The following is a 133,362-nucleotide window of genomic DNA, read 5'->3' on the forward strand; positions in this document are numbered from 1 at the left end:
GAGGACTTTCTAAGGAAAACTGACTCATATACAACTTACACGTAAGGAAAACCACGAAAACGTCGATATAGCCAGCCCTTTCGTCAGGTTCCGAAGCTATGTAGGAACTACCAATGTTCAGCGATTTCACCGCTCAGCTGCTGGTGGGTGATGATAGCAAAGCAAATAATAAATACGTAGCAACCCTCCTATAGTGAGTCCCTTGGCATTTCGCAAATTCATTGCAGCGCAATAGCAGTTAGAGAGAGATAGCAGTATCTTTAAGAATATTAATCTCTATACCTACTATATGGATAATGAGGTACTTGCCTTGAAAGCTTCGATATTCTTTCGGATGAATAACGAAAAAACTTGAAATCCCTAATCTAGTGTAGTGAAATTTTCAATGGCCATTATTCATCTGCCCTCGTATAGATTATATCAGTTGGAAAGTTTCAAATTTCCGAGTCTTCGACAGTTCTTCGATAAAGCACCAATTATATCAGAACCAATAATTATGTATGATTCATACTTCTTTGACCTTGAACATCATGCGCCTTTGAGTTTTAGATGTTATGCGGAATAAAACTAGTAAAGAGTAATTTGTAATTTTTTCTTGGGGAAGGGCATAATTTGTGTGTGTATTTGATGAGGATTCATTCTTATACAAAATTTAATTTGTGACAATATAGTACGTTTTACCTCTTCTTGCTTCTTATATACTTCAGTTACATTTAATACAAATGTATGTATATATTGATAAAAGAGTCTGAATGCTTTGAAATTAACTTATTAACAGAAAGAATACTAAGTTGCAAACAGAATTTTATGCGACTGCTTCGAGTTCATTGTCCTTTTGTATATGGTTCCCTACAACTATGTTTTCAGATGAAATAAGAAATAAAATAGACATGATATTGTGTAAGCCAATTTATTTTTGCATTGTATAGTATAATATAACAATAAAAGAAATACTCTACTTTGTAATATAACAGTATGCATGAATGAGTTCAAGAGCATAACATAACAAGCATAATTTTGTTCAGAAGTTTTTAAAATTGCATGAAAGGAATGGCACTAAAATATTTAAAGGCTTAACTTGATCTCTGAATGATATTTTATCACAGAATTTGTACATTCTTGGTGAGTTCAGACTGGTCCACTTTTTTCCCCATTGAATATTTTCGCATTGTTCGGCATTAATTATATGTACAAGACAAATATACAACCCCAAATTTCTCATTTATACACTTTCAACAGTTATAATGTCGAATATAACCTTATAATTAATTTTTAGTTTCAGATCGAAGTCTCTTAGATTCGTTTTGCAGGTTTACTGCATAGTCTTTCGAACGAAAGCATTAGATTTGAAAACTATGTAAAAAATAAAGTGAAGGAAGTAACAGTAAAATAATTGTAATGAATAAAAAAGAATTATTTCCTGACCATTTATCTGTATTATGGAGTTGATAACTCAAAATTTCCTTTTTTTTTTTTTTTTTTTTAAGAGAAAAGAAAATTATTAGAATGCAAATTTCAACTTAATGTGAAATTACGATGAAAAATGTATTTTAATTTTCAAACACATTAATTTTTACTTTTATATTTAAAAATGAACTCACAACTGGTATTTTGAGTACTTTTGGTATTTTGCAGTGTTAAACTACTCATCACTTTTTATTTCAAAGCTGATGAATACCATATCAATATCTGCTTTGTTGTAATTATTATTTGAATGCTTTTTATTTTTATTTTTCTACTTGGTTAGCCTTCAGTATGCTGTGGTTTAGTTATGATAGCATAATGAAATTTGCAGAACATATCTATTAAAATATTCTCTACATTACAGGCAAAATTTCGAATTCTGAATTTTTATGAACTTTTTGAAAATTGAGTGGGACACGAAAGTTCCTGAAGAAAAGTCTACTACTATAAGCTTGAAGATTTAGTTATTGTTTTACGCACATTCATTTCGGAAGTATATATATTTTACTAAAAGTAATTTCAGTTTATACTTAAGTTTCAAGTTAATTTTGAAAATTTAAAAGAAGATGCATTTAATAGTAACATGTTATAGTATAGAAACAAGTTGTCTCATAAGAAAAAAAAAACTTGCTTTTCAAAGTTTTCACTTCTCATACTGACGAAAGCTATATATACTGGGTGATTCAAATGTGTAAGAGAAAAAGTAAAAACGTAATAATTAAAAAAATATAGACAGTATTACAATGCGGTTTTCGCGGAGATTCATGTGGTTTTTTAAAAATTAAGGACTATATTGCCAGACTAGTTGCATTTGTCCCCGACAGGGTTGACATTATACAGTTCGCTACGCAGTTAAGATTATAGGCTTTCAGTGTCAGATTTTGTCATTCACGAGAATAGCCGTCTGACGTGGCATGACGCTCTGAATAGCTTCCGTGACGCTCTAAAAAGTGCTAAACTATAATTCCTATCACAAGATGGCGAATAATTTCTTTCAGTTTGGTCAATAATGTTGGTCGGCCAATGTAAGATGCTGCTCAGATTTCGAGTAAGGGTAATAAAGTCCGTCGGCCATTTACTTGAAGTCATGGGTGTACACCAGTAATTTCAATTAAAAATGTGACTAGTTTAAGCAATAAAATTATCCGTTATTGAAAAAATTCCCAATTTTTCTGTGCATCTCTGTATCAAACCGCATCGTGTTACTGCCTATACTTTTCGAATTATTAAATTTTTACTTTTTTGTGTTACTTTTGAATCACATTGTATATACATGAGCATGTTTCCAACGGGCAGATCTTTTTAAAATATCATTTATAACCCCATATAATGTTACATTCTGAATATCTGTTTAAAATAAATATTCACCAAGTTATTTCTAAAGATGTATTGCCTATATTTTCTAATGATATAACGCTAAAAAAACACAATCCTGTACATTTATTTACTGCATTACGAGAGCCGTAACGACATTTAGCACATGTAAAGCCTCAGACCCAAATGGTAGCCAAAAATGCCACATATTTTACAATGACTATACATTGAATTTAAAAAATAGACTTGCACACAATACAATAAATGCTTTTAAAAACTATCTAATCAATTAGGTGCATTGAAACATATTTACTTTTGAAAATATTAAATACTCATGAACGCTGGGTTGAAAAATTTATGAGAGCTAATTTTACACTCAATAAGCTGATTCCTGGAATATTTGTGCGATTAGATGTCATGAACAGAAAAGATCATAGGGACCTTAATCATGCAGATAGTACAAGAAATTCAGGTCAGGGTGACATTTGACGTCAAATACATATTCTCTTTCAAAATTATTAAAATTACTCAAATAATATAAACAAATATTTTGAAATTTGTACCCCATGTTGCTATATTGCTTGCTGCATTAAAATGTCATTAACAAGTACGCTGAAGGTACACGCAATAAGTTTGAAAAAATTTTACGAAATTCTATCGCGGTTAATTGACATCTGACTATTTTGGACAAGAACGGAACTCAATGATGAAGGAATTTTAAATGAAAAATCTTATAAACTAGGATATGTATATAATATAAATTATCTTAGTGTAAAACTATCTTCTGATTTTACATAAAAGTTTTCCGCCACTCTAAAATCACTAATTGTATATGAGAATAAATTAGATGAGAACATTCTGTTTAAGGCTGACTATGAATAAGAAAAAATGTACTTAAAAAAATTTCAAAATAAACATATACTTGATGTTATCATACAGTTGGTTCATTATATTATATATAATGAATTTATCTCTAAATCAAAGCCAAACGTATATGTATAATAATTCCTTGGCATAAGTCCACAGATATTTATTTTACGATGTGTACATGAAAGTAGTTTATCCAAAGTTAAAAGTACGCCCTGTGGGACTCATTTATGTCCAAACTGCATTTCCAAATGCAATGGTATTTTCCAAACGCAAAGAGCAGCATTCATCTCAAATCTGTTTGCTAAAGAAGCAGATCATCTGTTACTTGTGTTCACCTTCATGGCTTCCTAAATCCATCTTAGTTTATAGTAAATCATTTTAAATCTTTAAACATGCATACATTTGTAATGATTAATCTTAGATTTAGGTCCACCTGATATGTTCTATTAAGAAAATAACCATAAATTTCTTAACAGGCTAGCAACCGAATAGTTTTTTATTTAAACTTTGATTCGCAATTAGTTAGATAAAAATCTAAATTAATGATTTGGAGTACTATTTGTACGCATTATTTACAATAGCCTAGAAGTGAAATTCCTCAATTATTTCTGTAGTAATTTTTTTATCTGAAGTAATTCATTTTATTTTCACTATCTTTTTGAGTAACAATAGCAAGCAAAATTAAGGTCCCTAAGCAAGTATCATGTACTTTCTGAATGTCTATTTACAATCCAACAAACAACTCAGTGAGTTTCTTCATATGTTCCCTGATCCTTATAGCCTTGGACATAACCAGCAGCATTCGGCTTGTCCACTCGTCCTTCTTTGCCACGTCCTTTTCCAGAATCATCAAATCGCAGTTTGTGAGTGCCAGTGTATTTCGTATGATCTGTTAATCGACTAACAGCTCCTCCAGCAGCGGTGGGCTGAAACAAAAATAAAGCAACATCATCCACTGCAGTGCATTATAACATTCGTGCATGCATTCACCCATCAAAACAACTTCTCAAAATTTGTATCTAAACATCCAATTTTTTTATTAGCAGATATGAGATAGTTACAGTTAAAGCCTTCAGAGGACTCAGTTAATACGGTCATTAACATACGGAAGCAACTTCTAACTGATTTTATATCGTTAAAATTTAGTATGCACCAAAATTCTGTTTATCTGTACTAATGTAGCACACATAAAAATAACTGCTCAATGAGTTGAAATCTCAGTAGAGTTGAAAGTTTTATATAGTACAGGCGTATGCACGGAAAATCATGAAGCCCGGATGACTAAAATCTACTTTCCTGTAGAAAACAAAGTATCCAAAGGTTTTGAATAATTAAGACGAATATAAATAATTAAATAATTTGGGTAAAATAATGAACATATTTTTTCAGTTTTTTTTGAAGTCTTTTTGTTTTGTTTTGTTTTTTTGTTTGCAAGTGATGTTGAGATTTGTTCGCAAATTTGGAGATATTATACAAAGTTATAATGTCATTAAATTCAGATTCAGTTTGCTGCCCTACATAGTCCAACAGTTATATATTCCAGAACTTCACTATAGCTCATTTATATTTTCAACCTCAGAATTAACAGAAACAATTTTGATGCTCAGACTTTCTTCTCTGATATTAAACATAAATTTTGATTAAAGATAGAATCTTAACTTCATTGCGTGATTTAACAAAGAAGTTTAAAGCATTTAAAATTGTTAATCTCTTCCAAACACTTACAAATTTTTCATGCTTCTTAAGTACTACCTGAAAGACTTTTCTTACAAATTCTTTTCATTGATGATATGACATCTTGAGCCACCAGCTGGATCAATGAAGTCACATTGAATATAGCTTTATAACAATCCTCGCATTACAAGAAAATAGTTCAACAGGATGATATGACGTATAGCAGTTAGAACTTTATATTTTGCCCATAAACTCGTCCACATATGAAACAAATTTCTTGGAATACTATTTTGGAGGAAAAAAAAATGTCACGTTGACAATTGAGATCACAATGAAAGTAATTTTATTTTCAAAATTTTCCAAAATTTAGGATTTTTATATTTGCTATAAAGAAAAATCCTAAATTCTGAAAGCACTGGCATAGCATACTGTTGTCACTCTTTGTTTAAATATCTTATATCTTGAAGTTTCTTTTCCTGCTATGTTACTTATGTTAGTCGAAAAGCATTTCCATACCCGTCTCAGAGACAATGAAAGTTTAGCCAATGGAATATCAGGCGGATAATTTTTCTTTTTCATGTAATCACCAAATTCTTTAATAACAGATTTTAGAGCTGAATAATTTGGATTTAATTTTTCTTCTTTCATATATACTTCCATATTCTAACTCTACAGCGTTTTTCAAAGCTAGAGAACAACGTGGAAGATGAATTAAATGAGTCCTCAGTGCTTAAAGAAGTGTGAAAAACAATAATTTTTCCATGAACAATGGGAAATAGAAAAGTCTTCTGCTAATTTTTAATTCATCCATTAAATAAACAAGCATCATGTCTTTCCTACATAGAATTCTTAATCAACTTAATTGTCACACCTCGAGTGTTACAATCTTAGATAAATTTCACGGTTCTTGAAATCACGTGTAGTTTGAATCACAGTACCTAAATCCATAGTCAGCTTGTGAAAATATCCCCCTTTGTCTAGCTTAGCATTTATATCCAGTTATTGTTCAAGTGTCAAAATAGCCTTTCGTCCTTTAGCTGGTTGCTTAGGCTCACTCATTCTCATAAAAAGCCATGCGTAGCGAGAATATGAGCCAGTTTCACTTAGAGAGATCTCCACAAAGGCATCCCACCAATTAGGTAGATCATGCGTGCTTTGCGTATTCAAATAACCTAACAATTCTAGTGCAAAATTTGAATATATGCGCAAACACATTTAAAATAAAGCACTTCAAAAGGGAGGACATTTTGGTGGAAGCAAAATATCGAACAATAATGAGATATTTTAATAATTTAATAAAAGATTTTAGCTGTCAGAAATACGGAAAATCAACTAACCTGATGACTAATAGGTATCCCTATGTTTGCATATTTATAATAGAAGGGAAAGAAAGAACCAGAAACTACTCAATTGTTCCCACATTATAAACATTCTGCTACTACTGACTGTTTTTACAATTTACATGCGTACTCTTTTTTGGTCTATGAAAAATTAATAAAAATGCAAGCAGAAAATTTTCACAAATAACTTAAAGGCTAAATACTACCTATATTTTGGCATGTTCATTTCTCTCTCTTGCCTATCTCTTTTTTTCTGGTGATTCATTGACAGTTCGCAAAACGGGCTATCACCACGCTGATATTCGGTAGTTGAATGTAATTAACATATACTACTGGCCAACGTAAATGCAACATCCTGAAGGAAGCATGCAAATAAAATGAAATTTACAGCATGCATTAGCAGAGAGGTGAGATATGCAAATGATTAGAGTTTCAGCGCAGACGCACATCACGCGCGCCTGTGACACCACTTCAAAAGCGCTATTTAAGGCTTGGAGTTTTCGACTATTTCAAGCTCGGCAATTGGGTTTTTCTTGTGCTTTAAAAAAAAAAAAAATCAATTATGCCTCGTAGTAAACAGCGATCGTCGTTTGTTATCGTTTGATCAAGTATCCGAGTTCGACAGAGGAAGGATAGTGGCCTACCGAGAGTGTGGATTATCTTTTAGGGAAATCTGTAGTCGTGTTGGACGAAACCAAACAACTGTAATGGGGATATGTGACCGTTGGATGTAGGAGGGTACAACGGACCGACGTGTTCGATCGCATCCACCTCAGTGCACCACTTCACGTGATGACAGGAACATTGTGCGCATGACAGTGACGGATCGCTCAGTCACATCACGAACCATAGCACAGCACATTCAGCCTGTAACGCATCATCCTGTGTCTGCGCGTACTATTCGACGCCGTTTACAGCATAGTGGTCTGTCCGCAAGACGTCCATTGCTTCGTCTACCCTTAACGCAGAACCATAGACGTCTCCACCGCAAATGTTGCGATGAAAGAAGGATATTGACGGCAGAATGGAATGAAATTGTCTTTACTAACTAGTCACGCTTCTGTCTGCAACACCACGATGGTCGGATTCAAGCCTGGAGACACCATGGAGAGAAGATGCTGAATAGCTGCGTTATGCACCGCCACACTGGTCTTGCACCGGGTATTTATGGTATGGGGCGGTATTGGATATCACTCTCGCACTCCTCTAGTATGCATTGGCGGTACTTTAAATAGACAGCGCTACATCTCCGAGGTGTTGGAGCCAGTTGTCCTTCCTTACCTTCAGGGATTGCCCACAGCCATATTTCAACAGGATAATGCGCGACCACACGTGGCACGATTGAATTGCTTCCCTGGCCGGCTCGCTCTCCGAATCTTTCGCCTATAGAAAACATGTGGTACATGGTTGCTTAACGATTGACCCAGATTACATCGCAAGCTGCCACACCAAATCAACTTTGGCAACGTGTGGAAGCTGCTTGGTCTGCTGTACCCCAAGAACACATCCAAAGTCTTTTTGAATCAATGCCGTGGCGTGTGGCAGTGGTGATCTCCAACAATGGCGGCTACTCTGGCTACTGATTCTGGAAGGAACCACACTTCATAGAAGTCTATCAATTTAATCATTTGATACTTGGTCAACATGTTACCTGCTAGATAAATTTTGTTGTGATATCTCTTGTCTTTCTTGTTGTTGCAATTTGGGTGGCCAGCAGTGTAGTATGTGTGTTACATAAAATCTGAAGAAGAGACTTCTGGAACGGAAAATGTAATTCAAATTTCCTCCTTCAAGCGAAAATATGGCATATTAAAAATAACATCCAAGATAGAGAAAAATAAACTTCATTTTACAGTAAACAACATGATTCAAATATACGAACCAACTGATTCGATTATATATCGGAACTATAACAGGACGTGATTCAAATCCATTTATTTGAGGAACGATATCAGAAACATACCACGTTTAGCTAAGGCAAAGATTGTACAGTTAAATATGATTGTCAAGATACCTCCACAGTTACAAAAAAACATGGCCGAGCTAGGATAATGGGCCACTGAATAAATACGGAGAATGAAAGCCTGCGGAGATGTCAGGACCATTAATTTAACATGAGGCAGTTCCTTTGTTTATCCACCAATATAAGAAGCCCTTCATCTTGTATAAAGATAATACAGACTCCAAAGTGTGCTTGGTCACAGGACAGGATTCTCATGAGGGGCAAATATTTGGTTATTGTTGGAAAAATTGCATTTCTTATTTGCGGCAGAGCTGAGCAGAGAAAGGTAAAGTATATAAATACCGCAAGGAATACTCCCGATGGTGGTGAAGACTGTGCGTCCTTTCCATGGTGGTGAAGATTATGTATTCTTTCGATAGGTGAAGTCTGTGTGTCTTTCCGATGTTCCTTATAGACATGCCCAACAGCCGTGAATGAATTCAGCGTGGTATGGCGATCTGATATATAGAATCTTGTCGTGGAAAGGATGTGTCGAAAATTACAATGGAAATAGGAATCTAGCTGAATGTTCCAGACAGCATTTATATGAATCATCGTATAGATCTGTTGTCGCCAAGTACCTACCTGACTAAATGAACTGTTAAGTAGACTCAGTTCATGTTGTACCAATCAAGTACATTCATATGTTATTCATCATATGGTTTTGCTAATGTGTCATAGTCTGACATGATATGTTTATCTGTTTTGTTAAGCTCGAAGAAAGCAGCCATGAAATCTTATGTTTTCAACTTACTCCTTTGGTTGAGAACCAAGTTTTACACTGTTGCGTTCTCAGGAACCTTAAAATATTCAAAACAGCAACTATATGTAATACTTAGGGTACACTTTACTGGACATTGAAATGCCAACATTTTAAATGGAAATTAGAATAAAATGAAACGTAAATTCACTCTTTAATCGAAATGTTGCAGTTAATCCTTTACCAAACTAAGATGCGAAACAACCATATGCGATAGTTCTGTGAATTCTTCCAGCGAAATAAAATTTGTCATCTCTTGTCCACAGAATATTCCAAGGATCAAATAAATTTTGAAAGTAGAAAGAAATGCTGTATCTACATCTCGAAAATAGTGTCCGGTTTTCGACAGAATACTCAGTTCCTTCTAGTCGAAAAACCAAATCACTGCATGAAAATTATTAGATATTACGTAGTTCTGATGATAGTTCGATTCGGATATAAATCTATCAACGGAATGGTTTAAAGTGCCCGATTATTGGTTGCTGCTTGAATGAATCATAACAGAAAGGAAAAAAAAATTCTGAAAGCTTTCACATTTTATATTATTTTATATTAAAAGGGGCTTTTTTTTAACGTTTTGTGTGTTAACTTTATTTATTAAATATCATGTTCCTCGCACGTTAATTCATTTCAACAGCAATATCACAAAATATATAAAAACAACATATCTTCAAAATTTCCGATAGACAGTCTCGCGTGCTCGAGATAAAAATGTTATTTTTCGTACACAGTGTTGCAATTGGTCGCTTTCAAAGCGTTGAATTTGTTAATCAAAAATTCCTTAAAGTTTTACAAAATAGGAAATATGTAATAAAACAAATTCGAGATTCGGGCTTCCAGGTTTGTTTGGGTGGAGGATTACGTTATTCAAAATGTGAAGGCTTCAGGCTAGTCGTTTTTTCACAGTGCGAGAAACATGCGTGCATTCATGCAGATTCTTCATTATTTAATTTCTTTAAATATAATACAGGAAGATAATATTTGATGGCAACAATTTGAAAAGTGAAATGGACATTGATGGTGAAACAACGCAAAATGCCGTTTCGAAACTAATAGATCTTCTGGTCTAATACCCCTTTGGGACAATAAGACTATAAAGTATTTCTCCCACTTTCCTAGCGTGCCTTCGTGGTGCAGTGGGTCAGCAAACTGAGCCGGTATTTCAGAAGTCCGTGGTTCGATTCCCGGGAAGGTGCTTGCTTATTTTTCATATTGCCTGCTTCCAAAAATACATGTATCTACAGTGGCGCTCGAACTAAAAGGGTGGTGGATGACGATTTCTCCCCCATCCAGGATTTGGCGATTGAGTCCCATAAAATACCCCAGTCGCCCTTTAAAAGGGGAAGTATATAAGGTATTTCTCCCGCCTTCCTAGGGTGCCTTCGTGGTGTAGTGGTCAGCACACTGAGTCAGTATTTTAGAGGTCCGTGGTTCGATTCCCGGCGAAGGCGATTGCTAATTTTTCATCTTGTTTGCTTCCAGTTAACCTAATGTCTCTACAAGACATATAAAGTCAAATGTTTTTATTTTAAAAAAACTTTTTTTTTTCGATAAAAAGAAACTTTCTCTAAAATATTTTAAGAAACGGGGGAGTTACCGTTGTTTTTGAAGTTGCTGGTGGACCACATGACGCCATTTTCTGCTTCATTTCTGAAACATCAGTTTTCTTGTTTTTAGCTAAAGTTTCTAAGAACTGTTCGTATTCTTTTATTGATAGAGATCTCTTCGTCCTGGAATAAAATATTCAACATTATTATTATTTTTTTGTTTCAATACATTGCACTTTTCATGAGTTAGGTATTTAAAAAATTACTATAATTTTGTTATCGAGCTTAATTTTTTTGGCTCTTAACTGATTAATTCTTCAATTAATTTATTTCAATTTTATATTTGTAGATTTAAATTTTAACTGAAAAGTGCAACCTTTTTTAATAAGTAAAAGAAAAAATAATTTTTTCTCATAGTCATTCAATAAATTTTTAATTTTATTAAAACAAGCCAATATTAAATTGTTCAAGATGGTAAATACATAATTTTTCAATGATTAAAAAAAACTATCATTATTAGTCAAATTAAAATCATTTCTCCAATGCAAAACAATATTTAGAAACTCAGTTATTATATTTTCTTGTACGGTTGCAGAATGATAAAAAATTTGAAAATCGTGATGCTAAAATATCAACATTTAGGCAAACAAAACTGAAAACCTGCATTAAAAATGTAAAGAAAAAAATCTTTTTAATTTCGGAATTTCGCTTATTGCTCTTAACACTCTGACTTCAGACATATATCATTAAATCTAACATTCTTAGAAATTGAACAACAACAACAACACACATACAAAAAAAGGATGCAATTTTAAAATAACTATTTTAATTAAAAAATAATATTAGTTGTTATAAGTAGGCTACTACAATACAGGAGCAGTCCTAACTGTCTCTGTGATTTTAATGAAGACTGCGAAAAAAAGGGAGGGGGCAGTTCTATATCACTCGTTCTACCAGGCCGATTGACGAAATTCAAATTGCGTTTTTCATGTCTCGAAATCGCGACTTAGGATATATATTAGATTTATATATAGCGTTATTTTAACATAGGTATTTTGACACAAAATCGGACTTTTTCTGAAATAGCAAACGGATTTGTTTCCATATTTCGATTCTACGACTTAAATTACGCCAGACTACCAAGTTTTGTAAAAATTGCACGAGTAGTTTTTAAAAAATAAGCTTTCAAAAGTTTAGCTCCTCAATGTTATTTGAGTTTGGTATATATTTATTATATTTATATTTTTTTGCTTATTAAACTTATTTGATTTTCTTCCTTCCACATTTCGAAATTTATGTTCATTTCAAATAAAATTCACACATTTTATGATTTATTTTTAAAATTTGTATTTTAAAATAATTTTTTTAAATTTTTCCAAAAAAACTTTTGAATTATAATCTATAAAAATTTTACCATCATCTTAAAGTAGACGTATTTCTAAGCATATATGCAAAAAATTACAGTTTTTAATTCAAAATTTCCGAAGATATACATGAATTTATATATTGGTCCATTTTGAAATTTGGAATATTTGTTGAAAGCGATAAAACATCAAATGTGGTTTAGACACTTTGCTAAAATTATTTGGAAGAAGAAACGATGTGACTTTTTCCCGCTTATGCACAATGTAAAAAGATAGGGACGAGGTGCCTTTTTTTCCGCTCCAGCATAATGGAAGGGAAAGGAAAATTAGTTGCCACATGTTAAGAAGTTCGCCAAGTGGATTATTCTTGGCGCAAACTGAAAATATTTCGCCAAGATAAATTTTTTGAATTTCTCCGTAAATTTCGCACCAAATTTTACAAAATTTAATATCTAGGCATAATTTGAGTTGTAGAGTCGAAATACGGAAAAAAATTGGGTACTTACGTATTATCGCAACCAGGTTGGCGCGATTTGTAAGTTTGAGTAAAAAAGTATGAATAGAAAGAAAATGTACATTTATTAATTACAGATAATTTTTAATACAGTTTTTTATATTATTTTGCTTTAAAATATAAAATAGCAATTAAACCCTTCCGGTTTCGAATTTGAATAAGTTGCAGAATTATTTTTTCGGCGGAAATCTTTTGGCTATTGCTTTTAGCACTGATTGAAAACCGTCTTCGCCATTAACAGCTTGAGCTCGGCGCCATATAAATTCGATAAGGTATGAGTGAAGATGATGACGGGCTGTTCCTCTCTGTTTTTTGTTGCGCCATTTGGCTGAGCCCCACATGCGCTCTACATGTTGTGTGTGAACGCCCGTGTTAGGATCCACAAAGTTATATTTGTGATTAACAGTTCCAGCGTTTTCGAACTCACTTGTATTGTATCCTTTCCAGCAATCCGAATAAATGATGCTTCCTTCCTTGATATTTTCGCAAATTTTTTCCATGAGGGTAACGGCGCTTCTGTTAGGTACAGTAACCAAAAAAGTCTCTTTCTTTTCTCGGCAAATTTTGCCGAAAACCCGTTGCTGTGGTAGTACACGCCCAGTGTTATTTTTTCTTTTTACAAATAAATTCTTTTTACAAAACTACGTATAACACGTAGGGTTGCCGTAAGTAGGGTCGCCAAATTTGGCGATTTATGCGAATTTTGGCCTGGTTGCGTTAATACGTAAGTACCAAAAAGTTGTATGTTATTTCAGGAAAAGGTCCGATTTTGTGTCAAAATGTTAAAACAATGCTATATATAAATCTAATACATATCCTAAGTCGCGTTTTCGAGACATGAAAAATGCAGTTTGAATTTTGTCAATCAGCCCCGTAGAGCGGGAGCTATAGAACTGCCCCCCACCCTTTTTTTTTTTTTTTTTGCGCAGAGTACCTCTACATTAAAACGAAAATATGTAAGATAACATTAGTGAAAAAATGGAAGAAAATGCATCAAACCTTTTCCATTAACATTACTAATTTTCGATACTATCGGTCTCAGCGGTCGACTAATGTGATAGCCTCAATAATATGCTATTTTATTCTGTTAAACTTGAGCTTTAGTGTCACAAACATATGAATCCTCGATATTTAGTGGATTGAAACAACAAATTGCTATAGCTATTACTCAAAAGGAGCAGTCACCAATGAAGAAAGAGTGAATCGAACTTAATTACAAGATATATATTTTCGCTGTCACAATGGGTAGAAAGATGGGGGAAAAAAAAAAAAAAAAAAAAAAAAAACTTACTGGTAGAAAACTTAAGAATGATTCTCTTTTTATCATTAAGTTACCATATTGTTTTTCGTTATAATGCAGTGGTACAGTAAAATCCTAGAGACCGTCATGACCCTTCCCTGTATTTCACACAACTTATAGTTAAGTAATTTAAATTACTATATAAAATTAATAACACAATAACCTTGAATTTGACGTAGTTTTTGTAGTAGATTTAAGCTTGAGTAGGAGATTTAAAATTGTACTCATAGATTTAACCTTGAGTTTAACCTACTCTTATATACGCCCCAAGATCACCAAACGTGGCGATATGTGCTCTGCGCTGGTTTTTTTTTCGCGATGGTTTTGGGGACGATGTTGTTTGTATGGAAACCCTTTTGATGTTGAAACTTAACTCTTTTGCTGTAGTGGTTTAATTGTTCGTTGGTTCGTGTCGTACGAGATTTGAAATGGCCTATGTTGCAATGAGAGACATGGTGGCAAGATTTCAGTCGCGTATTTTAGATTGTGTGCAAAGTAAAATCCTAAATCCTAAGATAGTTTTGAAAATTTATTTTTGAACCATAGTGTCAATTTTGTGGATAGCGAGTCTGGCTGTCATATAAATATCATATAGAGTACGCGGCGGCATGTTAAAGCTACGTTCTGCTGAAGAAGCATCCATTATGGTAAGTGCATTTTATTTTATTGTTTTTATTTTGTAGAATGTTACGTTCATTGTTTTTTTACTATGAATTTTTATTGCTATTGTTGTTTTCTGAACTGTTTGTAATTTATTTTAGTTATTTTGTTGATTTGTGTCCAATGCCTAGATTGTGCAATTCGTAGATGTTTTTTTTTTTTTTTTTTAAAGTTTAAACAGAATGCTGTGTACATGGTATTCTTTGAAATTTATTGTTGTTATGTTAATTTATTAAAGCGAGGTGTGCGTAGTTCGTAGATTCCTTCGCTGCCTAGGTTGTGCATTTCGTAGATGTTTTTTAAGTTAAAACGTATTGCTCTGTACATGGGTTTTTGTCAAATATTTTTGGTTAGAAACTTTACGTTTTTACTATCTAGTTTTTTTGTTTTTGTTTCGGATTTTTAGCTTAAATTTTGTGTTCAAAACGTGGTTTTTGCATGTGCGTTTTTGGAGACATTTTAGGCTTAAAGTTCGAAATGTAAACAAAAAATTTAGATAGTAATATGGCACTGTGGAGTTTCTCGCCAAATATTTTTGGCGAGAAATTTGTCGCCGAGCGAGGGCGTATATATGAATAGTTCCAAATCTAATTTAACCTTGAGTTAAATCTACGCCAAACTCAAGGCTGATGAGTTACTAATTTTATGTTTCACTTAGCGTGTTTCTCTTCAGCTTTCACATTTTTTATAGTGTAAGACCAAGAAATTAAGTCATAAACGCAATGTAAAGTAATATGTTTATTCATGTATGTAATAACGCAAGTCATAAAGTTATAAAAGGACTTCGATTACTGAAATAAGAAAATACTTTTGATATAAAATTTAAAGAAACTTTTACGCTTTTGCTTTGTACGTATATTCCGAATTAGCTCAGGCTAAAATTTTCTAATGATCTACACGGCTGGCACAAGGGTCGAATTACGGGCTCGAATTCATCAGAATTTAAGGACAGCAAAATTTTTAGAAATTTGGGAAACGCCGAATGGCAGAATTTAGAAGTCGCAAAAAAAAAAAAAAAAAAAAAAAACACCGGTCTGTAAAAAAGACTATCACCAATACTGTGGTTGATGAATTACTTATAATGATAAAAATGAAAAATTGTTTTTTACATGTACGTATTGTAATTTAGTGGATTGAAACAACAAATTGCTATAGCTATTACTCAAAGCTTTGAAATTTGAGCTTTGAAATTTTTATTCAGCCATTATCAGTTTTGTATTATGTAATTTTAAGATGAATAACATCTCAAGACATATTTGAAATGTATAAAATGTTTACAACTCTATTTTTAAACTGAGATGGATTGCTTTGACATTTTTCTACGTTCTAGTGCTGAAGTCATTTGTAAAGATATTTTGCCTTAACTAAATTGAGAATTGAAGGTCATTAATTTGAGTTCTGGTTCAACACACAATTTCGAATCAATAGCAGATTAGATATAAGATCTGCTAAGTACAAATCTCAATATTCTAATATCATCAGCATTATATTCATGGTAGTATCATCAAGCAAACTACTTATTTATTCATTTAAATAACCTTCAATAGTGACAACACGCCTACAATACTTTATATCATTAATGTCACTTTGTGAAGTAACATTAATTAGTCTCACCCCAAACTCAGATTCTTTCGCCGACTAGTAACTTATCTCTGGGTTACCGAAATCGGGAAAACAGCTCTGGGTAATTTTCATTCGAAGTAATGATTATATCTGGAGGGTTTAGAGCTATCAATGTTAGATTTTATGGATCTATAAAATCTGTTATATTTAACAAAAATAAAGGTAACTCCGGATCAATCGTAAATTTTCTAGAGCCTGTTTGAGGGCTTGTACCATTTTACTTGGAGATCTAAAATACAGTTTCAAGTGGTACTGCACATATCATCTAGAAGACAGAGAAGGATGAACGAAATCCTCGTCGGTCAGTGAGAGAGGTAACGGATTTCTCTTCGACATCCAAGTGAACTTACCGATTGAAGACAGAAGCAAAACTACGTAAATAGAGCTCTTGGAAATGTTCCGTCTAGCTCAGATTGGCGCAAATTTGTTACCGAGTCTGAATAAACTTTTACATGACTGACTGGGTTTTTAATATACAGCTTTTTAAGCGTCAAAGGGTTAAAAAATAACTGATAGCTGGCTCAATTCAATCATTCTTACAAATGACATGCATAAAATATATAGAATGACATGAATGGTTTATAGCTAAATGTAATAAATTAATTTGTGGCATTTATTTTTAAGTTTCAAAACAAAATGTTATTTATTACTTTCTTTTCCGCCTCATTTTTCCCCGAGGTTCGCTCCTTCTAGAATTTTTGTAGATTTTGAGTGGCAAGCAGTTTCATTATAATGTGTAGAATTTTACAAATAGAAATGTGTGAGATCTGAACAACCTGCTTCCGCTGACCTATCGCAAGGTAAAAATCAGATTCTTGGCGATGCTAGCTGATTTTGCTGGGAATACTTTAGATTGAGGTTTAGATTCTGTTTGATAAGTGTGTATTTGAAATTCTGTCTCACGATATAGGAAATCTTGTACTCTCTTTAGGTTAGAATTGTTGAATTTATATACTTTGTGAAAGGAGACTTTGAGTTTTAAAGCCAGGTTCAGGTTAACTAGTCAATTTGTATTCGTGTATTATTTAAGCACTCACAAGATGTGAGGTAGAATAAGTGTTTTAATTCTGTGGCTGGTTTGTTTGATGGTTAACTATTCTGGTGGCGATAATTCATTATATTCATGGTAATAGATATCGCTAAGTTATTTGGAACCCATAAAGAAAGTGTTACATGTAGAAAACCAAGAAACTGATCTTATGTTCAAAATGCTCGAAATAAATTATGTCATTCTCTTGAATTATAAATTCAGAGATAAATACATATATTTAAATCAAACATTTTTCGAATTATTCTAATGCTTGCAAAAGGTGCGTATTACAATGAATGGAATTTTGCATTGGAAGTATTATTCGATTATCGGTTCCATTATTTCAATATTATTCAAATATTTGTACTCATTGAGAGTAAAGCATTTGGTAGTTACAACAATGGCATTCAGATGCTAAAATAGCGCCTGTCTGGTATTTTTTTAGCTATCGTCACGAAGTCTATGATGCATTTATATCACTTATCAAGCTTTTGAGACTAAAAAAATGTACACATTTGAGCTTTACGTAGTTAGCCTATAACCGTCGAGAAGTTTGAAAACGCACGTATGTTTTCTGCGAGTGAATTCATTTATCGTTTACTACAATAAATCCTCGCCTCTATTCTTGGTACGAGTTGACAGCTTTCTTTAAAAAACTAACCCTAAAGTCCTTAAATTATCCACTTACTTTTCACTCTCCTAGTAGTTTTTCCCCTTAAGCTTGAAGTGGGATTAAACTTTCCCAATTTCTTAGTGCATGAATTCGAGAACTTCTTTCTGCAAGCAGATTAATCAAATAAACGCGCATTTTTTATTCTGTTTTATTATACTTTTTATTTGCGGCTCTTTCCTTGCAGCATTTACCAGTCATTCCTAAACATTTTAGAAAATTGGATTTTATTTCAAATGGATCGTGTGGTGTATATTAGAAAACGCAAGTTATGAAATCGCAAAAATAAAAATTCTTTTGTTGAAATTTCAATGATTTAAGATCTTAATGTAATGGAAATAATTTTTTTACGCGTCGGGTAGTTTTGCATTTTTTTATAGACATGTTTAAAGTACTACAATTTGCTGCGAACGCTTAACATTTGAAATAGAAACTCTCCATTTTGCGAATAAATGCATAATGTTCATTCAAAGGGGTAAATGAATTGTAATTAACGTTGAACCAATCAAACATAAACTGAGAATCTAAACTAACTATTAATAGTTTTGCCAATTTAATTGTTAAATTCTTGATAATCATGATTAATGTTGAACCTAAATAAAAACAGTTGCTCAGAATTTGTAGTCTTTAAAAGATGCAATATCACTTTACTAAATACGCAACAGGCTTTCCCAAGAATTTTTAGCAATATAAACTATCTTTCCCGATTTTCTTTGGCAATATTCAGAAGTCAAACAACAAAAATCAGCGTTATATTTACAAAATTTTCGCAGGACTAGTTTCGATGGTTTTACCGAACCACCAACCTCAGCTGAAAAACCGCAAATGAACAAGATAGGAAATAATGATTAGATAAGATAAGAAAGCCTAGACAAGAATAAGCCCTCAGCTAATTTACTCATGGTTTCTTTTGATGTAAAATCATTATTCACCAATGTCCCAGTGGAGGGTTCATTAAGATGTCTAGAAACTAGACTTCGCGAATTTCATTTCTCTTGCATCGAAATTGATGAGCTAATTTCTCTCACTCAACTCTATTTGAAACAAACACATTTTGTTTTCCAAAATAAATATTACAAGCAAACTGAGGGATTAGCTATGGGAAGCCCCCTCAGTCCCATCCTGGCTGATATCTACATTCATTATTATGAATCAAAATTGTTTGAAACTTTAAACTTCCCGGCATGGTTCCGCTACGTAGACGATACTTTTACCCTGTTTGAAGGTAATAAAGATGATTTAAATAAAGTTCTTTCAACAATGAATTCTATTGATCCTGCTATTCAGTTCACTTTTGAACTTGAGACTTGCAATTCTCTTCCGTTTCTCGACATTCTGCTCACACTTAACACATCTAACTTCAGTAGTACGGTTTACCGTAAACCTTCATCGGTTTGCCTTCCACCACACTTTAAATCATGTCATCCGACTAAACAAAAGTTAGCTTCATTTTATTCCTATGTTTTCCGTGCTCTTCAAGTTTGCTCCTCCAAACTAGCCCTTGATGAAAAACTGAATTATTTAAAAGCAATAGCTATTGACAGGGGCTTTTCACCCAACATTATTAATCAAGCAGTTAAAAAATTCTCATCTCAACACACTAAAAGGCACACTCTTGTTTTAGGAGATTATAAAAATTCTGTTGTCATTCCCTTCTTTCCATCAATTAGCTATAAAGTTGCACATATTTTGCAGAAATTTAACTTTCGGGTTGTTTATTCTCCCATCAATAAAATTCCAAGTTCCAGACTCAAGGACCCCATTCCGGATATGAATTCCTGGGGTATTTATAGGATTCCTTGCCAGTGTGGTTTAATTTACATTGGCCAAACTAAGAGAGCCTTAAAATTTCGCGTTAAGGAACATGAGGCATATGTTAGAAAAAAGGAAGCGCAGAAGTCTTCTGTTGCTCAACATTGTTGGTCCGAAAATAACACTTTCAATTTTTCTGCTGACAACATTATTCAAAAAACACCTTCCATTGGAGAACTGAATTTTCTAGAGGCATTTCACATTCATAAAAATCTTTCTGTGTTAGTTAACGATCCTAATTCCAATCCAAATTTACCTTCGGCCTTTAAAGAATTTATGTTTTAGTTCTGGTTTCACCAACATATGGCACCACTTGCTTATTCTTGTCCAGGCTTTCTTATCTTATCTAATCATTATTTCCTATCTTGTTCATTTACGGTTTTGCAGCTGAGGATGGTGGTTCGGTAAAACCATCGAAACTAGTCCTGTGAAAATTTTGTAAATATAACGCTGATTTTTGTTGTTGGACTTCTGAATTAGTATTTATTCGGCGTGCTATTGTGTCTTAATATGAACATATTCATTTAAATTTTTAATGTATATATAATCATTATTTGCACAAAATATTGTCTTAAAAAAAATAAATACTTTGTGAACATCTACAACAGAGGGAGGAAAACCTATTGTAAAGATATGAGAGAATATAGAATAGAAATAGCTTCGTTTCTAGGTTGTTGATTTTAAGTTAGAACTGATGTTATTAAAAAACTTTCACGTTCCATAAAATTCCATTAAGGACTATAAAATAATTTAAATGCATTTAATACACAGTGTAGAAATTAAATAATTGAATATATATATATATATGTGTGTGTATTGTTCATAACTTATGATCTAGCTCTAACAAAATAATAATTTTATCCTCACTTCAAAAGAGACGTAACACTCTCACTTAATTGTGCTATTGTTGATTGCTAGTAGATTGGTTTGTTACCTTTGACATGTAAATTAATATGCGATCAATGACACTGACAACTTTTTCAGTACTTAAACATTTTAAATGGTTTTTACTGCAACAGAGGACTTACACTGTTTTAAAATGCTAAATAGAATACTAATAAATTTTTTTTCTTATAATAATTCATAGCTTTAATTGAATTTCTGTTCCTTGAAGGTAATACATGAAAAACATTTTCTAATAATTAATTATTGGTTTATTACTTAGCAGCTTTAAAGCAAGTTTTAGGCTTATTAATTTACTCATAATTACTTTATTTATAATTATGCATATATATACTAACAAACATTCTCTATTCGTAAAAAGCAAATTAAAGTTAATTAAATTTTAATTAATGAAATTTGATTGCAAACAAATAAATGGTTAATTATTGCTGCGAACTAATCTACAATATCATTTAAATTCTGAGAGCATATATGTAAATCAAGTGCAAGCATAAAAATCCATGAATAAATATATAATTCCAAAAAATTTTTTAATCCTAAAAAATTTATAAAAATGCATAAGTGAATAATTATTGAGCAGGCAGGAGATAGACTTATCAAGGGGAAGTTGCCTCCAAACCTAAATCTTCAATTTTTTAATTCGTGTTTCGTCATACATGTAGGCAAGGATAAAAGTAAAATTCAAAACCAAAAGTAAAATCAAATGTTCTACTAAAAATAAAAAGGGCCAACACTTATCAAAAGTCTCGATTATAGCCGGAATTGAGTGAAGATTAGTATCTTTTCCTAATTTTCCTTACTTTTGCCCAGTATTTAGTAAAGTTTTGATTAAAACTGTTGAAATTCAGTTTTAATAAATTAAGACTATTACAATAGATTTTTTACTTTAATTAAGAACATTTAAAATTAAAAAAAAAAATAAATTTATTTAATTTTACTTCAAAAAATTTTTTTCCTTCTTTATTTCAAAAACATTTTCGATTTTTTACAATCATTAATATTTTACAATCCTTAATAATTTGCAATCTTTTTTCACATAACGTTACAGTTAGCATTTTTACAATTTTTTACACATTTTTACAATACTTCACAGTTACAACATTTTTTGCAACAGAACAAACATTTTACATTACTTAAAAGTTTACAGAATAGGTTTTTAAAATAGATCTAATAGATAGCAGCTTTACTCTCAAACTTAACCTTATATTAGCGCCCTCTATTTATAAAGTTAGCAGAAACACACTACTTAATATCACTTAGTTTGGCAAATGCTGCTCCACTCTCCAAATACAAATATAGTTTCTGAGAAGTTAAATTAAAACTTGCTATTTACTTGCATTTTTAGTATTATTTATGTATTTTTATAGATAGCATCTAGTTTCTTTTTGATTTATATGCGTAATTCGTGTCGGGGAAGTTTTCTGTAGGCAAGAGTTTCTAAATTACTTTGGCTTTCTAAAAAATCTGGTTTTCTACTCTTAATTGACCTTTCATTTTTAATTTTAATTCTAGTCATTTACTTGCTAATTTCGCAAAATTCCACTTGTTTAAATTTATTTTTAGCAATTTCACAACATTTGATTTTACTTTTGGTTTTGAATTTTACTTTTACATTTGCCTAGATGGATGACGAAACACGAATTGAATAATACAAGTCTTAGGTTTGGAAACAACTTCCCCTTGATACGTCTGTCTTCTGCCTGCTCAACAATTATTCACTTATGCATTTTATAATTTTTTTAGGATTAAAAATTTTTTTGGAATTATATATTTATTCATAGATTTTTATACTTGCACTTGATTTACATATGCTCTCAGAATTTAAATGATATTGTAGATTAGTTCGCAGCAATAATTAATCATTTATTTGTTTGCAATTAAATTTCATTATTTAAAATTTAATATAACTTTAATTTGCTTTTTACGAATAGAGAATGTCTGTTTGGCTTTCTAAAATATCTGATGAAAAATCTAAGATAATTCAAATTTCATTCTTTGCAGCAATGGTGCAAGATAATTATTTAAATTTAATTTAAGTTTACTATTTATTTATTTTTTTTTTGAAACTATATATGACAATTATACACGCTGCAATAGGCAACCAATGTTAAATTTCTGCATGTGGTCCCTACTCCTCCGGATGTGATCACGGTGACAGCCGGCAACGCCTCAGACGAGGGAGAAAACCCGTTTGGGTTAGTCTATTTCTTATAAGGTCCATGTCAGAAATATGATGACGTCACTGAAATTCACGGGTGAATTGCCGTAGCTGGTTTCACCGACCCGTATTCAACGGTTCCAAAATGTTGTTTTTCTAGCAAAGTAACGCTCAGTTGCAAACGTTAATCATCATTCTTCAAAGATAGCAAGGTATTTTATTGGAAACCGAAGTCTCTAGATCTTCCAGATCGAGCATTTGTGAAATGTGATTACGAATCACTGATTAGCTGTTGTTAACTTGATCTTCGCCAGTCCCAATCCTCCGACTGAGACTGGCGAAAAAATATGGAGAATGGTTGAAAGCATATGGTCTTCCATTCCTCAAGATACATTCACTGATTTCATCTGTACTACTTGCTCTTGTATCGCCTCAAGGGTGAGTGTATTCTGTATCTGTCTGTTAATTTATATCACATTCTACTCAATTTTTCATGAAGTTATTTTCCCTGTCAGACATTATAAAATTTTATTCTGAATTGTTACATTGAAGTAAGGTGTAGGAAGAAATGTTTTCAAAGAGAAAATAACAAGAAAGAAAGAAAAAAAAAACCCGCATAGTACACGGTGTTTCTAAATGAATATCGGGTTTTAATGCTTTGCAGTATTTATTACGTAAAATTTAAAATTATAATTAATACATCAAATGAAACAGCAACTCAAGCAGTTATACCTACAAGCTTACAAGTGTTCAATGTGAGTACTTTTCGTCACACGACACACATAGCCCAGTTTTCCCCAAGCGTTAATTAGTGTTTGTGGTGTAATTATTGCAACAGCTGCCTCAATCTTGTTTATTTGATCAAGTAAGTCAGCTGGTAGTGGAGACACATACACAGGATCCTTTATGAACTCAACACTCTCTTCACAAACCCTTGGTCGTCTTGTACTCTTCCCTTTGCAAAGGCAGCCGGTAGTATTTTCAAACAAATGATACCATCTACGGATGCTATTATCACTTGGGGTATCACATTTGAACTCCACATCACTTTGAATTCCGGAACGCCCGTTGCACAGTAACTACAGATTTGGTCTTTGCAAACTGCAGAACACAAAACTGCAGAACACTTCTGCAAACTGCAGAAGCTTTCTGTCCGCTAATGGCGACTAGCGAGCGCTTTCTGGCGCATGCGCATACCAACAAAGAGAACTGTTTGAGTTGCTCATTCCTTTCATGTATTAATTATGATTTTAAGTTCGACGGAATAAATACTACAAAGCGTTAAAACCCCGATATTCAATATGTGTAATTTTGTCTGTATAATGTTGCGTTCAATCTGTATAATGTTGCGTTGTAATCATCGATATCAAAAATTGACCGGTTACAGGATAAACCATGTGGCATTATCTACATTAGTAGATTCTCAACAGAATATATTGTTATAAAGTGTAGATGTTATATGTATTAATTAACATTAGAAATAAATGCATAACTTCCATATATTTCGCATACTACACATCTGGTAGAAAAGATGAGATCATTACGTGCCCTATATGCCTCACAGATCAAGGATGGCAACAAGTACCTCATGTATCGTACAGATGTGAAATATATATCACAAAAGGTATCATAAACATTCAAATGAAAGCGTTTTGGTTCCCCCCCATTTATCAACTTAATTATTCTTGGAAAATGACTTCATTTATTTTACATTACGTATAGTTCTCATATTTAATGTTAAATAATTATTCTAATGCGTCCTAATAATTAAGTATAAGCCAAAATATTGCAAGGAGTTAAAATTAGAACAAAATGTATTCTTGTATTTTAACTTGCACATTTTTTAATTATTTTAACTTTAAATTTGCTTTTTTACGTATATACATGTTTGTTAAAATTTAAATTTGTTTAAATTTAGATTTCATTCCTTGCTGCAATGGCGCAAAGAATTAATTAAATTTGTATTTAAATTTATTTAAATTCAATTTATTCTTATGAAACAATATTCTTGACTAATAATATTATACTCTTAATATGCAATTACGGTAAATATTTGGAGAAATTTCATACGCTAGACTCCGTTGAGAAACAGTGAAAAACAATTAGAATGCGTACATGACAACTACGCAGCAAAAAGTAGGTGGACTTTGTCATGTGATAAATATTTCGCGTATTTTGCTGTACGCAATTCTGTAATATTTATGATTCTTTAATTATTTGCTCACATATACTGAAACATAATTATGCAAACAAACGTGATAAAGTTGACTAACAATGAATTACTACTCATCAGCTGTTTCCAGACAAGAAGTTCACACGCAACATGTATTTGTTTGCTAATTTTATAACTTCTCTAAAAAATATTGCACAAGTGCAGAAAAAATTCTTGCGTATGCATCTTTTGTAATATAATGTGTTTGAAGTCAAAAACATATTTAGTAACACAATACCGATATTTCGATATATAATGACCAAAACGTCAGGTTTTTAACTGAACACAGTTTCAATTAAAAAATAAGCTGTTTAAAACTAATGCATACCTCTTATTAACATTCTAGTACATCTTGATGGCAAAAGATTATTAAGAGAAAGTTGGCTGTTTGAAACGTGACTTCCACGCATGAATTTCATGATCACTTATAAACAGACTACTCACTTTTTTTTTTTTTTTTTTTTTTTTTTACATTTTAACACCCCAGGGGAAAATAACAATTATATTCAGAGACCGAATTTCAAAACTAGAGATCCGCAGCAAAACTTCTTGTGAGCCTCCCTCCCGCCCTTAACATATTTTAAACGCAGTAGGTACTACTGACGCGTATTATATAAAGTATTCCACGAAATAACCTAACAGTTCCATGTTTCTTGTTTAAAAATATTTAACCTTTTCGTAGGCTGTTTTCATACTTTTAATTCATTATGTATTACATAAAATATAAGTTTTATTCTTTTTAAAACCGGGTTGTTGTTTTTCTGAATAAACCTGGAGAAAGAGAACAATATAAAAAATTCCATCTGATCACAAACTTTAATTAATCAATTTTCAGATATAAGATCAAATTAATGTAATTCAATTATAGATTTAATAATCAGATTTATCAATAAAATGTATAATTAAAAAATTCACATTCTTAAATGTATAATTAAAAAAGTCACTAGTGAAAAAAACATTTCATTTGATTATTATTTCTAGCATGGAAGAGTAATTTGTTATTTCTGCTTTAAAAATTATAAACATAAGCAGTATCGTACCGATATGGGTTGCCAATAAGCAGGCAAAACAACGGCTCATAGAAAACTAAATTACAAAGTTTTAAATTTTGTTCTTGCTTCTAATTTTAAAATCTATTAACATAATGCGTAAAATTTTATATTTTTTAAATAGTAAAGGAAGATTTAGAGGCTCTTTCTGAAATGAAGGTATGAGGCTCGTGATCCGTTTGTTCTATCATAAATCAAGACTTGGTTATATCATTGATCATCTTCGGCAGTTTCTAAATTTAAAAACTTCTGTACTATAAATAAATATACTATTTTCTAATCTGTACATTTTCTAAATTGTACTAAATTGATACAATTAAGAATATGGATAAATGCCTTTAAATATGTATCTAAAAATGACTCAGAAGTTTCAGAACATTATGCTTAAGAAAATGCTTCAAAAATTACTTATGTAATTGCTTCATAGATTCTTTTTGCCCTTGAAAATAGGTTTTAAGACATGAATTCTAAGCACCCATACAGAAGAATGAATGTCAAAAAACATCTAGTACATTGTTAAGTAATTTGCTTTTGCATATTTTTTTTTCTTACTGTGACGTTAAGGAGCGTAACTTTTACTCAAGTGGTATATAAGCTTTTGAAATATTTGGGAAGAGAACAGAGTTAGAAAATATCTTACTTAGCGACCATCTTGTAGTAGATACCAGTGTCGGTAGTAGTGAGCTTCTTGTCTATGACCTTAGCTTGTTTCATCCATTTGTCGCTGTTTGAGAGTGTGATGGCTTCACCAGTGCTCTTGCTGTCGCCAAACTTCGCGAACAGCTTGAACTGATCTTCGAAAGAGGGACCTTCTAAGCTAGGCGAATTGCTGTTCTCGTTCTTCTCGTTCGTCACAGGGGCATCTCCCTCCACATTAGCCGCCATCGATGTCCTGACTGCTAAAAAGAACATATCGATTGAGATAAAAGTTAGGAAGACAAAATAAATCTTTGTGCACTTGTGTTTTCTATAACTATGCAATTTAAATCAATAACAGTAAATATTCCCATGATAATCTCTTTCCGCAGATGACCACTTTTGAAAACGACCAGTATTTCAGTGAATATAAATAAATATCACTGATGATTCTTATAAGATGACCACTTCTTAATCTGACTGAGACCATTAAATATGACCAAAAACTGACAACCACAAATTGCCTGATTTTGTTATTAAACTAATTTCATTTTTACTCGCATATTTTTCCTTGTTTTCACTCTAATTTTACCTCATAAAAACAAGGAAGGGAAAACTACATTATATGTATTATTTCGGAAGTGAAGGGCTAAAGAAAGTATTTCGAAGATCAAAAGGTAAATAGGAATAGAAAAACTAACTGACCTATCTTTTCGCCTATCTTCGACCCCATATACGTATCATTTGATATAGTGACCTTTTTCTTCGGTCTGTAAAAATAGTTATAATGCGAATCGCAAGTTATAACGCGTTATTAGGTTCCATATTTTTTTCACCTCTATTCCATTTCGCTTCAACATACTCTCCAATCTATTCTTACCTCATATGTCTCTTCCATAAGTCAAAAGATTCTAAATCATATGCTGAAAATTTATGAGTGGAATATGCCGATAATTACAGAAAAATATGAAGGTAAATACAGCATATTTTAAGGGCTAAACGATTCAAGAGTTATATTTTCAATTATTACTGTAACAATAAGATTCTTTTCGTGAAAAACTTGCAAGGTTATTATTTAAATTAATTTTATCATTTACTATAACTTATTTATAATTTCAACCTTTACTGTAACTTCTCCTTTCCATTTCCTCACCAGAATGTAAACGAGTTAGTTGTATTTCATTTCTGAATTACTACAATAAGACAGGTTATTTATTGTTCACTTACGGCTATAAATGCAACAAAATACCACAAATTATTCAGCGTGAGATCCAAAAACTATGTAGAATTGGAAAGCCTCTCTCAGCGTGATGTTACTTTATCTACATCTACCTAATAATATATAACTTTACAGGATTATGGGATCAGTACGAAAACACTTCCAACAAAAATAACTAGATACTAATATTCGATGCGCGATATTAAAATAAAAAAGAAGATTTTAGCTATAGTAAAGGTGAATTAGAAATACGGCTACGCACATTTGATTACATTATATTGTAAAAATATTTTGACAAGGAGAAGTGAAATAGTGTATTTGGAAAGTCAAGTCTTCAGAACTGAAAAACAATACACGGCAATACCATTCAGACTCGGTTTATCGTTTCAAATTTATTCGCTATTTCGAATACTTCAGAAATTTTTACCGATGTTTTTCTGCATTTGTGCAATTAATTGTGAGTCCTTTATAATGGTTTCTTTCGTAGATATTTCGTTGTTAGCGGTTTTGATCTCCACTTTTCTTTCAGTCGACGACAACAACACTGCATTAAAATGGAATCTGTTATTCCATGGCTTTAAAATCATCCTGACTAACTACCCATGCAACAGCAACTTGACATGCTGCGTATTGAGTGGAATCTTCGCTATATAAACCCGGGCACATGAGTTTTATTTGAAATAAAAAAAATTAAGGTCTGACCTTAATATGCCTTTCAAATTTCTCCCAATAATATACGGAAACACCTTAATTTTGCACTTACCCCATAGAAATTCAGTTTTACGAATCGTTGTTTGTTAAAATAAAACTTAATTTAAATTTATTTAAGCGGAATAAACATTACTCTTTATTTAAATGTTTTAAAAAGAAAATATGTAGCGTGGATACTTTTTTAGAAGCTTTCTAGCTTCTTCAATTTAATCAGGTAATTTGGATTGCATCAACAGCAATTTCTTATTTTTAACCCATATTTTAATGTTATAATTATTTCCAAAACTTTACTAGGAAGCATAGCTAATAATTTGTTCTTCTTATTGTCAAATTAAAAGAGACAGCCTTTATAACTGACCACATGTGGACCTCCAGAGTTGGCGCACTTAGGTTAATTTATTTTATTCTTAGTAAAATCTCTAGATTCATAGCCTTTTCTAGATTCATAGCCTTCACTGCCGCGACCACGAAAGAAAGCAGCTTGCCCAACTGCTATGCATGGAAAGACGTCAAAGAATGCCTTTCTTGCTCGATATGCTTCCACTTTAATGCATAATTGCATTTTATATAGGAAATTCAAAATTATTTAAGTTTTATTATTTAGAAAACAAACTGCTTCCGCTTTAATGCGTAATTGCATTTTATATTGGAAATTAAAAATCATTCAAGTTTTATTAGTTAGAAAACAAACTGCTTCCGCTTTAATGCGTAATTGCATTTTATATTGGAAATTAAATATCATTCAAGTTTTATTACTTAGAAATCAAACTGCTTCGGCTTTAATGCGTAATTGCATTTTATATTTGAAATTAAAAATCATTTCAGTTTCATTAGTTAAAAAACAAACTATACATTGCCATTTATATAATGAGTTGTAAAAGTATTAATAATTGTAAAAATGTTAATGCTAAAAGTATTGACAGCTGTAAAAGCATTAGAATTTCTGAAATATTACTAGTTGCAGAAGTATTATTGAAATGTACAGTATTATAGCTGTAAAAGCATTACGAAGTTGTAAATGTGTTGCTATTTATATCTTGAAATATAGAAATATGAGATCATTTTACCACTCTGATGTGTTTAGAGGCATTTAATTTTGAGAATACGGGTATAATGGTACAAAACAGGTTTTTTTCAACACATACGTTTCGTCATCAAGATGACATCCGAATTAAGACGGAGGTGCCTAACGTATTAATGCCATCCCGACAAGAAAAAAAAAAAAAAAAAAAGAGATCAGAAGACACGTATTTACTAAAACAACTTCAAGCATAACAGGTTATGCACAGTTGTGTTACGTAAAATATAACATGGTGCACAATTTCGTGTTTCGTTAGGCTCTTATATTACTCACAGTGATATAACTTGCATTGCAGATTACACGCAGTTACATTACATAAAATATTACATGGTACAAAAGTTCGTGCTTCGTTAGCCTCTTAGAATTCCTAGTTATTTAGCATAAAATGTTTGAAAAGTTGTTGCGGCGCTGGTAGGTAAGGCGGTTAAAAGAATTGGTTGCTGGATCGTAGAGCTTGAGTTTGAATCTGAAGGTACAGATTCTTAACGTATCATGTCTTTGAGGCGTAAGTACGAGAATATGGAATTAATCTCGCAAAGTATTTTCAATCAAAACTGAGATAAAGCTTGGCAAAAATTGTTTTGTCACCTGCAAAGCGTCCAAAATTCTGGCCAACGACAGGCACTCCAATTTTTCACACAGCAATGAATTCAGAACTTGGTATAGTCCCACATTTCGTAATAAAGAAATCATTATCCTCCTGGTCTGAATCAGATCAAGTAGGTAAGCAATAACAGAAAATTTTAGCAGAGCACGTAATAATGCAAGAGATAAATTTCAAAGTAAAACTGAAAAAGCAGGATGTTAAAATATGTTATACTTTAAAGAAGTTTCATGCAATTTTCAAAAATTTGAAAATAGATTAAAACTTCCTTTAGCGGGGACTCAGGGCCTTTATCAAGGAAATTAAATGGAAGTAAATTCATATCCTACTTTAAAGACTTGGTATTCAGAAACTGTAGGTTAATAAGGAATATCCGTTAAAGAAAGTCTAATTGTAGCAATCATTGTAAATTTAAAAAAAAAAAAAAAATTACAAGTGATGCAAGAAACGCGTCCTGATCATTAATGAAAGCAAATTTTAGACTCTTCTCTCAACAAATACCCATATTATAGTATGATATTCATAATTATTTTAAACGATACTAAAATTATTATAACATTGTGACCAATATTAAAATTATCTTATTATCCAGCAATTTGTTAAAAAAATTTCTAATGGCAAGGTACTTGACATGAAAAAGATAACATCATTTGAAGTTTAATCATCTGAAGAAGTTTCCTATCATCAGTGATAGCCGTATTCAGTAACTCGACTACCTTTTGTAAGGATTATGTTAATTTTATTAACAGTTAAATTTTAAGTTAAACTCCTGTCCTGTCAAATACTTAACTTCAACTTACTACTTCCGGCCAGAACGTAGTTTTAGAATCACGTTTGAATACATAATGAGGAAGAGTGGTATTTAACCGCGAAGTTCTACTTGCTGAGTTAGAGAGAATCAGAGTTTCTGATTAGCGCGCGTTCGCCTTGTTGGCTACTCTCTCTCAAAACTGTTATTACGCTCGACCGTACTCAGGCCCTTGATAGCTTCGCAGTCAATTAGCGTTAAGGGGCCAACTCGGTTAGAATCTTGATAGCTATATCTCTTTAGTTTAGATTAGTTTTAGTTTATTTCTTAGCCTCTTAAGTACAATCTCAAGTGTCGGCTTTTATTGTACACTCCAAGACGGAGTTCTGTTAAATCTTATTTGAATAATAAAGGGTTATTTACCCTTCCAGCTTGTTGTTTCTTGTCAGACGAACTTAAGCGATTATTCGCTTAACAGTTCTTAAGATTCTTCACGTTCAACTGTAAATGAGCATTTATAAAGTAAGGAACTCTACACTTTAGAGAAGACAAAAATTGTTTGAAACCGTATTTAACCGCGAAGTTCTACTTGCTGAGTTAGAGAGAATCAGAGTTTCTGATTAGCGCGCGTTCGCCTTGTTGGATACTCTCTCTCAAAACTGTTATTACGCTCGACCGTACTCAGGCCCTTGATAGCTTCGCAGTCAATTAGCGTTAAGGGGCCAACTCGGTTAGAATCTTGATAGCTATATCTCTTTAGTTTAGATTAGTTTTAGTTTATTTCTTAGCCTCTTAAGTACAATCTCAAGTGTCGGCTTTTATTGTACACTCCAAGACGGAGTTCTGTTAAATCTTATTTGAATAATAAAGGGTTATTTACCCTTCCAGCTTGTTGTTTCTTGTCAGACGAACTTAAGCGATTATTCGCTTAACAGTTCTTAAGATTCTTCACGTTCAACTGTAAATGAGCATTTATAAAGTAAGGAACTCTACACTTTAGAGAAGACAAAAATTGTTTGAAACCGTGAAGCCTGTCCGGTTATTTCACTAAAACATGAAAGCATTTAAAAAAAAAAAGAACCAAATTAAAGTATTAATTATTTAAAAGTAGGATTACGTTTAAAGCAAGATTTTCCATCCACTTCTCAAGTTGCCAAAATTCTCTTATTCCACACTAACTTCACAAATCATATGTTCGGAAAGTGTTTTCATGTAATTCTTTTCCTATGGTCGTAAAATCGTGCTACATGGTAAAATGATTTTAATATTATTTAAGCTATTTTTGTGATGGACATTCTAAAGGAAACTTTTTCTTATTATTTATTACCCCAGAGAAACCATAAAAATCAGAAGCGGAAATGCCACTGATGGGTAACAGGTCGGACGATAGTTTTATTTGCTGTTTCCAATTGTTAATAATTTAGTACAAGTTATTTATTATAATCAAAATTTGTAAACTGAGAAGTGTTTCATATTGAGATTAAATGTTGTACATTATATTCAATAATGTAAAGTTGTGCATTGAAATTTCATAGCAAAAATTATTTTAATGACAATGCCTAAGACAGTCATTTTGCAAGAACATTTTAGAATTTCATTTAAAAAGAGAAGCTATAATGCAGTATGTATATTTATTTTACATCAGAATCCAAGATTTAGGGCATTTTTTTACTAATTTTTCAAGGAGACAGTTGGATATATCGTTTTCGAAGAGCATTTCATGATGCTTCTGCCACTCCTATCCGAAAATCCCAACTTTTAAATAATAAATTCCGAATATTTTCAGCTGTGCAGCGAATAATATAAACCAAATGCATCCTCTGACGTAAACTGAAATCGATTTTGACTTGCGAAATTCACATTCGAATTTCCATGACCCAGGATTCGGACAACCCCACGTGACATCCGGAATGATGAAGGAACGATGGCAGGTGCAAATCCAAGGTTGCTCCAACGCCCACCGTCTGCATGCTTACGTCGAAGAAGTTTTGGAACACTTTACTGTCTCAGTTAAAAGATTTTAATTCTTGTTCTCAAGAAAGGTGTAAATTATAGTAATAAATTAGAAAAAAAAAATTAAATGATTCCCTCTGAAATATTTAAGAATTTACCAAATAATATTAAAGAAACCAAACAATTCTACGCCAAGTGTGTAATAAACAACATTAGAAATATCTATCATTAATTAATAACGTCGAAAATGCTCTTAAAAATTACGAATTTTATGTTTTAAAATAAGATTTTTTTAAATTTATATAAATTAGATATATTATTATAAATTAAATGAAAATTTAAATTATTAGGACAAGTTTTTATAACCTTGAAATCGTCCTTTTTATTAAACAGTTATTGACTGATTAAATTTTAAAGATAAATTAAAGACCTTATGTTTTGCTGAATGCCAATACTCTGAGAACTGGCTGCAACCGCTGATCAATGTAATATAAATTAGAGACTATGTTTCCCACAGTCGCAACATTTCCAGAGTGAAGCATGGTAGCGTAACGTAACGTCAGTAAACCCAAAGATTCTGAATGATTCCGATAAAGATATATTTAATGATAAATTCGAACGATTCTATACTGAGGTATATAATGTATTGCGGCAGAAACATCTTTGTTGTTACAGTAACGCTGTATATGTTCACAACATTATTACCTAAATATAATACTATAAAATGCATATGTGTTTAGTTATATATATCATTTGAATATATTATTAAAAGCGAAAAATACCTTAAGTTTATATTGCTTTGGAGTTGCTGATTTTGCTCAGTAATTCAATTATAATTTGATAAATAAATCAAAGATCTAAATATTACTTCCTTAGCAACGTGCTAAAAACTATTAAAGCACGAAAGATAAAGTTGTCACGTAAAATTATTATTTTTATAAAGCAGTCTTAGATTGGCGTAGATTTTTCATGAGCAGTTTCTTGGAATTTTAAGATCTTACATTTTGCTGGAGGCAACACTTATCAGTTCACATGATGATAAATGGCATGGCAGCGTAACGTAATGTAACAAAGCAAAAATTTTGTAAAAGATCTACCTATCACATTTCTCATGTCCATAAAACGAATAGAACAGCTAACAGAATTTCAAACCCTCAAACGACTACTCCCGTTAATAATTTATTATTTGTTTTAAATCTTGTATAAAAAATAGTAATGTGGCAAGGGTTCAAAATTTGGATTCTATAAATGAATTGGTGAAAACATAAAATTACGCATTTTTTTTAACTTTCAAAATGCTCTTCTGAGAACCATGTCTGTCTTACATGAGCAATCAATCATTTAAAAAATGTATTAACATAATTTATCAATTTTTCATAAATTCTATTTTAAAAGATAACATTTTCTCCTTTATTTTCATTTCAGACAATGATATTTAAATTTATTTTAGTAGACAGTTCAGTTGCCTTTCTTACAGAATATATTCAGTGCATTAAGCTTATGGACGTAAAACCATCTCATATGCTAGTATATTTTGTCTCGTAAAACATCTTCAAGATTCTTAATTATTTTATATGTGAGAATGTATAATATTTGGGCCAATATGATATATTTTCGTGCAATTCAATTTCTTCTGCCACAGGAAATGAGGTGCATGAAAAACTCCAATTCTTACATATCTAGAAGTTTTCTATTCCAACGGTATATAATCATTAATATTGAGCAGTAAATTCAAAAAACTTAAACGATACTTATTCGATAACAAATTTAAAGTTTTTCAAGCTATATGGTTTGGTTCGATTTATGAGATCACGGCAAAACAGCTGCCTAAGGTGGCTGCCTAAGATGCTGGAATCTAAAGGAAACTGTCTCGTATACATGTTACACATGGTGAAAACAATGAAACGCCGATGCAGCCAGCCGCCCGTTTACGGGATTCGAGCCTCGGGTCGAACTACCAGTGTTCAACGACTTTACCGCTCGGAAGCGGGCGGGTGGACCCTTCAAAATTTGAGAATTGTTTAAAATTTTGCTATATTTACAACATATATAACAAACATTCTCTATCGGTAAAAAGCAAATTTAAAGTTAGTTAAATTTTAAATGAAATTGATAATTAAATAAATATTAATAAATGATTAATTGATAATTTATTCTTTTGAAACAATATATATATATAACATGATGTAATACATAATTAAGAGATATAATACCCATATATACACAATTAAGAGAAAGGTAAAATAAGTAGAATTAATATCGATTAAAAGAAGTGAATCTTCTAACAGAAAGGCCCAAATTAAAAAATTGAATAAAAAATTCATTAGAAAACAAAACCGAATATAATAATAAGTAAACTAATACAAAAGTAAAACAGATATCTAATTAAATGATATTTGATAATTCTTTGATCTTTTCCTAAGAAGCAAATGAAAGAATTGTAACAGACCATATTTTAAAATTATATATGTTTGATTTATGAAACATTTGAACAATTAATGAATTAAAAAATATAGATGAAAATTTAATAATACAAAAATTTTAAAAATTTACAAATTTGTTAAAACACATAAGACTTTTTTAAAATAATGAACGAATTTGCTTATATTTGTAAACAATCATCAAGATATAATCTGCTTCGACATGACTCGAAAATAGGCACATAATATACAAAATACACTAAAAGTCAAGTTTATTTGAAAAAAAGGAAATAAATTTATTAATATTAATCTTTAGAACTAGTTATCTGGAAAAAAACAAACTGGCAGTATGCAACATACACCAAGGAAAAGGCAAATGAAGAAACCAAAACAACAGAAAAAGCAAAATTCTCGAAGCTCTGCATATATGAAATTGGTAAATTACAAAACTTCAAATAAATTTTAATTTTGCTTTAAAAAACGTCTACAAGGAAAACAGGAGAACAAACTATATGCCGAGCTTTTAAAGCGCAAAATGTATTCATACAATGTAATGTAATTTAAAAAATAGTATTATTTCCAAATGAAATATAAAATTCCAAATTAAATTTTAATTTAGATCATACTGGGAGCTGGTTATATCTTGATGATTGTTTACGGATATTAGGAACTTTATATATATATATATATATATATATATATATATATATATATATATATATATATATATATATATATTAATCTACGGTCAACGATAACAGCTACTTTTCAGTACTTTAAATTTTATTTTTTAGAATTTTTAGGGTTCAAAATATTATTTCTTCTATACAGATTTAAATCAATGTTACTACAATAGAAATCTAAATAACTTATACTTTAAATACTGACTAAAATATATTTCAATTATTCATTCTTTAATTAAATTTCTGTCACACGGAGATGATATATATATATATATAAACCTTTTCTAATAATATATGTATATAAACTTAAAGCAACTAAAGTTAATAAGAATTCATTAGTAGAATATATTCGATAAATAAAAATGCGAAAAGGAGAAATATATAAAACTATACAAATTAATATCCCCTTACTGAAACTCTGATTCAGAACTCATCAGGGTAAAATGAATTAAAGTTCATAAAAGTCGATGAATATGTTTCGCTCGTCTGGCTCATTTGAGATAAAAAACCGAAATGTATATACATACATACATATATATACGTATATATATATATATATATATATATATATATATATATATATATAATTGAAAAAGAAATTGTAAAGCTAACAAGTAATTAGACGTAAGACCTATTTGGTCTTAAAAAGTTTTTGCGTATAATGCTGCAAAAAGATATGAAATAATAGTAGTAGGTAGAAACATTGCAGCGATCTTGCTAAAAAGTTACCAGGAGCTGTAGCTCCACGAAATATTTCAACGCTGTATTACTAAAATATAAACTAAGAAGAAATTTTTTGTCTGGAAAAACTGGAAAAAACTGAAAACACGCGAAAAAAACTGCCAAAATTAATGTTGGAAGACATGCTAATGCACGAAAAAATTAATCTGACCGTTGTGATATGTGAAAAGTTAACACACATAAAAATAGATTGACAGAAAAATATATATATATATATAAGAAAGGTTAATATATATAATAAAATATATGGACTGAAAAAATGCCAATACATAAAATGCAAAAATTAAAATGAAAACATAAATTGCAACAATACAAAATACAATAATTACATAGCGGAAAATGGTAAGTTAACCCACTCGTACCCTCAATTGGCTTTTCAATGGAAAAAAACTAAGTGTCGAACTAATTTAAATACCATTACGCGTTTCGCCGAAACAGGCCATTGAAGCTCTTGTTTAATGCGAAACAAGTAGCACAGGGTACAATCGATATTATGCCACGAATAACGGAAAAGGAAGGTAACACAGCAGCCTTACGCGATATACAAGCCCAACGTTTGGATTCGAACTAGCAGTCAGTCTTCTTATATCTATCCTTCAGATATAAGCACAACTGTCAATCGTGTTCGTATGCATCGACTTAAAATATTCAAATTAGTAGATTCGAAAACATTCGAACTATGAAGATAAAGTATGAAAAGGAAACTAAACTACTAAGTATAAGAAATAAAACTGTTCCTCTTATTCCACCTTATCTCTTATAATTCTAATAAGGCATTGGAAATTTTTCAATATTTGGATCCTACACTCAGTGATAAAAAAAGGTTTATGACTGCTTGTCTGCCCGATAAAGATAGATTCTTGGCCCGCATCCTACCAAAACCACCACTCCAAATGACTCGCACGCCCACGACCATTCACCTAAATCCCATCTAAACCCCTCGATTTCTGCTTTCCTGTTTCGAAACAAACGCAATCGGCAAACCAGTCCCCAGGAAATAGAACGTATATCATAAAAAAAGTGAAACCTGATTTTAAATTTGCTGTAAATTCGAAAAAGTCATTGTGAAGAGATCGTTTATAAAACTTAATTTTGTTTACATAATTAAATTTCCCATTTTTTTGCATGATTTAAATTTCATTTTTATGCTGTAAAGGGAGTGTTGGAAATTTTTACGCCAAATATTATTGAGGAAAAGAGAGGTACTATGAAATATTTCTCGAATTACTTATAAATTAACTTTTATATACTCATTACTCAACAAATTACCAATCTGCAATCTGCGATAAAAACTGAAGAGAATTCTCTTTTCAATTACTCACTTGCGCTCAGTTTATAGTAGTCACAAAGTCTCAGCATCTTCAGTAGATACACGATTTTCTGTCTTTAAAAAGAGCCGCACAGTATAGTGCTTTGTATAGGAGACTTCATATATAACATCCCTAGTCTCACACTCACACCCTCTCGCTTTTGTCCTGGCGTAGTATCCTTTTTTTAATCGAATTATACTGTTCCAGCATTTGGCGCGGTATTTGTTCTTCATTTAATAGAGTACCAGCAATCATCCTCTTTATAGTTTTTCGGAGAGTTCGCTCTTTCTAAATGTACAGTAGAGTCTCAGCACTGTTTTTTCTCCCAAAAGGGGTTCAAACGTTTCGTTCCAAGCGGTATAGCAGACAAAATGTCTTAGTGCTTTCCGCAGAACATTTTTTTCCATGACTGAACTACAATCACAGATTTCTAGGTCTCCGAGAGGATTCAACCATTGTATGGGATTGGACAGCTAAGGGCTCTGAGAACAATGATTTTCGTTATTTTTTGTATTTTTTGTGTTGAGTCCTTTTATTTATCTTACCGTATAAATCTTTCTTTCATATATGTATTGTGTGTGCAACTTTTTTTTTTTTTTTTTTTGTTTGCACAGTACATACATTTGTATGTACTGTGCTCTCCTCTCCATGCGGTTAGAATCTTATAAGCATTTTAACTTTAGAAAAACAATTGTCTTAAAAACGTGTGTCGACATTGTTGTGAAAAAAAAAAATCTTGTACTTTACAATGGGAAATCTAAGTCCTCTTTTCGTTAGACATAAAAATTAATCTCTATGTTTCAAAGTGATATCGATGGTCTTGGAATTTACACTTTTTATAATAATTTAGTTTATAGTCTACAATTTCTTTTTCCTGAGGTACAACAGCGATTCGCGATCTTGTTTAAATAATAATAATATTTCCGAATTTAATACTAAAAGCGTTTTGAATTTCGCAGTTTATCAGAATATAAATGACCCACCAGGAGCATAGTGGTTCATAGATTTTCCCTATGTATAACATGAATACAGGCCAGTTTAACCTGAGAAGTCTTCCATGAGGGCTTCCCTTAAGCAGATAGTTTTCATATGTTCTGCCATATTTAAATAATGTATGCTAATCAAAATATAAATAGGTGCGCATGGATGTTTTGTTCGTTTATAGGTTGTTTTAAAAAAGATAACGAATCATCACTTGAGCTTTGCTTCCAGTTAAAGGAATGAATCCAAAAAGAATTTTCATGCTATAATGTTTGTAATATGAATTAATTTTGATAAAAATATTAAATTTTTATGCAAATCTCGCAGAGAAAAAAAACATCGCCGATGAGAGAAATAGTTTTTTATTACTGAAGTAGCAGTAGCGGTGATAATAATTTCTCGAAATATTCGTAATTAAAATTTTTGAGAACTGTAACATATATATTGCTAAAAACAAAAATATATACTAAATGTTTGAATGTATATTATTAAAAAGGTACTTTTTACACCAGATAAGCATGTGTTCTAAATTCGAGGTATAAAAATGCTAAAATTAAAATGTTTTTCTTTAAGATATTAAACATTACACGATCTTGAAAACCAATTTTTAATATGTTCTTGAAGCCGAAGCCTAAAGGATACCGCCTCGGAAGACATTACGTAATAGAACAATAGATGCCGAAAGAAGAGAACAATGGTGTCGCGCTTTTGATGTACTGTCGCCGCCATCTTGGATCACGTGTCACTCAGAAGTGACGTCGTCACCTTGGAATTTCCCGGAAGTGACGTAGACGTGTTTGAATGACATAATGCTTTTTCTTTCAACTTCCGATTTTGTGTCAACTACAACGACAATATTGTTTCAAAGTTTTGCCTTACAGCAACGAAAAATTTTTGTCCCTTTTTTGTGGTAACAGCCTCTTGAAGCACGTGTTTGGAATGACACCAATTTTAGTTAATTTTCCTTTATTATTTTTAATAATTTAATTTGCGATTGTTTTTAATTATTTAATCTGTCACCCTTTTTCAATTGATTTCATTATTTATTTTAATAACAATATCTTTTTTATGAATTTTATAAAAAGCCGAGAATCCAACCCGCTATGTCTCCCTTCGAAAACGCTCAGGTTAATGCGAAGCCACAGAAGCCTGTCTTTTAACCTTGTCCAGCAAAGAAAACAAACACGACGTCACTAGGTTGAAGAATTGCGCATGCGCAAGCCTGTTCCAACGCGCTCAAACATTTTACTTTTTCGACGGCTATGGAAGACATTAAGTTTATTTTGAAATACATACCAAAAATATTTTACTTCTTATATTTTATGCTATAAACATTTACGCGAATATTCTCAGCACACTCTTCGATATTCAGCAGAAGGACTGATTTACATTATTAAAACATAATCTGTTAACTTTGAAACACTTTACAAACATATTTTGAATTATCTTGTACGTATCCTAACTTAGACCACTAAAGATACGCTAAAAGTTGATTTTCTGCGAACGGGCTAGCTGCATGGGCGTTTTCGTGGTTTTCCCCATGTGTAACGTGTATACGAGCCAGTTTCCCTTAGGAAGTCCTGCACGAAGACATCCCTCCCCTTAGGCGAGATAGCCCTCGTGCGCTTTGCCGTAATTGAATAATCCAATTTAATCTGATCCCTTTATCTCACAGCCTTGACTTTCGAATTATTTTAAACTACAGAGAATACAACACTATAATATTATTTTAAATTCGAACTACAGTCAAAAGGATTTGTGGAAGAGAACTCAGAAAAGAAATTGATGATGCACATAATGCCTAATAAATTAAGACTGTTCACATATATTTTATTTTGAAACCGAAAAAATACTTTACTACCTATATAAATAGCAATAAAAAAACTATCCAAATATTTTTAGACCAAAAGGTCGGTAGCCCAGAAGGGCTATTAGTTCATAACGGCATTTTGTGGCGTTTCACTATAAAAGGCGAATCACTGTTTAAATTGTTGTGATCAAATATTATTGTACTGTATTATGTTTAAAGAAATTAAATAACGAAGAAACAGCATGAATGTATGAATCTAAAAACGACGGTACTTCAAATTTTGAATAGCGTAATTCTCCACCCGAACATGAGCACTGGACGCCCAGATTTTGAATTTCAAATCTGTTTTATAATCTATTTCATATTTTGTAAAACTTTAGCGAATTTTTGAGTTACAACTTTAACGATTTCAAAGCGAGCAATGGCAACACTGTACGGATTTAAAAAAAATATATATATCTCCAGCACGCGAAACTGTTCATCGGGACATTCTGAAAATATGCTGTTTTAAATAGTTTATGCTATTGCTATTGAACTAAATTTAAAGTTTTAAATGCAAAGAAAAGGATATTTGATAAATAAAGGTAACACACAAAAGTATGGCGTAATATAAAATCTGAAAGCTTTGATATTTTCTTGATTTCTCTTGTTTTTCAAGTGGATGTTTAATCTCTGAGTTATATTTAAAAATTTTTCATCGATTTTAACAACTGAGATAAAAGTGAATAGTTTCAAATATTTTTGCTAATTTTCAACTCCTAATATTGACTTTTTTTTGTTTGTTTATTTCTGTTATTTTATTTTTGTTTTAATTATTAAAATCCAGATTTTTTATTTTTAAAATTTTCTTTCCTATTAGTTGTAAACAGTGAATTGTGATAGTTTTCTGGCTATTCACAGGTAATATATTCGCTATAAAAGGTGTTAATCTTAAGGGGTGATTGTTCGATATACGATGGACTATTATCACTTATTCACGCATTCTGTTCTGAAACAATGAAAAGCATTTGCGTCCTTGAGAACAATAGTGTGCTTAGATTAACTTATGAAGCATTCTACCAAAATGTATTTCTTAATTATAAATCATATGCATCAGGAAACCTCTACATTCTGTGTCAGAGCTGTATAATTTTCTTGTGAGCTGAGCTGCTGTTCTACGGGTGACGTCGCGATCTGCTGCTGCTACATGGAAGTAGGACAGATTACGATCGACTCCAAAGCAGTTCGTAATCTACCGGTAGTTCTTGAATAAACACCTCATTCTACGTTAAAATTGATGAATAATATGCTTGAATCCTTTTCATATCGGTTTAGAAAATTAAATCATAGACTTAGGAGGAAATACTGCATTGCAAGTGCTGTCATGGTTAAATGATTAGCATGTCCACCTAGCGAGTATAAAATCTGTGGTTCGAATCTTGGCAAGAACACAGCTAATTTTTTACGTTTTTCGCTTCGAAAAACTTAATGGTTTCTTCAGAGGCGTAGGAACTAAGGTGGGGTGAACGATAACTTGTCACCTTCAGGTTCTGTTTAACCGAATTGTATGTCTAATCCCGATCAAATATTTGAAAATACTAGCAATTTATCTCATTTCCTTGTGCTTTCTGTCATGGTGTAAGCAGTTAGCACTTTCAACTGGAAATTGGAAGATTCATGGCTCGACTCTCGGCAAGGACGCTGTTGAATTTTCATGTTCTCTACTGACTACACCATCATGCATTTCGCGTAGTTTTAAAATAATTTACTAATTTGTTTTTCATTTGCATTCCATTATGCACTTAATATAAGAACGGTACGCTCAAACCCTTTTTCCTCCATTTTTGCTTTTATATTTCATAATAAACTCAAAATTTCATTATGAGGCTAAAATGTGTTATTCTTTTTAAATTTAACTATGTTGTGAATAATACACTGAAGTTGCACTAAATTAGGGATAGCAAGGGCTTCCAGGTATTATTGGAATAAAGGCAAAAACCTACATAAATGGATTTTTTCCGACACTGCTGTTATTGGCTACCTTTAAAATAAAAATATTTTGTTTCTATCTGTAACAAAAGTATTCTTGTTTTTAAAGTAAGTATTGTCAATAAAAAGATTTAGTGTGTCACTGATTTTAGTTTTTTTTTTCTTTTTGTATTAAAATAATCAACATGAGATATTCTAGCCGAAGAGATCACTTCAGATGTTTAGAGAAATTTAATACTATATATTCACTTTACTCTTCTATAAAGAGCAAAACATGTTCTGGCTATCATTAGTGGTTACAATTAGTATCTGACTATATGTATTGTTTTCCAAGAATTTCATTTTATTCGGGCTCCCTCATAAAGATATTAATTTCGACTGGAATTTGACCTAAGACCCCATTATCCACAAATACAGGGTGAGAAAAAAGTTCGCTAAAACTTTGAAAATTCATAAAAAAGGGAGAAATTGTGATAAAGAAGTGCGGTTTGCAAGAAAGGACTCGTTGTAAGTTGGCTTCGTTTAGCAGAAAAAAAAATAGTTAAAAAGTCACAGGTAGAGGGCGCGGACATGCGACAGATTCAGCAAAATTATGAAAATTAATCTTGCAATAAAAAAACCGTGATACACGAAGATTTCTGATTCGCTTTCAGAATGTTATTACCCGATCGCGCGTAGTTGGTGAAGTTCTATTTGAATGGAGAGTCAGCAACTGTTGCGTTGCGAAAATTTCGCATGGCGAAAGGACTGAAGATAAAGAATGGCCCCATACCGTGTTCTGGAATACTGAAGCTTGTCAAACGGTTCGAAGAAACTGGCTCTTTGGAGGATCGGTCACGAAGTGGAAGACCCTCGTTGGCGAAGGGCCGAATTACTGCGGTGGAATCCACTATGAATGATATAGCGGAGGAATTATCTACGTAGAATAGCAGTGCTCGCATAGCTGGAAGGATATTGGATGTATACCTCACTCATCGATTTGAGGTATCCTCCACGGGATATTGCATCTCTATCCCTATTAATTACAATTACTGCATGAGTAACAATCGGGAGACACAGCTATGATCCATTTGCCGAGTAGCTATGGCAAGAGTTGAAAGCGACCCTCAATGGTTGTTCAACGTTTTCTGGACGGATGAGGATACACGGATGTCAAAAACCCAGAACACTCGTATATGGGCGACATCGAATCCTCGTGAATACCCGACAAAGTTACTGCATCTCGACCTCACTCCGGTCGACGTCTGGTTGTGGGGCTGTTTGAAATCGCTTGTATACCATTCATCCCCTTCAATATCGGCCGAACTTAAAGATTCTATCTGTCGTAAGGTTTTCGCAGTTCATTCCCACATGTTGCATCCAGCTGTAACAGGCGTTGTGAATCGCCTTAGTTATGTCGTACAATGTTCTGGAGGTCATGTTGAACAATTGTTACTGAAAGAATAAATAAATGGTGAGAACTGTTGTCCTGTTCATTGGGTTTCGAGTTGTCAGCGCTCTCTACCGCATTTGAAATTAAATTTGTTTTTGCTGCTAAAAACATCCGACTTCCTTGTGAGTCCTTTCTTGCAAATCGCACTTCTTTATTTTAATTTGTTTCATTTAAAAAAAAAAAAAATTAACGAACTGTAGGCTCAGCCGGTATATACGCTACTGCTGTGCCGCAGAAGCAAACCAGAAAGGTCTAATACCTATTTGAGTGTTTAAGTAGCGGATATGCCTTCATTAGTGTTAAATGTCAAATGTCTAGTTAGTGTTTCTGAATTCTTAATGAGTTTACATAGTCTGACCTTCTTTGGTAGCATAAACTAGTATCAAACTCCTAACAGACTTGGAGCGAATCATCGTTGCGCTTGTAAAACAACCTTTTCATTAAAAAAGAACTTGAACTCACTTGTTGTACTTGACAATATCAACAACCACATGTGACTTCTTAACTTAAAGTAATATTCAATTCAAATTTAAAACTAAGCCTAGTAGTCAAAAACTACACAACTGATTTTAAATTCTAAGTTGGTTCTGAACTTCTCACCGGTGGAACAATTAAATGTCGACAGCAATAAGACAAAGCCGAAGAGTTACAATCTTATCAGAGCTGGTGAAAGCTAGTAACATGGCTCGAAAGGGAAAAACATGCTTTTTTTATAATCCAAAACCCTCGACTTAAAGACTATCTAACTCAGTTACATTTCTGGTGAGGAAACGGAAAAAGAGAAGTGATATTAAAAGGTGAAATTATTAATAACTGGTTACCTAAAATAATAATAAGCCTAAAATTTCAGCAATATCCAAATAGAAATTAAACTAAGAATTATTTTAAAACAAGGGTTCTCAAATTAGGGAAGATTGAGAGGTATTTTGGGGTTTCAGAAGCGTCTTAAAATTTAATTTTTTATGAATAACTTTATGGTTAGAGTTTTTACTCACATTAGTAATATTATTTACTCTTCAAGGTGCTTGTTTATTGTAAAATATAGCAAATATTACTATGACTGTATTTTCGATTTTCGGCAAATTTCATTTTAATTCTACAAAAGTATAAATAGTTAACACATCGCTTCCCGCGATGCTTTTGTGGTTTAAATAATAACACTACCACTTAACAGTTAGAACATCCATGGTTGGAATTCAAGCAAGGCCGTAACTAATTTTTTAGGTTTCTCGCTCCAAAAATATCTAATGTCCGTATAAAGATAACAAAACACTTCGTGTAATGAAAAAGGACTCGAGTGAAAATTCGTTTACAATGGACAATTTATTGTCCATGTACTGATAAGTGCAGTTCACATTTCACAGCTGTATTTAATGCGTCCTATCTATAAACATGCTGATATATATTGTCTTCAGGTATTTTCTGAAACTCAACCAAAGTATTTTCTAGATATAGCGCATTTTTATCGCGCTACAGCTAGATGTTATGTTGATAATTTCCACACATGTCAAATGCTGTCATGACAGCTAGAATGTCAGGATGTAGGAGTGGTGGAGTGACATGTTAATCTATAGGCGAAATTTCGGGTTTTTTCAGTGAGCGAATGTGAGATAGCGTAACAAGAAATAGTATTATAATACCCAGAATTAATCTGTACGTGGGTACTGAAATAAAATAGATTATAAAGTTTTCCTTCTTCCAAATAAGCACAGAAGTTTTTCTTTATTTAGAATAATTTTTTAGTTTAATAGAAAAACTATTCTGTAGCTTTTTGGAATATAAGACAGAATAACTGTAATGAGGAAAGTAAATAGTTTTTTCTAAGCGTACGGAAGTTTTCATGTAGAAATCTGGAATTGACAACCGTTGGTACTTGGAAAATTTATGGTTCCAACAGTTTATGCTTCATAAACTCGGCTTTTAAAAGAATTATTGTGCAGAATTTGAAATTTCTCAAATTTTGTTGCTATTATTATATTATATCAAATTAATGGCTTTACTAAAGCATCTTAATGTTTCCACTCTATTTGTTTTGCAAATAATGAATACTCTTTCACAAAAGCTGTTCTCAGTCTGTTCAATAATTTCGTCTTCTTGAAGATTCCTTTTATTCTTTTTCGAAGGAGCACTTGAAATGTGTTCAGCAATTAATACTTTTTGATCATGGAAATACTGATAATTCTCCTTCTTCTACAGAATTTTGCTGCAAATTACTCGGCAATATAGACAAAAGCAGCTACGGAGCGTTTTTGAATACTACCAAATAGAAAGTTCATAGCGTCTTTAAACAAAGTATATTTTGGAAATACGAACCGATTATAAAGCGTTTGTTAAATCAATTAAGACAAAGCTTATGAAGGCTATCTCTCTGCTCATGGGAGGAACGTCTCTCTAGATAACGTTTTAAAAGAAACTTACCCGAAATTTTTATTGTAAGAAAGAGACTAGATTATGAAGCGTCCAAATTCCTGGATTATCGGATTTTTAATGTATTTTAGCATTATAGGTGAATTGTTTACCCTTAACGGGGCTAGAGTAGAACTTCTTTATTCAAAATAATTAAGGCAGCTTTATTTCGAGTAATCCATGGAAAGTAATTTCGACTGTCAAAGATTGAAATAAATAAATATCATATTGTTTAGGAAAAGAACTTTAGAGGACATTTACATATTTGTATTGTTTCTAATAACGAGAGAGATTTTAAGATACTTTTTCGGAGCGTTTACCGAGTAGCTGTGTGGCGCAATTGTTTTAGTGAGTAGTAAATATTAAAAGTCATCTTCTTGACATCAGAGAGTTCACGGTCCCTTACGAGAAACGCATGCGTTTTGTTTATAAAGGTAAGATAAAAGAACTGTGGGGGGGGGGAATTTTTAGAAACATTTAAGATCAGCAATGTTCAGAACCCACTGATTTAATATTGCTCTTCGTGAGCTGTTCGTGGTCTTACAAAAGAGACGAGATAGTGGGAGGCAAGAGTGCTCTTAAGGCAATGACTTCGGTCTCTTTTTTTTTATTTTCTTAGTTCTATTCTTTGTAACCCCTGTTTATAAGGTTTTAATACTTTGAAACTTTTTGCCTGAGCATTGGAAATAGAAAACAAATATTGTTTTCCTTCCCTGTTTCTATTAAACTGAGCTTAGCAATATTTCTGAATTGAAAAGATACTTTGATACAGGCGCAAGACTATTATAGTACCTTCAGTTAAAGACATTGTCATTTCAGTATAGATTCATGATTTCAAGTATATAGAAACATTCAAAAGCTATTTTAAGATACAACTATGGTAATTTAGTAATATGTGTGACATTTAATTAAAAGATAAGTCGAATTTGTAATTAAAGCGTAGACGCGAATGCAAACATAATGCAAAATTAGCAAAACAAAGTTCCATTTAAATTAATGCAGATTTAAAAATAAAACTCTAAATGTTAAATCGACTGCGAAACTGATAGTGTTTTATTTGAAATCTGTGTTGAGTTAAGGTTGCCCTGTTGCATAATCTTACGAGCATTATATTGTTAATTTTATTACTTTACTAATTTGTATCAATAAAAAATATTATTACGCCTTTTGCTCTTTAAATAAAAAGTATTCCTCTATTATAGTATTTTTATGTAGGAAAAATAAAAGCAAGATTTTGAACTTAGTTATAGAGCTTATATAAATAAAAGTTAATTTTATTTTATTTGAAATAGACTGTATGATCAGATAATGGAAAGTAATAAAATAGTTTCATAATTCAGTTTTGTCTAGACAAGTGTGTAACGAATTAAACGAATAAAAAACAAACAAATTTTATTTTTTTAAATGTGTAATCTTTTTCCAAGTAAAAAAAATGGATGATATTTTTTCAACTAATTTGTAGTAAATATTGTGTATTTGACCTGTAGTTAAAAGATAACCGAATTAAAAGGTTTTTCTAATTATTCGAATTGCACTACTGAGTCTGGAAAGTTGTTCTGTTGCATTGTTCATCGCAAAATTAGATTTCCTTTATTTTCATACCTTTGTAATCAAAAGATTCAGCTTCTTATTTGTAAATATCGGCTTAAATTATATAAAATCTCTTATAGTTTCTTTTTTCAAGTTGCCAAATAAAAGTAAGAAACAAATCTATGTCTTTGACAGCAGAGAAATTTCCTTAAAAATTTCGTGATATTTCGTGTGCAAAATATTTTACTGCCTTTTTCCATATGGAAGTTATGAGGATTGTCTAAAAAAGCAATTCCCTACTTTTTTCTTGCACCTTGACATCTCTTAAAAGAATCGTTTGCTTCATGGACTCCCTTACATTTTTCTATATAATACACAGCTTGCAACAAAATCAAAATACACATATAGTTGCTCATAAATAACTAAAAGATAACAATTAGACTAAGAATATGAACAAATGTTTAAAAAAATATTTATTATTTTTTGCATTATTATTATTATTATTATTATTATTAATTTTACAAATATAAACCAGTTTTAAGAAAACAAGCACAGATTCTAATTGCACTCAAGTTCGATTTTTATTATTGGAGTGATTGCCCTTGTCACCACAATTGTTTGCAAATTAATGCAATTTTTTTAACTTTTGGCAAAAATTGCTTAACATAATTATGCAATCACTTCGTTCAGAAATTCTCCACATATTTTTTATTTTTATTTTTGTTTTCCATAGTAATTATTGACTTGACTAAAGCTTGCTAGTGGTAAGAATTAAAAAAAGTTAATAATATTTTTTCTGTAACAATTTTTAATTCTGAGTATCTCTGTCGGATGACTTTTAATTCCAAAAATTTAGGGCCTACTAGCAAGTTCTGAATAAAACTTGTGCTTGAACACCCTTCTTTAGTGCAATCAACTCTTCTTGCAATATAAGAGCAAGATTTCGAAGTAGCGGTTCTGTGAACCATGCTGGCACATTAAAATTTTCAATCTCTTAGAAGCGAACTTTGAAATCTTCTTTTAAACTTTCTTTTAAAAGCAAATTTCTTGAATATCGCAATATATTTTCTGAGGAAATATAGCCCTTTCCAACAATGTACAGTCTCATTAGATTATTAAAGCAATGGAATGTTTTCGATTCAGTTTCGATATAAATCAGTTTTAGAGCGAAACCCAAAGACAATTGTACTAGCTTCAATGAGATTGATGTTCCTTCTTTACACTTCGTTTTACGTGGCGTTGAACAATCAGTACACATCAGCAAAGTAAAATATATAGTTTTCGAATTTTACTAATTGTGCCGCCATAGGATTGTGAAATTCAAGAAAGAATTCTATCATGGTATTAAAAATGTTTATAAAATGCTGCAAACAGTTACCTTTGGAAAGCATTAAATAATTACCCTTTTTTAATTACTCTCTATTATTTAAAACATTTATCTCTAAATGCTTTAAAAATTTGTCTTTTTCTCTTTTCTTTATATCTTAAGTATTCTAAACTGTTTTATGTTTATTTATTTATTTTATTTTATTTTATTTATTTATTTATTTATTTATTTATTTTGCATGTACTCTCGTTAAATGGTCTTTCAATGAAATGATGGATTGAATGAAGATTATGCGGCAGAATAAAATAAACTTCAGTGAACTTGCCGATGGGTGACAGATTATTCAGCGAAATCGGATACATGAACACTGGGGTACAGCAGAGCTATCTGTAGGAAGTTTTTTTTGCTGTTTTCGTAGAAGCCAAATAACTTTTCTGGCTTCGTTTTTTAATCGTGTCTTAGGATTCTGGTTAGTTCTGACCCATATGGTCAAGATTCACAGCTATTGATGGTTGTTTTTTTTAAATAATATTTCGTAAACTATATCAATAAACTATTTTTTATTGCTTTGCAGAACGTAATTTTCCGAGAAGCAACATTTACTTGTCCATGGCATGTAATGCGTAGTCCCTAGCTTGCTTGATTTCTATTGATTACAAATTCGTGTGTCAGTTCAAAAAAGCTTTTGCATGCTGTAGAACTTCAATATTCCAAATAATTAAGATTGAAGCCTAACCAGATAAATCTGGTGCCTTTTTTGTATGAGAGAGATGTAATTTTATATTTTTAATATTCGTATTTAGTTTCAAATAAAATCATACGATTAAAACAAATTATATATTTTTATTTTTATAAACTAAACTATTAACACACTTTATTGACATATTTAAACAATGAAAACTTTTATGGTGCCTAAAAACATAATCTATTTCTGTTTAAATAAAAGAAAGAAATTAATTTATATTCACATAGATCCTAAAATTAAGCGCAAAATCTTATTTTCATTTTTTTTAACGAAAATGTAATGAAAGTTTGTTTTTACAAGCTTTTATTCGAATAGCTAACACCATAAATCATGACTTACAAGAAAGCTTACTGAAAAAAGTAACACGAACATAGCTAGGATAATACTTTTTATAACTTTATTCTATTAAAAATTTATACACAGTTATTACTCTAAACAAAGTTAAGTAAAACAAAGAGATTTTTATTTCTTTTGCTAAAACATTTTCCCAGAGTATGTATTGAGAGTATACAGACAAGTCTTTATGAGGCCTTTATTTTCGTAGCCATTGTTCATAGACAGGTACTTACAGTTACAGAAGTATTTTAAAATGACGCAAATATTCATGGTTTGGCAGTTTTGAATTTTAAAATATTAGTTTTACAAAAATTACAAAATTTATTTATTTTACAACATTTACTTATTTTTCAGCAATTTATATTCATTCTAAAAAACAAAACACAAAAAGTGTTGCTTCCATACGACAAAAATTTACCCTGTTCTAAAATTCAGGTTATGGTGTTTGAAAATATAGGGCTCATACATAAACTGAGGAGCATACTATATAAAAATGAAATATCAATTTGACAATAAAACGTTTCTTATGTTGACACATTGAGAGGTGAGCACTAATGTGCAGACTGTCGTGAATTTTTTTTATTAACACAGATTCTTTTTTAAGCAAAAGATTTTATTCACAGACTTTTATAAGATTTCATTCTAGAAAATAGTGGCAGACTTCAGATATTGACACATGGCCAACTCGTAATATTTGAGTAAATAAAGATAATAATATTTCTATAACAATAATTTTTTGTGTGATTATTAAATTAAGATCTTGAACTAATAAAAGATGCGGATATTATTGATGCGTTTTCAACATATGAAAACATAAATCACTTACTAGCTGTAACAGCTTACTAGCTGTAAATTAAAAGAATGTTACACAATAGCAAATCATGAGGAAATATGATTTAATGATGAATGAAAATGAATGAAATTAATTAAATTACATTAAATGAAAAAAATCAATCTCACATAACCCCTTTAATTTTTTAACCGATTTATCAAGAAAAGCGATACAGTTTGTTTTGAAGCAGGCAAAAATCCTAAAATTTGAATTGTTTTGAAGCACTTGAATGATTTTACTTTGTCTGACTTTTACTTCCTTTCCATAAATATAATACGAAAAACGGAAACACGAAGTATGATTTGAAGAGTTCTAAATAAGTATCATTTGTAAATAGTGTTTTTCCGTATTATATAATTGCTTCTGTTTATGACAAAAAGGTAATCCTCTAGTAACCTAAATGTGTTACTTTACAATGTTCAATGCTTCTAGACTTCCAAGGATTAAAAATCGCGTGCTACTTGCTTTAAAACCATTGAATCACTCAATGAACTCAACGTTTGTCACGTGATATTTACATTGAAATTTCTGCTACTTTTCTCAGTCACTCAATCGTAAAACTTACAACTTCCGTGCAGAAACGTAAAGAGCTAATGGAGTTTTCGTGCTAACACAGTTGTAACTGCTGAGGTTTTACAAAGATTCAATTACAAAATGTCTGACAGACGTATTTAATAGGAGTTGTGTAGTTTTAGTTTCAGCACGAAAGATTTTCCTCAGTATTTTTCATATAATACTTGATTTTTTTTTTTTTTTTAATCTGAAGAATGAATAAAGAACGAGATGTTTTCTTAGGAGTAAAAGAATATATAATTACAAGCTAAAATTGCATATGATGGTTTTTAATGCCCTCTAAATAATTATTTTCCCTTCACAAATGTTTATTCATAATCTGTATTACATATTAATCTGTATTACATATTAATCTGTATTACATATTAATCTGTATTACATATTATATAAAGACGTTTTACCATTTGAAGTTGGCTGTGTTTTTGTCAACAAACTATTATACCAATTGCTTGAAACAAATAAATAAACATGTAGGAAACTGACATTAAAATTCCTTAAAAAGAGTACGTAGTTCCTTGAAAGAATCTTTCAGGGCATATCTTTTAATTATTATTTTTTTACTAAGAGCTGTTTTAAGGAAAAAATATACTTCACTTTGAAGTGCAGGAGGGTTGTATGCATAAACACCTTACTCAATTTTAAATCTGCGTATAGTTTTTAACGCGCCAAAATTCTAACCGATAACCCAACCTACTATTAACCAGCATTTACCGATAACCTACTATTAACCAACACTCACCGATAACCTAAAGCCTTACCGATAACATAAGCAATAGATTAAGTCCTATTACGTATGTTTATTCTTATTCTAACTGTCAGAAGTTTGAATCATCTTTCTGCGAGAGGAATTTTCTGACTGCCAAACACCAGCATCTACATTAATATTGTTTTACAAAACTCTGTAGATTTTGCGTATATAACTATTCCTAGAACTTAAAAATTGAAACTTTTGTCAAAACTTCACATTGATTTAAATACTTCGTGTTCCTGTCTCACTGGAAGCGCTTTTATAAAAATGATGCTACTTGTATTTGGAAAAGAGAATATCTGGCCGCTCCAAAAATCACACTGGATCAAAAGGTATTTTACGACACTTTTTCACAGAATAAATGTTGAACAGTTTTCAATAGATTTCAAAGTAACTCAATTTTTGACTTGACATGGCAATTTCAATAGCTATTTAAAACGATCTGGACTTGCTTCAAGTGCTTCCTACAACTGCGATAGCGGCGATGAAAATGTTAGGCATATTCTTCTTGAATTCGCTCATCATATCCACCAGAGAAACAAGCGTTTCGTCAGGTTTAGCTATTGGATTCGTTTGTCTACAAAGACTGTTTCAGACTTTTCTTCACATACTGAACTCTCATGTGATTTTTATTGTCGCTCATTCCCAAGTACTTTTGTGGACCGTGTTTAAAAAAATTTCGAACATTCATGTGTTAGAAAAATCAGCTACAATGTTATTCACGGGTTAGCGCTCTGCGCGGGAACCTGCATTGCAAGACGACGCCTTGCCTGAGCCGAGGAAGATACTTCAGGCAATTTTAAATCACCTGTCTACCAATTTTTCTTAACTTTTTCGGACTAAAGAAACAATTTCTGCTTTTCGGGATTTCATTCTCAATTTAGATTACTGAGTTCTTCTTTACTTAAATACTTTATTTTGTTTTTTTCGTTTATTTATTATGTTTTTAATAATTTTACCCATTTGTAATGCTATGGTACATTTGTTTATTTATTTTGTTAGTGCTATAACTTACTTGTGTAAGCCTCTTGATATACTTTGTGGAATAGGAGAAATTAAAAAGACCATGCCAAATAAAAAAAGGTTGGAAGGGGGGAGAGAGAAATGAAATGCTTGAATAATCTACAGCACATACCAAGTTACTGAAGTTTTCTTCAAATGTCAGGACTTTTCTGTACTCCTTAGGAGCAATTTCAGCATAATTAGACCGATTTCGAAAACAAAGTATTGTATCGATTAAGGAATGTTGAATTACTTAAAGTTTCTCGTAAAACAAACAAATATAATGAAAAGTAATCGAAAACTGCCTAAGTTTACCAAAATGAGTCTACTGCATTGACAATTTGTTTTGACGAAGATGGCCAGTTTCATGCGGTGCATTTTAAGCAAGTACTACTCACACTCACAGAATATTCTGAGTTCACTCTACTACCATTTGCAATCCGGAATTATTTCCGTAGCATAATATTTATTACGATTTTTTTCAGTTATCACATTGATTTTTCACATTTCACTCACTGTCAGTGTTGTTATGTGCAATATGCAAGTATTTTCATGCTAATACATTAGAATTTGAACTTTCGGAGTAGATTTTCGTTTATTTTATAGTGAGAAATAATGAAATAGATTAGTATATACATACGTTTCATGCACAAGCTCAACAATCTGTATTTTTATATGTGTAAGTTATGTAATTTATATGTTCATATTTTCAAATCGTTCTAAATCCCCAAATTATTTCAAATATAATTATTGGAGAGAAAAGGAACGAAAACATTTATGAACGAAACTGCATTGTCATAATCCGCATATTTCAAGGATCAATCCATTAAAAATTTACACTTGAGAATATGGATTTTTGAAATAATTATGAATCTAAACGTATTGTTATTTTTTTTTTTTTTTTTTTTTTTTTTCATTTCAGGTAATTTTAAGCTTACAGAAACTGAAGAAATTTTTAAATTTTTAATTAGCTGTTGCAAAATACTGTCCATTTTCTATAATTGTTCATACATACTTTATATAAAAATTTCTATTGTGCTAACAAAAACTTTTTATATATAACTGAACTCCATCTAAACTAGAAATAAACCATAAAACTTCTCTTCGCAAGTTAAAATCTCTAGCAATTAAAAACATTATTTTAAAGGATCTGAAATATTTTTTTGCTTCTGCATTAGTTATTAGCAGCCCAAACAAACGAAGACTGCATATGGCTTCAGTGTTGAACATGACGACAGCTGTGTCTGATATAGCCGACGTTAAATGAAAATTACGTGTAAATGAACCCGAGTCGCTATGGAAACCATTAATGAATTTCTGCTTCCTCATCTGCTGCAATCAGCATTCAACTGACTTTGCATAGTATCGAATGAAAATAGTTCTAGTGGCATGCATTTTTCTGAATTATATTCGAAAGTCTTTTAATCTGAGATTAAGAATAATTGGGAAACCCTTTCCATATATATATATACTACAATAAATGTACATGGGATGTTTCCAAAGCTCTAAAAATGTAGGTATATATTTTTTTTTAATTTCATATATTTTCATCAGTATTACAATGCAGTTTTTAACATAATCTCTATTTAATTTAATGCGCTTATTTCAACGAAAAATTACTTTACTTTTTTTAAAAAAAATTACGTCCTCAAAAAAACCTTTTCAGTGTCACTTCTCTCTTCCTATACTTATTTCTTGAATAAACTCGCAAATCGAATACAACGTACATTTTTTTCTCAGATGCGAGAACAGATGTGGGAACAGAATACTTCTTGCAGACTTTGAACAGTTTCTGAAGTTTTACACCCTCTTTCCTTAAATAGAAAATGACTACTGTTCGCATCTTCTATGGCTACAAAAGCAATGCTCACATATCAGCAAACAACTGAATCGGACTAAACAGCATTGATCGGAATAGCTGCATAAATATGTGAAGACTTGTCTTTGGCCAATAGTGACCAAAGAGAAGTCCTAATAATTTCCAGCTTCAACTCCATGTTTCCAGCGAGTTACAGGCTTGTACGAGCCCACGTAAAACTCACGTTTATAAAAGATCTTGCCTCGGCTGCAATGTTTTTGCCACTTTCTAGTGCATAATACTAGCACTGGTGCACCAAACACAGAGCAGTATCTTCTGCTGATGAATGTTTGTTTGGAGCAAAAGCCAGAGAACCAGGGGACAACCTGATTTCGTTTGCAGTTACCGTATAACACCCATTTATCGTCACATATCAATTTGGTCCTGAAATGCGACTTTCTTGTGGCATAACAACAATGAAGAGCAAGTGTTCATCAGCTGGTTTCTTCAGTCAAAACGTGAGAAACCCACTTCCTGAGCTTCCGTGGCTTCCGAAGATTCTGCAGATGCAATCGAATAGTTTTCCTTCGACACTCCAAACCCATGTGCAAGTTCCTTGCGCGTTTGATATGAATTCCACTCAATTTCTTCCTTGATAAAGGCTTCGTCAATAGTGGCCCAATCAGTGCATGGTTCGAGTCTTGTTCTGGAGGCTGTCATCTTCCGATGCAAATCGACTCAACCACTTTTGCGCTGTGCTCTCACTCATGCCTCTCTGAAAGCGGATCATATTTTTCGAGGGGCTTTTGCAACATTGCTGCCAAATTTGAACTCAGAAAGTAAACGTGGCCGCCAAACATCCTCTGACACTGAGATGTTCACTTCAGGTTTGTAGATCCTACAGATCTGCTGTGAATACGACTGACACGCCTCACATGACTGGCGGTTGACGGAAATGTCAATACGTAAAGTCATTCCAACAGGGTTACCGACACCTGTTGTTTGAATTTCACTTTTCGCTCCAAACTTTTTTTGGTACCTGGGAATCATTAGGATTTTTTTTGGGGGGGAAGCAGGAGAAGAGAAAATGTTCATTGCCCTCTCCAGGACTTAAACCTGGACCTCTCGAATACGCGCCGAGTCTGCTACCGTTACATCACGAATGCATGCAGCAAAGAGGGAGAAGATACCTTATATACTCCTCTTTTAAAGGGCGACTGGGGATTAGGCGCTCCAGTCGCCAAATCCTAGTGGGGAGGATGGTGATACTAGAATCATCATCCAGAACCGTTTAGTTCGGGCGACACTGTAAAATCATTAGGGTTTTTTTTAAAGCAGGAAACATGAAAAATGTGCAATGCCTTTGCCAGGACTCGCACCTGGACCTCTCGGATACGCGACGAGTGTTCTATCGTTACACCATGAAGGCATGCAGAAAGGAGGGAGTAAATACAAAATAATGAAGCAACGTAAGCTCCAAAACGGATACATCTGCTCTTTAATAACTTCAAACATACGTTTTACATTTTCTAGTTGTAGCAATGTGAAAATTAATAAAATAGAAAAGTTCTAGACAGCATGTTTATTTGGCGAAAACCAGCGTTTGAAGAAGAATGTGATGTTAGATTAACAAATGGTCAAGCTGTTTTATTTGATGAATAGAGAAACATTATATGGCTTTATTGTTAATAAAAGTTCTGCTTTAAAAATTATTTGATAAATGATTTAATTTTTTTTCGCTATGTAAGTATATATGTCACCTCTGTTATGTAAGAATAATATAATACCCGTGTATTCTGGAATGATGTGCTTTAGAAAGATTTATTATAAGCATTTTAATTTTTTTAGACTAGAGAGAGAAAATACGTAAAATGAAAATTTTAGTGGCTATTAAAAATTAAAGTTAAAATTTTATCTTACATAAACATTCTATATGTGACTGTTACAAAAATTTCAATAATTAGTCATTAACATAGTCTCAAGAAAAAACGAAAGATACAAAAGATTTTAAAAGAGCATATTAAATATCAAAAATCCGAAGCGAAAGTAAAGCATACTAAATATTAGAAGTTAATATAAATTTGAAGGTGTCGGAAAATATTCCAGAATCGTTTTTATTATACCCAGATCCTCTGAAACGTTATGATTTTCTAGTAGCAATAGTCATACTAAGTTGCTTGAAGTGAAATTCGTTAAAATAATTTAAGAAACTATAAAACATAAACTCAGAAGGAAAATATGCATTGCATTTTGTAATTTAACCTAACACTGGTCTTCTATATCCTTACTTCGGAAAAGTGTAACTAGAGTTTAAAACATTTATGACAGTAGTAAAGTAGCAAAATGCTGCTGCAAGCAGTCGATATAGGCTATCATGTCGATATAGGTGGCAAATCAGTACAGATACAGTGAAGAATTTATGAAACTTTCTTTAAAGCTGAAATTTGTTTTTGTGATGTCTAGTTGGCAACGTTGTTTGCTGACTTCATCGGCTGAAATTTACTAGCGCTATTTTGAGGCTCGCTAAAAAGGGAAACCTTTTTTAAAAAAATTGCCGAAGTTACCATTAATAATTTGCAATATATGATATTATTTACGCTGCACATGTTGTTTTTATTTATTGTGTATGTTTCAATCATAGTGTTATATTATATTGTATAGATGAAATTCTTCGAAAGGAAAGCAAAAAATGAGAATATTTTAGTTTACATTGATTGTGAAAATGTCAGTTGTGTACTTTTCATTATCTAGCTAAAAATTTTTAGTTTATCTTCATGAGTCATGTTTTCGGTTTTAGGAGTTGTATACAAATTTGATTTTAATTTTGCTTTGCAGAATTTTAAAATACAGAAATGGAAATTATTTTACCAATTTATCATCTGATTATTGAATTTTGCCTTTATTTTCTTCCTCGAACGTGCATTCATTCTTTGATTTTCCAATACTTTAAATTCTCTGGAATAATTGAACTAAAAAATCATGTTCAACTGAAAAACACCGAAAACGTAAAATACTTGGCGAGCTATAATTATCATGACGCACTTTCATAATAATAGTTTTCTTGAAATATATTTCATTTTGTGAGTTCACTTTTATAGATGCTCCTAAAACAATCATATATGCGATCCGAATGTTACTGTAAAAATTAGAATAACTGTAAATTTTGGCCGTTCTTTCCCGTAATCAAGTAACCAATTAAACGTTACTTAACTATTTTTGACGTCAGAAATATCTGTAGTACTCTTTATCTATTTTTTTGCATTGCGGTTGAAGGTCTTATTAAGCCAGACAAGAGCTGTAAGTACACCATTATCTCAACGGCACCCACTGCATCCCTTTTTTTCTGTGAGCAAAAACATAATTATGAGAAACTAAAGAATGATTTGGAGATTGCGAAAAATCAGGGTGCTTGAGCCGACTGACCTGGTAATCAATCCTGGTCAGGTTACATTACGTTACCAAAGCATTTACCATCCACATGACATGGTTGATTGCTGTTTCTGATACATGTTCTCATTCCACATAGCATAAAATCTTTCGCTCAACTTTTAAATTAAAATAATGCATTATTTAATAAATTTAGTGATTTAGAAGCTTTTTCAAATTAAGGTAACACATTATTCAACAAGCCCAGCTGTTTAAAGGCAAACTATACGCTTGGTATAATTTATATCTGTATTTTATTCTTAAATAATATAATTAGAAAAACGATGCATTTTTTAAAATTCATTTGCAGGAAAAATTCGTTTTATGATGTAATTTATTATTTAAAAATGCTTGTCTTAAGACAAGTACCGTTTCCATAATAACACAAAACCGTTCGTAAAAAAATAAAAATTAAGGACAAAACCAGCGCCTGTCTGTGTAGCACAAGTTAGCTATATTCTTAATAGGTTACTTCAAAGATACTAAAGAAATAATGCTTGAGGCAAAGTATGGACATTTTCCTAAAAATATTCTATTATGTTCTTTCGGTTTTGTAAATGAAAAAAACGCAAAAATTAAGTAATATACACGGACAAATCTAACGAAAAACGGTAAATTAAGAAGAAATTTTTCTTAAAAATCTATATAATGCAAAGCAATGGTTATTACGTTGTCATTCGAAGCTTTTTACTTTTTACATATCTACTTTGCAGAATAAATATCTGAATGCCGCCCAGCAATGAACCGTCGTTCAAATATGCTAAAATACCTGTGTTTGTATTCATTATCGAGTAATTTTATAAAATAGTTATAATTTTAATGAAAATTTCTAAAATAAAAAACGTTGCTGTAAATTTAACATATGATGTACGAATGTATCGTGAGCCTGTATCATAGAGCATATAATAAAATGTATTGTATATAAAAATAAAATAAAATAAAAATCCTGCGAATTCAAAGGAAAAAAGTGTTATTTCATGCACTATGTCCTATTTCAGCCTTTTTCACTTCATGACTTAACTTCTGGGGCAAGAAATCCCGTGCTACATCAGATCTTTTTCTTTGCTTCTGCAAGTGTTTGCGGTGAAAACATCAAGAATCGCGCAAATTCAGCTTCCCCCCTCACATCATGGGAGATATTTTTAACAAGTAACAGCAATAAAATAAGAATTATAGCTCGAAATTGTATTGGACTATCTGATTGATTGCACTGATCGCACTTTAAATCTATTCTGGATCTGATCATCAAACGTTTATTTGAGAGGTTATTTCTTTCTTCCCTTTCTTCTTTCGAACATAAATTCAAAAGCAAAATTCGCATATTTTAAATAAATTTCGCTTTAAATAATGAAAATTCTAAAAGAGGACTTTATAAGGTATACAACAATGCTTATTTCAGTCGGAAAAGAAAAAGACATTTTCTGTTTAAATACCTTATAGTAATTTTGTTTGGCAAATGTTCTTAGAAAAATTGTTTCTTTATATATACCTTATCATTCTCCTCCATGATGAAATGCACATTTAAAAACAAATCAATAAACTAATGAATTTATTTCATTACAATTGTGATAGGAACATCACGTATGATTTATATATGTCTTCAGAGCATTATATAGAGTGTCGATAAATGTTTATTGTATTAATTATATCATCCATTTGTAATAATCATACTGATAGTAGTAACTGTGTATATTTCGTAGCAAGTGCACACCGAACGGATTAAATTTCTCTACAGATTTGTTACATACACTACCTATTCCACCAGAAACATTCAGTGAGCTATACCTTCAAAATTGCCTCGTTGCAGAAAAACGCACGTGTTGTGTGGCTTGCAGAAACTAAATCACCTGTAATTGCGCAAAGAATGTTTCGTTTTGGAAAGTTTATCGAGTCATGGTTGTTCAGATTTTTACCTAAAGTGTCTGTTAAGAAGGTCATAAGCAATAGCAATGGTTTCTTACGAAGATAAAATATTGATATTTTCTTAGACATGTTTCTCATGAAATGAATGCACAATTTTTCTTAAAGTCTATGGTAATGCAAGTGAGTTATTATGATGACTTAGAGAAAATATTTGAAGTCCATATGAAATGAGTTGAAAATCTACGCTATTTGTTTGCGAATACATCATTTGTCACAGGAAATTTATCTATTACAGTAGCATACTAAGCTAAAAATTCCATCTCTTTTCTTCCTTGTTCAAAGTGGTAGGGCTGTTGAAGCTAAATCTTCCAAATGTGTAACAACATTATTAAATCAACCAATAACTCTTGGTCCAGCTAATTACCAAACTGGATTTTAACTCATTAAACTAACTAATTATATTTTATTTCATACAATTTTTAGAAGACATTCTGGCATTCACGCACACTCAGCTTCGCAAGTAGAAAAAAAAGCAAACTTTCTTTTGTTAACAGAGTCATCTTTTCAAAGGGATTTAACATACCTAAAATTTATTCCCAAGTCTTTAGAACGCATTGTAAAAGATAAATAGGAAAATATTTAGAAATTCGATGATTTTCAGTGGTAGCAATGTAAAAAAGAGGTAATACAGTTAAAGTATTCAAAAGGTTATCGGTAAAGAACTTTCCTGAAACGATTTATGAAAACCGGCAACATCACAGTTCTCCGCAAATAACTTCCTTTAAAACTGAAACTTTTATGCACGAAAATTTACTTGCGATATAGAAAAAGAAGCATTAAAGGAATGATTCACGTAAATTTTCCGAAGTGAATGGTACAATATTTCAGGAAATATTCTCCTACTTTTTAACTTGTTTGTAATTTTGTTAAGTCATTATAATGAGCTTATGTGAGATATGAAATACATTCCGTATGTGAAAAATAACAAACATTTCACTATTAGTGAATGATTCAAATTCCATTGGAAATGAAATGGTTTGAAAAGTAGAAAAATATACCTATATGGAATATTTCCTTCAAATAGAAATTTTTCAAAGCTCCCAAATTAAATGAATCCAGTCAGTTTTCATTGAAAACACTGTAAAAAGTTCTGCTTACTGATAAAATATTACTTAAATTCTCTAACTAAAGCAAAACAGGACTTCCCTTAGACATTCGCATGATACGGAATAAAAATTAAGGACAAAACCAGCGCCTGTCTGTGTAGCACAAGATAGCTATATTCTTAATAGGTTACTTCAAAGATACGAAAGAAATAATGCTTGAGGCAAAGTATGGACATTTTCCTAAAAATATTCTATTATGTTCTTTCGGTTTTGTAAATGAAAAAAACGCAAAAATTAAGTAATATACACGGACAAATCTAACGAAAAACGGTAAATTAAGAAGAAATTTTTCTTAAAAATCTATATAATGCAAAGCAATGGTTATTACGTTGTCATTCGAAGCTTTTTACTTTTGAGTTATAATAATTTTGAAATTCTAATATTTCTTAATGTGGAGCTTCAGAAAACAGAATCACTTTAATTTATCTGCCTATGCCTCAGTCTTTGAAAATGGTAGACTTTAGTATAAATAAATGTGCTATAGACAAAAAAATAAGTTTAAAAATACTTCATTATTTTTCGTGCACTGTGCATGAAACTGCTTAAGGTTCTTATCCCTGACTTATCTCATTCAGAATATAAGCAGAAAGAAAATTCATTTCTTGTTCATGATTTGCATATTCAGATGTTTACATTTTTTTTTTTAATCTAACATTTTCTTATTACATTTTATACTTCGCTTTTGCTACTTAGCTTGTGAAGAAGGTTTTCTAGGGATCTTGCATATTAACCTCGTAGCCAACTGATCTAGTGAAATAGATGCACAGCTACGTCTTGGATAGTTAAATCTTTTCGTTTTTAAATAAATAAGTGCACATGTCTCCACATGGTGTTAATTTACAATGAAATGATATAGCAATTTTTTTAATTAGATTTTGCAATTAACAGCTCATGTTAAATTAAAAGGTTTTATATTCCACAGTATATCTTTAATTTTGTAGCAACTAATTCTTAAACTATCTATCGTAATAGTTTAAAACTGTTTTAGTGTTAAACTGAAATTTGCATGCCAAGATGAGATTGCAATTTCGTTTTAATATTATGATTTTGTATTTTTTAATTTTTTAAATAATTCTTATAAACTCTGTCATACTTTAATGATAAGTATTTTGAAAACTCAGACTTTTGAAGTTTTCATATTTCCTCCTCACATTCAGTTTAAGCTGAATAGATATTACGAAACTATAAAATGCCCATGCATGGGCTTTTCAAATTTATTCTAAACTTGCTTAGAAAAGAAGTTGCTCAATATTCTTTCCGCTAGCTGGAAAATCGAAACCAGGAAACAGGTGCTATCAGAGCGTTCTTCCGCAACTTCAAGATAAGACCTTTATATGACATTTTTCCTCTCTAGTTTATGAATGTTAACAGTGAAAACTGTCCGCTGTGAAATGCTTAGAAAACCATTTACGTTGCCGACAGTGCTGAGAGACATGTAGTTTGGAACTTTTAAATCGATTTTAGAAATAGCATTTGCCGAAAAAAAGAACATAAAAAGTTAAAAAGAAAAACGCAAATTCTTTACCAATATATTAGTGTGCATGAAAACTAAAGAATTACAAGTTTCTACATATAGATAGATTTCTCATTAGTTTGTACTTACGTTATATCCTTCATGGAATTATTATTATTTTATACTTACATTTGAATATTCCGTTACGGAATATTCAAATATTAGTACTCAAATATCAAAAACAAAAGCATAATGGTAAGTGCAAAACAGGATATTTTTATGATTCAGAAGTTTTTCTTTAGAGTTCCATACAGATATAATATAATCGAGACATCTTTAAGAAAACGAAAATAAATAATGTTGCACGAAAAACTCATCAACCATGTAAGTAAAACATTCTATTGAAGATCGGCTAATGAGCATAATTCTTGTGCTTCACAGATTTGTCATGTTGGTACTTAATCGAACAAGACAAAGACGCGGTAGCTATCTGCCTAAGAAAACAAACGTATTTTTACAGAACTTTGTGAGAGACACTGGTTCACATTGATGTCACGTATGCGGACAGCTATGGGGACATCCATGCAGCGAACAGTTCGCCGAGATTTAAACCCGAGTAGTATTACCAGTATTCAACAATTTTATAAGTTCGTTTACAGGTAAAAGGTACCGTACTAACGAGTTTACTAAAAATCAAATAATGCTGATTAGATGTTCGAATAACAATATTTTCAGTATGACAGAGTTTGATATAGATGTAAGACTAGCTCAATCCAGTCTGGTTCAGGATTGCAAAGAGATACAGTGACATAACTAATTAACTGGCTGATAATTTAATACTGATTAAAGTGATGTGTCGTTATATATATATTGTATCAAACTTTGATGAAGACGAAACTATTAGCAGAACGTATTGTATGTCAAGCAGCCAGAAAGTTTACGAAACGAGAGTATTTTGATACTCGTTTTTCACTGTAATTCCATACAATGTTGCAACTTAAAATAAATTTTAATTACGAAAGAGAAACATCTCATTCAGCTTTAAAGAAAACTTTCAGTTTTAGCTTTGTGTGGAATTATAGTACTCTGGAAGAATTTTAAATCACTGCAATTTGTCAGTACATGATACAGTGACATTTTATTTTAAGTTCTACTAACGGTAACTTTATGCTGATTCTTTTATTTCGTCACATACTTGCTCAATCTAGGGGAGTGGTGTATCTACATAAAATGGCGCTCATGGCAAGAATTTAAATTAAACCTCCTTTAAAATATTTAAAATTATGTTATCTGTTTTTGATTTGGTTTCTACATTCTTAAGATACAAGTGCGACAAATAGCGTTCCCTGTGTGCCATATCCTTGATACGCCACTGGTCCAGAGGTTCATGCAGAAATTATGGCCAGCGTTGTATGTTAAAAAATAGGAAGAAAATAATAACCGGTACGTAGTACAAGCTTGGCTGTTGCCGCTGCTGCAGCTTGTCTATGGAGAGAAAGCCATTGTTCAGAATAGATATGAATGCCTAATATTGACATGGTTGAAAATTAGTTACGCTTTGTCTATCCGACCGGTTAGTGTTGTAGCTTTGCGTAGACTTACAGGAGCCGTAACCTAGCTATCATATCGTAAAGTTCCAATAAGATGATAAAGTTTCTGTAGTATTATATTAAGTTAATCCTACAAGCTGTGAGGAATAAAGTTTAAAACTAACATTCAACTTTTGTTGTTCACAGTCAGAATTAAGGGAAAACGATTATTCTTCAATACGTAGATATAACTTCTAAGGGTGAGTAGTTAGTTACAAGTAGGTAATTAAGTAGTTAATCAATATAACATGACCATGATAGTTATCTATTTGAAGTTTATAGCATTAAGTATCGCAGATACATAGTGACTGATTTCACAGCAGGCTGTTAGGAATAAAGCAGGCAGACACTCACACATGCCCATGAACTCCTTAGATTTTCTTTATTTGACAGACATGCAGATAACAATGAAAACTCGGAGGACTAGAAGGCGAAATACACTGAGCTGTTCATCAACCACTGTAAGGACTATTAGATATCCATGAAGTTTACTTCTACCCAGCTATGAATCAAATCCTGAAATTATCACTTAAGAGAGAATGTAACTACCGTACAATTCAATCTGACTCTAGAAAATAAGGCCTGAAAAGGATTATTAACTACCTGCGTAAAGGGAGGGATGTGCATTATCATCTATTTCTAACACTTAAACTCATGTTTGCATTACATTCGGGAATTATTTTTCTTAAAATTTATTTAAAAAACATAATTTTAGGTTTTCTAACACTTGTATTTGTGCTGTATTCGGTAAAGATCACACCATTTAGTCATCCCATTCAATTACTGAAAGCCAAGCCTTAGAGGAATTAAAAATGTTTCGTAAGTTTATCCACTCAGCACTAAGTGGCTGAATTTCATAGTTTTTCCTGAAGATTTCCAGCGTTTTTTGTATTACGTGTTCTAAAATTCTTTTCTGAAATTCTTGAACATCTAGGAAAGTCACATATTTCTTCATCAATGTACCCTGTTGGTCATTAATTGCAACACCAGGAAAGAATGATCTGATGAACGTCAAAATCACATGAAAAGAATAAGAAATTGGGATACGCAAATGATTTAGTATTTCAGCGCATTTAGACGAACGCAGGAGGGAGAACCACGTATGAAGCACTGCATAAAAGGAAAGTTGTGTAGTGGATTTCTCATTTGTTGTGCTGAAAGATACCTGAATTTTTCTGTTAAGAAAAGTTTAAGTTTAATTACGGTGGCAGCTATTTCTACTAATTTCGCAGCAATGTAACTCTCCAGAAGGCTTACAAAGTAAATCATTTCGTCTTCGTGCCATACTATTTACGTGCAATAAATATCTTTTTTTGTATTTGTTTTCCTTTATGGTGTTGTAATTTTAATGACTAGCAGTTTATAAGGAGTGGTCAAATGAAAAGGTAGCAACAAATAAAACGGTTGAAATTTTAATATTCCGCTTTGGCATAACGTTGTGAGACATCTAAGGACACGAATTTAGTGTCCAGCGTAGTTGTACGCAAGCGCTGAGTGTCCGCACATGACGCAGGAGAAAAGCAGGAGTTGTGTGTTCCGTCCAATTGATGCGGCAGTGCGTATAGCATTCACATTGCAAAATTCGATGATCGAGGAGCAGCGAGATGTTATCAGTTTTCTGACTATGGAAGAACTTAAACCTGTATACGGGCAAGACTGTGTCTCCGACAAATCAGTGATTTTTCGAGTGTGTGAAGTGCCAGTTTTCGAGAAGGCCTAGAGTGTTTGATTGATGACCCGAGATCAGAGCAGGCAAACACGGTAATCACGGCTGAACTCACCGCAAAGTGAACGACCTGGTGACAAGTGACATCTCAAAGGAAGGCGCTTCAACTCGGACGAGGAACTGAAGGATACAGTGGAGAACTGGCTCTTGTCACAGGTACAGGAATTATGGAAACAAGGGATCCTTCGGCTCGTGAAACAGTGGGATTGTTGTGCTCAGGCCTTTGGTTATTACTTGTGGATAAAGACTTCAAGATATCCATAGTGTTGTTTCCTACCTTTTCATTTAAAACATCCCTAATAACATAAGGAAAAGACACTAATAACTCAGTAAAGCAGCTCTTCTATTTATTGCAAATAGATGAATAACTTTAACTAGAATTCAATTTGAGATAAAATTTGAATGTCACATTTTCAAAAATATGCGATCAAAGAAATGAAGTAAAGAATAACAGACTAAGATTAAAAGGCATTTTCACTGCTCAGAAATATCAAAGAAAGGAGAACGAAGAACATACTCAATTTTTTAAGAAAAAAAAAAAAAAAAAAAAACTGAATGCCTCTTTTTTAATAGGAAAAATATTTATTTGCAGGAAGATCTTTTATTTGTTTCTAGGTAAAAGAAAATTTCCGAAGTTATATGTAAAGCTATCTGCATTTAATTGCATTCGTTATTATCATTATAATTAATGATAATATTACTAATATTATCATTAATTTTAAGCTATTAGCACGACCCAATATTGGAATAGTATTATTTATGTAATATAATTTAATACTAATATTACTTTAATTTATTCTTCTTAACCAGCAATAAAGCATTCGTTATGATGCTTTTCCGACCCGGATACAGTAGCCAAAAATAACTTGGCTACTTTCACGCACTAGCATAGAATTAATTGTTCCTCTTCCAGAAAATTGGCAGCGAGTTCATAAGATCCCCGTTTCCTTAGCAATTTGCAAATGTTTTCAGTCTATTTCACATCAGTGCCCTGAATAATTACAGCATAGTATAATAAAATAATTTCTCGGAGAAACACAACAGAATCTTCCGTTGGTGAATGCCTTTACCGCTAGCCAACAGAGGATTAGGTGTAGCCGCTGGCAAGCGCACGCGTTGCTAAGCAACAATTAATCAATAGATGGATAGAGGGTCAAAGCACTGAAATGAGGGCCACCGTTATAACTTAGTGCGCGATGGCTATGATATTGTTTATTTACGATCTAAACTACATAAAAGCGTTTTTATGCTTCAGGAGCAGTTTTCTTTTCTATCGGAGAATTTTAGTAGTAGAATTCTTTTTCAAACAAAAATACAGAGATGTAGTGTTTAGTTGGTCACTAATGCTGAGTAAAACCATGGGTCTTAACACAATTTAATCAATAGTACTGCTCTACGCAATTAAAAGAGCTTTTCCTTTTTTAAAAGCATTTTAAACATAAAAAACGATCTTTTATTGGATGCAAATATCACAGACAATTTCTGCTTTAAAATTAATGCAGTGTTTTTAAGTGGTACTTATATATAAAGATGCTTTATTACAAATAAAGTAAGATGTAGTTCAAAATTAAAATGTATAATAGTTTGATCTATCTACCTCTTTTTTCATTGTTAAAAATATAAAACACATTATCTTTACATGGACTGAACAAAAGCATTTTAAACTTTCACATAATCTGAAACCTGTTCTACTTTTTGAATACATTATTTATCGGAATTAATGGGAATGAAATCATTTCAGATATCCCACTTTGTTCCAATAATCGTTCTGTGGAATTGTTTTCCAGACTTTTCAGCTATTTTCCAAAGGTTACAAAAATATGTGAAATATTATTAAGTATGACAGAGTAAATCATTCTATTACGAGGTTGTAACAAACAGTGTTAACTGACGCACATTTACCTATAATATATGAAACCGAACTTCGATTATCAAAGTTTCTAGCATAAATTGCAAATACTGTATATGAGAACTCTACAGGCCCAAAGACTAGATGACAGTGCAAACCTGTCCTGATCTCCATATGCGCTCGACTTTGCTATTTGGGAGTTTTTCTTCCTTTGGGGAGGGGGGATATGCTATCGTTTTCCTGCAGCCACTGCGGTCATATATTGATGAACTTTATAATCCGTAGTGTCATATCAGTTACATCGGATATGCTTCTATGTGTGTGGACTAAAATGTGTGGCTGTATACTTGTGTCGTATGACACAAGTATTTCACATAGAGTACCATATTACAGAAGAAAGACGTACATATTAAAAAAACTACAATATTGTTATATTATAAATTACAGTACAGTTATACGAACTATTCCTCGCAATACTGATTAGAAACTGCGTCGGCAACCTTTCTTGAGTAATATAATTATTTCTTGAACAGAGATTTCCCATTTCACTATTTTTCCAGGCATTATATTGAAAAAACTTATTTTCTTTATAAAATATGTATGCACTTATTTCTAAAGTTTAAGAAAACATAGGATTTTATGCCTCATTTATGTAATACGTGAGTCAGAAATTTCTTTTATTACGAGTAATTAAAATACTAATACTGCAGATGCTCATTAAAATTATCAATTAGATAAATTGTACATTAAATGCATTTAAAATTACAGCAGTCACTTAGATTATTATAAAATAAAATAAGGATTTAAATTATTGAAAGCACCGTTTTTTTGTTCAAAAACCGCTTGGCTTTTAAGCCATACCAGTTAAATTTGAAAGATAAATTCAAACTTTCATGTTTTGCCGAATGGCCACACTCTGCGTCAATAGTTTGCAAGCAGTCTTTCGGCTAAGATCAAATTGTAGGTATTAGATGATCCAGAAGTAAAAATTAAATAATCCGAAAAGTACAGGCAATAGCACGATGTAGTTTTCAGAGAAATGCAGAGAAGGATAGGACGGGTTTTCAATAATGCAAAATTTTATTCCCAAAATGGTAACATTTTTCATCGACAGATTGTACTTCAGTTGTGTCAGAAGATCATACAATGACGCAGCATAGTTCGCAACACGCAGCTACGACAACAAATGTTTAATGTGATGACTATTATTTATGGGCGTCAAGAATGGCCGGCAGACATGAAGAATTCAAGAATAGCCGGCAGACGTGGCACGACACTTTGCATACCATCAAAAAGGATTCAGCTGTAATTTCTATCACAAGATGGTTAATAACTTTTTTAGTACGGCCAATAACGTCGTCTGACCTCTATACACATGTGACTTCAAGCAGCCTCATAATTAAAAATCGCAAGATGTAAAGCCTGGAGATCTTGACGGCCGCTCATGAAAGAGTGACTGGGGACATGATCTTCGTCAAATGTCGATCGCAGCAGGTACTGGGAAAGACCTGTACGAAGATGCTTCCATCCTGAATGAATGTTATGCTATGACTTACTTTTCTTGCAACAAGGAAATGGTGAAGTTTCTAGAGAGTGCTGGATTATGCTCGAATGAAACAGGAACAGATCGAAATGTATCTTTGCGTAATTCCTCAAAGAGAAATGGGCCTACAATGAATTATGCAAAGAACTCTCATTACGCTGTAATTTATGGCTGTGCAAAGTTGTTTCCAAAATCGCGTGTAGTTTTTTTTTTTTTTTTTTTTTTTTTTTTTTTTTAACCCAGAAATTGTAGCTATAAGCAATTACAATTGGTAAGCGAAAGGCGCACCTTATCAGATTTATTATTAGCCGCTTGACAGAACCATTATTCGAACAGCTTTTCTATCTGTTGAAAACACAAATTAGCAAATTCATGCTGCCTTTTGAAATTAACTAGTTTCAAATCCTGTACGTGTTGGATTTTGCAGGGATATTCTTGAGGAGGTTTTCAAGTGATTGTTACATATTCTCCATACGAAACTCCAGTTCTTAGAAACTGTTACAGCCAACCTGTCGGTGAACAATGCGCACTATTGAGGCAATAAAAAATTTCCATTAGGAAGAAATTCCATAACTTTCTGCAAGTTTCTGTGAAAACTTGGTACTGCATATAAAATTTCAAATTACGGTCTTTTTTCTTTTCTGTTACTTCTGGATCACCAAAAGTATGTTGTGTTATGTAGAGGGCTTAAGGATTATTTCTAAATGTTATGCCTTGACAGGAAATACCGGGAAAACACCATATAAGTAATAAAATTCAGGTGCCAGTAAAAGTTAAACAATTAGATTGGGAATAAACGATCCTTTTCGTCTTCTGTGTCTATTGCAGAGAAAGGGAATGCCTTCCATTCTGTTAATGAAAAAGCATGGGCAGCATGGGGTTGCTTAGAGGTGCGGATGGTACTTGAAAACTGTCTTCTTACTGATGAAGGGTCTGAAAACCTTGAAGAAAAAGTTAAAATTTATTTCGTTGTACGAGAAGTAGGAAGCACACGGATGCGGTAGCTTTGAAAAAAAAAAAAAAAAAAAAAAGAGGCTTGAGTTTGAGCATGGTGCTATTTACTGTTTAAATGGTCCTTGGACTATAAAGCAAAGAAAAGTTTAGAGAAACATATTAATTTGAGAGATGTGTACAACCATAAAATTATCTCGGAAAATTCCCACGACGGACGAGATGAGAAAAATAGCCTACTCGCTTTTTCTTAGAGCGATGTAGAAAAATAATGAAGCGCCTAATTTTAATTTTTACGTGGTTATGATTGGTTCGAAAAATCTTATGATGGGCTGTGATTGACTAATAAAGTTCAAGTGAGGCGTGGTTGCATCAGAAGATTTCTTTGTAACTAAATCTAGAGTTAAATAGGCAAGATTTGGTCGAAAAGGACTTTTTTTTAGAGTTCTGGGGGAAGAAAGAGAAGAAAGAGATTTTCTGATACTAACTAGTAGAAAGGTGTGTAGTTTTTTAAAATGAAGAAAGAACATTTTATTGCAGATGACTTGGAAAGACAGAACAATAAAGGTTCCTTTCTTGCACTGATGAAATATTGTTGTGTTCCAGTAAACATGAATAATAAAAATTGATAAAATAGAGTGAGTACTTTGTAGGGTTTATATTTATTTTAACTAACCTTTATTTTAAGTTTAAGCTATCTTTCCTGTCAAGCCTTTACTTTCCCCTAGAATTGCCAATGCCAGAATATGTAAATTGTAGTAGAACGCGCAGAGTATTCAAATTTTAGCAGAAGTAAGTTGAGTTTAAATAGAAGAGAAACGAGATTGTATGTGTGCTTTTTGAATCGCGAGCGTGAAGGTTGCTAGGTAGAAATTTAAGAACCGCGCGTTTCGACCTGTGTGCCTATTTCGGCAGATCGTTGAATCTTCAACTGCTTAATCAGTAAGCTTGCTGAATCTCAGCTGTATCTTAGAACGCGGTTAAGTTAGTTACGATTTTAGAGCCTCGTAGGTAGTGATCTCGTTATTTATTCATTCTGTCATTTATTTTTAGTTTTACATTTCTGTTTTGTTAAACCGCCGGGTCGGCGTAATTTGTGAGCGTCAAGTGAACGCAGCTGTTATTTCTAAAGTGGAATAAAAAGGGATTTAAACCCTTCTTTATGAGTTTGTGTAATTTACAGTTCATAGCAGTCACTACCACTGTTGCTGACAATTTGGGTGCCTCGCAACACTATATTGGCGCCCGAACATCTTACGAACTTAGATGGCCGATAACTGGATGGAAGCTCCTGTACAACTCCAACAGCAAGAAATGGCGAACCAGTTAGAAGGATTTGGATACCTGGTCCAAACGATGAGAGCATCTATCAAGCCAAACGTCAATTTCGACGGAAAAAATCGGTGGCGATATTTTTTAGAAGGCCTCGAAAATCACTTCCAGTTATACCTTGTGCCTGAAAGACAAAAAGTTGCCATTGCCACGTCTGCACTAAGAGGACAGGCCTCACTATGGTGGAAGAGTCTACGGAAAATTTTATTAGGAGAATTCGGAGGCCAAACATATACCTTTGAAAATTTCAAAATATCATTATTAAAGGCCTTCCCCATAGTGAAAAACCGAGCAAAGCTAGAAGCCGAGCTGTATAGTTTTCATCAACGTAATATGGAAGAGTTGACGGACTTTATTCTGCGAAAAGTTAAGCTGACGGATATGCTGTATGGAAAGAAAACTGACACGGAGATAATTGAAATAATCTCACCAAGATTGCTACCTGCTGTCCAAGATTACTTCGAAATCCGAAATCCAAGCACCTTGCAGGAACTCTTCGAGTTGGCGGTCAAGTTCCAAAACCGAAGAATAGCGGAAAAATCTAGAGGGGCATCGTATTCTCAAGGTTTCCGAAGGCAATTCTCAAATCAACAACCGGAAACACAAATCGCTCTTATGGGGGAAAGAGCTATCAAGCCAACTCATCGAAGCTCAAAGGTCAAGGCGCAAAAAGGAAATTTGAAAACAACCGTCCTTGTACCCAAAAGACTGAAGTTGAAAAGAAAGCATTAAACGAGTAGAGGGGCCTGTAAGAGCGAGGGTCCAGACCCCGGAAGTTTCGAAAAAACCCTCAGGAAGATACTTAAACACGGTCGTGGTAAAGAACTCCCAATTACCAATTATACAAGTCCTGGTTGGCGATGTACCAGTAGAAGCCCTCATTGATACAGAGGCAGAAGGTAATTTTATGAGTGATAAATTTTTTAGGAAGAATTTTAATAGGTTACGGTTATTTAAAAATAAAAACACAGAAATTATCGCGGTCCAAGGAAAAATCTGTCAATGTATCGGGAAATTATCATTAAAAATACAGATAAAAGATGAAAGCCTTAAAGTATTAATATTTGTGGTGAAAAATTTGCAGAGTCCAGTCATCTTAGGCATGGAGTTTTTAAAGGCCGCCAAAGCCAAGCTAAATTTTTCAGAACAATTCGATCATGCTGGAAATGGATCGGAGGGTGGTGGAGCTAGCGAAACTACCGCAGGCAGAATTGCACCATTTGAGTGACCATGAAAGCCAAGCCATCCAGCAAGCAAGTGGTGAGTACTTTTTCAAACTTGTTTTCAGAACGGCCTGGGTAACTGTCAAATTGTAACGCATGATATACAATTAACTGCTGATAAACCCTGTAGGACTAAACCCTACCGGTATGATAAACAGAAAGAGCAAATTATCGAGGAACACATTCAGGAAATGCTGCAGAACCAGATAATAACGCCCATAAATAGTGAGTACGCGAGTTCAGTCGTACTATGTAGGAAAAAGAACGATTTTCCTCCTTCGGATAAAAGGGCTTGGAGGTTTGCTTTCGATTACAGAAAGCTTAATAGTATTACTAAGTTCCCGGTTTACCCTTTGCCGGTAATAGAGGAAATTATTAGAAAGATTAAGTCTACGAGATACATGACTACGTTGGACTTAACGTCTGGCTACTATCAAATAGCTATGAAACCCGAAGACATACATAAAACCGCGTTTATAACAAAATCGGGCACTTATGCATTTTTACGCATGCCCTTTGGGTTGTGTGGGGCCCCATCAACATTCCAGAGAGCTATGGACATTGTTCTAAAGCCTGTCGTGGGAAAATCGACTTTAATCTATCTAGATGATATAATTATAACGAGTAGTACGTTGGAACAACACATTAAAGACTTGGAAGAGGTTTTTAAATTATTAAAAGAGGCCGGTCTTACAATTAATGCATCAAAATGCAAGTTCACGACTAAAGAACTTAAATATCTGGGTTATAAAATTTCGCAAAAGGGTATAGAAAATCAGGATTCAAAAATAAAAGCCATCAACAATTTCCCACCTCCCAACACCGCCAAGAAACTTTCTTCTTTCCTTGGGTTATGTTCTTATTATCGGTAGTTCATAAAAGATTTCGTGAACATTGTTGAACCGTTGTTAGCAATTAAAAGAAAAAAGTAAGTTTACGTGGACAGCAGAAGCAAATACAGCATTTGAAAGGTTAAAAGAAGCACCCATCAATGCTCCTGTTTTGAAATTCCTGGAAGGGGACGAAAACCTGGAAATTGCAGCAGATGCGTCGGACTATGCCGTAGGTGCGGTTCTCATGCAGAATGGCCCATTTGGCCCATTTTGGCATTTTTTAGTAAAACTTTAAACTCTACGCAAAGGAATTATACAGCTAAAGAGAGAGAAACATAAGCCGTATTAATGGCTGTACACAAATTTCGAGTTTATTTCGGCAAAGCGCCAGTAACAGTCTTTTCGGATCGTGCGGCTGCTGGTAGACTTTACTCGGGGAAAAACCTAACGCCCAGGTTAATAAGATGGGCTTTAAAACTTCAAGAATATATTCTAATAATTAAATATAAACCAGGGAAAGAAAATAATGTAGCTGACGCACTATCCCGAATAAAACTGGACGATGAAGGGAATGAACTCAAATGCGCTGTGTTGACTTCTAAAATTTTAGATTCTAGACAAACAATTATTGCTGAATTGAAAGCTGATCCTGAGTTTGGAAGTATTTATGCTTATTTAAAAGACCCCCGAAATCTTTGAACATACAGATGTCGCCGCAATAAGAAGTAGAGCAGAAAACTATGAAATAATAGATAATTTATTGTTTTATACGAAATCAACAAACGAAAATTTTGAGTATAGACCAGTCATCCAAGCCTCTCTTCGACTGAGCATTTTGAAGGAATTACACGACGCGCCAACATCGGGTCATTTAGGGGTCAGAAAGACTATAAAAAGGGTACGCAGGCGGTATATTTCCCGCAATTATACAAAATAGTAACTGCTTATGTCAGGTCCTGCAATCAATGTCAATTAATAAATGATATTAATTACAGCCCGGCCGGGTACTTAAATAGCATTCGCGCTACATTTCCGAATGAAATTTTAGGCATAGATCTTCTTGGTCCGTTTCTCCAGAGCGAGTTAAATAAAAATCGTTTTCTTTTAGTAATTGTAGATCATTTTTCAAAGTGGACAGAAATTGTTGCACTTAAACGCGCGTCAGCCAAAACAGTTGCAGATGCATTCTTACATAGGTACATTTTAAAATACGGGGCACAGATAAAAGTCATTAGCGGTAACGGTAAACAATTCGTTAGCCAAATTTTTGAAAACATATGCTCTGGACTTGGCATACGCTATATCAAAATGGTTCGTATAGACCATAGGCAAACATCGCAGAAAGAGTTAATAAAAATATTGTAAAAATACTTCGAAGCTATGTTAGTACACATCACAAGCGCTGGGATGGCTACATAAATGAGTTAGCTTATGCTTTAAGAACAGCAAATCATGATACTACTCGAAAAACTCCAGCAGAATTATTTTTAGGACGTAAGTTAATTATGCCACTAGATAAATTATTCTTGTGCTACAAAGGAAAGAAGAATTTAAACAAAAAGATATACAGAAACTTATTGATCAGGCGGTTAAAAGTTCTGATACGTCAAGAAATAGACAGAAACTTTACTATGATCGAAAACGCCGTGAAGCAGATTTTAAAGTAGGCGATAAAGTGTTAAAACGGAAATTTTCTTTATCAAGTGCCCCAGATAATTTCACTGCAAAATTGGCTCCAAAGTTTGAAGGCCCCTATGTAATACAGGAAATCGAAGGAATCGTATTGTACCTTAAAAACGAGAGAGGGGAAACCTGTAAAGCAAGTCCCGACCAGGTGAAAAAATATTATAATCAAAATGATTTTGAAATCCTTAAAAGTTTCTTGCAGGACTCAAGCGCAAAAGAAGTGGAAATTCCAGAATTAACGCCAACCGCTCCACCAACCAAGAAGCAGAGAACAGAGGAGGAACATAGCCCTTCTACAAGTCCTTCTAGGGTCCCGAAAAGAAGGAAGGAAAATGGTCACACTCCAGCATTCAAGAAGTGCAGGAAATCAATGCCGCCTCGTAAAGAATCCTTGGTAAATAGGAAAAGACCAGTTACAACTTCCCACAGTAGAAAATCTTCGTCGAGGAAATCACTTCCAGGGCCAGATAGTCAGGAGCAAACAAGACCGCCGTTCACGAGAAGAAAAAGACAGCAAGAGGAAAGAAAAGATTGGCACCTGCAGAAAAAATTCAAGCAAGAATCCAGACCGGAGGCCGCCAAGACCAGCCGTCCAGGGGCCAAACGGAAAAGACAGGAACCCGAAGACTATCACCCCCCAAGAGGCCGGCGTACAGAGGGCGAAAAAGGAACGTCACCATGTAGGAAACTCGAAGAAATCAAAAGCGGAGATTGACTTCCATGAACTCTGCAACTTGGGATCAATTTTGCCAAAAGAGGTTGTCGGATTTCCAAGCATCAAAAAGTCAAAGGTAAGTTAAAATCTTCTATAAATTTTTCTTTTGTTCTGAAATGTTATGTGTAAATACGAAGTTCTATGTGTGGACAGAAGTCAATTTGTCTCGGTTGAGACTTAGTTTTGTTTTACTTTATTTAGCTAAGGCAAAAGCATTATTTTCTTTAAGTGTAAAATCTAAGAAGCAAGCAGTTCGTGTTGGTCGAAAGACTGGTTCTGTTATGTTAAAGCCAAAATTTGGCCGAAAGTAAAATAACTTCGTATTCTTGTATTAATGCAAAATTTAGTTTCAGTGCCGCCAGCTTGGCCAAGAAAGCGCGAAATAAATTTTTATTTTCTCTTATTCATTTTATGGTAAATTGTAAAAATTATATATATTAGAATTTTGTAAATATAGGTAAATACCTGAAAGTTACGTAAAAGTAGAATTTAGTCTAGAAGCATAAAATTTTAGATGCTAAAAGTAAAATGCTCATAAGAAACGAGTTCAAATCTAAGTATTAAAGAGTAGATAAAATCATGCTTTTGAGCGAAAGCCTGCATGTCTAAAGATGAATGAGGGGGAATTTGGAATGAATGTGTTTTGTAGGGTTCTCCACCTACACTTGAATTTTAAGAATGTTAACCATAGCTCATCGAGTTTCAGTATATTGGATTAAGGTGTGTCATATTTGGTCGTTTGTATGCTAACAAATCATTGTGGTTAGGAGAAGTGTTGTAATACAAAAACATGAAGATTCCCGTTTGACACCACACATGGTGGAGAACCAGGGTAAAGTTAAATTCATGTTTGAATATTTGAATGAATGTGAATGTAAGCAGTTAATTAAGGAAAAGAAAAGGGTCAAAAACGTTATCCAGTGTTAAGAAAGTGTAAATCATAATGTATTTAGAATATACTGATACTTATTCCTTCCAGATGCTGGAAGGAAGAGAAAAAGATTGATTGATGAAGACCAATTACCAGAAAGGATCCTGTACAAAGATATGGTATTTTAATCATCTACAAAGTGATTATAATTGTTTTAGACAAAAGTTTGTTTTATGTAAACGGAGCTCTTGAGTTTTAGGTCAGAATATGGAAACGTTTTCAACAGGTCGTTTCTAGGACCTGCTTCCAAGTTTACCAAATTCTGGCAGCGGCAAATGTAGGGTTTATATTTATTGTAACTAACATTTATTTTAAGCTATCTTTCCTGTCAAGCCTTTACTTTCCCCTAGAATTGCCAATGCCAGGGTATGTAAATTGTAGTAGAACGCGCAGAGTATTCAACTTTTAGCAGAAGTAAGTTGAGTTTAAATAGAAGGGAAACGAGATTGTATGTGTGCTTCTTGAATCGCGAGCGTGAAGGTTGCTAGGTAGAAATTTAAGAACCGCGCGTTTCGGCCTGTGTGCCTATTTCGGCAGTTCGTTGAATCTTCAACTGCTTAATCAGTAAGCTTGTTGAATCTCAACTGTATCTTAGAACGCGGTTAAGTCAGTTACGATTTTAGAGCTTCGTAGGTAATGATCTTGTTATTTATTCATTCTGTCATTTATTTTTAGTTTCACATTTCTGTTTTGTTAAACCGCCGGGTCGGCGTAGTTTGTGAGCGTCAAGTGAACGCAGCTGTTATTTCTAAAGTGGAATAAAAAGGGATTAAAACCCTTCTTACGAGTTTGTGTAATTTATAGTTCAGAGCAGTCACTACCACTGTTGCTGACAAGTTGGGGCCTCGCAACACTATAACTTTTAATCCTCAGTCTAAATAAAACATCAGTCTAAATGAAACATTGTGAAAAATAAAACATCAGTCTAAATGAAACATTATTACAGCTAACAAATATTTACAGCTTAAAAGAACAATTTTACAATAACAGTACAAACACAACCCAAATCATTAACCAAACATTCGATTTTCATATACAGTTTACTATTCTTTAATTGTATCTGTCATAGACAGAAACTATTACCTGAAATAAACTCAAAATCTTAGCTACTAAATTATTCATCTTATTTATACATTTTCGTGAGTACCACAATAATATACTAAGATCAAAATAGACATACAAATAAAATCTTTAACTTCTGAATAAATATTTACTATTCAAATAAAATTCAGATTTATATCATCACTCTACAACTAAAAGAATATGAAGGGGACTTACGACTGCCAATTTCAGAGTTCCTCACAATCGAAAAAAAAAAAAAAAAAAAATTAGCGATGCAGTACGATAATTTTCCGAGAGCGAGACTGCAAATATTTTAAACTCATAGAACCTGTCCTTAAGTCCTTAACACTGTCACTCATACTACTTAACAGAGTTTGATATAGTCCGTAGAGTGCAGCCGAGTTCTCTCTCATGTTAAATATCAGTTCGGAACAGTGTACATCGAGAAACAGGAATAGAAGGGCGGAAAAATTTCAGATCATCAGTCGGGACCTATAGACGCTAAATATCAGATCCGGACAACTTCTTTATTATATTTCGGAAAAACGGAAAATAACGCTGGTATAATTTCTGATCATCAGTCGGAATCATAAGCCAATATCTTATGAGTTCAGAACCGTCTCTTGCTTCGGCAACAGGGACACATACCGAGAACAACGCACAGATCGTCGCATTTTCTTTTAAATGATTTATGAGTTAAAGTGTTTCTCCTACATCATACACTTAATCATTAACATATTCATTTACAGTATTTAACACTGTTCGATATGGATCGCAAAGTGGAGCCGTTTACTTCACCAGGCTAATATCAATACCGAGCAATCTCTTATATTAACGTAGGAAAACAGGAACACAATGCCAGGGTGATTTCAAATAATCAAACGGAACCAGTAGCCGATATTTTATGAGTCTGGAACTATCTCTTTATACTTCGGCAACAGGAATGCAAACCGAGACTATCGCACAGATCGTCGCATTTTCTTCACAGAGGATTTAAAGTTCATATTCATTTTCCCTATATCATATGTTTAATCATAAATACAATTGATCATCTTCCATGAGGCCGAAACTTGTTTCTTAAGTTTTCTTCTTCCCATATGAAAGTCGTCATCGCAGTACTCTGGTTTCTCTTCTCCAATATCACTACGTCTCACTGATTATCACCCGCAATATCACTCCATCTCCCTGATTATCTTCTTCCTCATTTTCGTTTAACGTAGCCTAAACGAGATTTTCTATAGAAAAATATTCCAGTTTTACGAACGAAGTGTTCCGGTCTTATACATGTTTAAGAAATAACCGAACCATAAGGGTTACAAACGTTTAAGAAATGATGGAGCTAGAGAGGTTCCTGACTTACACGGAGGTAAGTGTTCCAGGTTTACGGATACTTAGAAAAATCTGAGAGATAAAATACCCCGATTGAATTTGGACAACAATTTTGTGTTTACGAAGTAATATAAAGAGAGTGTTCTGGACTGATACTTAACTAAAGACTTAGAATATCAGCTTCTGTCCCCGACTGATGATGTGCGACTATCCGGGTGTCGTATAATAAAGAGACTGCTCCGAACTCTTATTTAACATGATAGAGAGGACAGCTCCCCCTAGTAACAGATAGTAATAAAAATACAACTGAGTGTGTTAGGACAGGTTACATTAATTCGTTTGCAACTTGATCCTTCGTGATTATCCTTTAGCAACCCGTAAACTCTTGTAAGAACTCTCCCGAAAGAAAGCCTGCTCAGTAAGGACTTTTCACATCCTCCTTGCACATAGTGATGGCTATGTAAAACTAACTGTTAATATGCAAACGTTTATTCAGAAGTTTAATTCCTAGATTTGGATAAATTGTTTATGTTTATTGCGGTCTTAATATGTTAGTGTCGTCCTTGAGGACTTTACATGAAACATGAATATTTACATAGCTATGATTATATGTTTATCTGTCTACGACAGAATGGTTCAAAATTTTAAACTGTATAGCGAACCTGAGGTTGCACGTTTTGCGGCTGCACTTAACTTCAAATTGTTCCTTTGAAAGAAAGATTAAATGCTGTATTTCATCAATTTTGTTTTCAGGATTTTTCAGCAGTTTATTTCTTTATATAACACCGGTACATTAAAGAAGCTGTGTTCTGCGCAGTGGCGATATCAGCCAAAGACATTGGATGATTGTACACTGGTAAAGTAACATAGCATAATCTTTTAGTCCAGAAATTTTGAAAGGGTTCCGTTTACTACCAAAGAACTGCAAAGAAATAAATTGAAAATTTGAAAATGACTAATTTTCGTTTCTGCCTTCCATTTCATTGTTTTGGTTGAGAACATTTACGAGGTGCTACTTCAGGTATGGCCAACTACTGATTGTAGCTTTTGAATGATATTTTTAGATCAAATGTAGCAACAATTTACTTTTTCCTTTCCATAAGTTTGAATGTAGAACACAGAATATTTCAAAATGTTTGCTCAGTGTGGATTCGTTAAGAAGTTTCTATTGTCTGCTTAAATATTGAATTATGGAAACTGCCAGAAAATTTCAAACATAGAATTCTTGTTTCTAAAAAAATTTTCTATTATTAGGTATCCCTTTATAAAAGTACACATAATAAAAAGTTATATTTATATTATAATTTTTAAATATGTATGCACAATTTAAAAATATGCATGTTTTTGACAGGCTCGTATTTTTGTTTTATTTAATAAATGTTAAAGGAAGTAAATTTCACTTATATTTCATCTCTTATTTTTAGAAGTATATATGTCTATGAAAAGCCAATATTTTTAAGGCTTTTTTATATTTTTATGCATTAAATAACTCTTTATTAATTTTTATAAAAACCTTTATTTTGTTATAAATACTTAAACAGCATATAAGAGTTTTATTATTAATACGATTTTCAATGCCATTTTTTATTTCCACTCTACTCCCCACTCATTAATTAACCAAGGATGCCTTTAAAAGTGCTTTAAAAATTACTTTAATTTAAAATCTTATAAAATACTCACTACCATCCGTAGTATTATTAGTTAATCAATCACCAGAGAAACCATAAAATATACTGCATACAATGCTTAGATCTGCTGACGAATGCATTTTACTTTAACCTTCCCTACTATTTTTAATATTAGAATTATTAAATAAGCTATTACCTGAACAAATACACCGTGTGAGCTAAGGACGACCTTCCGCGACTTACAGATTGCATTAATGGCACTTTTAACGTAAAATAACTCTGCTTCTTAAAATAGGATCACGCCAACAAATTTCCGGTTTGCGTGTCGCTTTAGATATAAATGATCCCTCTTTGCAGTCTCACTTTACTGTGTTGTTGACCTCTTCTAAAAACAAACCTACTGAGTAAATAGCAATTAATTAAGCTGTATTATTATTAATTACTATTGTTATGATATGCTAATAATTAATTTGGGACATGTGACAGTTACTATACCTCAAATTATTATATACATGCCATATGATTATACCCTACATGCCATATTACCATATAATTATATTTTTACAATAGGATAGTCAATCTATTCATAACTGTCTAACCGTTCAAAACATTGCCTCGTAAACACAGAAATATTAAAACAGGCTACATTTGAAAAGAAAATATCTTTTTTTCGTTGCATCTGGCTTCGTTTCCCTTTAAAACCCTATCCCAGTAACACTGTGGCATTTCAAGAAATATATATGTGTGTGTGTGTGTAAGATAAAACAATATGAAACTAATAATTAATAACTTTAGCAATAGTCTCTTTAATTACTAATTTTAATTTGGCTACATGTCCTTCAGAGAATCTTAACTGCGCCACTTACATCTTTATTTCATCTGAAATAATCCGCAATGCTGTAGAGCTCTTGTCAAATCACCATTCAAAACTCAGATAAAAATGTGTGTGTGATTATGGCAAAGCCTCGAGGGCTATCTGCCTAAGGGGAGGGATGCCTTCGTGGAGCACTTTCTAAGGGAAACTGGCTCGTATACACGTTACAAATGGGGAAAACCACGAAAACGCCCATGCAGCCAGCCCGTTCGCGGGATTCGAACCTCGGACCGAAATACCAGTGTTCAGCGACTTTACCGCTCGGCCGCTGGTGGGCCTCAGATAAAAAAGGCGAGTTTATAAATACCCCAATTGTTGAATACGCAGTTACTTTCCTCCCCCACTCTCGCTTCGCAAGCATGTAATTAATCGCTTTGTTGCTCTCATCTATTGTTTAAAGATGTGCTCGTTGCATACAAATTTGTGGGATATAGAGTGCACTCATTGTTATGAGTGATTTATAATGGGAATGTGCTTTTAAACATCTTTTTGTATTCAGAAGTATAATGCGTTTAATCCTCCCCACAGTTTCATTTTGAATGTAAATACGTAGTTATTCATTTTAATGTCATCGCCGTCTGAAATCTCAATCATACCTGGAATAATCTGTGTTTTCTCTACACCACATTACACACACACATATATATATATATATATTCGGATTTATTCTACTGATGAATTCTTATATTAATTTTGATTTGTTTAGCCAGAATGTTAGACCTTTTATCCACGATTGCAATTATTCATATTGTTAAGGAATTGTATTGTTTTGATTCTAGTCTAATTTTAATTTTGGATGCTATATGTAAGACACTGATAGGTAAGTCAGTATTTTTCCCCCTGGTTGATTTTTTAATTTAATAAGGCCTTTTATTTAAACTTGTTCTTGGCAGTTTTTTCTTTTAGGTATTTTCTATAAATTTTCAAAATTTTTAAATGAACCTTCGTTTGTTCTTGGCAGCTTTTTGTTTTGAGAATTTTTAATTAAACACTTTGTTAGTTCTCGGCAGCTTTTTGTTTTGAGTATTTTTAGATGTGTTAAATTTAATTTAAAATAAAATCTTCGTTAGTTCTTGGCATCTTTTTATGGGTATATTTTAAAAGCTTTGTAATTAAAACTACGTTAATTCTCGGCAGCTTTTTATTATGAGAATTTTGAGGCAGTTATTTTAATTCGGGGAAAAAAAGCTAATTTAAAATGCTTTCCAGCAACCTTTATTTTAGGCTTTAAATACTGACCAAATGAAATGTTTTTTCATTTCGAATTTTTTTTTCTTTTATTGCTTAGGGTTCTCCTTGATGTATAAGATTGTAATTAGTTCGTTTAGCCTTTTTAGGTTTTTGAGCAATTTGTTTTTTCAAGTTTTTTGTCATAAATGATTTTCCTTTTAATATTTTTAATTTTGTTTCTACTTTTGTCTATTACTTCTATACTTTGGGGTTGCGAATGCATGTAGGGAAAAGCTCTGAACATTTGAGATTAAATAAAATGTTGATTTAAAGTGATGATTGGATTCTAATATAACGGTTTTGTGTCTCAAATGATTCAGAGAAACGAAACATGTATTCGGAACTCATTAATCAACTTGGTTTGGGACTTCAAGGCACTTTTTCCCTGACGGATTATGTTTGGGGCGTTAGACAGAGGAGATTAGTGCATATGTTTTTGCTTATTGTTCTATTTTGTATTGGTCTCGGTTTGGCATGCGTGTTTGAGGTTTCTTATATATATATATGAAAGAAAAGTACTAAGTTTAATTTAATAATAGCCCTTTTAATTTCTCATAATCCTGGCCAAAAGAAGGCGTAGCTTTTCCATTTTCTGTTTACTGTTTTTCATACTGCTTTCCGGATTTTTTTAATGAGATGTAATGGCAACGACAGGAAAAAGATGAATGTTCTGGTGTATGCATACGGATTGTAAATAGTTTTAAATATAATTTTTCCTGTGATAAAATGCCAAAAGAATTTAAGTGTTCTGTGGACTTTTTGAAGATAAGGTAGGTAAAAATTATCTTACCAGATACTGTTAGATGTTGAAAGTAAAACTAAATAAATATAACAGAATACAAACTTATAAATATAAAACCTCATTTTAATTTAGCTACGTTTCCTTTATCTCTTTAATCTACTGATATATGAATCTAAACTGCGTCCCCTGAAAATTAATCTCCGTTAAAGCATACTGCAAGAGTAGCATTACAGAAATTTTTCAGCCAATCACTGTTCAAAATTTAAACAAAGGAACCATATTTTTATAACTATCTCTTTGCTGACTTATTTTTCTCTCTTCCTCTCGTTATGTCCATTGCCTGACAATGTGACAAGTTACATAAAATTGTGGGGTGCATATCGCACCCATAATAATGATGTGTAAAGAAGAATATGTGTTCTAAAAATTAGTTATCGAGGAAAAAAATTATGAGTTGAATCTACGAAACATTTGGAAGTTTTTTCTTCTCCGTTGTAGATCTTTGTCATAATCAACATCCTGCCAAAACATCATTCTCATCATTTTATCTACAGACGCAGTAAAGAATCTCAAGTTATCTACAGATTATATTACAGTTTAAATGAGTAGCGGAATACATCCATCAGTGGCCATGGCAACACCAAACCATGGCACACCAGCAGCAACCAGCAGCGGACCACATCCATGCATGGGCCGAAGCTACTTCGAAAAATCGCTATGCATTGAAACGCATATGCGATTGCGTAAATATTGCATGCAAACTTCGGACAGGTTGAAGTAATTCTCAGCTGCCATCCTCGTCACCAGCATAGCCCCGTATGCTATGTTCTGTACCTGTAATGAATGTATTTTATCTTAACTTTCTCTGTTTTTTTCCCCCTATTTTTACTTATCTCCTTGAACTGTAGACCCTGAATTGTGAACCTTGAATTATGTATTTTGCCTTATTTTATGTATTATTTTCACTGTTTTGCCTTATTTTATTTATATATTATTTTGCTTTTTAGTATTTTACTTTTTAGTATTGCTATTTAGTATTTTGCCTTATTTTATATATTATTTTTACTGTTTTATCAGTCACTCTGTTAAGTGCTCATATATTGCACTGTACTCATTTATTATTAACATTGTGGATGCCTTTTGTAACCGCCTATCCATAACTCTGTAAATATGTAACTGAAATTGTTCTCCTCACCCGCAATGCACACTTCTTTCATCACTGCACTATCGTCTCGCCCAGCATTTGTTTGCACTGCTCCCAGCACTCGTCTTGAGTACAATATGTACCAAAGTGTGTTATGTGGACCAAGACAATTTCGTCAGCGGGGCTATCTAGCCTATATGCTAACTGCCTCAGTGAATCGGCTGCCTTACTATCGGTGGAAAGAAAGAAAGTTTAGATGAGTCGATATGATTAATATCGATATAATCAAATTTCCTACGTCATTACACACACACAGACAAACACACGCGCGCGCGCGCTTACACACACACAAAGTTAGAAGCAATGACTAGCAGAATTTTTGATGGCGTAGAAGTGTTGATCCCTAATTAATAGGAAATTGGAGGCGAAGGCAGATTAAATCTTCATTTTTTTATTTCAGCAAATATGTGGCCACAATCAAGTTGGCCCATTAATTGAGCCTATTTTAAGAGGTTTACATTTAATGATAATTTTGCAGCAAGAAGGAAGGAGCAGACAGACAGCAGTCCAGCTAGCCCAAAGCGTTGATAGCAACTGCGTTATGTTCAGGGTGAAATCTTAATTCAGACTGAGTTAATTTTGGTTCTCAATGCATTTTGATTGGATAGTCAATATTGTTGTAAAATTACTATTGGCTGCCTGGGATTTATTTCCATTTACATCATCAGGATTATGTAAAAATGATATGACATAGAATAGTCTCGAAATGACGCAGTGCAAATAAAGGTTACTATTTTTAGAATTGAGAAGGAAAATTTAAGTTGCTATTTTAATCTTTTACACATTCTGTATTTTTCTTACATATATATATATATACATAAATACAAAAAATTTTTATAAAGAAGAATACACAATCATTTCAAGAATTTTCGAGCATTATGCCGCGGAAAATTGATTAGTATGTAGAAACATTAGGTATTTTTGGAAGAACGATGAAAAATGAGCGCCGCCTTCGCCGGGAATCGAACCGCGGACCTCTGGAATACGCGCCCAGCGTGCAGACCACCACACCACGAAGGCACGCCAGAAAGGTGGGAGAAATACCTTATAAGTAAATGCATAAAGAAATTTAGAAACAATTTTTCACACAGCCGAAAAACTGAAATTCAAATAAATAAATTTGAAAAAAGAAAACTATAAATGTAGAATTAGAAATCTGAAAATGCTAAAAGAAAAATTAAAATAAACCAATACAAGAAAAAAACATAAATAATGTAAAAAAGAACATGAAAGACGAGGAATCCAATCAACTCCACATAACGTCTTCAAGAGGAGGATACGTCGAAATTAATTGCAGTTTCTCTCCCATAAGAAAATCCTTGCTTGCTAAAATAATTCTTAATGATACTGGGATAAATATTTCTCAATTCATATGTATGGCTTCGCCGGATAATAAAAAAATGACGTTCGTAAGATGTTTCTTAATTCACATTGCATTTCTTATATTCAATCTTTCCGGAATTTCTACTTTTTCGTATACTCTACCAGAATATATGACTGAAAGTAGTTTTATATAAAAGACAGAATCAGTTTAGTTAGGGAGTTGACTGGTAACCTCAGCTCGCTAGATGGAACTATCCGCTGTTCTTGCCTTTGATGTGTTTTCTACAAGTGATGAGTTTGTTTCTGGTTGAAAATTAAGTTAGTAAACACTCAATAACGAAGCCAGGTGGTTAAGCTTTGAATTAAAACTTTAATTTAGAAATGTTTTCAATCACTGTGTTTGCCCTTGATTTAATTATATAATTTTCGAATTAAATTCAAATAAATCCTTTAGGTACTTTATCTTATGGTGTTACCTTCAAATTCTGGTAGTGAAGCTTTAAGATGGGACGACGCTCGTTCAGCAGTTAAGAAGGTTAGACTAGTGTTTAAATTAAGTCAATAGTTCGACTTAAACTAAATCTAACACTAACTCTAAACACAAGTCTTAATATAAATACTAGTTTTACTTACTTAAAGGACGCTAAAGACGGATAATAACAGAGAAGTTAAATTAAAATAAACCTTGCAAAATAATTGTGAGATAATTACCTAATGCAATACCTTCGTGCTAAGTGCTTCGATTTGATCTGTTATTTACCTACGTCATTTAATTAAATATTATACCAGGAGCAAATAAATTCAAAAGAGGCTAAACAAATAAACTAAAACTTCTTGAATTATTCAAAAAATCTAACGTTTATGTTGGAAGAATTCGTACTGTAATCACAATTAGTTATATAAACCAAAGGCCGTTCTCTCGGCATTACGTGTATCGCCACATTTCTTAATATTTATCGGATAGTCAATAATTTAGAGCAAGCACGATGGGACAGTGACTGGTTCAGCATTGGTTGTTATGTCTCTCATTTTCAAGTTGGAGCAATCGGAGATGAATATCGATTTTTTAGGCAGAGAAGAACTGCAATAACCCGCTATATTTAGCTACACAACAAAGATATTTGTCAAAGAAGTTACAGAATAAACGCTTGAAGTTCTTTTGTAGCATTTCTCATACTAGCTTCAATGAATTGAATTAGATATATTGATTTCTTGTGCTTGAATTTAAAAAAAAATAGTACAATGATTTTTAAATGAATGCGCTTCTACTATTTTCCGCTTCGCCATTCAGAGGTAAAGCAAAGTGTCTAATTAGACCGAAACAATAAGAAAAGCAGCTTCTTATGGTTTTATTTCCATTAGTAATCTTAGATTTATATGCCTTCAAGTTTTATAAAATGAAATACAGAATTTTATGAAAACAGTTTCAGCACTGGGGAGTATGAAGATTCTGCAGTTGCAAAACTTAAAGTTTTATGTAGCACCCGTACAGGGAGTGGGGAGTCGAAATAAAATGCTCAACACAGTTTGACAGGTTAAATGTAAAATATTCTACACTTTTAAATACGAAATTTTTACAAGTATTGGTAACTAATTATATACGGGTTGTTGCGAATTGATCAAAACGATAAGGCTTATGGCACTACAGATCGATGGAACACCCATGCAACAGCTGCCGAATTATTTAGTTTTGTTTATATGAGAACATGTTCGAATGAAAATAGTTACATTTTGAACTATCTTGATTGTTAACTCATATTTTTCTAAATATTTTGAAGTTCGTGGATATAAAAAAATGTAAAGTTATCTTTATGAACATATTTGGATTATTTCCTTCATCTTAAAATTCCTACATCTGACATACTCTTGAAAGTGAATCAGCTACAAAGTTAATTATGAATGCTGCTTTTCTCCAATAAGAAAGCATCAATTGTCCAAAACCAGCAATTTTTGCTTGGAAATTTCTCTTAAGTCTATAAGGAATCTCTTCATATTTCTTTAGTGATCAATACCGTTTATAAAAAAATAATATGAAGAGATATTCCTTATCTCCAATAACTTAACGAATTTTCCCCATGAAGTTATTGCACAATTTGTATTTAACTTACCAAAGCAAAATAAACATTTTACTTAGTAGGCTTTTTAATTTAAAAGGAAGTTTAGAAAGTTAGATTTTATATTTACAGAATATTTCTACCCCAGCCTCGGAGCCGTTTTTGTAAAAATATCCTACTCCAGGGTTTCTCGAATTTTTTAAGTTCGGACAACTTTTATAATGCTCTGTGGACCACCTTACTCTTGTCCCTCTCGAGAGCAGTTTTTCAGCATATATTACTGTAAGTATACCTATATTTTTTAAACACAATTAATTAAAATTCATTTGATTTTATATTGTTAATAAATTAATTTAACAGAAGAAAAGTTACACTTGTTTTTATTAATTTAAGGCTATAAGAGTTTAGATAATCTTTATCATATAAACTAAAATTTAAATAGATGTTGCTACTCGCTATAATAACATGAAGGGCCGCTTACTACGGTACTGAAGAGCCCGGTTTTGAGTACCGGAGAGGCATGGATGTTAGTAACTGTATAATTTCCGTACCGTATGGGGCATTCTGAATATGAGACCAGCCGAAGGTCTTTTCGAGAAATTTGTGGTAGGGGGAAGAAGGTAGACTCTCGGACACGCCTTCCTGGGGTGCTCTCTATCAAAATTGGAGGCGGAACTGAGCGAAGTCGTACTGTCACCTGCATAATGCTCGAGGCTCTTGCCAATGACAGGCGCAATCTTGCACTCCTTGCCACGATGAATTTCGTGAGCTTGTTTTGATGAGACAGTTAAATAAGTGATATAAGTCATAACACGACACATGATACGATGGAACCTGTCCACTGTTGCACAACTGCTCTATGTTTAGATGTATGTTAACAAGCTTAAGTCTGAGATCGGCACGAACGTCAAGTTTTCTGGTTTTTCCCCCTTAAAGTTAGTTTTATCACAATCTCCTACACACAAGTAAAGAACGTACGTAGAAGCAATGTGAATTGTAATTTTTAAAGTACGCTGTACAACTCATACATTCATTTTTCACTGTAAAGAGGTCCAGAAGTCCAGTCCTATTTATCAGAATCGCAATAGAAAGGATAATGAATCTATAAAAATTCATTTTATTTTATCACTTTGAAAATAAGTGTCAAATTTCGACTTCAGAGTTTCCAGAGAAATACGAACATAAGCCACTGCATAATTTTCCAATAACAATATAATTTTCTACCAAACAAAATTTCCAAGTGTAGGATTGGCGAAAATGTTCTCTGGCTTATACAACTAATCCACAATCCAAATTTCCTCTCAGAGCCCTTTAATTTCTCATAGGCACTGAGAACAGTCAAAAAATTACCTTGTACATAAAGATTTAGTTAATTTAGTTTTGAGAATACCTCCGAAAGATACGCTATTGTACTGAGACACGTGTCATCAGCAAAAAATGATGTAAAATCTTGTTTTCGTTCTTCATAAATATAACAGGAAATTTTACCAAATCTAGGAGACGAGGGCAGATCTTTCAGGACCACAGTTGGAAAATGTTATTCGCAGCGTGTATCTAGGATCCATATTTAAAGAAATAAAGCACGTTGCCACTATTTTTTAACGCGCTTGTATAATAAAAAGGAACTGGGTATCATTTTGGTAGCTCAGATGGTGACCGCTCGCTAGATAAATCGACTGCCGGTTTCGAATCCCATTCGAAGCAACGACATGTAACATTATAAGAACAAGAAACATTACCCTACACTTTTTAGAAATTAAAGAATTATTTAGAGACTTAAAATTCCTTTTCTTTGTAGTCAAGTTAGATATAAAAAATTCAGGAAATTCCAAGATTCTAAGTGAAAAAAACAAAAAAAGTTCAAAATGCATTTCCCTCCTCTTTTCACATTTCCAAGGAAGTGCATTAATTTCATTCAATATGGAAAATGTTCTGGTTAAATATAGAATGTTCTGGCAAAGCATAAGATTCCTAATTCATCTTTGATATTTATGAGGTCTCTTATTCATTAGCAAACAGAACAATTAAAAGCAACGTGTTGCCACAGGGTGAAACAAAAGACTTTTAATTTTCCATATAGCAGGTTCTCAAAGCGAATTCGGCATTTATCCTCCAAATCTAATCGTTTTCGATTGACAAACAGAGAGATTTAAAAATAATATATGCAGTTCTTAGTAATTTAATCGTTATTTTACTTTTGAATAATGCATCTAATTACTGTAAATTAAAATATATTTAATGTAATAAATAACATATGTAACTGATAATTAACCATTTGCATCATTGTTGTCATTACTAACGGAATTTTCTAATGTGTTATGCTAAATAAATGTTACAGAAAAATTTCTTTCTCAAATTTTACAATATTTTATTATTTTTTAACTCTTTTGACTCTTTGCTTGTGGAGTATATCTCAGGAAGATATGTCAAAAATGGATTTTTTTTCATAATCTTTCATTCCGAATAAGCGCCTTTACAGTTAATCATGCCCAACTTTTAAATAAATATGGAATAAATATTCCCTTTAAATGACATATGTGAATTGCATTGCATTAAGCAACTTGTTAAATGAAAATGAACTCATTTCGGGGTTCATGGAATAGAAACACTGATTTTTGTTTTGCCCGAAATCAGTTCGGCCATTCCCAAGCTGGAGCGAGTGGTTGCCCGAAATGGATTTGGGTGGCATGTGTAAATTGTAAGTGGTTGGATTTGTATAGGTCGATTTTTCTTTGAAGTTTGATGTTATAATCAGATTACATTTCTTTTATTGCGATAATAACGTTTCCACAAGCTGCTGCCAGCGTGCATGCAACTTTTGAAACGAATTATAATTTGAAACGAATTATAATTTGAAACGAATTATAATTTGAAACGAATAATGAATAATTTGAAACCAAAGAAATAACTAATGCGTGTAACATCAATCAAAGAGTGGATAGCCAACGATAACATGAGTTTTCTCTCCGCAGATGAAAGGACCTCGAAAGAAACTGCATAACCTCTGAAGGAAGCTTTTCTGCGCAACGCAATCGAAATGTGTACTGGAAGTACTTCCGCTTCAAAGTTATCACTAACAAAGCCAATAAAAAATTCATGGCAAGCAGCGCTTGAGACAGACATTTAGTTATTCATTAAAAGATTACCAAGTAATTAAATTATTTTACTTTGAATAAATTATTTTATTTTACAGGCACTTAGCATCAGTTTTAAAATTTTTGAATAGCGTTAAGTCTGCTTATCTAATAAAGAAACCACTTTTTTTGGATGAAAAATTCAGAAGAGTTCATATTACTAATAATTGTTAAAATGGAGATTAAAATGTCTTTTAAATTTTATAAAATTCTAAATTGTTCATGACGTTAACTTTAAATAAAAATTATATAACAAGCCGCGGGGAAGATATTCGAAAATGTATTTGCCCCAAAACTTTTCCTGATGCTAAAAACTACAGTGTCAATAAATGCATAATTACTTTAAATGTATGCGACTCGTAATGAGTAACTAAAGAAATAGGGAAAACTTGATTGGTGCGTCAGTAAAAGACGTGAGGGCTGAATCTGAAACGGATAACTGAAATCTCATCCGAAGAATTCAAACTTCGCAATTTCTTACTCAGTTACATCAATTTTGCAAAAAACAGTTGGTTCAGAATAAAAATTTACCGAACGAACTTCATATTTGTAAAACTCTTAAGATATATCAAAGTTGTTATTACTGTAAATTGTTGTATACTTCTCCATAAACATAAACATTCACAAATAATATTCCAATATTGTTTTATAATGATAGTTTAAAAAAGAATATTTTTATAAAATATTTACATGGTTCTTTTCAAAACGCTAAGTTCTACAATATCTACAATATATTAAAAATGAAAGGAAAACAATCTGATATGTACACCACATGACTTCCTTGTACAGAATATTAAATTATATGCAATTTTCCTCCATTTCCTTTAAACACATTGAATTAACAGTTAACGAATTTTTAATTAAATCTACTTCGTCAAAAATGCATAAACCACAATAGAATAAATGCACTCTTTAGAGTTCACTATATTTATTTACAATAGCGACACTTCGGCGCTATGCGTATGGTTTCAGACAAACTTCCGGACATAAATAAGTAAGGCATTAAAATTATCCTTTGGTACATCTTTTTTATTTTATACATTTGTAAAAGTTGGCAATATTTATCGAATAGACGAAATTCTTTCAGTCCAGCTATTCTGATAAACCACATTCCTATAAAATTAAAATTATTCCAAATCCAATTTTATAGGAATAATTTTCCCATAAAAAATTATTTTTATAAAATTGCCGAAATAAATAGAAATTTTTTTTTCTTGCTTTAAATTTTCAATACAAAGAGTACGGAACTAAATACAGAAATAAATAAGAAATACGAAAAAAATGAGAAATGAAATTCAGCATATGAAGGCGAAAGAATCTATTTATAAAAAATTAGTAATTTTATAAAACAATCCTAGCTTTTTAAAACACATATATTAAACTCAAAACAAAAATGATGCATTATGTTTAATGACTGTACTTATCCAGGTGCTTTACCTATACGTTAATACCTTGTTTTAATAATTTCAGTAATAATGCTTGTATAGTAAATCAAATTTAAATTTATTTAAAAAGTATAAAACGTATATTATCTTAGGCAGCCTTTAACTCTTTATGTTCAACTGCTGAATCTGCTAGCTATCACAATTAATGCTCGAATATGAAAACTGTGTACAGGATTTTAAACTGCCTTACATTTAGAATGATGCTTGGTTTATTTCTGATATCTGGTAACAGACGCTTTTGTAGAATCCATCAGATGCATGAAAGTACTCAGAAAATAACGCCTGATCTTACATTCGCTTCGTACAGGTATTCATTAGAACAAACTACGGAGCTCACCAGCGGCCGAGCAGTTAAGTCGCCGAACGCTAGTAGTTCGGTCTGAGGTTCAAGCATGGGCGTTTTCGTGTAACACGTATGCGAGTCAGTTTCTCTTAGAAAGTTCTCAATAAAGGCGCTCTTTCCCTTAGGCAGATAGCCCTCGAGTGCTTTGCCATAATCAAATGCACCAAATACAACGAATTGCGGATGAAAAGGGATGATTCCTGTTCAGAACAAATACAGTTCCTTCGGAAAATCATGTCTGTGAACTAAGAAACAGTTTTGACGCTGATGAAGGTGACGTTGAGGTCAGTAAATATGTAGAGACATTTAATTCCTTAATTCCAAACTTTCTTGGTTAGTGTTATAAGACGTGCACTTTAAGGCTGTAAATAGACCGTGTTACTTTGCTGCACCTTCACTATTTTGAACAGATAGATCATTCACCAAGCGGTAATGAAAGGTTTCAGTCAGTATTATTACCACATTAACACTCAAGGAGATTTGTAATTAATAGACCTACCCTATCGTGAAACACGACTTTAATATAATCAAAAAAAAAAAAAAAAAAGCATGTATCGCTTTTCTCTCTTTCTCTCACTCTCGCGTGAAGATTCGCTTAGAAACCTTATAAATACTTTCATTTCTTTTCAAGTACAAGCAGAAAGTGTTTAGGTATTTACTTACCCTCTCTGTTACTTTTATATTTTCAGATTAAGTGATGATGGACATTTATTTTAGGCTAAGGGTCAAAAGATACTTTTACGGCTTTGTAAATTTTTTATCAGCTCATTTTATTACTAATTAGCTATGGTATACAGTTGCATATTTTTAGATGAAAAAAAACGACATCAGTTGCTTAAAGATTTTCAATACCTTGGCTCAGGATATCTTCCGTTATTAAGCAGCAATGAAAATTCATTCACACTTTAAGCACTGGGTATGGAAACAAATCGCTAGATGTAAAATAACACTTTTATTTGCTGTATTAAGTTTCGCTTTTCATCAAATATATCACCACTGCATGACAATCGTCTCTAATAGTTGCTTAGTGCTGTTTAACAACAGAATTTATAAGATAAGAGCAAATAATAATTGCTTACAATAAAATTGAATAATATTAATATTAATAATAATGATATAAATACGTTTTTAATTCTCAATTTAAAAATATTATCTGAATTCCCTAGAAAGTTGTTGTATGCACTCCAAAAGTTTGATTAACAGGGAAGCAAAATTTTTCGAGCTTTTGAAAAACTAAAATATGCAAATCACGTTTATAACCCTTAATTTACCTTCTTTAAATTTTTCGCACTAAATTTCTACATAAATTGAATGAATAAAATTTTATAAAATTTGTACATAAGTAAATTAATTTGAATTTAAGCTATGAATATTATTTATTTTTTGAATACACGTTAATTTTTTATACCGATGTGGTATACTGATAAAAGAAAAATTCATATTATAAAAACATGATATAATGAAATTCACAAAAATTTAAAGAGGTCATAATTCCAATTAATGATTTTTAGAAATAAGCTATACATTTAAAATATAAATTAATTTTATTTCGATCTCACAATACCTAAAAACCGTTGCTTTAAATATATTTGACAAAATTTAGCATCTATTATATCAGAATAAAACCATTTGCTACTTATACATTTAATTAGTATTCAGTGAAATTCCAGTTAAAGGTTTTCTCGACGCATCACTTAATCAACAGTTAAGCTTGTAGTGTTTCTAATTAGTCTAATAATCTTAACAGACGTGAGGCAAATTATCTCTGTCTCTAAAACAAAGCAGCGATAGATCGCAAGGACTAATAATTACAATTATCACAGCTACAGGAGAAGAAAAAAAAAAAAAAAAAAAAAAAAAACAGTAGTACGCACTCGATGCAAGAAACATGCTCTAACTTACAATCGAAAATCTCAGTTTAAATACTGGTGAGCAAACAGAAAGGAGAAGTTATAATAAAGGTTGAAAGTATAAATAACTGGTTAATTAACATAAAATTACCTACAAACTGTTTGTTATCATTAAGTTTATCTGCTGCACTTTAAATTCTGAATTACAAAGCCAATTATGTATTGTGTTAAAGTGAATGTTAAATAAATCTTTCTGAATATTATAGTATTTTTTCAAAAACTGTTTGAAACATTTAAAATCATTAGAATTTATTTTCTACTGACAGAACACTAATTTTTGTTTATGAAGTTTCATTGTTAAATCTTTCGTTAAATTAGAGCCTGAGAAAGTTTCCAAAGTAATGTAGTTTAAATTAGTAAATGATTTTTTTTTTCAATTTATATTCTGTAGAATGTTGAATTTCGATATTCTTAATGAATCTATGACAGTTTTTTTTTCCTCAAAAATGTTGAAATGTGGCAGTAGAAACTTATTTTGGAAAATCCAATTTCTACATTTATATAAAATGATTTGACTTTCTCAGATAAACTTTCACAGATAATGATCCTAAGCTGTAGTGCCGCAGATCTGATGTAATTTCCATTAAATTCGTTCACTCTCAGAAATTATTTATTTCACACTGAATGAACAGCTGAAATTTTATTTCCCTGCCATGTCACGGCAGCAGGTGAAAACGAAACTGGTTCTAACGCTGTAGATAACTTTTGTTGATTCCATGATAGCTATTCAATCCATTTCAAGGCGCAGTAAAACCTTAGAATGAATTTTACTTGAACGATACGGGCCAAAGGTGGAAAGCTCAATCCGTGGCATAATTTTTTAACTCGTATGGCAAATTGCTGAGGGAATGCAGTTTCTTTTCAAATAATTCTAAAACAACATGCGAAGATAAAACATTATGCTAATTTTTTACATGAAACTAGATGAAATATTATGCTAATACCTAATTTTATTTTCAGTAACATACTGAAGGATACGGATTAAAGGTAACGAAAACAGGAAAGCTAATTCGTCTCGCATAAAAATGTGTTTCAGGATAATACCCAATTCTTCTTCTGAAACATTAATAAAATTCTGACAATATTTAGAAATTATTATAGATTTTCAGAAGTCATTCTATTTGGAGTGGAATAGGTATCAGATGTTTCAAAGAACAGTTAATTTTTAATATGTAAATTAAAATAATCCGTTATAATATAAAACCAGAACAAAACTTAAAAACAGCGGTTTTTGAACAGAGTACATGGACTGATATAGTTTTCAGATGCATTTCAGAAAGTCTAAAATATAAATAAATTCAAACTTGCAATCTTGTTCTTTAAATTCAGGCTTAAGCCTAAAATTTTATGTTACAAATACGTACCAGTCTGAAATGTAGATTCAAATAAAAAGCAGAAATCGGTATTTATTAACGATGATAAATAGTTACTATGGCAAAATTACTTATGGTTCCATACAGTTGCTTACCATATGGTCCCATATAGGTACTTAACTATGATAAAATAACATAATATTAGAAAAAATGAAACGAATATTTCAACAAATAGAACTTTACTGAAATATAAAACAGCAAAATTACACAAATAATTTTGTTTACGCGACGAATGTATTAAGTTGCAAGTGTCCGGATATTTGAAACGGCATTTTGTTTGCTTTATTTTTAACTAGCGGAAGTACCCGAAGCCAGTTAAGTTGGATTGAGAGTAATGTAGTATCTAACAAACAGAGAGAACGATACTGCTGTAATCCTTCCTTAAGATGCAAAAAAAAAAAAGATTCATAGTCGTATAATTTTCAGTCTGATGCGATATGGAACTCACATAAAAAATGTCGATAGAAAAATAAACTAATTCTTTTTCATTATCAGCAACAATGACATGCAGTTTTTAATGATTTTCGTCTGGTCGTAAAAGCTTAACCAATATTTCAGCAGTTTTAGTCGATTAAATGTGACAAAACATTTCTCATAACTGATCAGAAATCAATAATGCAAACAAATAAACAAACACACACACAAACAGACATTCTTTTTTACAGTGTCTTACAAAAGTGATGGGACACTTGTGCTTTACGAAAGAAAACTGTAGTAAAATAAATTAAACAAACATGTAAAAATTTTTTGTGGGTGTGTTTCATACTTAAATTTAGTAACAATTATTACATAACACACATTTTCTCAAAATATTAAATTAGTAATTTAATAAAAATACAATTGTTTAGAACGGAGCAAAAAATGGCTCACATAAGTGATGGGACACTTACTTTTCCATCAAATATTTATCCAAAAATTTTACTTCTTAAAATGTTTTAATATTTTGTTGGATTTCCTTTTACTTTTAAAACGTGACTTAATCTTCTTGGGATGGATTCGACTAATTTTTTTTTTTTTTTTTTTTGTGATTTCTGGAGTGATTTTACCCCATTCTTCTTGAAGCAATGATTTTAATTGTTTTTTTGAAGAAATGGTGTGTTTGCGAATTCTTGATTCCAATTCTTGCCAAATATTCTCTATGGGATTTAAGTCTGGAGATTGTGGTGGTGTTTTATTATTTCAGGACAGTTATACAGCAGCCAGAGTCTTAACGTTCAAAGAAGTGTGCTTGAGGTCATTGTCCTGGTAGAATTTAAAATCGTTATGAAGGGTCAATTTTCGTGCTGAAGATTTCAAATTTTGATTTAAAATGTCAATATATTTGTACTTATCCATTATACTGTCAATAAAAACAAGATTACCAACTCCAGCGGACGACATACACCCCCATACCATAACTCCTCCTCCACCATGTTTTACTGTTGGCATCAAGTTCCGTTTGCGAAATTCTTTCCTGGGTTTTCTCTACACCAAGATTCTACAGTCAGAACCAAATATATTAAATTTACTCTCACGAGCAAATATAACTTCATTCCAGTAATCAGAGTTCTTATTTATGTTGGATTTTGCGAAAGCCAGTCTTGAGTTTTCTATTCTTTTCATTTACGAAGAATTTTTTCCTGGCTGCTCTACCGTGATATCCAGCAGATCGAATTACTCTTCTAATAGTCTCAGGATTAACAATTACTCCATATAATGCTTGTAAATCAGCAGCAACTTCAGGAGCACTCATTCTTGGATTTTGTTTTAATATTTTGAACAATAATTCGCTTTATTCCATTGGATAGCTTTGATGGTCGGCCAGGTCTTCTTTTATCCTGAGTCATATGATTCTTTTCATATCGTTTAATGATACTGAAAACGTTAAATGACTCATGTTAACAGTTTCAGCAGTTTCTCTAATAGATTTTTCACGTTCAATATGCAAATTAATAACTAATTTTCGAATTTCAGGCAAAGTTTCTTTTCGTTTAGCATTTATGGCTCCACAGAGCTAAAAAACACAAAAATTCCAAAACAAACTGGAGAGAAAGACTGCAGATGATTTAATAAATTATTGCCAATTGCTTTTGAGTAAAAATAAAAACCCCCAAAAATATTTTTATTGTAGTACGTAGTAGTATCTAATGGTGTCCCATCACTTATGTGAGCCATTTTTTGCTCCATTATAAACAATTGTATTTGTATTAAATTACTATTTTAATATTTTGAGAAAATGTATGTTATGTAATAATTGTTACTAAATTTAAGTATGAAACACACCCACAAAAAATTTTTACATGTTTTTTAATTTATTTTATTACAGTTTTCTTTTGTAAAGCACAAGTGTCCCATCACCTTTGTGAGACACAGTATATACATACAGTGGCTCCCAAAACAATTCGTACACTTATGATTTTCATTGAGATAAGGCTGTATCCATTAATTAAAAGTACACTTTCTGAATGAGATTTTAATAATAAGATCTATAATGTGTTCGTAACAAAATTACATGAAATATTATTTTAAATGTAGCGAAACTTTATTTTTAAGAAATTAATAATAAAAAAATGACAAACATTTTATCTCACAAAAGTCTTCGTACACTGAAATATGTTTGGATAAAATCAAAATTAGAATTATCGTTTGCCGCTTTTTTTAATTTTTACATTGTGGTGGCATTTAAAAATCGTTTTCTTTAATTTTTTATTGTTTACTTCATAATATTCTATTTATTATTGAAAAATGGGTCGCAGTCGTAAAGAAATTACAAACAGCATTCGAAAATTGATAATCTTTCACCGTAGTAGTGGTAAATCAATTCGAAATATCGCTAAATTAGTTAATTTATTCCATTATATAGTGCAGTGTGTGACAAAATGCTTTAAAGAAGAAAATCGGATTGAAAACAAGGTAAGAAAAGGTCGACCGAGAAAGTTAACTAAACGTGATGAGAGATTTATTATCAGAAAATTTGTAAAAAACTCACGTTTGAGTGCTGTAAAAGTTGTTGCAGAATTTAATACAAAGTTTTCTGCTTCAGTTTCACCTGAAACTGTTTGACGAGAAGCTGGATTACATGGGCGTTCTGCCCGTAAAAATGTTTTTGTTAGTGAGAAAAACAGAGAGCTTAGGCTTTCATTCGCAAAATCAATGATAAATACACCCGAAACGTACTGGAATAATGTCCTATTAGCTGACGAAAGCAAATTTAACATTTTTGGTTCCGATGGTCGAATAACTGTATGGAGAAGAAAAAATGAGGAACTTCATTCTAAGAACTTAGTTGGAACAGTTAAGCATGGCGGTGGAGGTGTTCTTATGTGGGGGTGCATGGCAACATCAGGACTAGGTAATTTGGTATTTATTGATGGCATAATGAATCATTCTTTTTATTTAAATATTTTAAGAGACAATTTAAAATGATCAGCCCAAAATTTGGGTATTGGAAACAACTTTATTTATAATCATGATAACGATCCTAAGCATACGGCTCTCAACATTCGCCTGTGGTGTCTCTATAATTGTACACAAGTTTTGAAAACGCCACCTCAGCCGCCAGATTTAAACCCCAAAGAACACATTTGGAAAGACCTGGGGGGTTAGAGTATGAAAACACGACATCAAAACGAAAAGCCAACTCAAAACAGTCTTGATGGAAGAATGGATGAACATTGATACAGAAATTACAAAAAAAACTAGTAAAATCTATTCCCAGACGTTTAAAAGCTGCTGTGAATGCTAAAGGATATCCTACTAAATATTAATTTAACGAAAAATGAAAATATTTACTAATATGTCAAGATTTTTTTGAAGTGTACGAAGACTTGTGAAAATGCTTGTCATTTTTTGATTATTAATTTTTTAAAAATAAACTTTCGCTATATTTAAAAAATATTTCATGTAATTTTGTTACGAATAGATTACAGATCTTATTATTAAAATCTCATTCAGAAAGCTTACTTTTAATTAATGGATAGAGCCCGATTTGACACATTTTTTATCCAATGCATTTATGATAAATTTCTTGACAGAAATGTAAGCCGCATAAAGAAAAGAATATGCAGTAAAATATTAAAATCTCGTAAAATATATTTTGAGTTACTCAGCGTTTTCTATTTTTCATCTTTTAAAGTTCAACTAGTAGAAGCACTATAATTTACTAATATATTTCTTGATTCCTCGGACATCATTTTTTTCTAAGATGCATCCTTTAATTTCAGTACTACTAACAGGAAAAAATACCTTGATGTTAAGAAAATAAAATAAATGAAAGAAAACACTAAAATGTGTCTAACAAATATTTTTAATAATTATCTTTGTTATACACCGCGCAAAAAAAATGGGATAGTTCTATATCTCCCGTTCTACTGACCCAATTGACGAAACTGAAATTGCGTTTTTCATGTCTCGAAAGCACGACTTAGGATATATATTAGATTTATATATAGCATCATTCTAACATAAGTATTTCGACTCAAAATCGGACTTATTCCGAAATGACATATTTTTTTCATATTTAGATTCTACGACTGAAACTATGCCTAAATATTAAATTTTATCAAATTTGGTGGGAAGTTTACGGAGACATTTAAAAATTTGTCTTGTATTTTTTTCAGTTTTCGCCAAGAATAATTTACTTGGCGAACTTTTTAATTTATAGCAACCTATTTTCCTTTTCTTTTTTTCACTGTTGACGAGAGGAAAGAAAGTCATCGTTCATACTTTAAAATAATTTTAACAAAGTGCGTATTACCGTTTGGCGTTATTATCGCTCAAAAAAAAAAAAATGCCAAATTTTAAAACGCTCCAATATGTAAATTCCTATCGTCTTAGAAAATTTTGAATAAAAACTCAAATTTTTTGCAGGAGTGCCTAGAAATACATCTACTTTAAGATGATGTTAAAAATGTTTAGATGATGTTTTTTCGAAAAATTTGTCAAAAATATCTAAAAAATACCAATTTTAAAAATAAATTATAAAAAAAGTGCGAATTATATTTGGATTAAGCCTAAATTTTGAATTCTGGAAGAAGGAATCAAGTAAGTTTAATAAAAAAGAAGATATTAATAATATATATCAAATTCCAGTTAACATTGAGGAGCTAAAATTTTTAGAGCTAATTTTTTAAAAACTACTTGTGCGAGTTTTGCAAAACTTGGTAGTTTGGAATAATTTGAATCGTAGAATCGAAATATGGAAAGAAATTGGCATGTCATTTCAGAAGAAGTCCGATTTTGTATCAAAATACCTATATTAGAACAAAGCTATATATAAATCTTATACATATATTATCTTAAGTCGCGCTTTCGAGACATGAAAAAGGCAATTTGAATTTTCTCAATCAGACCAGTAGAACGTTTTTTTTCTGCAGTTTATTAACAACAATCATTTATGATTTAAATTACCGATTTGTAAAAATTAATGATTTCAAAATAATTGAAAATTTGAAAACATCTTAGATTCTAAGAATTAATACATTTTAACAGACGCACCATTTTTAACAATTTTTATTTACATACGGAAAAAAGATGCGTCTTTAAATGGAAAAATACGGTCTTTAGATTATAATAAGGATACAAAAAGTAAAATATAATCTTTCTAAAGATATCAAAACGGATATATGTCGTGATGCACATTCCGTTATCTTTTTGCTGTGCTTCCATTCATTTATTATCACTTATTTCCAAAACAGTGATTACAAATTACTTCATTATTACACTTCTTTACCTAATAAAATTTGAACTGATATAGTTAATCTACTCTATTCTATCTTTCATTATACATGCTATTACACAACGTGACTATTTGTTGTCTGTTACTACATCTTCCGCAAACAAAGGTGCGATTAGATAAGAATTCTGAAAATAATTCAACTACTTTGTAATAGCTACGAAACAAAGATCTAAAAATGGTTTAAGTAAATAAAACACGACCAACTACTTTAATTACGCTTTTCCTTCTTTATTTATTTCAGAAAATGTTCATGACGTACCTAAAATTGTAAAATATTATTTCTTTTTTTACAGAAATTCCAAAATACAAGTAATTTTTTAAGTGGAAATTTAAAATTAAAAAAATGTTAAGTTAAGATTTGAAGAGTTTTGCCAAGTAATCTAATAATTTCAGTTATAAATCGTGAATATAAGTACTGCTGAAAAAAAATTTCTGTACGTAAATTTGCTAATTGTTGTTGTCAGAGTTATGTCTATTTTTTTTTTTTTTTTTTTTTTTTTTTTTTTTTTTAAATCTCGGGCAAAAGGATAAATATTCGATCTTATGCCTAACACAAATTAACTACATACGTAAATACGTAAATTTATATAGTCAATAAATCTTAAGTTAGTTAGCTTAAATCTTAATACGATAGCTAATTAAGTAATTCGTCGTAAGAGTTTTTATTTCCAATAAAATAATAAAAATTCTGGCTTGAGTTATAAATGCAAAAAATGAAGAAGTATTTTTCTGATTTTCTTTACAAAATCTTTTTAAAAATGCACAAAAATAGTAATATAATAAATAAAAGAAATTTCATGAATTTTTACATATTCATAACGTAATTTTTCTTGCTTTTATAGAATAGTTATGTTTGGCTGATTTATTTGAGCAAGTGAAGATTCCAAATGAAAATTTATTTTTGAAGTAAAGCATTTTTGCACCAGAAAATACAGCAACCTTCAGCATTAAACCTATCCTCAGTGCAACTAAAATCGATTTAACTAAATATTATAACTTCAACTAATAACTTTATTTAATATATTAACTATTATAACTTATAAAAGTTTGTAGTAATCTGATTTAATCCTCAAAATTACTGAGTTAAAAGATTTTTAAAATTACGCGTTTTTGATGAAATTTATCCAGCATTTATAATTAAGATTTGGATATTTTAGTGATAAGATACACGATGCTCCCTTTTATCGTCTAAATTACAATGGCATTAAATTTTCTTCAGTTAAAAACTGAAAATCAGGAGGTCTCTCGTTTAACTTTTCAAACATAGACATTAGGTGTGTCATGTCAACATGTACCAACTTTTTTATTTCTGAAAATTACTCATACAGAAGAGTAATTTTCTGAAATATTAGTTATTTTAATACTTGATTCTTCATCACCTAATTTATTAGCTTTTAAAATATTAGAATTTATTAACTTTTACCTTTCTTTTCTATAAAATTCGATTCATATACCTATCTAATCTTTTGGAAAAAAAAAAGAATAATCCCAAAGTGCAAATTTCCGTACAGTTGAAGATTTGATTTCAAGCCTTTATTTATCTTTTTTTGTTTCTTGCAAGGTCTAATTTCGCAGTAACATAAAGTGTAAAAAATTTAATTGATTTGTTTCAAGATATTAGCTCCAACATATTCCTATCATTTATCATCTTATAACATACTTTTAACAGCTGACACATTTCGGTTATAAAAAAGTTTTGAACTGAATTCTTCGACTTTATTTGCGTTTGATGTCGATTCCGTATCTGTATGATTTTTTAATTTTGAAAGAGACAAAAAACACTGTCTAAAACAAAAAACACATAACATTTTTAACATTAAAAGATACGAAAATGCATCCCATCTACTTGTCAAAATGCAAAACATTTATAGATAAACTATAAAATGAAAAAATAAAAACTGAAAAAAACATCATCTGTCGAATTTCAGAAAAAATTCAGCCCACCCAATAAAGCACTTAAGTCACGTTATTCATACAGAAATATCTTTTCCGAAAATGCATAACTCTCTCCTATACCCATATACTAGTCCAGACACGTTACGAAGAGATGTGTTAGTCGTCAAAAGTGGACGAATGACAGCACCTAATTGGTGGCAATAAAACTAATCGGTGTCAGTCAAGGTTGCTTTTGATAGTTGCTAAACGGTAACCGATTCCTAAAGCCTTCCTAATGCGGGAAAATGCTCAAAAAATACCGTGGAGGAAATGATTGTTTGTCATGTGGAAAACTCGTTATGGCTGTAAAATGAACACAACTCCATGTTTTATCTTAAAGAAATCCGGGAACCACTTCTCAAATGTTAATTCCATAAGTATACAGTTCTAAGGACAAGCAAAATGTTCAAATACCTTATCTAACTCTTGAATCATACGAATTGTATTAAACATGGAGCAAGGAATGGTTATGTAGTTTAACTTTCCAATACCGCTCCAGATGGCATTTGTGCGTCTTTCCTGGTCTTTTAGCAAGCGCTAATATGCGTATTGAAAGAATTTTTGGAAACCTTGTTATTATAAAATCTTGCTCTTACAGCCGCCAGCACCATGTCAACTAGGTGAACCAATTCGCACAAACTACTTTAAAACCATTCTATTTTATCAAATTCCCACTATCACCCAAATTATTAAATTAGTACAACAAACTGAACGGTTAGAAATTAGAAAGAAATAGTAGAAATAAAAAAATATAATACATCTAATTTCTGTTAGTTTCTAATAAGTTGCATAAATCACATATGAATTCCAAGTTTCAATTAGTCATTCGTCCATAAATTAAAACTTTTATGAATTTAAAGAGCAAATATGAAACCGTCGTTCAATCAGCTTGATTGGTTCAACTTTTCAATCAAAAGTTTTACTTGATTTTTAGTATTTCTATTGCGGGAAATAGATGACACGGACTAACAACTCGCTGTACACCTTACAATCAAGGGTTTTACATTTTTCCAGATACTCTTTGTGGATAATACTCAGCAATCTCACCAGATACAAAGCATGATCTTTTCGTTAGTCAAATTGCGCTTTACGACGCTGCCGACGGACTCACGAGGCGCAAACAAACCCCTTTTCGGCCTGTGTTGTTGCAGTAAATCCATTTTTCATCACAAGTAAACGATCTGGTCCAGAATTTTGTCTTTGCTTTGATGTTCGAGTAGATTAGTGCAGGCCTGAACACGTCTGTCCTTATCTCCTTGAGTCAGTTCATGCGGCACCCAGCGTTTGAGCTTGTACGTCAAGTTCATGCGATGCATAGCGCGACTAATGAATACGGCACAAATGGCACTAACAATCTAACTCCTTAGCAAGCTCTCGAGTGGTGGCATGCTGATCTCCTTCCACAAGTTCTAGCAGGCGGGCCTCATCAACATCAGTAGGCGGCCAGAGCTCTCTGCTTCTTGAATGTCATAGTCCTTGTTTTTGAACTTTCGGTACTAAACCTTCACAAATGTCATATGATACAACATTAGTACCTAAAGCTGTATACATGGTGACATTCTGTAACTGACTTTTTTCAACAGAACTGGAAGCAAATGATGGTTTCTAATCTGCTAGCGTTATAGTTCCATTTCAGACAGCTTGTACCAACTGATAACGATATTTTTTTTACAAATTTCACAACACAATGTTCAAAAGCAAGTCTCTTTGTTTCAAATGCCGAAAATCGTTTGACAAAATATGATTAAACACGGCAACGTGAACTGTTTGAGCAAACGATATTTGAGCAACGATATAACTCGTTTGCTTTCGTTAAAATCCAATATAATGCATTTATTGGAGATTTTTTTCTCTCTCTATTTTAATTAAATTTGTAAGGAATTAAAGGTATTCTTCCTATAAATTCTGCCAACAGGATCAGCTCGAAGGACAGGTCAGGCTGAAGGGGCGGAACGTTACAATTTCATTACAGATCAGTTCCACGTTTGATAAAGTATATTCTGGAAGACAGATCCGAGAGTCTCCCGCTTTTCTCCCTACCATCAAACCTCTCGGTAGGACTTTCGGCTCGCCACTGTTTAAGTGCCTCCATGCTGCCCAGATATTATACCAGTTACAAACATCCAGGTGCTCCAGGATTCGAACTCGTGTTCAACGATATGGCAACCAGTGTCGCTAAATACTATAGCGATCAGGGCAGCACAGTCACTTTGCAAATGGAAATCCTGGAGTTTGACTGCAGTTGGGTTTTCGGAATTTCTGACATTTTTTGGGTAACGATTATGCCATATATAAAATGTAACAGAGAACAATTCTTTACTAACCTTGATTTGGGAAATTGGTTCTCGTCTCTTGTTCATTCATCCGCCCTCAAAGTGAGGGAAATATAATATGTTCATGTGATGTGTTGGTCAACATACCTATAATTAGCCCAGGTGAGGTCTCGGGTTCAATTCCATCAGATATCACGGCTAACTTTTTGTAATATTCGTGTTTCAAGTTTAAAATTATTTCAACTTCAAATAACAAGTTTTAACTGATTAACATTAGGTTTATGGGCAGTTTTGTAACTCAATAATTACTTACACCCGTCAAATTGAAGGGTATAGAAAACCACGTATTTTCTTAAAAAGGGTTAATTTAATTTAAAAACATTACAATATTAACACTGAAACTACTGCCTATTTGATAACTATATAGTTGTTTACATCGTGTAATAAAAGTTACGGTATTTTTAGTTTTAACAGATTTATCAGAGCTTGTACCAGAGCAAACTTCGCTGATACTAATTATTTTCTTTAGTAATTCAGTATGTCTTCTTAAATTACTCATTATGAATAAAGAAGGATATTTTGTCAGAATAAAGTAAAATTATTACTTTTTTCCCAAACTATAATGATATTGCTAGTACTCATAATAATTTATTACTTTCTTCTCTATCTTCTCTTCTCGCTTTAACTGAAACATTTTCTAAAACGTCTTGACACACTGACTTGGACTCAGCGATTGCAGATCGATCCTTAGCTCTGAGCCTAACCCTTTATGTTTACGCTTTAGGCACGTGCGATTAATAGATAATCGCACGCGAAATATCCCTTGCTCTGGGAAAGTGCGGTGCGTTGATACTGGGTTCGAAATTATCGAGAGATATTTCCGTTGAATTATGACTTTTATTTAGCATCTACGTTTTAACTACATTTACATTTGTCACAAGAAAAATAATTTCATAAAAAAACACCCGGTTTATTATGATTAACTACGAAACTAGTTTACCCGTTATTTTGGCGGATATCTGTTAAGATAGGTTGGTATACATAATACAGAACTCTGAAATTAAAGGCCTGAAGGGAAAATAAATTTGAGTATATATACATATATATACCTCTCATTACATCGATAATTTGTCAGCATAAATTACGAAACTATAAAAATAACGGTTTTCGTAATTTTTGCTCATGAAGTCTGAAATCCATCAAATTGATGGGTCCGTATATCTAGTGTTAAATAGTTGTTGCTTAGCACATTTACATGAAATAACACCATCGCACATGAGTGAAACATTACGAGACTGCGAGGATTGAGAAGTTACTGATATAAGATATTTTCTCCCTTCTTCAACCATACCTTCGTGGGATAACGGTAGCACACTCGGCGCGTACTCGAGAGGTCCAGGTTCGAGTCCTGGCGAGAGCATTGTTCATTTTTCACGTCTCCTCGTTCAAAAATGCCTAATGATCCTACAACTGTGTATATGTAACGTACAAATCACCCTGCCATAATTCAGTTTCTGTCTTTTCTCTTTTAAAGCTCGATTCGATTCTCATAAGCACGACGCGAAAGGAAGATACAGATGTGGAAATAGATAATATCACCTATCCAAATCTCTTTGAAAATGTATCAGGAAGTAATAACTTTTTATAGAAAAATAGGCACTTTCTGATTAATTATACATAAAAGAAAAGTCCCTACTTATTGGCTACATTGTGAATTGACAAAAAACTTTTGGTATACAGGTCACAGGTACTACCCGTTCATAAATAATAATAAAACGAAGCCTTTTATATAAAAAGTTATGAGGGGGGGAATAAAAATTTATATAATAAATATTAATATTTTTACAAATGACGGATACTGTTTAGAATCAAATCGAAAGCATTACATTACTCACAATTTCTTAGAAACTGGAGGCTGTTAGCTGGCATTGTTTTGAAATATCGTTTTTAAGAGAAGGGGGAGAAAATGAATAGAAGATGCGCAAAATACCGCCCGAGCGAAATTCTATGACTTTGATGTCTACATTTCTTCAAAGATCCAAATGTAAAAGTGTGAAAAACTAGAGAGAGGGTATCAAAAATGGACGCCTAAGAGTTGGAGTTATGAAGGATCGATTTAGATCTTTTGAAGTTTTGGACAGTTTAGGGATTATAATTTGTTAAGTTTCTAATACTTTTACAAGTTGAAATGCCTACTTTTGTTTGAAAAATTAGCAGGAACAAGTTAAAATACTGGGTCTATCAATACACCGAGTAATACACTGAGTCTATCAATAAATCTTTATGGATCTGAGCATTGCTAAAAACCACAGCCAGTTGACAATCTGACTTCGAATTTCATTTTGTAAAACTTGCAACTCTTTTTCTCCGTGAGGATGAAATTGTTCTCCAAGTAAAAATACCATACGTCAGAATTCATATGACTTTTATTTTAGTTGCTTATTATGTGCTCTGCCCTTAGGCCCTACTCGGAAAGGGAGGGATGTCTCGTGGAGGACGTTTGAAGGGAAACTGGCTCGTATCCACGTCACACATGGGGTAAACCGCGAAAACACTCATGAAGCCAGCCCGTTCGCCGGATCCCGGACCGAACTACCAGTGTTCAGCGGCTTTTACCGCTGGTGGGCCAAAATCACCTAATAACTCTCAGATATTCTTTTCAATGCAGGGCTTGGAATTTTTCTTGTGAGGTTTGAAATGCTTTGCAGCATTCTGTTTGCTTATAACTAAAGCTTGCTAGCTAATATTACGGGTACCGTTTAGCAAAAGTATAAAGCGTGTAAATTCGCGTGCACTCAAACATGTATGTGGTAGGCGCATGCGTTTATTATATATTGTCATGCGTATATTCGAAAATACGGGAAAAACAGGCAATTTTAATTTTACCGAAAGTTGAAATTGGAGGTGAGAATAATCAGAAAATACTAAAAATATATATAGTCTACGTAAATTTAGTTTCATAAATACAGTAAATGTCGGAAACTAGAAAAAATCATGCAATTGCATACAGTCTATAATGTATGCATATGGATTTATAAATTAATAAAAGGCTTTTAAATTTGTTAAACTTCAGATTTTTTCAAACTCAGAAATATCTGCACCTATTTTTTTTGTTACATATTTTATTGCGAAGGGGCATATTTATGTTATGTTATATTACTAAATCGCTGTTTAATTATTTAATCAAACGCGCTATTTTTATTTCAGATTCTGCAAGTGTTGCGATTTAAAGGGGTATAAAATTTTGAATTTGTTCCTCACACTACACTACCATACTTTCTAGCAAATTGAACACTTTAAATACAATACACGCATTTCTTAATAACATTATTAACATTTATGTTATTACTATAATAAGTAAAAGTCATTTGTAACGTCAAATATATTGTAAACCTCCGATGTAAAATTTTAAATCTTTTTGCTAACTCTCCTGAAAATTCCAAGCACACAATATATTTTGTCCCTTTCAATGATATTTTAATCGAAAAATATTAATTACAATTAAAACAAGTATGAAAGGAAGATTATGATATAAAACCGAAAATCGGGTTTATAAAGCCACATTTATCACATAACACACCCAATTTTTATTTGCAAGTAGTGTTCTTCAGTCTTCACCTGAAAAAAAAAAAAAAAAAAAAATGTAAAGAGTTCGTAGTCAGATTTTATCATAAAAGGCAGAATTCTTAGTGCCATCTGTCATTAACAAATTTTAAAGACGCGCCAGAAAACGAGTAAATCACTCTACAAACAAACCACCCACATAAATTACATAGCATACTTTATTTGTTAACTCAATTGCTACATTCAATCTTTATTTTCAGTTTGGGAAAATGCAAGTCCTATCTGTTATATTCCTCTGCTAAAGTTGTAAAGGCGTTGTTATCGATATAACAGAGCAGACATTCATTTGACCATATAAAAGATAATGGTGCTACTTTCAGTAACGGGGCACTATTTCGTCTCATCATGAATAATCGATAATAAACTCTAGGACATAAAGAAGAATTATGGTTATAACTTTGGGATAACCAAATAATTTTTACGATACTTTTCAAGAAAAAAAAAAAAAAAAAAGAATTTAGATGAAACATAGAGACCATTAAGCATCTTTTCAGAAGTTCTATAGCTAGATTTTCAACTTAGCGAGTAACATTTTAACACGCCAGTGCTGAAGAAAACTGAATCTTCTTCTAGGGTAAAAAATATAATTCTCTATAAAAATGAATTACAGTCACCTGTGATTTCTGATTCTATTTCGGAGACGGAGAAAAATGGAAAACTAACAAATAATAATTAGATATGTTCTTTAGACTGAAAATGAAATGGAGAGTAAAATAAATAAAACACTACACCTCTAAAAGAATTATTTAGAGAAATCTAAAGCAACAAAAACGGGTCCGTTTCCCGAAGAGAAAAAAAAAGAGAACACAATCATATCACTAACGCATGCGCAAGCCATAACCCGCAGCAGAGAAGCAGTTTTCCATTTTTGAATTTTAATAAACTGTTTACATTCTGAAAAATGAGGAAATACAAAAATTATTTTATTGTTATTAATACTAATTTAGGCATAATTACAATGGAATTAATATACGAAATTAAAATAACATAAATTTTACCTTTGGGGTGTATTTAATCCAACGAATTCCAACAGGATAAAATCCCAGAAGTGGATGATGAACAAATCTCAACGGCAATAAAGATCTTATTTCGAGAAATTTGGCAATAGTTGTAGAACATACATTCCGACTTCTCCAGCAAAGAAAGAATGCGAAAGAAGCGAAGAGTGAAAACTGTCAAGATGAGCGATAAATAGAGATGAACAACCACTGGATCAAAAGAGTGAACCACAAGAGCATCTAGCGACTGATTGCAAATCGCTGGGATGGGGAAGTTATGTCGAACGCTGCCGGTAGATGGCACCCGCTGAGAAGATGACGTCATCGGCCAGGAAGATATTTTGCATCAGTCCGTTTGTTGATTAAGAGCGGTGACGTAACGCACCGATGTATGGGTCAAAGAGTTCTCAAAAGATGCAAGCTAAGCAACGTGTCATTCGGGAGATTGTAAAAATAAATTTCTGGTTTAAGATTCAAACTAGCAGACATGAACAATAGTTAGAAGATATTCTCGGGAAATGCATTAGTAGAAAGAAAGGCTACATTTTTATGATGTAAATTTTAATTGTATTCTTTTATCATTTCATAGTTATTTTCATTGAATTAATTAATATTTCAGAGGGAAGGAAATTTCTTCTTAAATATTGAAATCGAGGGAGCGTATAGAAAAAAGAGGAAGTGAAATTTCCTCTCCTTATATCCGCAAGGAAAATTAAATTTCAAATCCCACAGTTTTTCTCTTTATTTCCGTTTTCAATTGAAATCGATTAGAAGCTCCAAAAATGCCTTCTAAATTTACAAATAGGTTTTTCAAATTTTAAGTTATATCTCAAATATTTTTTTAACATTAAACTTTCTATTTAGCTTACCTGGGCTACGTTTCAGAGACAGATCTTCTATGCAAATAGTCTTGATTTCACCTTAGTATAAAAAACGCGGATGTATAACAGATATTAGGTAGATCCGGGCAAATGAATGCATGGAAATTTTTGTGTTTGCATGACGTAGTCCGTCCAATATTCATAAATCCTGAAACATTGTCTTCAAGCTCTTTTTTATTTATTTATTTATTTTCAGCATCAGAGGCGCGCTATTAGTCTGAATCCTCAAACTTTTGTCAGCATAACTTTACAAATAAATGATGTTTCAGCCAAATATTATCGCCACTGATTATTTTTAAAGAAATAATAAAGCGAACATATATATTTATATATATACGGTATTACTTAACATTCTTTCAATAATTCTCTAAAAATAAGATACTCTGTTTTTAAATATTATGTAAATTTGCTGTTGAATTTATCGGAGCGCAAGCGTGAAGAAAGTTACGTTTAACACCTAAAGTTAAAAAGACAAAGTGTTAATAGTAAAAAGGACAAAAAAGTTGTATAAGTCATCCTACTAAGAAAATTTGATACTGATATGGTGAACTAAAAAGCTTGCAAACTAAACAGAAAAAAAAAAAAAAAAAAGCGTAGCAGTACTAAGCACTTTATGTTCTACAAATATATGTTCTTAAAAATTTTGTGATTTTATTTTTGAATTTAATTTGCTTCAGTATAAAGAAAGCGATTAATAAATTAAAAAGACTAAAAACAAATTGCATTAGCAAGTGTAAGTTCAAGTAGATTAGTAAACTGCAAGCTCAGCAAAAACATATGACAAATCTCCTGGTTCGAGATCCTGAACCCAGATTTTCGTCCTTTTTTAAATTTTATTTCTGTAGTTAATTATTAGAAATACTGAACGTGAATAGCAAAGCAGAAAGTTTCATGAACATTAATTATGGGTTAAGATGTAACATATTTCGTATTACCCAACGCTTAAAAGGAAGATGAATGAAAAATGAAGATGACGGCACTGATCTTAGAAAAATGCGGGTGGGGGGGAAATGAGAGAAGTTCGATATCTCCCGTTCTACAAGGCCGATTGAAGAAATTCAAATTGCGTTTTTCAATCTCGAAAGCACGACGTAGGATATGCATTAGATTTATAAATATCTTTTCTAACATAGGTATTTTGACATGAAAAACGCAAGTTGAATTTCGTCAATTGGCCTACTAGAACAGGAGATATAAAACTGTTTTCTTTTCTTTTCTTTTTTTTTTTTTCGCAGTCTATCAATACTTGTGCTACCAGTATCCATTGAAAAAAGCAAAATAAAATATTGTTGCACATATACGGGTTCATAATAGATTGAACGCACAGGGAACCGATGATAGCTTGATAAAATTTATTTTACCAAAGGAAATATTTAACAGTTACTGGACCTTCCCACAAAAATACTTGTACAGCTGTTCATAGTATCACAGAGTACAATGAGTACTTACAGTGCAAACTACTAAGAACGTCGAACACAACGATATGTAAAGCGCAACCAAAGAGTGAATCTAAACACGGGGGTATCTCAATACTCCGAACTCACGCTGAACTAAACAACTCAGGAACTTACGCTCTTTCCGGTCTTATAGTTTTCACCGACCGCCTAGAAATCTCTAGCACTTCTCGAAATCACTGGAAGGCATATCAGGGCCCAATATCATCAATTACATATCTAAATTAATTACATTTGTTGAATCACGACACCAATTACAGTTATACATGGATCGAACCAAAATGTCGCCAACTGATCGCCAAGTTTTGCAATTTTTGGCGATTTCTCGCCATCGCTGGCGACCAAAATTAGTTACCAAAACCTTCGCCAGTTTGTTTGGCCAGTTACATCGCCAATTTAGCGAGACGGCCATTTAATCAATGTTAAATAGTAATGCTCCTGTATTCTTACTTCTGCCGCAAAGCTTCACATCTTAAGATTTTCATGTTATATTAAACCAAAAAAAATACCACAGTTTCGTTAAAATTCTTTACATATGTATAAAGACGGTTGTTATGTTGTTAGTTTGCGCTGGGAGAAGAATTGGAAACAGTTAAATGACAACTGTGGTGTCGCAAAATGATTAGCAAGAAAAATGCAGCGTAATAATGCATCATCCTTAAAATACGGAGAAATTTTAAATGAGTATCTAGATCAAGGGACAATAGAAAGAGTGTTAGATACTTCGAAACTGTAAAGAAGTCAGTCTTTTATATTCCACATCAGGAGTTGTATAAACTGATAAGTGACCGGGGGACTTGGGCACTGTCCCTTTACCATAGCGATTAATCAGTACAGCCCCACGCCCACCATTATCTAGAGAACACAATTAATATAATATATAAGTAGTATTACAGATAAAAGCATGGTACAATGTACATAGTAGGAGTAATTACATCTAGAAGAATGAGATATAAATTATATAACATATGAAATATTTACAGATTGTTGTGCGAGCAATCTGTCGCAATTGTGTCGCAATTGATGCTGTACCAGAGATACACTGCGAAAAAAAAAGGGGAGACAGTTCTATATCTCCCGTTCTACTGGGCCGATTGACGAAATTCAAATTGCGTTCTTCATGTCTCAAAAGCGCGACTTAGGATATATATTAGATTTATATATAGCTCTATTCTAACATAGTTATTTTGACACGAAATCGGACTTTTTCTGAAATAACATACCAATTGTTTTCCATATTTCGATTCTACGACTCAAATTATGCCTAAATATGAAATTTTGTAAAATTTGATGCGAAATTTACGGAGAAATTCACAAATTTATGTTGCTTTTTTTTTTTTTTTTTTTTTTTTTTTTTTTAGTTTGTGCCAAGAATAGTTCACTTGGCGAACTTCTTAATATATAGCAACCTATTTTCCTTTCCCATTAGCAAAAAAAAAAAAAAAAAAAAAAAAAGCCACAATCGTCTTTTTTTCCAAATAATGTTCTTGATATTATACTTTTAATTATAATTGTTATTTTTTTAAGTAACATTTTCTTTTTCGAATTTCATTTTAATTGTTTAAGTTGCATGGTTTCTTTCGAATAACTGTTTTAAAAACTTCTATTTACCATTCGAACTGCGTGGTTTAAATAAAAGGTGCATCGTTTATTTATTTTTTTTTTCAAGTAGTTTTCTTTATAATTTTTTTTTGTCATTGTTATTATTTTAGGTAATTTTTAAATTTTTAGACTTTTTTAAAATTGGTTGTGCCGCATTGTCTCTTCAGATAATTGTTTTAAAATTTTTTATTTATTCATTCGAACTGAGCATTTTAAATATATTTATTAATATAAATTTTCCAGGATTTTATTTTATTTATTTGAATTGCGGTTCTTTCAGAAGAATGCTTTGTGTCTCAGCCTACGGTGTATCTGAAAACTGATATATTAAAAGAGAAAATACAGTAAAGCACAGTTAACACGCCTTTCAATGTTCCGTTCAGAAAAAATATATAAATGAGAAAGATGTATAACCGACATTTTAACTTAGGATAACTTACATATATTGCTTTAAACAGCTTTAACATTGTGCTCATTTCTTTACACAATTTTGTCATCCTACATTTAGTTTCTTAAAATGTTATTCATATTTTAGTCAAATATTTTATTTTTGAAATCGCAAGAATCAAATATCATAAGATTAAAAAGTTTTAAATTTAAAAAAAATAACTAAATTTTGTGCAATTTTTTTTTTTTTCCTTCTTAATGGCTTGCTCTTTTTCTTCAGGCATTCTGCAAGTATATTAAAAAACATCCAACTTTTCGAAACATCTTGGTATTTCTGACATTCATTTTAAATAAAGTTCTCGCCTTCCATTTCATAAAGGCCCACAAACGGCCGAGCGGTAAAGTCGCTGAACGCTGGTAGTTCACTCCGGGGTTCGAATCCCGGTAAACGGGCTGCTTGCATGGGCGTTTTCGTGGTTTTCTCATTGTAACTTGTATGCTAGCTGGTTTCCCTTAGAAAGTTCTTCACGAAGGCGTTCCTCTTTTAGGCAGATAGCCCTGCTTTGCCTTAACTCAATAATCCAATTCAATCCATTTCATCAGTATTTGGTCAGAGCCTTTATCAGTGTTTCGAGGCTAAGCATTTTGAAAGCATGAGATGAAAGGAAAGACTGGTTTCATCAAGAAGGAAAACGTCTTTCGATGACATCCACATACATCACTGGATAAATTCCTGAATATTCAAATAATTGGACTAAGAAATCATGGGATTCTCCGTTTATGATGATATGATGTTCTATAACGTAATTTAAATTTATACAAACATATAGTCGAAAACCAATCGCTCTTCACTTTAATCTGCAAAGATATCGTTTTTGTCTTTTCCATTAGCATAAGCTCAATTGATGGTGTTTGGTGGTGTACGCGTCCAAGTGTTTTCTCTTTGAACACCCAAATTCCTTGAAGTATTCTGAAAGTATATTAAAAAGCATCCAACTTTTCGAAACACGTTGTTATTTATGACAGCCAAATTCCCCTTCAAATGTTTGCTTACTTTTCTCTCTAATTTTATTCTTTCCTTCTACATTTATTTTCAGTGCTCACCACAAGGAAACTAAGATTTTTGTTACACTTTCATAAATTTTGCATTCTTGTCATTTTTTTTAATATTAATTACATCAACTGCGTTTCAGTTGAAGACAGCTTTTCATTTTCTAAGCATTTTAACTATAAATGAAGTTTAAAATCCAAAGGATAAATATTTTAATTAAAAGATTTTTTGCTAAATGGCATAGAAATAAAACAGTCCAGCAGTGTTTATTCTGTACCACTGAGTAACCCGATTATTATATCGGTTACAAACTATCTAAATCATGTTAAAGATCATGTTTCTTACACAATCTATAACACGAGAGAAAATTAGCTACTTAAAACATTCTTTAGAAGAAAATCAATGTAAAAATTTATATTTATATATATAATTTTTAAAGCTGGGACATGACCGAAACTGTCAACGTCCTGTTTGCTTATAAACATTGTGAAAATAAACATCAAACGAACTTTTCTCAGTTTTAGACAATTCAATTTAAATGAAGTTAAAGTAAAGTAGCAGACGATAACTCGGCGAAAGTAAAAATTTACTCTTACAATATTAAAAAAAAAGGTAGAAAGAAGGAAATTAAAAAAAAAGTTAAAGATTTGACTAATATCATCTAAAAAAATAAAGTTCATATAGTAAAAAATTAGTATAAAAATTAGTTCATATAGTAAAAAATTAGTATAAAAATTAGTTCATATAGTAAAAAATTAGTATAAAAATTAGTTCATATAGTATAAAATTTTAAAAAAATAGCTTTTCATATAGTATTAATAAACATTTATTACGCGTCACTGAAGAAAAAAATTCATAATTAATTCTCCGTAAAAATTTATTTGAAATTTAAGGTTAAAAATAGCTGTGACACAATTCACTGCAACAAAAAACCATAAACCACATTTGGCGTTATTATCGCTCAAAAAAAAAAGATGCCAAATTTCAATACGAGAAAATATGTAAATTCGTGTATACCTTAGATAATTTTGAATAAAAAACTCTAATTTTTTGCAGGTATGCTTAGAACTACACCTACTTTAAGATGATGGTAAAAATTTTATAGGTTATAATTAAAAAATTTTTTCGAAAAATTTATAAAAATTATTTAAAAATAAAACAAAAAAAGTGTCCAAATTTTATTTGGAATGAACCTAAATTTCGAAATGTGAAAGGGAGAATAAAAAAAGTTTAATAAAAAAAGAGATATTAATAAATATATGCCAAATTCATTTAACATTGAGGAACTAAAATTTTGAAAGCTAATTTTTAAAAACTACTCGTGCGATTGTTATAAAACTTGGCAGTTTGGCATAATTTGAGTCGTAGAATCGAAATATGTAAAAAAATTTGTATATTATTTCAGAAAAAGTTCGATTTCGTGTTAAAATACCTATGTTAGAATAGTGCTATATATAAATCTAATACACATCCTAAGTCGCGCTTTCGAGACATGAAAAACGCAATTTGAATTTTGTCAAATGGCCCAGTAAAACGAGAGATATAGAACTGTCCCCCCCCTCCTTTTTTTTTTTTTTTTTTTTCGCAGTGTACAAAATGCAAAACACATGAACATATTAAAAATGCGCGCACATATTATGTGACATATATGAGAAACCAAGGCGTCGTATAGAGAAGAAATATTACTACGAAAATGCGTATTGTATTTGATGCGAGCTAACATGAAATAGGGAATTTGTCCCTGAATAATTGCTTGTGGCCTGATATTAACTTGAATCCAAATATATTTCACTCATTAAAGAGTAGCAAATATTTGGAGATGTTCAAAAGGTATCTTTTATAGATAATCTTGTGACTTGATCATTATTTTTATTTATAGTTATTTTAATCTGTTAACTTTCCTGTCTTTTATTTATTTCGCATTTCCTCGCCAATATGAGTGAACTTAGGGTGAATAAGAGTGTATTTTAAAGTGAAGAAGTGAAAATTTAGTCAGCTCGTGGTTTCGGAGAGAGCTCACTGTTAATTCTACCAGCTGTTAGCTTTGAATCTCGGCTTCGCATTCTTCCCGCCGAAAGTATTATCTCGCCTGTATGTATATTCATAAGTGCACATGAGCGTAGCCACTGAAGGAGGGGTTTCGAAACTGGACCAATGAGCTGCTGTTGCTCTTGTGACGCTAAATCTTCGTGCATGTAAGCGTATGTTGTTTACGTTTTTAATTTGCACTTGTTTCGTAGTTATAAATATATGGCGTAATAGTAGAAAATCTCGTAGTGCTTTCGTTTTCTGAGTTTGATTAATCGCTGACATTTCACTTTCGCGATTTTTATCACGCATTAATATTAGAATTGATGTTCACGGCATATTATGTAGATTAAAAGAATTCAAGTGTATATATATATTTTTTAATTGAGCTGAGAATGACTGAAAGTGTTACAATGAATCTAATGTTTACTTATTTCAGTGCTTACATTCTTTTGATTTTAAAGTGTAAGATTCAGAGTACATATGATCTGATTACATCCATTGTTTAACATTAAAAATTATATGTGAATAAATTGAATATACTTGTTGTGAATACGATAAATTCACTCTGTTTGATGAGTATTTCTTGTGTAGACAGTACATTTAAGAGTTATTAAATGTAAAATTTAGCACACTAAATGTATACGAATGCAAATTAGTAAAGTTCACTTTGAATAAAATTCTGCATTGGCTATTATTATAGAACATATAGACTGCAATAAAAAGTGCTGACTTTTATTTACATATGTAATTGGTGTAAATATTTTTCTCACACGCAAAGTTTATGCATTTGGGCATTTGGGCTCAGATGTTTATCACATATTTCTTTCTTCATCTTATTTACCACATAGTAAGTAATATTTCACGTCGATATTTTTGCGAAGTATCCAACATGTGTTTGTCTTTATTTCAACCAGGTAGTGAAATCTTCATAATTTCCTATAATTGATTTAACTTCGCAATGAAAAGTTTCAGAAGCAATCGACGATGCTTTAATTATTTTGTACAGGAAATTGCGTGGCAGAATATTTTCAACCATCTTGCTTAAATCTTAAAGCACACGAAAGGTCATGCGACATGACAGAAATATTACTGGATGTTCATTGGTTCATCCTAGAAGCCACTCCCTCGGTGGCTACACAGATGTGCACTTGGGAAATATATCGCTGGTATAGGTTTCTGAGTCAAACTGCTAGGTTTAATCGATTTGTGTAGTCTTGAACTACTAATTACCATTGAATTTAGTTGTTATATTATCTGTTTAGTTCCTCACCACAACAGTTGGGGACTTTGTAGTCCGTACCCTCTGTAAACTACAGTATTCAATAAAAAAATGTCTTTTACAGCCTGTTGTATTCATCTTCGAGTCTGTGCGAGAATTCGCATCATAGAACTTTAAGTATATCTGGTTACAGTGTATGTTAGGAAAGAAGACTGGATCTCACATTGGCGTTCGATTAAATCCGGACCATAGGCTCAAAACCAGCCCACCTTCTTGTTGTCCCCACAAACATCGCAGATCTTACCGGCTGCAGTAAACCCAATGGAAGGTTTGGTTTAGTGGATACAGTGTGGGCTTCCATGAAATACGCAGTGACATTCGATGGGAGAACATCAGTCATTATTTTTTTGGAACAGCTGTACAACCACTTTCTATTGTACTCGGTTCCAGAAGTTCAAAGAATAACGATAGCTACTACAGCCCTACGAGAACAGGCTTTAAGCTAATACAAGCGTAAGTGAAAGATAAGTGAATAGGTTAAATGTATTAGACTTCTTCTGAATTATTTTCTTTCCAAGAAAGACAAGGAAGGAGACAAGAGAGAAAAGAAGAATGCTGCGTATGTAATGAAAGCTGAGAGAGTTCGTCTATTAAAAACATTTAATTAATCTTAAGATTTAAAATTTGTGAAGGTTAACTCAGGTTTAGGATTAGAATTTAATTATCTTTATCAAGATTGTTAAAGATCTTTTATAGATGATACTTAAAATTTGGCGGGTAATGATGTAGTGTTCTATTATTTTTATTAATAGTTATTTTAATTTGTTAGCCTTTTCTGTCTTTTATTATTTCCCTCGCGTGTCCTCGCCAGTCTATAAATCAGTTATGGTGAATGAAAGTGTATTTAAAATGTATTTAGTCAGAGCGTAGTTTCGCTATTGTGAGCGCTCGTTGTTAATTTTACCAGTTGTTAACTTTGAATTTCGGCTTCACGTTACTGTTCTCAAAATATTCCCCTGCTGGTGCAGGTTTCTGAGTCAGCCTGCTGGGTTAAATCGAATTGTGTAGTCTTGCACTGCGTTTTACCTTTGAATTTAGTTCTTAAACTATCTTTTCAGTTCCTTACTACAAGTGGCTGAGGACTGTGTAATGTAAGTCGGAGTCGGAGACACCTGTAAACTAATGCGGTCAATAAAAGGGCCTTTTACACCCTTTCCCCTGTTTCAATCACCTTCGAGTCTGTGTGAGAATTCGCACCATAGACCTTTAAGTAGATTTGGTTACAGTCTATGTTAGAAAAGAAGATTAAGATAGCACAATTTTAGCTGAGGAAACCCGAGTTGCAGTTGGATTTTATTTTTGAGAACACTGGAATACTTTTAATTTGCAAAGAATATAAAGCCCAACAAGGTAGTCAGGTAGTTGCTTCTTTACCAGCTGACAGAATGTTGAAAGGAATCATTTTGAAATCACGGGAATTAATTTATTGGACCTTTACGAAATATAGACATAATGTCTATATTTATTTGTTTATTTGTACAGTTCATCTAGTCCATCTTGAAGTTGTGTCTATTTCAGCACCAAACATTTCCTTCTAGCCCGTCTATTTGTATCAAGAAGCGTTGTCTGTCGAACTGTGTTCTCTGACAATACCAAAACTTTGAAAGTGGCAGATGTGCTAGAATTGAAGAAATTGTATGCAGATATCACTGATCCATCTGTTGAAATTATTTTAAAAGGAATAACATAGTGGCAATTTATTATCGAAAGAGCAGCTTGATGGGGTGGATGCTCGGAGAGAATAGTGAAAATGACATAATTTGTTTTAAGAAAAGTAAGAAAATGCCTTAATTTATTTTAAAGACCTGCAAGCCAGTTTGAGAGAAATAAAACTGATTATAAAATCAATTTTTTTTACTTAAGTTTTTAATGAACAATCAAGAGCATACCCTCTCACCCCTGCTCATTTTGGTAACTGGAAAATATCTTGTAACACCTCTTTAGGACTTAAAACTAAATTGAACTAGATCAAGTACAAATTACCTACATGCTATTTCAATAACTTGGGTGAATTTTCACCCCTGATTTAGCGAAACGCTAAATCAGGGGAAAAAAAAAAAAAAAAAAAAAAAAAAGGTATTACTTTAGAATTATTTTACATTATCACTAAAACTCAAAATATTACAATACAAAATTATCAGTGATCTGGACCTGGCTGTAAACAGAAAGTTCTTTAAACTGCTTGCAATTTTAATATCTAATTACTTCTAATACAGGCTACAAGTTTCACTGATGCCTACTAACAGCAATTCAAAATTCTGAACTTACAAACCAACTCTACATTGAGATTTTCACACTGACATGAGGCAGCTGTTAATCGCCGAGTGACAAGATAAACGCCAGGCAACCGATTGTTAAAGCCTAAGTCTCAAATACAGTTACGAAATTACGATCTATTACTCTAACTTTATACTACTCTGCTTGTTACTAAAATACGCATAAATTTTGAAATCAGCGAAGCTTGCTGGAAATGATGCAGTAGGAAAGATGTAAATTAAAATAACCTTTGTTTGTGAAACTCAACATAATGCCACAGTCTAACATCTTTACCTCAACAAGCTGGTCATGTTAAAGAAAATATTTAAGGAAGAAAAGAAATTTAATTCAATGACATTTGTATCTTGAAAAGATTTTAAACAATTTTTGGAGACCATGGAAAAGAAAGCATCCTGTTAAAAAATATGAATTATATTAAATCCATTAATATAATTAATGAAATGCAAGTGAAGAGTTTTGAGAGATGATATCAAATTACCTCGATAGCTATAGAAGGTAAGAAAAGTGATGGAACTTTATAGAGGTCGTGATAAAAAGTTAAATACAGGAATATTCAAAAGTAATTAAATGACCTATTCAACTGTTATACTGTTCGAAACTTCCAAAGGTTTATGAATAACTGTTTTCAAAACTTTTGGTAATTTATTAGAATTTTCCTTTGATAACTAAAAACTCCTACTTTGTATTAGAGACTTAATTATTGTTTTGACAACACTTGTTTTCTGTTTACATTTAGATTGTAGTAATCGAAAAGTAAAAATGTTCCCTAAAAGTAATTTAATTATGTTGTTATATGTAACAGTTTTATTTTGTAAAAGTAGAAAAGGTACAACTTCAAATTCATGATGTCTTCTAAAGAATGTTCTACCTTAAAATCCCTAGACGGATTAATTTTTGTTGGCTTATCATGCGAAAGAGAAATTAATAACAGTACGGCAGCAAACGCTAAGCTTGTATTTCTAAATTAAACACTATTAATTTCGAGGGCGATCATCCACAAGTCCTTTTTCTTAAGGAACAAAAAATTCTGCAAAGAAGGGAAGCGACGACCGTATAAATACGGACAATTCGGGTGAACAAAGCAAAAAGGTTGTCGATTTTCGTACGGACTGTGTCTGATCGCTTTCTAAATCGATAGAATTTATTTAAACTCGATGCAAAAATAAGGTTGCTATTTTGTCTATTCATTTCTAAATTAGCGTTTTTCTCTCTCTTTTTTAGTGTTAAGTTTAGGATTATATATTTTTAGATTGCCAATAGATGGCGGTAGTGTTTGTTTGTAAAAAGAAACTGTGATGTCAATTATGTATATGTATCAGTTCGTCTTTGGTGTTCGTGAATAAATGTTGTGTGGAAGAACGCTCCTCTGTTTATTACTTTAACTGCGATCCAGTCTGATTTATTAGAGATTTACACATATTTTGTTTATGGTGCCTGCAAAACGGGATTATTACGAACCAGAAAATCGACAGACTGAATATTTCGAAAATAGAGGGCGTTCTTGAACATTTGAAAAAGAAACGATCGGTTGTTAGACAATTAACTACGAAACTGATAACCAAAGTCGAATCGAATTTAGCAAATAATATTCCGCTAAATGAGAAAATTGAAATAATCGAGGATTTGTATGAACAGCTGATTGAGAAAATCAACGAACTGAAAAGTTTAGATTCAGAAATCGAAACGAAAGTAAGTTCGGAGGAGATTGAAAATGAAGTTACCTTAAGTCAAGAATACCAGGATAAAACTGTTATATAGAGAGGAAGAATGCAACGATTTTTGAAGAAGAATTCGGAATCTTCTAGAACAGTTCATCAAAACGAAACGGCTAATGTTGCACTTCCAGTTGAAGCGAAAACAGTGAAGTTGCCACGTCTGCAAATCGGAACTTATTACGGAGATTCGTGTAAATGGTCAGACTTTTGGAACCAATTCGAAAATACAATTCATAATCATAGTGGATTGAGAAAAACTGAAAAATTTGCGTACCTAAAATCCTTACTTGGAGGTAATGCTTTAGCTGTCATTTCCGGCTTCGCTCTAAGTGACCAGAATTATGATTCCGCAGTAGAAATATTGAAAGAACGTTTTGGAAGACAAGATGTTGTTATCACCTCGCATATGAATAAATTATTATCCCTTGAACCAGTGGGAAACATTTCAAATGTTAAAGCACTGCGTAAGCTGTACGATGAATGCGAAGTCAACATTCGAAGTTTAGAATCGTTAAACGTTACTTCTGGAAGTTATGGAAATATTCTCTGTCCTATCATTTTGCAGAAATTTCCAGAGGAATTAAATTTGGAATTTAATCGAAGTCGAAATATGGAAGCAGGATTTGATATAAAGGAACTTATAGAATTCTTAAAAAAGGAAGTTAACTGTCGAGAAGCTGCAAGTTTAATGAACTCTGCGAAAACGAATCAGAAACCATACTTTCGTCAAAATGAACAACGCACGAAAGTTTATCCGAATTATAAACCGAAAGTTCCGACTGCTTCAGCTTTATCAACAGTTGGATACAAATGTATATTTTGTGACAAAGAAGATCATACGAAATATAAATTTACTGAGGTGAACTCTGAAGAGAAACGCAACATTTTGAAACGTACAGGAAAATGTTTTCTGTGTTTTGGATGTAAACATTTAGCTATCAACTGTAAGAACAAACAGTTTTCCTGCAAAAAGTGCCGCGGTAAACATCATGAAAGTGTGTGTGTAAATCCCACATCAGCTGTCTCCAGTGTAAAAAATAAGGAAACCGAAACATTGGCGGAAATTGTTCAAAATTCTTCTGCCAAAACTGGATCTAATATTATGCTTCAAACGGTGTATACTGTGGCTGAGGGCAGAAATAAGAACTGTATTGTGAGATGTCTTCGTGACGGCGGTAGCCAAATCTCTGCAATTCGAGAAGATTTATCAAGAAAATTACAGTTACCAGTGAAAGGAGGAACTGTTTTAAATCTGCATACCTTCGGTGAAAAGAACGGGAAACATTGGCGTCGAAAGAAAGTTGAACTTACCCTCCGAAATATTAATGACCCTGAAAAATACATAAATCTCGAAGTCATCGAAGTACCAGTCATAACAAATGCCGATATACGGATACCAGATGTAGAAATGAAATCCAAACTCCAAGCATTCGGCGTCACTTTGACAGACTGTGGCGGCGCCTATGGAATGAATCATATTTCCGTTTTAATCGGCGCGGACATAATGTGGAAAATAGCAAGCGAAGAAATAAAAAGGATAAACAGAAATGCCGTAGCTATGAAAACCTTGTTTGGGTGGTGTATACAAGGCAAATTTCCTTCATCAGACTTTGAAATCCATGATGCGTGTTTAAACGTAAGTGTAGAAGAGAAACTTCTAAAAAGCGTCGAATCGTTTTGGGATATTGAATCTATAGGAATTAAAAATATTTCTGACGAAGAACAAAATGAAATGGCCTTGCAAATATTTAACAACTCGATTACACAAAAGGGTGATAGATACGAAGTTAGACTTCCATGGAAAGATCAGAATGTGACTTTAAGAGACAATTTTAAGAATGCTGAAAGACGATTTTTAAATCTGATCGAACAATTTAAATCAAACTTGAACTTTTATGCGCAATATAAAGAAGTGATTGACTATCAGCTTAAGGAAGAAATCATAGAAAAGGTCGATCTTGGTACTCCATCTGGGAGACGAACTCACTACATACCTCACCGTGCTGTCATCCGTGAAGATCATAATTCTACAAAACTTCGCATTGTTTATGATGCTTCTTCAAAGGAAAAAATCATGAATCTCTAAATGATAATTTACTACAAGGACCAAATCTTCTTCCTGAACTTTTGAAAGTTTTAATAAATTTTCGACTTCATCGAATTGCATTTACGTCAGATATTTGGAAAGCGTTTTTGCAAATTTCTGTTGCACCTGAAGATCGGGATTCAATGCGATTTTTGTGGATTGATGAGAATTCAAGTTTGAGCAATCCGAGAATTCAAGTTTATCGGATGTGTCGTGTAATTTTTGGAGCAAAATCAAGTCCATTTTTGCTGAGCGCTTGCATTAAGCATCATATAAAGAAATTTGAAGGCATCCATCCCAGAACTGTAGAAATGTTAGAAAACTTCATGTATGTTGACGATTTTATTTGTGGATCAGATACGGAGGAGGAAGCTATACAGATATATCATGAAGCCAATGATATAATGAAAAAGGCATTACTGACTTTGACCAAATGGAATTCTAATTCGGATACTGTAAAAAACCAGTATAAATCAAGTGACAACTTCGTTAGCTTCAAATTGCCTGACTGTGATTCCCCCTCAAAGATGCTTGGACTTCAATGGGATACAATTAAGGATATCTTCTGTTTTAATGCACACAACGTTATTGATTTCATCCAATCAAATGACCAAACAAAACGCTGTGTTTTAAAAGCTGCTTCAAAAATCTTCGATCCTGTTGGGTTTCTTGCTCCATATGTTATTCAAGCAAAGTTCTGTTTCAGGATTTATGTCTGAAAGGTGTTGATTGGGATGAAATTATCCCACCAGAATTGCAAGACAAGTGGAACAAATGGTATAGGCAACTATGTGATCTACCTAATATCCAGATACCTCGGTGGTATTTTCGTGATGTTGATGAAACACTAGAACTACATTGTTTTTGTGATTCATCTCAAAGTGCTTACGGAGAAGCAGTGTACATGAAATTCCGTAGCTTAAAATATTGTGGAACAAGTTTAGTGATAGCCAAGAGCAGAGTGGCACCCCTGAAAAAAATTATCTTTACCAAGACTCGAGCTTATGGCAGCAGTGTTAGGTGCAAGATTTGTAACTACAGTCCGTGTGTATTTTCCTCAAGCTAAGATTCATTTATGGACAGATTCTCTTATTGTGCTTCATTGGATAAAAAACTCACCACGGCGATGGAAAACATTCGTACAAAATCGAGTGTCCCAAATTCAAGACAAAACATCTCCGAGTATGTGGCATCATTATCCTGGCTCAGATAATCCAGCCGATAAAATTACACTCGGTGTTAAAGTGAGTGATCTTGTAGTAGATCAAGTGTGGTGGCATGGACCTCCATGGCTTCATCAAGATGAAATAAATTGGCCTAAAGTGAACAAGCATTGTAACATAGTAGATAGTGTTGAAGAAAGAGTTGTGACTCAAGTTACTAGCAGTGTTCAACCTTTACAACCTGTGTTAAAAATAGGAGTCACGTCATATGTATTTAGATTCATTAATAATTTAAAGTCACATTATCAAACTACATTGTTTTTGTGATTCATCTCAAAGTGCTTACGGAGAAGCAGTGTACGTGAAATTCCGTAGCTTAAAATATTGTGGAACAAGTTTAGTGATAGCCAAGAGCAGAGTGGCACCCCTGAAAAAAATTATCTTTACCAAGACTCGAGCTTATGGCAGCAGTGTTAGGTGCAAGATTTGTAACTACAGTCCGTGTGTATTTTCCTCAAGCTAAGATTCATTTATGGACAGATTCTCTTATTGTGCTTCATTGGATAAAAAACTCACCACGGCGATGGAAAACATTCGTACAAAATCGAGTGTCCCAAATTCAAGACAAAACATCTCCGAGTATGTGGCATCATTATCCTGGCTCAGATAATCCAGCCGATAAAATTACACTCGGTGTTAAAGTGAGTGATCTTGTAGTAGATCAAGTGTGGTGGCATGGACCTCCATGGCTTCATCAAGATGAAATAAATTGGCCTAAAGTGAACAAGCATTGTAACATAGTAGATAGTGTTGAAGAAAGAGTTGTGACTCAAGTTACTAGCAGTGTTCAACCTTTACAACCTGTGTTAAAAATAGGAGTCACGTCATATGTATTTAGATTCATTAATAATTTAAAGTCACAGAATAGAATAATTGGTCCTGTGACCAAAAATGAAATATGTAATGCTATGTGTTATTGGATTATCTTATCACAAGGTGAGTATTTCTTTGAAGAGTTAAATGATGTTAAATGTAAAAAACCATTATCTCAGAATTCCAAATTGTTTGGGTTAAATCCAGTAATGGATGAAAAGGGTTGTTTAAGAGTTGGAAGTAGATTAGTGAAATCATCATTAGATCTCGATGAAATTCAGCCTCTAATATTACCAAATAATTATTTTTCTCGTTTAATTATTTTGAATTGTCATGAAAAGGTACTTCATAGCGGTGTAAATGAAACTTGTGCAAGTAAGAGGGAAATTTTGGATTTTAAAAGCCAGACGTTTTTTAAAATCTGTGTTACATGATTGTAGATTTTGTAAAAAATATAATGCTAAAGTTGGACACGAGATATCGGCTCCTCTTCCAGCTGACCGAGTGGAGAAAGCTCAACCATTTGAGGTAAGTGGCATAGATTTCGCTGGCCCTTTGTATTTAAAGGATGGTACAAAAGTGTATATTTCATTGTTTACCTGTGCAGTGACTCGAGGAGTCCATTTAGAATTGTTATCAAATTTAAGTACAGAGTGCTTCATTCAAGCCTTACGTAGATTTTTTGCACGTAGGGGTATTTGTAGAGTTATATATTCTGATAATGCTAAAACCTTTAAGACTGCTGATCGTGAATTAAAATATTTGTATAAATTATGTAAAGATGAAAAGGTTCTAAATTTCCTTGGTAAAAATGGGTTTGAATGGAAATTTATTGTAGAAGGTGCTCCTTGGTGGGGCGGATTCTGGGAACATTTGGTAAGATCTATAAAAACTTGTTTAAAACGTATCTTAGGTAAAGCTTCTTTATATTATGAAGAACTGTATACTGTTTTAGTTGAAGTTGAAGCTGTTATTAATTCTAGACCTATAACGTATGTATACAATGAACCAAATGAACCTGATCCTCTTTCACCATCTCATTTTATAACTGGATCTAGATTGACTGTTTTACCTTCACCTGAATCTAAACTAGAATCTACAAGATCTCAGTTGATTAAAAGATGGAAGCATAGACAATTAATATTAGAGCATTTTTGGAAAAGGTTTTATAAAGAATATTTGTTAGAATTAAGATCAGTCATGTTTTCAAAACCTCCAAAGAATTCTCCCGTGTTTAAAATTAAAGATGTTGTACTTGTACGAGAAGATAATGTGAAACGCTGTAACTGGAAGATAGGTAGGATTAAGGAATTATTTCATGGAAGAGATGATAAAATTAGATCTTGTGAGATTCAGTTGGATAAGGGTATTGTTAGAAGACCAATTGAAAGACTTTATAATCTTGAAGTTCAGTAAAATTGATGCATCCGTTTGCGGATGCATGGGGGGAGTGTTAAGTTTAGGATTATATATCTTTAGATTGCCAATAGATGGCGGTAGTGTTTGTTTGTAAAAAGAAACTGTGATGTCAATTATGTATATTTATCAGTTCGTCTTTGGTGTTCGTGAATAAATGTTGTGTGGAAGAACGCTCCTCTGTTTATTACTTTAACTGCGATCCAGTCTGATTTATTACAGATTTACACATATTTTGTTTAGTTAGCTAAGCTCATAGTTCAATCTGGCATCAGTACTGCATATCCTGTTAATTTTTATGTGTCTGTTTGCAGGAACAGAAATCACCTTCTGAAAAATAATTCAAATCTAGCTACGATTGCACATGTACCAAAGCAATGTTTAGACACCATTCATGTGCCATCTCCGATTTACTCATAAGCGTACAAGCAAATATTTCAGTATCAATGGATATTTTTTCTCTCCGACTGTTATCTGATATAAATAACCAGTCAGTGATGTGGTAATTCAGCTTATTTTATTCTAACATTCTTCTAAACAAGTCATGCAACCGTTTTCCTCATAAGAAGGGAAGAAGAAGAAAATTATTTCAATAGAAAACATAACGTGTCTCACAAAGTTTATAAAATTACCATAAAAAAATCAGCCCTGAAAAAAGTGAAATATGACTCACGAAGCAATGACGTCTGTGATGTCATGTCGCGCATGAAGATGATTTTTTTTTAATTATACTTTAATTTTCTCGCTGATTAAAAATTTTAACCTGAAAGTTTTAGTGGAAAATTATTAACTTTGACGTTAATGTCAGAATAAAATAAATGAAAAAAATTAATCTATTCTAAAATCTAATAACTGCTTCAATAGTAAATTTTCCTATTCTGCTAGCCGAAAAAAGATATTGCCGCTTTTTGACTTCCCATTTCATGAAAAGCTCTCAGAAGGGAAATGAAGCGACTCATGCAGTGGAAAAGTGATGGAGGATTAAAAGCAATTATACCAAAGTGCACTGATATTAGCACAACAATCATTTTTCGTCCAGTGTCGAAGCAACTCGTTCTCGGCTCCAGAAATTCAGGTCGAGAGATATTAGATGAACTCCCTTTATGATGAACCCCTCAGAGCCGATCATACTTATGAGAGTGGATGAAGAGGACCTGAAGGCAGCCATTGAGGTCAGTCAAGAAGTCAATCAAGCTTATAGTGAACTTGCCCAAACTTAAAGGTTTCCGAAGAAACAGTCAGAATTCATTTACACAGCTCAAGGAAGGTGTACATCCCGAGTAAAAAGCTATCCCATACATTGGCAGCATCCAGAAAGGAACAACGAGCGACAACCTATTTTGCCATTGTTATGAAATCACCGCAACATCCCTATCTTTGGTCAAGTGACGAAATGTGGATCCAATATGACACTTCCAAGCATACCAGATATAGACTGTCATGAAGTGACCCTGTGCCTCACACCTCAAGACTGCTTATGGGGTATCAGCAACCCCTATACTGACAATGTTAAATTGGCCATTTTCGATGTACCTTTTCTCAAAATCTGCTGTAGATACAAGCTTGAAATTTTTTCTGTAATTAAAGTATACCTATCTGATTATACTGAAATGAGCTTTTGAAGCATTTTGAATTTTAGAGTAAATTACAGAATATTTTATTAGGCATAGTAAAATTTAGCACTTTTCTCACACAAAAAAAGTTAAAAATTTGTTTTTCTAAGTTTATTACGAAAAGATCATTTCAGTAAATATTAGGGAACCTAATAAATAAGCCATAAAAAGTTTAGATACCTGTGAGCAGTAGTTCCTGAGAAAAGGTACATCGAGTATAAAAAAATCACGTTTGGAGAAAAATGCGTTTTTATGTAAAAATCCTCATTGATCAAAGCAGTAGATGACAAATTAAAACTAGATTATTTTACAGTTCTAATTTTCATAGAGATTAAAGAATGGTATTTTTAGAAAGATAAAAGTGTAGAGAATTTGAAAATGCAAAAACCCGAAAATCACAATTTTTTGAAGATTTTGAGGTTCCAATACCCCTTATGCACTCATGCAAGATCATGTTCTGAGTATGGTGGACAAGTCGCCAGGTGGTGGATTACGAGCTATTAACCACCAGACCACACCACCACCGAGAGCCTGTACTCGCAGCAGTTGCCACTGCAACATGCATTACTACAGAAAGAGCCAAGGGTGTTTAATCGTAAAGGTTTGTTGTACCTCCATTACTATGTGAGATAACAGTTTCAAGGACGGCGACATGGCTGGGAGACACTGTGCTTGCCGAATCTTGCGAGCACAAATTATTATCTATTGCATTCCTTAGATAAACATTTCTGTGAGAACTGCTTCGAAAATGAGGCAGACCTGAGGCGAAGGCATTGCATAACTGCAAGAGCGCTGACAAAGAGTGCTAGTGGTACCTAATGCTAAGTACGCTGCTAATTTTTAAACAATAAAAACATACAAAGAGGAATTTTTTAAAATAACAATAATTAAATATTATTTAAATGCAATCAGGTTTAGATACAATATGAATAAAAACACTTTTTAACAAAACATACTCATTGTATGCAGCTGACAAAGAGTGAAGGTGCTTCCAGATGAAGACACACACAATCTGCAGAGAATGCGATTACATACTATGTAAATTTCAGATTAATATGATATCTGTTTTCATGCGATCAGCAACTTCAGCAGCTACAGTCATTTTGTTATTGCACATGAAAATTTATTGGTGATTTTATTTTTTTATTTGACGGAGGGCGTTGTCACCATTACTAATTACTAATGGTCAAT

The 133,362-nt window shown here is 32.3% G+C and overlaps 1 protein-coding gene across 2 annotated transcripts; it reads right to left on the bottom strand.

Moving 5' to 3' along the window:
- Positions 1 to 894: 894 nt before the first annotated feature.
- Positions 895 to 112,610, bottom strand: LOC118190496 (tubulin polymerization-promoting protein homolog). 2 transcript variants are annotated; one of them, XM_035361211.2, is made up of 4 exons: positions 112,344 to 112,610; positions 26,907 to 27,162; positions 11,022 to 11,154; positions 895 to 4,574 (listed from the first exon to the last, which is right to left on the bottom strand). In XM_035361211.2, the coding sequence occupies exons 2-4, from the start codon at positions 27,149 to 27,151 to the stop codon at positions 4,392 to 4,394; spliced, it is 561 nt and encodes a 186-aa protein (XP_035217102.1). In that variant the 5' UTR covers positions 27,152 to 27,162; positions 112,344 to 112,610; the 3' UTR covers positions 895 to 4,391. The 2 variants fall into 2 exon arrangements, with proteins under 2 accessions (XP_035217102.1, XP_035217104.1); XM_035361213.2 differs by having other exon boundaries at positions 26,907 to 27,165; positions 112,344 to 112,609.
- Between the last annotated feature and the right edge of the window lie 20,752 nt (positions 112,611 to 133,362).

Source organism: Stegodyphus dumicola, chromosome 4, assembly GCF_044657685.1.
Source record: "Stegodyphus dumicola isolate Sdum_Otavi_A_Nest chromosome 4, ASM4465768v1".
Lineage (NCBI taxonomy): Eukaryota > Metazoa > Arthropoda > Arachnida > Araneae > Eresidae > Stegodyphus > Stegodyphus dumicola.

Excerpts from the sequence above, each read along its gene's own strand:
- LOC118190496 (XM_035361211.2), bottom strand. The coding sequence starts at position 27,151 with ATGGCGGCTAATGTGGAGGGAGATGCCCCTGTGACGAACGAGAAGAAC. Across the intron at positions 11,155-26,906 it reads TACTACAAGATGGTCGCTAA|GACGAAGAGATCTCTATCAA; the intron begins GTAAGATATTTT and ends ATTTTATTCCAG. Across the intron at positions 4,575-11,021 it reads CAGCAACTTCAAAAACAACG|CCCACCGCTGCTGGAGGAGC; the intron begins GTAACTCCCCCG and ends TTTTTGTTTCAG.